This window comes from Aquila chrysaetos, chromosome 8, assembly GCF_900496995.4.
Source record: "Aquila chrysaetos chrysaetos chromosome 8, bAquChr1.4, whole genome shotgun sequence".
Classification (NCBI taxonomy): domain Eukaryota; kingdom Metazoa; phylum Chordata; class Aves; order Accipitriformes; family Accipitridae; genus Aquila; species Aquila chrysaetos.
In genome coordinates, this window is record NC_044011.1 from 40,917,060 (window position 1) to 41,056,010 (window position 138,951).

At 46.7% G+C, this 138,951-nt stretch overlaps 8 protein-coding genes and 1 long non-coding RNA gene across 18 annotated transcripts; 4 read left to right on the top strand and 5 right to left on the bottom strand.

The window, feature by feature from the left end:
• Positions 1-490: 490 nt before the first annotated feature.
• Positions 491-9,964, bottom strand: DLAT (dihydrolipoamide S-acetyltransferase). Its single transcript, XM_030023170.2, has 14 exons — positions 9,622-9,964; positions 8,952-9,053; positions 8,478-8,602; positions 8,203-8,359; positions 6,892-7,018; positions 6,331-6,518; positions 5,633-5,795; positions 5,344-5,411; positions 4,489-4,581; positions 4,288-4,395; positions 3,613-3,728; positions 3,169-3,331; positions 2,869-3,005; positions 491-2,053 (listed from the first exon to the last, which is right to left on the bottom strand). Exons 1-14 carry the CDS (start codon positions 9,865-9,867, stop codon positions 1,924-1,926), a joined length of 1,923 nt encoding a protein of 640 aa, XP_029879030.1. The 5' UTR covers positions 9,868-9,964; the 3' UTR covers positions 491-1,923.
• Positions 9,965-11,126: 1,162 nt separating this feature from the next.
• DIXDC1 (DIX domain containing 1) lies at positions 11,127-65,636 on the bottom strand. 4 transcript variants are annotated; one of them, XM_030022541.2, is made up of 21 exons: positions 65,537-65,636; positions 55,285-55,405; positions 38,312-38,441; positions 36,859-36,984; positions 34,860-35,109; positions 33,560-33,667; positions 27,740-27,858; positions 26,029-26,177; positions 22,757-22,846; positions 22,596-22,649; positions 21,610-21,660; positions 20,393-20,497; positions 19,802-19,855; positions 19,136-19,228; positions 18,973-19,044; positions 18,160-18,246; positions 17,829-17,990; positions 17,637-17,703; positions 15,943-16,051; positions 15,275-15,383; positions 11,127-14,344 (listed from the first exon to the last, which is right to left on the bottom strand). In XM_030022541.2, exons 2-21 carry the CDS (start codon positions 55,339-55,341, stop codon positions 14,264-14,266), a joined length of 2,073 nt encoding a protein of 690 aa, XP_029878401.1. In that variant the 5' UTR covers positions 55,342-55,405; positions 65,537-65,636; the 3' UTR covers positions 11,127-14,263. The 4 variants fall into 4 exon arrangements, with proteins under 4 accessions (XP_029878401.1, XP_029878403.1, XP_029878400.1 ...); XM_030022543.2 differs by lacking the exon at positions 65,537-65,636 and adding an exon at positions 56,556-56,639; XM_030022540.2 differs by lacking the exons at positions 55,285-55,405; positions 65,537-65,636 and adding an exon at positions 51,142-51,375.
• C8H11orf52 (chromosome 8 C11orf52 homolog) lies at positions 57,045-65,334 on the bottom strand. Its single transcript, XM_030022545.2, has 4 exons — positions 63,229-65,334; positions 61,085-61,125; positions 60,256-60,302; positions 57,045-59,892 (listed from the first exon to the last, which is right to left on the bottom strand). Exons 1-4 carry the CDS (start codon positions 63,399-63,401, stop codon positions 59,656-59,658), a joined length of 498 nt encoding a protein of 165 aa, XP_029878405.1. The 5' UTR covers positions 63,402-65,334; the 3' UTR covers positions 57,045-59,655.
• A 3,999-nt stretch (positions 65,637-69,635) lies between the features above and the next one.
• On the bottom strand, positions 69,636-71,618 carry HSPB2 (heat shock protein family B (small) member 2). The gene is made up of 2 exons (XM_030022656.1): positions 71,474-71,618; positions 69,636-70,587 (listed from the first exon to the last, which is right to left on the bottom strand). The coding sequence occupies exons 1-2, from the start codon at positions 71,565-71,567 to the stop codon at positions 70,136-70,138; spliced, it is 546 nt and encodes a 181-aa protein (XP_029878516.1). The 5' UTR covers positions 71,568-71,618; the 3' UTR covers positions 69,636-70,135.
• A 1,932-nt stretch (positions 71,619-73,550) lies between these two features.
• On the top strand, positions 73,551-77,206 carry CRYAB (crystallin alpha B). Its single transcript, XM_030022657.2, has 3 exons — positions 73,551-73,973; positions 75,570-75,692; positions 76,876-77,206. Exons 1-3 carry the CDS (start codon positions 73,776-73,778, stop codon positions 77,077-77,079), a joined length of 525 nt encoding a protein of 174 aa, XP_029878517.1. The 5' UTR covers positions 73,551-73,775; the 3' UTR covers positions 77,080-77,206.
• Positions 77,207-78,390: 1,184 nt separating this feature from the next.
• C8H11orf1 (chromosome 8 C11orf1 homolog) lies at positions 78,391-80,532 on the bottom strand. The gene is given in 5 exon segments (XM_030022659.2): positions 78,391-78,651; positions 79,544-79,579; positions 79,581-79,610; positions 79,612-79,773; positions 80,137-80,532. Coding segments are annotated over 5 exon segments (390 nt in total). The 5' UTR covers positions 80,206-80,532; the 3' UTR covers positions 78,391-78,558.
• A 1-nt stretch (position 80,533) lies between these two features.
• On the top strand, positions 80,534-85,375 carry FDXACB1 (ferredoxin-fold anticodon binding domain containing 1). Of its 2 annotated transcripts, none has more exons than XM_030022655.2 (5): positions 80,534-80,846; positions 81,389-81,545; positions 81,685-81,888; positions 82,311-82,469; positions 83,207-85,375. In XM_030022655.2, the coding sequence occupies exons 1-5, from the start codon at positions 80,639-80,641 to the stop codon at positions 84,393-84,395; spliced, it is 1,917 nt and encodes a 638-aa protein (XP_029878515.1). In that variant the 5' UTR covers positions 80,534-80,638; the 3' UTR covers positions 84,396-85,375. The 2 variants fall into 2 exon arrangements, with proteins under 2 accessions (XP_029878515.1, XP_040981375.1); XM_041125441.1 differs by having other exon boundaries at positions 80,535-80,714.
• Positions 85,376-86,090: 715 nt separating this feature from the next.
• Positions 86,091-91,049, top strand: LOC115344752. Of its 3 annotated transcripts, none has more exons than XR_003924641.2 (4): positions 86,091-86,327; positions 86,498-90,250; positions 90,454-90,658; positions 90,911-91,049. It is a non-coding gene; the product is annotated as an uncharacterized LOC115344752 (long non-coding RNA). The 3 variants fall into 3 exon arrangements; XR_003924640.2 differs by having other exon boundaries at positions 86,498-88,806; positions 88,840-90,250; positions 90,454-91,049; XR_003924639.2 differs by having other exon boundaries at positions 90,454-91,049.
• A 150-nt stretch (positions 91,050-91,199) lies between these two features.
• On the top strand, positions 91,200-125,849 carry ALG9 (ALG9 alpha-1,2-mannosyltransferase). Of its 4 annotated transcripts, none has more exons than XM_030022788.2 (15): positions 91,200-91,537; positions 92,209-92,347; positions 92,538-92,672; positions 93,482-93,552; positions 94,454-94,542; positions 95,564-95,699; positions 96,068-96,155; positions 96,298-96,403; positions 101,540-101,662; positions 103,553-103,707; positions 105,931-106,060; positions 106,830-106,977; positions 107,310-107,439; positions 115,073-115,203; positions 125,597-125,849. In XM_030022788.2, exons 1-15 carry the CDS (start codon positions 91,443-91,445, stop codon positions 125,718-125,720), a joined length of 1,800 nt encoding a protein of 599 aa, XP_029878648.1. In that variant the 5' UTR covers positions 91,200-91,442; the 3' UTR covers positions 125,721-125,849. The 4 variants fall into 4 exon arrangements, with proteins under 4 accessions (XP_029878648.1, XP_029878650.1, XP_040981379.1 ...); XM_041125445.1 differs by lacking the exon at positions 125,597-125,849 and adding an exon at positions 118,404-118,773 and having other exon boundaries at positions 91,338-91,537; XM_041125446.1 differs by lacking the exon at positions 91,200-91,537 and adding an exon at positions 91,737-91,903.
• Positions 125,850-138,951: the final 13,102 nt, after the last annotated feature.

The following is a 138,951-nucleotide window of genomic DNA, read 5'->3' on the forward strand; positions in this document are numbered from 1 at the left end:
CAAAGAAACTTAGAAGGCTGCATTGAAATACTGTTCAGTGGTTATAGTTGCAAGTTCAAGCTGAAATTCTATCACTGCATGAGCGGAGCTGGCCTGTTGCAGGATGCAAGCAGTACCAGAAGGCACTATCAGCACTCCAAACACATGCACTGGATAGGATTTTTTGAGTTGCAAGTGTTCCAGAGTCTGACAGTCATTCAGAAAGCATTTCCATAGGATAAACTATTTAGTGTTCTTACTGCAAGAAGAAAGTGAAAGCTCTCTGTAGCCGGAATTTGAGGTTCCGGTAAACACTGCAGCAAGGAAGCCAGGAAAATTAAAGTTCACTGCTGCATGACAGTAATATATGTATTATTTTGGAACATCTGTGATTACAATTTAAGGTTAATAGGGTGAGTTTCACTATCAGACTGAAAGGCTAAACAGCTCTGATTGTGCTATAGCAGCACAGTAAGCCACACACAACTGAACAGAAAAGCACCGGAACATGTTTTAGTAGTTGTCAATTCCAAATGTTTAATAGAACGTAGGTTCACTAGAGCAAGTCTGGAACCAAGATATTTTAGATCATTAGAGAGAAACCAAAACCTTAATGCACTTTTTGCTTAAGCCAGGCATGAAAACCAGGTATCACAGCAACCAGACATTAAATAGTTCCCACAAAAATATTTAATTTCCACAGTATTTTCTTTCAATATCTTTAGTGAATTTTGTATAACTTTACAGGAGACAGTACTTAATGCAATATACAGAATAACAGATCAGCTTTTTCTTTCTTTTTTTAAAACTTCTCCCCCCTGTTTAATTCTCCTGGTCACTTTGTAATTACTAAACAGTCGTCCTTTTTACATTAACGTTTCCATGTGGAAAGTGGAATTCAAGAATGGTCAGCACTGCACCCCTTTCAGGATACAATGACTGGGGTAACTGGACACAAGTCCAACAAACTATTGAAGCATTTTACATACAATATATACATGGATAGCACATTCTGCAGCTTACTGAGGCTGGGACAATGTAGACAATTCAGGGAAAAACCACAGTACCAGTGACTAACTCAGACCCTCCTATGTAAGAACACCTGAAAAAAAAATTTTCAAACATTCGAGTCATCACATGATTAATATCCACTGATGGGATTATTAGTGAGTGTGATTTGCCTATATTGGGTTCCAACACACAGCTTCTCTCGAACATTCTGCAAAACAGTTACTTCCATGGCATCGTAGTCTGATATTAACTTAGCAAGAGGAATAGCAAACATTTTCATACAAAAAGCACATGTAAGTGAAAGTCCACGAGGAGACAGCACATTCCCTGTGGTATCTGAGAGCTGTGACTCCACAGATATCAGTGCTCTTTCACCTTACTTTAAAGTGCTCAAAAGGGATCACACAGCTGAGAAGGTCCAGACCAGTGCCAAATTCCAAGAGAGATTTGGAATGCTAGCACTTGGCCTTTGAGAAACTACTCCCAGGCGCTTCAGTCCCTTAGTGCATGTCATACTCACCCACCCCAGCAGGAGAACAGGATAATAAGGGAATTTACCTTCTACTAACTTGTACGTTTCAGCTGAACTCCTGTGAAGAGATGTTTATAATTCAAATTTCTGAGAACACGGAGGTCATGAAATTGGCAGTATGCATACTGCCTAGATAATTTTTAAATCTGGGATGCTTAACTCTGTTTTGGAAGAGTTTGCAAGTTAACTAACTGTATAAAAATACAGTATAGCTGTAATATTGCTCTGAAAAGCACTTTTGCAAACTTTTTCTGTACAGACTGGTAATAACATTACCAGATAATATAATACATATTTAAAATAAAAAAGGAACTCTTTTAATAAGTCTGAACACTAAAGTCTAAATAGGTTGTTTAAAACAAAACAGTGTGACCCAGGAAAATTTTGCTTGCATGGTTAAATTATAGCAGCATGGTTACTGGCTTTTCAAGGAAATTCTTGAATTCAGCAAGCCACTGTGCTCCAACTGCTCCGTCTACAACACGATGGTCACAGCTAAGTGTAACGGACATCACACTGGCCACATCAAATCTGAAAGAAAAAAAAAAAAAAAGGTTAACACAATCCTCTGCAAGTCAGTGCCAAGTCGGTGCCACTAACAAAGCAAAAAACTTTTATCAGAGAACGAGCAATAGCAGTTGGTGCTTGGTAACAAATGTTTCTCCCTGTGACTTCTAGAAAAGATTACATTGGAGAGCAGATCATATTCATTCCTTTTCTGCAATTAAGAAACACATTTGTGTGTTCCCTTTAGGACAGGAAGCTCATCTTTCTTGGTATCACAAGAACAGCCCCACATGATCAAAGAGCTATTTTACCCAGTAACCTCCAGTTTCCCCATGTGTCAGTGATAGATACCTAGGACTGTTAACAATTTTAAATAATCCTAAACATTCTCCTGGGTCTATGCTAGTTCCAGCTCCAAGCAAGGCAATACTATATACAGGACATTTGAATTATAATCCATCCCTTAGGTTTTCTTTAAATGCAAATTTAAGCAAGTTGTTAGAGGCACACGTGCCTAAACTGCTGTGGATCCCAGACTCTTTTCTACAGCTTAACCCTATCCCTCAAAGAAAGAAACAGCCTTTCCTTAACTTGCAATGAAGTTCCAAGAATAAATGTATGGCAGATCATTCATCAGTCACTGCATTTCTCTTTAACACCTGTGTGACCCTTTTATACAAGATCTCACTGTACTACTTCAGAAGGTACTGAAAGCAGTATGTCAACAATTAATTTTATTTTAAATGATAATCTAATTAATGGAAGTGTTAGAAAACTAGCCCTTATTTAAAAGTTTGAATGCAGAAGCTCAGTATATGCAGAATCAGATGAATACTTACCCTTTCTCATTATCAGCTGGCACTAGCCTTTTCTCTGAGGCACCAACTGCAAGGATGCAGGCCTGAGGTGGATTGATTATGGCAGAGAAATTCTTAATCCCATACATTCCTAAATTGGAAATTGTGAAAGTACCACCCTACAAGAAAAACACATTCATAGTCAAATTCACAAAAGCTGTTTCATGTGGAATATTAATGAACATGGCTGAAACATCACAAAATAGGCTTTGATCATTCTAAACAGGGCTTCTGAAGAGAAGTCAAGGGTAGCAATGTTTAACAGCAATCCAAGTTTCTCACCTGGAATTCATGAGGCTGAAGTTTACCTTCTCGGGCTTTAGTTGCCAAAGAAACCACATCCTTACTAATGGAAGCCAGGCCCTTTATATGTGCATTAAACACAATAGGGGTTATAAGCCCCGCAGGAGTACTAACTGCAACGCTAACATCCACTACGTGATTTCTGCAAGACACAAAGGAGATGCCAGTTACTCTAGCAAGATAACAAAAAAATTTTCAGAACTATTCAGGTAACTCTACATTAATATTAGTTTTGCAACAATTATTTCACCTTGCACACTAGCCTTAAACACAAGGTTCTTGCATTTTAACAAAAGCCTCTCAACCTTTGCATTATACCTGTTACCCTCCCTCCTCAAAATCCCAGCAGAAGGTCTGCTATTTTGCCATGAACTCTCTACTGAACAAAGAAAGTTTCTGGCTTCGACTGTACCATAAACTTACTGCCTAATAACTGTGTCCATCCATGAAGAATTTGCCTCAGGCACCTTCAAGCATGCCAGAGCAGAAGCTTTAATTATGAAGTCATTGACAGAAAGCTTAATGTTATCCGAGACCTCCTGTAAATAAAGAGATTTGAGGTGTCAGTTTGTCTCTTACACATTACCTCAATTAACTTGGGTAGTCACTGCCATGCAGCCTTGTTTAGAGAAAATGTTAGAAAACAATCACACTGCTTGTAAGCATTAGTATTTGAAGTGCCAAAATAATTAAGGAGATGAATACATCTCCTTCATAATTTAAGAAGGTACAATCTTTTTTAATGACTGTTTTTCCCCAAACTTGGCTTAGCATTATTATTTTGCTCAGATTTTCTACCCTTTTTACTCTTAAAAACCTTTTTACCCTTTTGCCCTACTTTCCAGCTGGAAGAATTGAACACCAAGCAGAGTACAAAGTGGCCCTCTTAGGGGAGTCAGAAATCAGTGCGCAGTACCTGGGTAAAAAGTCTCATTCTGTCACAGACAATCCAGAACCGATCCACAACTGGTAGAAAAGGCACTGAAAAGACTTTTTTCCAAACCAAAATGGCATATCACCAAAAAGCAGGGTGGGCAAACCTGTGAGAGAATGCAGCTTTCCCCACACACACACTCTCACCATGCCTAAATGCTTTACCTGATTGAGTTCTTTCCTTAGCACCAGTACTTCTCCCATGTTTATATCAACAGAAAGGTAGTAGTGAGGTATTGTTTGTTTAGACTGCATCAACCGCTGAGCAATGACCTGCAGGTATACAATAGAAGTGATGAAAATAAATCAATTTGGAAAATTCATGACTGCAAATAATTATCTCAGAAAAGAATAAAATCTTCTTACCCTGCGAATGTTGCTGATAGGGATATCTGTGAAGGTCCCCACTGGTGCTGCTGCAACCGCAGCAGCGGCAGGAACTGCCTCTAGTGCTGGAGCCTGCAATCACAGAAAGACAGCATAATTCACAGTACTATCCAAATATCAATTGTACAGAGTAATTCAGTATGTGGGACAAGCGCTGAGGCTAAGTTGCCTCTTGCTTAAGAGCAGCAGATATTTCTACTCTCTAGCCTCACCTCTCCAGTACCTACTAGATTCTTTATAAGTCCTATATTCCATTACTAAATGTAGTACTTGAGTGATTTAGAAACGCAACACTGATACACACTGCTATGAAGCTCCCAGAACATTAAGTCGTGCTAAATGGTTCTTTTACATACAGCAGAGGGGTATGCTAGAGGGCACTCAGCCACGTCCCTTCCAGCAGTACACAAAGCAACACTTCCATCATCTCATATAAAAGACAAGCAATGGTATAAGAACAGATTTGTGGCAACAATGACAGCAGGCTGTTGGTTCCTAAGTCTGGTTTTCATTCTAGTTGCTTCTTTCCAGCAATATTAGATCAGCTGGGACTGGGCTTACCTCAATCCATAACAATGTAGCAACCAAATGAAGGGTTGGGAGCACACGATTTTTCTCAGTGAAATACCAAAGGGACAAGTAAAGGAAGAAAACTTCATCCGTGTTTCTGACAGGTTAAGCTTTACAACCTAACAGTCACTATAGCACACACAGCGTCATAACCCAACCAATCCGGCAATAACAGTTCCATATAGTAATTGCATCTCTACAGAGCATTTTCATCACTATAATAAAAGATCCAACAGATATTTTACAGATCTCAAGCCTACTCACTGGAGCAACCTTTGGTGGCACAAATGACTCCACGTCTTTCTTTGTGATTCTACCATCTGGTCCAGTACCTAAAAAGGGTCAAAGAAAAACATAAGAGGATTTCAATTATTTGCAACAGGGCATTGCTTCTAAAAGTACCAGTTTTATTCAACAGAGAGAAGTTACTTAACACAACCTCTGGTGAGGACAGCTGCACAGTCAGGATTTTCCCAAGAAAAGAATAGGCAAGTATGTACCTAGAGGGACAGACACTTGATAGTGAGAGTAAGGAAGCAGAACGGCAACCTACCTTTCACTTGGGCAAGGTCAATTCCTTTTTCTGCTGCCATTTTCTTTGCCAGGGGACTAACCAGGATCCTTCCTTTCCGGGGAGGTGGCCCAGCTGTGGGGACTGCTGGAGTGGAAGGAACAGCAGGCTGGGGAGGAGGAGTAGCAGCAGGAGTTGCCACCACCTTAACAGAAAATTCAAAGCCATTAGCTTCAGGATCATTCAGCAAAAGCTTTGAAGGTACAGTAAAAGAACAGGACCATCTAATTACCAGTCAATAGAATAGCAAAAATAGTCACTAGTCTGAAAGAATTTTCAGATTCAGAGTGTTTCCCAGTGCCAGAAATTAAAATTAGAAACTTCCTGGGAAAGAGGCCAACTAAGCTGCTGAACTATACACCAAAAAAAAGGTGAAACAAAAAATTTATGCTCCCAGTTTTCAAGGATGAGGCATTAGAACTGGCACAAGCAACAGGCTGGAGAAGAGATCATAATGAATGACTGTCTGCTCCAGTTTTTGGAGGGCAAACTAGCGATCACTTCTTAGGTCACTTATCACCAACACGTTAGCCTTACTCATATCTATCATTGAATCTATCAATGAATCATAACTATTATTGTTGGAGCCAGAGCTTCACACTGTCAAACCAGCAGAAAGTTCAGATCAGACCTCCTAATAGTTCCCATAACTTCTCTCACATGCTAAGAATGGTCCTTACTAGTGGAGGAGGAGGAGGAGGAGCTTGTGCCTTCATGTCAGTTACTGCAGTGTCTTGGTAGTCAGCAAAGGCTGGAATATCGGACTCTTTCTCCACAATGATGCAGAGAGCTGTTCCTAATGGCACATCTCTTGTTCCTTCAGGCACCAAGATTTTTGCCAAGTAGCCTTCCTCCTGCACTTCAAAGCCTGTAAGGGAAAGAAACAAAACTGGTTTGGTGCCTGATGCAGCTGAAGAGTTCCTCTAAATGCTGCTTCTGAAGACTTCAGTAGCTAAAGCCATATCCTACATTTAGTAGGCAAAAGAATCCTTTTCAGTGCAACTAGTAGGGAAACATCTTCACACACTGTACATTACTAAGAAGGACTGATGAAGAAATAGAAGTGTTTTTAGGAGCTCTGATGTTTAGCTCTCCAATGGAATGAGAAGTTAACAAAACTTGTTTTAGTTGCCCCACAGCTTCACGTCCTGAGCAGCTAGGAGACAGTTGGCACAGAGGCTACTCTGGATCCTCCCCTTTTAAGGGCACCTCATCCATTCTTGGCTTCGGAGTTGACTCACCTATTGTGGCTTTATCTGTCTCAATTTCTGCCAGTAAGTCTCCCTCATTCAGTTTCTCCCCGACCTTCTTCTCCCATCTCTGCACTGTGCCCATTGTCATGGTAGGTGACAGGGCAGGGAGAGTGACCTGTGAAGCCAGAGAATACAAGAGAATCAGATTCTGGTAATTCAAAAGGAAGAGGAACAGGAACACAGTTTTAACTCCTGACTAAATGATGCCAACCTAAAGAAGTAGCCAGCCTTTAATGCACTCCTAGATCTGGCTCCATTACAGCAAAGCACAGTGCTGTCCCATATTGTTAGTTTGGCTTCTTTTATCAAGGCCTAAGCAAGAAAGAAAACAAAAGCAAAGAGCAAGAAATCTATATATCAAAATAATTATTACCACCATCCCATTGGGAGTGTCTTGCAGCTGCTATCTGCAAGGCTAAAAGGAAGACTGAAGCAAGTCGCTTTGTTTGTGACAAACAGGTTTGGCCCCTTTAAAAGCTATACAGACTTGTTTTCCCGATAAGCACTCAAAAGATGCTGTAGGTTTGCACATGCATATTGCTGTGCAACAAATACAGCACACGTGAGTACAGCTTCAGAGCAAAACTGGACAGATAAGGCAAGCAGTGGGAAGCAAGCAAGTTCAGTAGCTAAAACACAAGTCAGATTAAGAAGCCTTTAATTAGTTCTTTGTTCAATTACTGACTTTGCATAACATCTCAGACAAATCAGTTTCCACGTGTATCATCTGTGGAATGAGGTTTAGTATTTCAAATTTTCTTTTTCAAAGGAATGTCACAGAAATACCCTGCTACAAAGTGCTCAGATATAACAACAGTGGATGTACACTTCAATATCTCAGCAAGGTAAAAAGATTATCTACAAATACAACTTATTATTAGTCACCCACAAACACATCTGTATGTTCATCAGAGTATCACACACTTGAGTTCTGCTCTGAGATGTAAGCAGGGCCTTCAGAGCTTATTCACACTTAGCACAAGGTCTTTTTATACCAAAACTATCTAAATAATGCAAATGTAGCAGGTTTTTCCAGACTGTGTAACAATCCTGGAGAGACAAGTCTCTCCTCTACAAGCAGCTGGGATGCTAAAATAATTTTCTTTAAAAAAGCTTTCTGGGGCCTCCCCAAACACCTGCTTTAAGCATGCAATAATTCAAGTAGCACACACTCCTGCAACTATAGCTAATAACTTCCCACTCCAGGCAGTATTTACAACAAAATGCCCTAGAGCTAGCAATGGCAAAGACAGAAAAAAGAGTGCAACAAGCCTTAAATCATCAGCAATGCTCTCTTACCTGCATATGAGGAGGATAAGAGCTTCCAGGAGCCTGAGGAGAAGGCTGAGTTGGTGGTGAGGGAGCTGCAGCTTGAGGGGGAGGCACCGAGGCTGCAGGGGGGGCAGACGCTGCAGAATCCAGAGTATAATTTTTAAAGGCATCAACATATTCAGGCCTAGAAGGAAACAAAGAACCACAAAACCAGTCAGATGACTGTCTCTAAGCCTTTCACACAAGGCACCCAGGAAGCCCCAAGAAAGAAAATTCAACTCAAGGGTTAGAAAAATACATACTTTTCTACTGTGATACATATTATGGCCCCGATAGGAACATCTCTTGTTCCTTCTGGCACCAGGATCTTGGCCAAGTAGCATTCCTCCAGGCTCTCAAAGCCAACTGTTGCTTTGTCTGTCTCCACCTTTGAGAGAGAAGAGGATATAATTAAAGCAATGGAAAACACCAGTGAGCTCAGAGCCTTCCAGTCTGATAGCACAGGGTCACAATACACACAGTTCTGGAAAAGTTACCCTGTGGCACCAGCTCTAGCAAAGTATGGTCTCAAAGAGGTTAAGTGCTGCTCCTGCTCAGAAAGAGGAAAAGCAGCAACCAGCTTTGAAAGGCTGTTAGCCACTCGTTCCCAACAGCATCTGTTGGGATCTGTGATCTTGAACCCAAGATCTGTGTTCAAGTGAGGGCAACCAGGGACAGAACCCAGGATGCACATGCAGCTCATTAGAAATGCAACACAGCCTGTGCCCCCAGGATACCTCTGCTATGAGCTCCCCTTCACCGATCTTGTCACCCTCCTTCTTTTCCCAGCGTGCAATGGTGCCCATCTGCATCGTGGGGGACAGAGCTGGCAAGGCCACCTGTGAAGAATATGGCAGCATTACAACCCAGACAGCCCTGAACCCCACACACAGGGCAGAGACAGATCCTCAGCACAGGCTGGGACAGGTGGACACAAAGGAGAGCCTGTCTGCAAAACCCCAGCAGGTCAGGACTGCCTCCAACCTGCTGGTAAGAGCCCACGGTGAACCAATGCTGAGGTGCTGAGATGGGGCTGACCGAGAAAGAGAGAAGTTATGCTAAGGGACCAAGAAAGATACAGGGAAAAAGGACTAGTGGTGAAGGAGATGTTACCCGATGACGGTACAAGGACTTGGGGCAGGGTATGAGAACCGCGGGAGTGGGGAGAGAAGAGCTGCAGTTCCCCAGGGCAAACCAAGCTGCCCAGTGAGGGAAAGCAAGACCTGAAGACAGAAAATGAAGGGGCTGCCTCCGAGGCGGGGGACACAGACGGGACGGGACACACGAGTCTGTCCTCTGGGGGGACCCCAGTGGCTACAGGGACACGACCACCAGCGGGTGTGGAGGGCACCCTGCCCCCAGACTGCCCGGGGCGGGGGGGGGGGGGGGGGGGGGAAAGCCTCTCACCTTCTGGTGTGCCGGAAGACTGCAGCAGCGGCACGGGACGAGCCGGGGCCAGGCAGGAGGCAGCAGGAGCCCGCCAGGCCGGTGCACGGGGCCGCCCCACGCTGGCCCGCGGCCCAGCGGCACAGCCCCGGCTCCCACCGCCGCGCCGCGGCTGGCCCCAGCGGCGCTGAACGTTCGGCAGCTCCGCACCAGACCAGGAGCTCCCGCCGCGCCCCGGGCTACGCGTCGCGCCAACACCCGCCACATGCTGGAGCCGGAGCCGGAGCCGGAGCCGCGGCCCCGCCGCCGCCGCCGCTCGGTGACCTCCTCCGTCCGGGCACGGCGCCGCACAGCCCCGCGCGACGCTACCGCGCTGCCGTAAAGCGCGGCGGACAGACGGCGGGGCGGGATCGCCGTGTAATGGCGGTCGCGGGGGCTGCGAGGCCGCACTGCGCAGCAGCGGGACGGCCCGGGGCGGTTATGCGGGGGCTGCAGCGGCCGTCGGAGCCCAGCCCAGGCAGGGGAAGGTACCTGGGGGCTGTCCCTGGCGGCCCCCCCCGTCTGCGGCCCGGTGTGCCCCTGCGGAGGGCAGAGCTGCCGAAGGCTTCTCGGGGCACTCGAGAGGCGCGCGCGTCCCGGGCCACTCGTAATGCTGCACGGCCCGGCGCTTCTGCAGCCTCGCGGTGCCAGAAAGGTGCAGAGAAGCCTGGCTGGTAGAGGATGCAGCCTCGCGGTTCATGCCAGCGACAGGAGCTCGTCCAGCAGTGAGAAAATTGGGCTGCAGCCAAACCTATATATCATACCTTCGTGCAGTACCCACCCAAAACTGCAACAGGTTCTCTTAGATTCTCCTTGTCACTATCACGTGGCCTAGATTTTAGCAAGGTGCCAGTTCTGTATGGGGACACATGAATCCAGAAGCTACTCGGGGCAGTGGTTGTGATGATGATGGCTTCTACCCAGGACTCGGCAGCACAGGTTCCCACAACCAAAAACCTAGCCTCCACTTTGAAAGCAACAGTGTTTGGCAAGGGCAAAGTGCTTAGCTGGCTAGCACCATATGCAATAAAATCCCATCACATGCATTGCTGCTCTTCTAGCCATGCTAAATGATTGAGGAGCAACTGCTCCTAAGCACATAGGACTCGCCTCAACTGAGCTCAGCCAGTTCCAGCAGTTCACACAACCTTGGGAGTGGAAGCAGTGAAATCCACTGTCAGCAAGGCAGCTGAGCAGAGCTTGTGTTTTGATTGTGTATTGTTCATGCCCATTTTAAAAGTAAATACAAATTTTACTAGCACTCTGAGCCTACTCTTCAGGTCATGCATTTCTAAGTCTGCTAATCTCACAAGTCTCCAAAAATATATGCTTTCCTAAAACATTGTGGAAAAGTGATAGAAAAGGTTTTCTCCAGGACCAACAGGAGGCTCACCTTAAGCACTTTAAGTGATTTATGCATTGTATGCTTATATGTGCCTTCTCATTCCAAAGCCATCTTCCCCTTCACAAGCACTGAACAGACTCAGTTCGCAAGCCCCATTTTATTAACTGCTTGGTCTGCTAATCCAAGGCTTAACCAGTCAGGTATGTCTGGTTTAGATGTACAGATAAAGCTCCACTTTCATAGAGAACAGGCTTTAGAATAACTGCCCTTTCTAAGTGATGAATGCAAACATCAGAGTTTCTATGAAAATGTCATTTTACACATAGCATGTATATTACATAAGCAAGTTACAACTATAGGAATAGGGAAGTAACTTTCCTCAAAGTTGGACAGAAATAAACAGATTCAAAACAGTGAAAAATACGAGTCCTGGGTATGATACTAACAGTGCATCCCCAGAATAAATCCACTGAAGTCAGTGTTACAGCAGTGCCAAACTGATTTAAAAGCACCATCTTTTCCTTTTGTCAGAGACAAACAAATGGCCAAGGTCTTTTCCACATGATACCTCTCATCCCCCTGACTAATATTCCTTACCTCCTCCAGACCCCTTTCTGTCAATCATGCAAAGGTAGAAAGTCTGAAGAAGGCTGCAGTGTCAACAAAGAAATAAAGCTGAACCAAACTGTGCATGGGATAGAGCTTATCAGAGCAGCAGTCCTTCAGCTTCAGTGACAGCTATTCCAGCAATTCTACCTTCGCTGTCACAGAGGGGAGCTGCATATAGGAACCCAAAACCAGAGCATTGTTATCAGCTCTGTCTCACGGGATGTCTTCTTTTGTCCTAGCTTACACGTGATGTACGCAGGGATGAAAGGTACATCACTGCCAGCCCCCAAAAATCAAGCCTTTTGTCCAGTCTTGCTCCTTCTCAGACACAGCCCATTAGTGCTTTGGAGAGCATGTGTTTCTATATAGGATTCAGTCCTTGGTGCTCTGGTGGCAGTAAGCATATTAAATGCGACCATGGTTAGTTATCTGAACTGATCTAAGAACAAGAACAGGCTGTCTCCTGTATCAGCTAACAACTAGCTTCTTCGTGGGAGAACTGGATAACTATGGGCAAGGCTGGATTGAAGACTTATCCATTAGAAGCTCTGATCATATTAACAGCCTGCTGTATCTTCAGTGCTCCAAAAATCAAACTTCTCATCTTTGAGTAGCAGAGAGGGATACAGAACTGGCAACTACAGACCTTGAAAACTGTCTTATTTTTCTCCATAAAATTCTAGCCTGGGTGCATGGCTCTTGCGGAAATAAAATTGATGAGTAAAACCTGAAGAAAAAAAAACACTTGAGAAAAAATTGCAATTCAAATACAATTGATTTCAGTGTAACAACCCCATGCTCTCTGTACCAACCCAATAGAGATCTTGCAACACCAAAACTATTTCCAGGGAGGAAGAAAATCTGTTTCTTTTCCAAAATAGATGTATTTTCCCCCCTGCAGTCCATTACTGAACTTGTTCATTGATGAACTTTCCTACTGCTTTCTGTAAGGGGAAAGTCACCATAACAAATTGTCCAGAACAGGAGGCATGTTGTGTTGCGCCAATGTGGCACAGAGCCACATACGGGCCTTGAGCTATTTCCTGGAGAGTGAAGCAGTGATAAAATAAATAGTATTGTTGCTGCCTATTAAAGCTGGCAAAAATATAAAATCCAGTAGGAACTAGTTGGATTTCCATAGTAAAATAAAGTTATGAACCCAGTGTTGTGTTAACAGGAGACAGTACAAAACAACTCGGCATCCACTAGAAAATGAGTAAAACACAGTATAATGCGTGCAGATATATACAGAAAGCACTTGCACTAGTATAAAAATATCCACAGTCCTCAGACAAATGTAAACTGGTACAAAATAATTCCAAGAACAGGAACATGTTTACAAAAGGACATGTTAATATAAAACAGTAAAACCAGGTTCACCCCCTCCCAACCTTATGCACAGCACAGACACACAGGTAGTCCACAGAAGGGCCACATGTACTGAGAATGAGCAGAGCCTTGACTTGCCATTTGACCTTCTAAGTCAGTGCCTGCTGCACATCGCAGCCAGCACTCTGGAAGTACAGTTGGCTGGCAGCAGAAGGGCAGAGACAGGCAATGCAGAAACAAACGAACCAACCCACAAAACCAAAAAGAAAAACCCACCCTCAGGGATTTTAGGGCTTGTTCTTTCCCAAGCAGTTATTTATTTCCTGATCCTTCAGGCACCCCAGGAGCAGGCATACCAGGGAACTGGTGGTGTAACTGACAGGGTTTATTGTACTGGTGTGGATAACTGTTTGGTGGCCCTGGCAATGAGTGGACAGCAGCGCACAGTGATGCCTCTGCACAGGAGGTGACAAACTGTCTGCCTTGCTGAAAGAGGAGAGGGCAGGAGTGCAGGGAAAGAGGCTCAACAAGGAGAGGGGTTATAAGTACCTCAGGGAAGCAGCTGATTCCAGCTTCCCCGCAAATGAAATCCTTCAGCAAATACACAAGCACCAAGATCCCACAGTCCCCATGGCAACAAAGCAAATCCAGAGGGCCTCAGAAGTGAGTACAACTTTGGAGAACAAGTGGGAAAAGCAAGGCTAGGAAATCAAAGCCTGAGTTTGGAAGAAAGGGAGCTTTGCCAAGCTGGTGATCTTTGCTATAGACCATGTGTAAAACCTCCAGAAGACTGTCTTCCCTCCCCACGTCAGATTTCCATACTGTCAGTCTGGAATGTCCAGAAAGTTCACTCTGCTCCTGCAGCATATGCATGTCCAGGACCAAAGTTGGTCAAACCTTCGGCGCACATAATCTAGCAGCTTCTAACCCATGAAGGCAAAGCTTCACATTTTTGCCATCAGTGCAGATTTATGTAATACCATGTACAAGAAACCAGACTTGAAATGCCCAGATCACAGCCTGCACCATATATTATAGGAATGGAGAAGCAGGGGAAGGGAGCAATGCATCATTAAGGCCTTCAGGGTTTGGTTGACAGGACAAAGCAAGGTGTTTCCTTCCCACAGACCTGTCATTTCAGTCTCAGAACACTGTCTGCATTTGGGCATGGAAAGTCAGATGCCAGGCGTCCATGCACACAACATGCTTTACCCGTTGTTTGCAGAGAAGCCCTCTTTTTTGGCAGCTTGAATTGGACTCCTAGCACACGTGCTTTTTGGTCATTCTTTGAGCTCAGCAGCCAGTTACAGGTTTCCATAGTGACAAGACTTAAAAGCTTGATTAATTCTCCCCATGGTCTTCTTCCACCCAGGCCACAATTTTCCCCTCCCAACCAGGAATGATGTCATCATCATGGAATACCTACAAAAAAAAAAAAAGGGAGTCCAGTCATGTCTGGAGTCTGGACACTGCTCGCCTACAGTGTGAGTGGCACAAGAGGCAGGCATCAAGTCAGAGATCCCAGCTCAGATTTCACTACACAGCCCAGAGAACATGCACCTTTATCTATCATTCACATGTTTGAGTAATCTTTTCAGGTTTTAGGTAAAAAACAGATTAGGCCCCTTCTTTAACCAGTAACTGTCAAGATTATTATTGGCATGGTTTTGACAGGAAAGGTAAAATAAAGGCAGAAAACCTGCCTTTTCTGATCCAGAGTACAATCTCCAGCTGTTTCTGCAGAATGGCTACATAGTCAGCTGACTGTTCCCAGAGAGGGTAACCCTTGGCACTTGTCTTAATTTGTGAAACAGGAACTAACCCAGTAACCTTTAATGAATCCAACCCACACCAACACCAGCCTGAGCATAAACAGGGCTGTAATGCAGTACACAGAGGAAAAGATGCCATAAACACAGTTATCTCTGACAAACATTTAAAAGAAAGTAGGAGAATGTTTTCTGAATAAACCACATTTGCCTAAAGTGTGTCTCATTGCAACAGGTTTCATAAAGCCACTTGAAGGGTTAGAAGTGTAGTCTGGGTTTTTGCCCAGTGTCCCCTGAGCAATGCTGTGTCACAGACTGTCTTTGCCAATAGCCAGCTCTTTGCCCAAGGGGCTCTGCAACCCCCAGGCAACTGCAATCACATTCATGTAATTGCTCTGGCTGGGGATGAAAACATCCCATTTTAGCACATTACAAGAGGAGCATAATCCACAGTTGTGAAAATACAGTCTGTTTGGGGGCAAGTTCAAAGATTTCATTAGTTTAGAAGTGAGGTGACCATGGTCTCCAGGGTTGTGCGGTAACACTGAATCCAAAGCGGCTGATAGCTAAATTCCACACTTACCTCCTCCTTGACTGTGCCAAACTCTGGATCCAGGGCTTTGAAGTGGTACCGGTGGGTTCCTTCGCGATCAATAGCTTCCTTAAAATCCTTCAGAGTCACTTCCCCTAACCTGCAAAGGAAGAGTTCGGCACTATCCCATGGTACACTGTTACCAGATTTAGCTCAAGCGTTACTACATGGCATGCAGAGCCACAGCACAAATCTAGCTAGGCATGTGGCACCCTGACCACAGGGATGTGAGGAGTGTGCCCCTCCAGGAACACACCTGTCAACCCCAAGGTCCTCTTCAGAGGAAGAACTGCCTCCTGATTGACTAAGAACTGCCTCAAAACAGCCTTTTTCACTTTCCCTTTTGCATTGACAACCACAGTAGTTTTGATAGGAGCATGCTGCACTACATGGCAAAATACAACCGTTTGGCTGCTTTCTCTTGCTCTTGGAAGTTAGTAAAAAAAAAAAAAAAAAGAGATTAATCTCTTAGGGCTCTAAAGCAGCTAGGAGGCTGCTTTAGGCAATTTTCCGCAGACAATGGCATGAAATCCAATGCCCAAGTTAATGCACAGCAACCCTGTGCTAGTTGTGACCATACCCAGAAGAGATCAGACTAATGCTTTAAGGGAAACAAGCACCTCCCACATCAGCATCAGCAAGGCAAACCCAGACCTCACCTCTTTGGTATGTTGACCATGAAAGGTGTGAGGGAGCGGTCAGTGAAGTACAACACTTTGGTGCAGGCACTGGTGCTCATCACGGGCGTGCTGTGAGAATGAGGCAGTTCTGCGAAGACAAGAGCACTATCATTGGGGAACAGCGTGTCTCCTGCCACAACAGGAAACAAAAGTGGTGGTCTGAGCAAATTTGCCATCACGGCAGACAACCTGGTGATAGAAGAGATTCTAAAGAGGGTGGCTAATCATCCCTGTTGGGAAGGGCCAGGCATTCCCCTTCTTACTGCAAAACTTTGCATTTTAAGGTAGGGTCACCATCCAGCTCTGTTGTTAGCATGGAAGATTTGCCTAGCACTTCCCTCCAGGATTACTGTGCCATCCACAGAGGGGCTTGTTGACACCATCTGCTCCACAGACACTCTATTCACTACCTCAGCAGTGACAGGAGAACCTTTCTGGAAGAGAAAATGACTGAACAGTACCCCATTCAGTACAGCTACCTTATCACTTGCCTTCACTTGCAGATGGGTAGAGCAAGATGAAGTGACTGATCATCATCAGGGCAAAAGGTTATCTGTCTCTCCCCATCTTCCCATTCTAGTTGGCCAGGATGGGTGTTGTGCATGGATTTTTCTTTGCTCATTTGTGTTTCTGTCTCTCTGGCTACTGCCTTGTTTCCTGCTTCCCTGCAATGTCTGTGCCAAAGGCTGAAGCAGAGGAAGGTTCACACTGAGTGACTCTACAGTTTTAATATTCCTAGCATGCAGAAAACACTATGGATATCCAGTCAAAGGCTTTCTAATTTAACAAGTCTTTGGAGCTACCTCTTAGAGCTCTTTACACGCAAGGCATTCTACATTTGTGGCTGCAGAACTCAATTTTTCTGCTGCAGTGGAGGGGAATGGAGCCTGCTAAACAGAGAGGTACAGTTTGCATGCAGAGAACACATGACTGTGGCTGCTTTAGCAACTGCAGTTTATGGGAGAGGAGGGAGAACCCAGCAAATCCTCCCCACAACCCACTTCAGGCTTCTGACTTCCTCTCCTACCTTCCCCCACATCTTGTACCTCCAGGCTACCCTGCTGCTGGACACTATGATGCAGCTGAAAGGTGGGGGCTTCTGTCCTTCCCCAGTACCTACAGTCTCCTACAACCTCATAGACTTTCTAGGTGACATTTACAACCAACATTGGAAAAAACAGCCTTCATGATGAAAAGCAAACATGGAGCTGCTGCAGCTGGAGCCAGGAAACATGGTGTCAGAAAGGGCTGTGCTGTTATGCATATATGAAAGGAGCTAGGCACTGGTGGGGAAACAAGGGAAGAGGCAACTGTACAGTTATCTGTGTCCGCTAGATGGTGCAAACCAGCAGGAAAGCTGAAACAACATCACATTTCCCACTCATCCCAGGGATAATTGTTTGTCATAGTTATGCTGCAGTAGTGGCCCAGACAGAGTCCCACTGTGACGGTGCTTTACAAACAAGCAGCCACAGATTGTCTCTGCCCCTTTTCCTTTGCAGTGAAGTCTAATCTGTACAGCAAATGACTAAAGGGAGGAAAGCGAGCTCTGGTAAAGGGAGTAAGAAGCTGGAGGTGACAGATTCTCAAGCAGATGCTATGCCCTGGACTCTGGCCAGGAAACCAGAGCAATGAGTTTGGCAGTGGGAGTGCAGGAGCTGAAAGGCACTTACTGGATTTGGGAGGCCAGGAGTTTCTACACTCATTTGTTGCTCTGCTTGCCGGTGATTTCCCCCGGATCTAGGGTGCAAAGCCAAAAGAGTGAGAACAAAGTGTCACTTCCCAGTTGGAGCTCTCATTGCTGCTTAGCTCTGAGTTATGTGAGGGGCAGAAGTTGAGAGCTAAGTGCCCTAGGAAGCCTTTACCCTTCTCTCTTGCCTATTCTGTGCTTCCATGCGGTACAGCCGTTCCATCAGGCTGGAGATCCCCTGCTCCAGGCTGTCAATCGTGTGGTGCTGTGGATCATGGCCACTGAAACTGTTCCTGAGGCTGCGAAGGGCATCACGAACCAGCTGCAAGTCATTTGTCTGCCCAAGAGACAAGAAGTCAGTCAGACTTAACTCCAGGCTGCTTTCTTCCCATCTAAAGCCACAGGTCTTAGAAAGGGGAAACACCTCTTAACAAGATAACAGCTTCCAGGATATCTGGAGCCCGTATCTGCATCTGGCTGGGAAAGTATCCCTTAGGTGCACTTACCCCTCGGTGGGCTGCAGGAGCAGCTCCTTTTCCTGCTGTCTGGAGGAAGCCATTGCTCTGAGCACTGTGACCAGTGTAAGCCATTACCTGTTCAGGGGAAGATGCGTGTGCCACTAAGAATGTAAGTGTTAGGACCTCCCCAAAGATCCCAATTTGTGAACTTCAAAATGATGAGAGGGCATGAAAACTTTCCACATCAGTGATATAACTCCCATCTTCTACCAGGTAAATACACTCACTAAGGAGTGTGCAGGCAGTCCTATAGGTCAGAGCGCAAACATGATTCTTCACATACAGGTGGAGAAAGAGGCAGAGACAGGAAGGGGCTTGCTGCTACATCATAGAGGGCTCTGTACGCTCTAGTGTGCACAATCAGCATTCAAGTGGCACTGTGGAGAGACAGATACTGGGGCTGGCACTCTTTCCACCAAGACAGTTCCAAGTGCTCAATACCAGTGTCAACAGGAAAAGGAGGAGATAAGAAGCTAAGCCCTGGTCTAACCATTAGCCAGTGTCAGAGCTGAAGCTAGAAGCCAAGAGTCTCTGGCTTCCACTCAGTCCTGTGATCCCCTCACTGTTTCACCCCTAAAGATTTTGACACAAGAGGCTAAGACAGTGCTCAATGCTGAGAGCTCTGGTAAGTTGGATGCTTTGTGGAGTCTTCTGGCTGCCTTGGTTAGGGCACTGACAATGAGACTGCAGAGCCAGGCCTTTCTGGGACGAAGGGGATGATTTCTGGAGATGGGTAGCTAGAGGGTGCTGGACAGAAACATCACTCCAACAGCCTGATGTTTAGACCAAGGCTTTCCATACCTCTTCAGCTTCTCTCTTCATGCAGTGAGCTAGCAGGGCCTCTTTGTGCTCCAGCTCCCGCTCCAAATCCACCTGTGAGGGGAGTAGAAGAGTCAGCACAAACTGAGTGACCAAGGTTAAGTGCCAGCTCTCAAGGCATCAGTGCAGCCCACCTGCTCCATACCTGTTGGTAGTTGGCCTCAGAAAGCTGCCTAAGCATTTCATCCAGTTTGGCCTGATGCTGCTGTAAATGCCGATCCTTCTGGCACAGTTCTTTCTGCAACACAATAATCAAGAGAATCAACAGAACAGTGAGTAAGGCTCACAATCATCTTCCCATGGCCGGGAAGGTTATGTTGTCTGCCAGGATCAGGTTCCTCTACAGGCTGACTTACACAATGTGTGTACTTATAGCTAGATGTTAGAACTGAGTATCAAAGCTTTTTTTGAAAAAAACGGTCAGGTTGTTATTGCCTGGAGTCCCCTTGCCCAGCAAAGATCCACTGCTGAGGCCAGATAACTGTCCCAGAGAAAACATATTCCTGAGGGATCAGTGGACAATCAGGTGACCCAACCTAACCTGATAGGCTTCTGCACAAGCGTTAGAAGCATCTCAACAAGCCATCACAGAAAAAACATGACAGTAAAAGATCTACTATAAAAAGCTGTGGGCAGAACACAAAGAACATCTGATCCCTCCATCTCATTGCAAACATCCATGGCCATTGCAACTTATTCACTATCCACAGTGCCATTCCCATAGGTCACTGAGTGCCAGGGAGACAGCAGTCACATTCACAAAACAGATGCTGCCCCCAGCAAAGACTCCAGTGAAGAGAGGTCCCATTACTTTGTATTCTGCCAGTAGCCGGTTTCTCTCTTCAACCTTCCTCTGAAGGTCAACCTGCAGAAATAACACACAGGTGTGAGGTAGGTATTCCTAGAGAGTTAGTGACAACCTCTTTGCCCCTTGTGCTAAAGGGTGACCTGAGACCAAATATCAGCATAGTTCAAGGGAGCTGGTGTCTAAGGATGGCAAACTTTTGGACAGGACAGTTCCTTCCTTGCCCTTTCTCTCCTGAGAGACACTGTACATGGCAGCTTCACCTGTCAAAGTGCCACCTGCTAACCCAGGGAGCACAATGAGGAAAGAAGAATGCAACTGTAATGAAAACATCATGGGTAGCCCCTCCCTGTTTCAGCTGAAGGTCTTGGAGGACAGGAGGTGGGAGTGAAGAATAGGAAACTCCAGTGAGTCTCACAGCTGGCTAGGAGACTATGTGCAGTTTTTACTATGCAGAGACCTTTCACTGGTCGTTCACTATCCCACGACCCCAAGAATTACACTGCAACCACCCACTCCACCCTGTGGCTACTGGAGCCCTCAGGGCCACCAACCTCCTTCTAAAATAATCTAACCCTCAGCAGCACAGTGACTCACGTTCTGGTTGTGCAATTCCTCCTTGTCCATGTTTGCTCTCAGCAGTTCCTGCTTTAGCTGAAGAACTGAAGCATCCTGTTGAATCAGCCTTTGCTGTAAAGCATCCTAGGAAAAGATGTTTTCTGTAGGAAGGTGCAAGACAGAGGCAGAGACCCTTCCCTGGGAAGTGAGTGACCTAGATCAGGGGCCATAACACAGTAGGGCCACTCACAGGGCTGAAGTGTTGCCAAGAGCCCAAGAGAGCAGGAGGTATATAGACATCTGCCCAATGGGCTCTCAGCCCTTCTGCCTTTCTCTTACCCAGAAGTGATTTCCCTGCCAACATTCTAGCCTTCTGGGACAGAGGGATTTCTGTGTTTCTACCTGAACTTCCTGCTCCAAAAGTGGCCTGACAATTTGCTCTCATGATAAAAACAGCAGTGTCTTTGGAAGGTCTTTTCAGTGGCCTACAGCTAGTGTCTTCAGCCATGCAACTGCAGCATCCAGAGGGCAGAAAGATGCCAACATCAGCCAAGGACACAAGGAAACTTAAGCTCTCAGTGTGACCTAGTTGTGCAATTAAATCCTTTCTGAAGAGGCCAAAGTCAGGACTAATTCTGCACCTTTCACTCAGTGTTACCCAGAAGCCGAGTGCTCTACATTGGACAGCTACTGCTGTTTGCTTCCTTCACAGAAGCCTGACAGGCAGCTCTAAAAATACCTCTGCTCAAGAGTAGATTATTAGTGTTCAGAACTCCAGAGGGAGAAAATGAGTAAACAGGAGCCAAAGTTGTGAGAAACACTGCAGCTGAAGAAGACAAGGATAACCCCATGCAATTTTTCCTCTGCTGTAAAGAATGAGTTCACTGGGCCAATCCTACTGTGCGTACCCCAAGATAGAGGGGACAAAAAAAGAGCCATGAGAACGAAGCAGGCATCCTATGCCTGATATTTTGTTTAGGGGAAACAGACAGAAGAGGGGACATTTGAGCACAATCCTACAGACAGAAACAGAATCCAGGAGAACTAACATCTTGTGCCTGCCTTAACTGCAGTCTCTCCCTGGAACCAGAAACAGACCATAGGATCTCCCACCTCCAAGTCCCCTAATACAACTCCCTCCACAATCTGAGATTCCTCAGAGGTGTATGGTTGCTGTTGGCCCTGGCCCTACTCATGGGCTGCAGCAGACTCTAAAGCTTTACTATTAATATTTGATGAAGTGCCCCTTTCCTCACCTTTATTCCCTGTAGGTTTCGAGCTTCCTGTTTGTATTTCAATAGCTCCTTCTGTAAATGCAACATAATTTGATTAAATGGCATCTTGTCACCCCTTCAGAATCAACCAAAGTCAGTGTTCTCTGTCCCCAGACACCTGCTTCAGAAGAAAGCACATCCCACCTTTTCCCACGGAACAAAGAACATGTCAGACCCCATAGCCATTTTAATGAGTTACGAACATGACAAAACAGTTGAGCAGCTCCCTAAGCCCCTGCTATTAAAGCCATGAGAGAAAAAGATTGCCTAGTCCCCCAAATCCGTCCTTCAGGGCAATGTCAAATAATTCTCTCCCAGAACCAGAACTGGTCCCAGAGCCAGCATCAGCAGAAAGCTGTACTAAGGCAGGCTTGACAGGGCAGGTTCTTCTTACCTGCATTTATTTCCTACTTGAAAACTTGTTTATATTCAGACACGACTAGAAACTTAACAGCTGTCGTGGGCACAGTTTTGAGAAGCTAGTACAACCTGGATCTCTGCAGCTTCAAGAGCATGCAGGAAGAATCCATTTCAGGGCTCATGTAAATTCCAGTAATACTTAGATATTTGTTTTGCCAGCAACCGACTTTACTGGCATTGGCTTGAGGCAAAGTAGGGAGGCAGCATATATTTTTCTGGTGCTATTCCACAAACTTTTATTAACTGCTAATATGGATACAATAAACACTTCCCAGCCAAGTATTGTTGAGTGCTCTCCAGGTCAATGATTTATGGTCTCAGGGAAGCAGGTATCTACACTCCTGGAGGGATGGAGATCCCACACAGCTGAATATGGGAACAGAGTTGGAGCCCCAACACAACATATTCCCCATGTCATCTGTTGTGTTGTCCACCGCCCTGTCCCCATGCCCCTCCTCCCCCCCCCCCCAAAAAAATCAAGTAGGACAGAGTCTGCAAAATCTCTTGACCCAAAACCTCTCCTTCCCCTTCATCTGTCCCCTTCTAACCTTTAGGTCTTGATTTTCTTCCACACTCTGGTCCAGGCGACTTCGAATTATGATCTGAATATAAAAATACCATGGTTATTATTGTGCAAGACACCTGCCTGTGGCAGAACAGTGTGAAGGGCAGCTTGATCAGAGAAATATAGGTACAGCAGTGTGCTCACCAGCTGCTCTTCGGGGCAGGCTCCATGTTCACAAAGTTCAAAGGAACCTTCCTGCTCATCCTCAGGTAAAGACCCATTGAGCAACAAAGCCTGGGAAGATGAAGGAAAAAATCTCCTCTTCAGGGGTTTCAAAGAAAAACAGGCTAGCTGCAGTTCTGGCTAACAGTCATTCATATGAGTCTCTAAACAGTTTCATTTTCCATTTCTGCTGACTTATTCCTCTCAAAAATTAGTAGAATTTTTCAGGAATGAACAAGCAAATTTATCCCCTGAAAAAGCTCTCCCAGAGATATATGTCAGCCAATACTTTTCCCCACAGACACAAAACAAGGACAATTACTCAGATTTTGAGGGAGTGAAGTCTGTCTCAGGCTTCAGTCCAAGGGTAGCCTTCACTACAGTAACAGACTTGAAGTCTAAAGCAGAGACTGAACCAGGTTTATGTTGTAAGGCTTCTCTTCTGGAATGAGACTGAAGTGTCCCCTGCTGAAAGAAGCCATTCTCCTAATCACATATCTACAAAAGACTTTAGAAACAGGATGTTCAGGGAAGCCTAATTCTGTTCTACACTAGACAAGACCAAGACATAATCAGAACGGTTGTCCAAGTGAGGGAAAAGCCCTCACCCACACAGACAGTGAAAATCTTAAGCTACGCCCTGTGCTTGAGGAAGGCTACTAGAAGCACAGTATTAACTCCTTCAGCAGCTCCAAGGTAGCCCAGATGTCTGCAGGAAGATGCCAGAAGTCCTGTAGTAGACTGAATCCAGCCTGAAGGAGGGAACAGCGTGCACAGTAGGAAGTGTGACTAGCAGGACCAGGCCATATCTCCAGCATGGTATACCATACTGGTTTTCTCTAGCTGATGGTTTTTACATTGACCTTTCTGTCTCTAACTCCCAGGTCTCAGGGCACTTGGTATGTGCCAAGATGTTGTATACAACTGGACACATTAGAAAGAGTCATGCCTCTTTCAGTTAGCTTTCTAGTTTATTTCTATTTGAACTCCGTGGCTAAAACCAAAATATCCCATTTGCAGTAATACTCCAGTTTAGCCTTGAAAGAATTCAAGGCTGACAGGTCAGGTTCTGCCTGCTGACAGAATCTTCCACCAAAGAGCTGCAACTGCTGCCGAATAGCAAATAGCAATCTGTATTCAGTTAATGCAAAAGCTCTTTGGAAAACTGTTTTCTGAGTGCATCCCAAAGTCTTCCCAGCAGGACAATCAAGCAGGAATCACACAGGAACATAAAAAGCTGCCATGGTTTTAGTGCTTCATGGGGTATATGTACATCAGGTCCCTGATATTTCAATCAAACTGTCATGAACTGGAGGCTCTTAAGTATCGAGCAAGCGGGGGAAAATCAATTAATCAAATCCAGTCTCTGGGCTAGCAACATCAGCTGCCTCTTCTTATTCCCAGGGGATGAGGGGGCAGCAATGCCAGCTGCTCGCCCTCACTCCTGCAACATGGGGCCAGCCAAGGCTGGAGGAACAGGACATGCCAGTCCCTCCAGTGCCACCTCTCCCTGCTCCCAGTGGGCACATAATGCAACTGTATTTTACCGGTGAACCAAGCAATTTTGTTTTTTTTCTTTTGAGTCTTTTGTTTCCTGCCCATTGTCCACAGGGAAAGCGCCTGTCCGCCCACACCCCACCCTCCGCCCCGGCTGCCTATGCTTCTCACACAAGCTCTGCTTTGTTTACTGGCACATAAATATTTACAATTCAGAGCCAGTATGGTTCCCAGCACAAACAGAAAGGAATATTCCTGAGAGAGTTCAGTGTCTTTACCATATGGATCAGGGGCTCTACTCCCCATGCAGAGTCAAACGCATTAGGCTGAGGGTCATTTGGTCAGGGAGTGACTGGAACAGGGCAGCAAGGAAAAGGTCCTGCAAATAAATAGTTGTCTAGAGAATGTGCCAAATATTATAGTTCAGCCTAGCTCACTGAAAGACTGATGCAAAACTGTGTGACCCCTGATCAGCTCTGTGAATCTTGATTGATTTCCTGACATTCCTTGTCTCGCTGCATTACTTCCGATCACAAACCACAGAAAGACTACTCTATTCTCTCAGGCTGCTTACAAAACCTGCAGGCTGCTATGTGCCCCAGTGAAGAAGGGGAGTCCCAGCCCCAGCACGTGGGAAAACACTGCTGCGCCTTTATCATTTTGCACAGTAACATAGGTGCTTTGCACAGTGACAGCACGTACAGGAGTTAGTATAGCATCACAGGACCGGGGACCAAGCCGATGAACCCAGCTAGGATCTGGACTCCAACCAAAAGACTACACAGACATAATCACCTTTGAAACACAGGCTTTGTTTTAGATTCTCTGCAGTGGTTCCATTCTTACCTGCATTCAGTGTGCCCTTTGCCCTCTCACAGTCCACTTAAATTACTATTAGTGAATATCACTGATCTTCAGTCTTCATAGCAACATAATCTTTCGCTCCCCACACACTTCTCTGTCCCTCCCTACTGACTAAGAGCCTTAAATCATGTCAACACCAAGTTTTGGAGAAGCCTGAGCTAAGAAGAAGAAAAGGTTGTGTCTGAATTGCACAGACTGGTGTTAAAATCCTTTCTCTGAAACCCTGGTAAATATACTGGGGCTGGGGAAGCTGCAGCCATCTTTCCTCTTCCCCCAGGCTCTCTTGGTTAAGCATGCCACACAATGATGGGGGACAGGCATACCCTGCCCCGAGCAAGACTGTGGCTGGATCCAGCTGTCTTCTAAATTGCGTCTGGGACATTGGAAAGGACGGTTTTGGCATTCTCTGTTCTGGAGAAGGTGACCAGCACCAAATCACAATTGCAGTGGCCAAGAGAGCCTAAATATCGCAAGAAAGGAAGATGTCAGAGTGCTTAGTCAGTAGCATTCTGTTACTGGATAAGGTGTCCGCACAGGCTGCAGCCAATATATCCCACTACACACTATCCACACTACCAGAAATACTTCCTCATTCCTGAGGAACTCTTCCTGAAGGGACTCATCCCACAGGGTGAGACACAGGGAAAAGCCACTGTCCCTATTTAACTGAGGTGACCCAAAAGACCAACTGACTTCTTGGACAATCACCCCAGGAGACCTCACTGGACCAGGACTCTGATTCAACTCTCTCGAGTTCCAGGCCAGTGTCTCAGCTGCAAGATAACCTGTCTTCTACAGACAGGTGGGAAACAGAACAGCTGTTCTGTTTCTACAGCTGGTGGGAAAAGAAATGCGTGTGGAAGGGAACAATGGCTAAGAAGAAAATCTATTACCTGCAAACCTGAAATCATCTTCTTCGCTTCCTCCATTTCCTTTTCCAAATGGTCCTGTTGTTCCAAAAGCTGCTCTTCCCATGAATTCTCCAAATATGACCCAGGGTTCCCTGGTTGCCACTCAGGCTGGAAATGAGATTCTGTCTCTTCTGGAAGAGAGAGCAGCTGAATGTGGTCACGACAGACAGAGGAGCCCAGAAAAGACTTGCACCACACAATAATTGCCTGCTGTCCACACCAGACATCACTAACAAGCAAGCATGTCTTCTAGGCAGTATCCAGGAAGTTGCTACAGGTGTGACATCTTGTCTAATCTCAAGGATTTATGCCTCATTCTTTATGCAAAGGAAGCTTTCCTGCATACACAAATATCAAAGATAAGCATGCTTCCCCTTTATTAACTTTGCTGCATCTGATTCCTCAGTACTGGAGGTTTCAAAGCACATCACAGGGGACAACGCAGCGCACTGTGTGTGGTAGAAAATACCTAAGGAGAGAAAAGCAACTGTGGGATTTGAAGAGAATGTCTTAGTGTTAGAGGGTGCACCAAAGACCCACTGAAGGCAACATTAAACAGTATTTCTACTTGTCAAATAACATGGCTTTCTCAAGGTGGATGACACCTTATTCTGAAAAAGACTTTTCTCTTAATAGCAAGTTTAATAGCCTTGCATGCCTTTTCTGATCCCCACAGCATAAACTGGGTTACTGGTTAACTATCATCCACTGGCTGGCCCAGGAATGTAGATTTTTTTCTTTTTTTTTTTACTTCCCTAAGAAGGGATGAGGTTTGTTCAGAAGTAATCATAGCAGTGCTTGTCAGCTAGTTGACCAAAAGTGAAATTGGCCAATGCAAGCTGCTGTAGATCTGTAGACATGCAGCTGCAATATCCTACTGTATGGGCAGCAAGCAGATGCAGTACCGCTAAGAATTTAAGGAAAAGCCACAGCCTGCCAGCTACTTCAGCCAGAGATACTCTGTCAAATACTTTTGAAGGAGCACTGAAGCAGGACTACACTGGCTGAAGCAGCAAAGCATTTCCTAAGAGAGTTTCTCTGTCATTTGCTCTTGGGATGGATGCTAACCAGAAAGAATTGTTACTAGACTGCATTCCTGAGAAGGGGAAGAAACAAACAAACAAAAGCACTTCAGGAACTTCTTTGAAAACCTCTCCTTTAATCGGCATGAAAATTTTAAGTGTGAACTGACCATATCACAGGGCATTTGTGGCAATACAGCAATGACTTCTCAATGCAAACACCAAAACAATACTACAACTGTTCAATTCCTTGCAGAGAGCCACTTGACCTATGTACAGGTGTGCTGTAAACACAGACCCTTACACAAAGTCAAGTTATGCATCATGGGCTTAACAAGCTCACATGGACTCTTTCTTTAACAGAATTTTAAATGTTTTTTTCAACATGGCCTAATGAGGCTGTGATAAAAGCATTCACCCTACAGTGAAAACTACATATGACCCTTAATCCATCTCCAGAGCTTTTTATTTCCCTAGTGTTATTTTGCAAGCCTCACAGACATTGCCATATTATGGCTTTATTGTAGTGTTAAAAGTTTTGGGATTTAGTTTTATGTGAACAGATACTCAGCATCACATTCATTTCAGTCACTGGGGAACTTTTCAGCAAGTTTATGATACAAACAAATCCCAATGAAAGTATGATCTGTAAAGCATTATCTGCAAGGTACCTGTTTTTGGTTTTGTTTCTGTTTCTTCAGTGTGAATGATCACAAGTCTTTCCTTCTCCTCTGATGGTGCTACAGTGGATTCACTCTTCGCACTATGGATAGGACTGGGTGATGTAAGACTACAGAGGAAAGAAGAAACAATTACTTCTAATGCTGATCATATCCTCATCTAAGATAAAAGTGAATATGCAGGCAGGCTTGTTGAAACTAAGAATTATCTGCGTACTAGAGAGGCCATTAACAAACCAAACTGGGCACGTAACTTTTCCATCACTCTACATCAGTGTCACAGCAGGCTAACTGGTAAATAGCACAATGTGTCTCTGCATTTTCCTTAACAGAATGCAAGTTTGAGACTGCCACCACAGAATTCATATACACTCACACAGGGTAAGACCACACTCTACTGAAGGTCTGCTCAGAAAAAATTTACTGCAAGTTTTATGTTCATACTATAAGCTGAACAAAAAGCCACCCTGGCTTGCTTCATCTCTTGCCCTGGCTTTCAAAAGCACCACTTCATTAACTTGGAATTCCAACAGCAGAATATTTTTGGAAGTCAGATACCACTCATGTTCTTAAGGTAAAACTTCTTGAAAGTACCCACATATTTTCACTGGAGCCATCTCAGCTGACTGTGAGGTTCAAGCAATCTTTTTTCAGAAATTCTTCCTAAATGCATCACCCAGACAACATCAAAAGGTGGCTGAAGCTCACTGACCCATTCAGTGTACCTCTAAAGTCCCAGGAACTAATCCTTGCAAGTGTGAGCAGGAGTTAATTTTTCATTCTCCTCAACACAGAAACAAAGGACGGAGAACAAGAAGAAAACAGTGTGGAAATAATACAATAGGTTTAGAAAAATAAGAGGCTTTGACAGCTCGCCTTCCCCATCTTCCCAGCACTGCTGCTACATATTCCACAGCTCTCTCACAGAATCAGAAAAGCCTTGCAATAGGGATGGAAATGATTTGCTAGCAGCTCCCGTCTGGTCCACTCCCACAGCCAGTGCTGGCCTACTTCTCATTTATATTACAGGCCTTCAAGCAGTCTAGTTTTAATGGTCCAGACTGAATGGACTTTCACCATGTTAAAGGACAAGATGAATACAACTTACTAAGTAAAAGAATAACCATCTTCTAATGGGGATCTCTAACAGCTACAGTTCCTGTTCTTTGCTGCTCAAACAGGGCGTGCATGATTTTTAAAGGGGTCCAGGCCACCTGGCTTTGCTCAAGGATTTAACTTCAGGAAGGCTAACTCCATTACAGCAGTCCCTGATTAGGCACATTTTGTATACAATATTTGTAACCAGTGCCCTGCTCTTCCTTGTCGCTGAATGGGTGCGCAGCATAAAATTAAAATAATTGTTTGGGAGCCCAGAGAGTACTATTGGGTTTGTATTATCTAATACGGGTCAGAGGAAAGGATGAAACTTTCAAACAGCACAGGTACAAACAGGAAGCCCAGCTGATCTAACATGTCCAGTAACTCTGAGAGGGATGTTACTTCCTTCTAGGAACAGATGTCAATATTCTCCCGCATATGCTCAGCTGATACTCTGAATGTGCCATCATCCTGATAAGGCCACTGAGAAGTGCATTACTCGTTCTCATTCATGCAAAAGATGAAAGAATGAGAGTTGTCCTAGAAAAACAATATTAGCAACTGTTAGGTGAGAAGATGGTGAAACTGAGGGATGGGCAAGAGCAGGGAACTGGAAAGAAGAATGAGCAGGACAAAAAACAAGGAGACACAGAGCCTGGAAATAACATTCCCCTCTTCCAGAGTCTGGTCCTCTCGGCACTGGATCCACAGCCCAAAGGAAATACAAAGGATCCCAGCTGGGGCAGGGGGGTGGGGTTGAGTCATCGCTACAGGTCTCCACGACATACACAGTTTTACAGATAATTGCTTAGGCATTCCTATGTCCACAGTCTCCTTTCCAGGCAGTTTCCCTATTTTAAAAGGCCAGTGGGTTCATGTGGCATCAGTGACAACCTCTAAAACCATGCCAAACAGTGAAAGAGCCACTGATATGCACTCAGATGAAGCAGCAGCACAGGTCAGGTTGCATCATACATTATGCCATCAAGTTAATGCTGGAAACATTTCTACAGTTTTTCTATCAGTCACCAAACCCATTACAGTATGAAATATCCACTGATGTAATTTGTTCTTTAAAGTACATAACAATTTGTGATTAAAGCATGCAGAAATAAGTGCTGGGAAATTAAAGCTATTTAAGACAGATTTATGATGCAAACTCTTCCACTTTATTCCTTTTACCAGTTGGTTTCTTAACCCATATCTTTTCTCCACTGAGTCCTAGAGTTGCCAGTGCCTGCACAGTCAAGGCTTTAGGGCAACAGCCCCAGTGATAAGTTTGAATTCTCGTAATTTTATTAACACCCCATCCCTGCTGTTTCAAATTACAATGGCAACAATCGCTCACCATTTGACCTGCTTCCCTCCCATGATCCCACTTTAACCTTTCGCCTCACTGAATCCGTTTCCTGGGGAGCCTCAGGATTCTGGCTACAGACATGCCTTGTCCCTTCACATGCTCAGAATTCAGTGCAGAAGACGCCAGCTCCTGTCAAACTACTGGAGAAATATTTGCAAGCCAGACCGCTTCACATTAGCTGGAAGATTCACAGCAGAAACAAAAAGAAAAAAACCTCAGAGTCTTTGCAAGAAACCGTCAGATGGCACATATTTGATTCCAGAGTCAGGGAATTCTGCAGCCTGGGTTTTGCTTTTGCTGGTTTTCCTCTCGGGTTATTTGTCTCTTGCTGCTGCATTTTGGTCAGCTGCACACCCAGTTGTTTTCACGACACGGACTGCCATCTGGATTGCCAGTGGTGTTTCTCATCCCATTCTGCCCTCTTTAGACTCCAAGCACCTGCTGCAGATGCCAACAAACAGCCAAGAGAAGGTGCTCCTGCAAGCAGTAGGTTCCCTGCTCTTCCAGGCTTGGATGCGGTCTCAGAAGACGGCATGCAGCACTTCGCAGCCCTATGCACGGCTTCCTCTTCCTGGCTATCTCCAGCTCCCTCTCCCTCCTGCTGTCACACAGGCTGTGCAAGGCAGAGCCTTTTCTCTGAGATGCCTGGCTCAGAGTGGGGGAGGGAAGGCTGGTGGAAGGGGAGGGGAAAGGGAGATGGATGGGTGAGGGGCTCAAGTGGCCTGGGAATCCATCTGATTTTGGCAAATTTTCCATGAATCATTTCAATTGCCTTTGCTTATTAGAGCTTTTGTCCTGGGAATTCTGTTATTCAGGCTGTGAGCTCTCTTACTGAAGAGTTAATGCAGAAATGAGCTGATGCTAGGCAGGGGATGCTGCCCTGGGACAGACACGACAGCAGCACAATTAGATGGAGGGGGTGGCTGCAGTTAATAACCACATCTCTCACTAATAAAAAAGTGGCTGGCTTCTCCCAGGCAGTTCTCATAACTAAGCTAGTACACTTCTCTCTGGAAGGAAAGAGAAACAAGCATCTTGTTTTCATCATGAAGACTGGTGTCAGCAGAAGACATCCCCAGGAGCTGGAGGTGAGATTGCTCCCAGTTTCTTTGGGTAGATCACTGATCACTTATGTAAAGATTCTTACCATATTATGTCCTATCAACAATAATATCACCATTGCCACATGGTAAGAGAACTCACATTATGGGGAAAAACAAAAAAAAGCAACACAAAGTGATTGAGGATGTACAGAGAAATTTTCACTCACCACCAAAATACAGCCACATACGAGCAAACAGCAGTTGTCTGGCAATCCATTATAGGGTAGAAGAGTACACATAAAATACTACAGCTACCTTAAACTAAGGAATGAGTGCAGGGAGCAGCATGTTTCACTCGCTGTCCTACTGAGATCATGGTTCAAGAGTCAACACCAAAGTCCTGTGACATGAGCCATGATATCCTGTTGCAAAGACCAGAATTTTTACATCTCCCCTGGAACGACAGCTTCAAAAGTACACTCTCTACTGACATCATGTGGAGGCAGTGGTCCAATACTGGCTCACATGGAGTTCCCACACTCTTCCAAATGTGCATGTCTGTATTTATAAACACGCTCTCACAATGATACACAGCAAATTTTGGGGATAAGTACAAACTATTGTCCTCTGTTGGGCCAAGCAACCTTAATTCTCAGGTACACAGAGGCCTCTTTGTACTATGGAGCACCAAAAGTGGCCTGAGAAATCCTGTGGAGACATCCTGCCTGCTGAGAAACTGTCAGTGGCAATCTGTCCTAGGAAAATGAACCTCCTCACTCCTGCACAAATCGTGGGGTGGAGGGTGGGATGCCTAGTTGAGGCACTCTCAGGGAGCAGCCCAGGCAGGACAAGGAGACAACAAAGCAGAGTTGGGGCTTACACTGGGAACTGTGAATCAAAGAGAGCTGCAGTTATACCCACACAGCTCTGCCCTCTTAGTCTGTTCCAGAAGAGATTAAATGGAGCAAAGCATAATATCCAGAGGGAGATCTAATATGTTCAGTTACACAGTCCATTGTCTTTAAGCTAGTTTTTTGTTCTCTGGGGAAAAAGGGAAAGGCTGTCCTTTACTATGAAGCTATCCATGCTGGATCAGCTCCCCCACTGTAGTACAGTTTTTCCTCAAAAGCCCCTTCAGCTACACTGTCTCTCCTATATCCATGAAAACAACCACCACAGCCATGTGTCTTCCCTCTCCCCTCCACTGCTCAAGTAAAGTAGTAAGAAGAGCTTGTAAAGCACCAGTGTAATGTGTTGTAACTGGCACATGCTGCTCAGGTTCACAGCTGCAAGTTGTGGCACCTCCTATTGGAAGTATATTAGATGCTGCCATTCTAACCAATCCTGTCTTCTACAGGTTTCATTTCCTTAGAAAGCCTCCACTTGCACCAGCTTGACCTTGCTTAACTTGTGCAGTCAAGAACCCCAGTCAAGGCTGCAGGCTGTTTATAGCATAGAGCACACACTTCTCAGGATCCAAGTCCTACTTCAAAGGCAAAAGTCACCTCCAATGGAAACCATACTGAACTCTGACTTTCAGGCTTCGCAGCAGTATCCAGGAGATTTTTCAGTAAAATAATTAAATGCTGCACTTTAGAGTGAAGGTGAAAGTCCAGGGGATGGAAGGGTAAATTAGATAACTGTAAATCTAGGGACAGTTAAAGGTGATGGATGAGGGCATGATGGCAATGAAGACACAGCTGCAGATCCCCCTGGGACCATGTATCTTGATTAAAGACTGGTGTGTTCCTGTAACTGTTGTTCAAATCCACATGCCCCCTCATCTCCATCTCTCTGCAGGGCACGAGGTTTGTTGGTTTAAGTTCCTTTCCTCCATATCTTTTCCATCAGCTCTGAAATATTCATCCCTTGCATCCTACCTACTCTGCCTCTTCCTTCCTGTGAAGCAGGCCACAAACTCCATTTCAGCATCCCTCATGTCAGCACTCCCTCAAAAGGCTCCACCTGTACATTCAGGTTCACAGTAAAATCTTTAGCTGTGTCTTTCCTAATCCTATTCCCCTGGTCTCAATGATGGATGCTCCAGAGCTTTAGACAATTGTAACTCAGAAGTTCCTAACCCTTACCTATGCGATCACATCACGAATTAGATAAATTTTATTTGTGGGAGAAGTGGCAGTAAACCACTGCTTCATGTTGGTTCATGAGGCTTCATACTCCAGATCAGGCAGGAGACTATATGCTGGGAATTCTCATTTCTATCAGAGCTAACCAGATCACAGCGATAAGAAAGAGCACTTTAGGGAATGTCAGACAGGACCATGAGGGAACACATCTTGAATTCCTTACCTGGAAGAGTGGGACTCCAATGGCATGTTCTGCTGCCCTTCATACTGCTGCACCAGTGCCCGGACACTCCAGTAGGGGTTTTCAATCTCCTCATCCATGCTGCTATTTCTGGAGATAATAATCATAGAATGAGGGAAGTCCCTGATAGGAGCAGAAATTCTTCTTGTCTCCAAGAAGGAGGGTAGGAAAGCTAATGAAAGGAAGGTAAGGAGGAGAGGACAGCTAGAAAACTGCCAATTAAGAAAATTCTCCTATCAGGGAGCTCCATCCCATCTTCTTGGTGCAAGGGAAACACAGGCAAACAGGCCCGCCCCTTTTAAACTCATGCCTAATTCTGAGACTGGAAAACTACAAGAGCTCTGGGAAGGCAAGGAAAAGAACAGAATTTGCAAATAGCACAAGGACTGGCTTTTCTGAAAAACTCCTGGCCCAAGGCCTTTGCAAGAGAAACATTTAACATTTGATTTTTCAACAAAATATACCATTTCAACCTCACTTCCAAACTGCTTCATGGGTACTCCCTTGAGCCAGTATAATATGGGCAAATGACCTTCAGTTGTGTAACTTAAACCCTCAATAGACCACCATCTGACTTCCATTTAAATGTCATTACTATTATTATTATAATCCACATAGCACCTTTTGCAAGTGTTAAATGTGCTTTGCAAAATTACACATTCCTTCTGTACACAGTTCGCAGAACTCCTCTGCTTACATGGTAGGCTGCATCAGCTGATTAACAGCACACAACACTCTGCATCTGCCTATATAACATTGGGTGAACAGCAATGTAGAAGACACAATGGACTTGTACGACAGTCTCAATGCCTCAATTCTGGAAGTAACTGCTCCCAGATCTGTAACCAGTACCTGCAGTTAGGACCTTACTTTTGTTTCACTTGAAATGAGAATGTCTCCAAGTAGATAGCACCAAGAAAGGGCACTGTGCTCAAAATGAAATAGGGAAAATGAGGCAGCAGTGTTGCCTCTGGCTTGGCCATAAAGAACTATTCTTTTCCAGTGAGACAACAGAGATCCAGCAGTTCTTTTACTGTAAAACCTGAAAAGAACCTGGGATACCTGCAGTCTTCATCATCAGGCAGCCAGGCTAGGTCACTACTCCCCTTCGTTAGGCCACTATCTAGGTTTCAGTGAGACAGCAGTGGTTTGTCTCTGTTTGCACAATAGGAGAGCTACCTTACGCCAGCAATTTTCAGGATAGAGAGGCACCTATTTTAAAAGAAATTGTGTCCATCTGCTAACATGACCTGACCTCACATAACCAGGGAAAACTCATTACCTCTGTCTGTGCCGGAAAACATCCCGGCCAGATTGCGAGACATCTTGACGAACATCTGCCAGAGCAGCCACGGCCCCTTGGGCCACCGCAGCAGCTGAGCAAGGCCTGTGACTGGCAGGTGACGCTGACGAGCTCTTCCCCACCATGCCAGCGGGGCTATGATTCATTGCTCTTCCAGAGCCTGGTTTGAAATGAGCAGCTAAGGCCAGGATCAACCTCATGATAGATTTCAAGTTCCCATCAACAATATCTGCAAAATGCAAATAAAGCCAAGGACGATGCCATTAATATGAAGTTCCACCAGAGCTGTATCTGACCGACAAGCATGAATATAATTAAACCCAATGGGACCATGCCAATAAACAAGGACTATGAAAAAAGGACTGCATTACAGCACTGATGTTTAGCTCTCCTTGTTTTGTACAGAGCAGCAAACTGACTGCCACCTACAGATCACAAGTTTAAGTGCTTTGAACAGACCTAAGCCTTCCCTCTATGGCCATTTCCAGCTAACAATCCAGTAGGTTATGTGACAGCACATGATAATTACTGAAAGCTCACTGGAAAAGCACAGCAGTTACTGAAGACTACCACTGTACCAGCAGTCACTTCAATTAGCACATGGAATTTGCATTTTTTTAAATACTAAAGACCAGAGAACAGCAATGTATTTCTTTAGCAATAGCGTCCTGTACCATAAACTGTTCATAGCACCTTGCAAATGTTAAATAGTCAGTTTTAATAATATTATACTAGGCATTTCCCCCAGCATACAAACTTGCTCAAACATGTTGATCTCAAGTTCACTACAAAGGTCAGACATTCTTTTAGACTAGGATTTCTCAAAACAATTTAGTAACTGAGATACTCAAAGTCCATTAAAATAATAGGAATAGGGTTTCCAAATATCAGAGGCAGACTAAAAAAAAAAAAAAAAAATCAATCATAAGTGCTGGAGGCATGAAGGCTGGTTATTACTTGCTTTAGTACCCGAAAAATTAGAAATAGCCAAAAAAAGTCACAGTGACTGTTACCTCCACATCATTCACAGAGAACATGAAGCCAAACGTTTGTGTGAGTCATTTGAAGTCCTGGAATGAGTCAATATCAGAACTATGACCAGAGCCCTGGAGCGTGCATACCAGAGTCTTGTGCCTGTATCCTATCCTTTCATTTCATTGCATATCCAGGTTGATACCTTTGCTTATGTAAGACTTTTACCAATATTGCTATCATTTTTATAGTCATGAGCTCATAAGACAGCTTGCAACATTACTGAAAGAACTAGTTCAGCCTCCAATCTGCCAGTAGCAGTACTGTGGGAACAGTACTCATTACTTTGTATTTAAATTCTAAGCCTTTCACCAAAGCCTATAAACCAACAGTTTGTACTCTCCTCCTAACAAGGGCCATGCACTCCATGTAGTCCATGTCAGCATTTTTCCTCTCTCTCTCATCTGAAGGGCCATAGACAATCAGAACTGTATCCCCTCCCAGTACAGTCAGCAAACAGTAAGGATCAGGGCCTATCTTCAGCCTCATAGATCTACACACACACACCAGCAATCCTTGTGATATCTGACTAAACCATGCCATAGACGTGATTTTGCATACTGAGTCTCCTCCCCATTAGAGGCCATGTGAAACAGTTTCACAGGCTTCCAGTGGACCAGAAATATTTTCCCCATGTCTCATTTCACAGTAGCAGGTTTATATGTCCTTTTAGCGAAAGATCCTCAGTCTGTATTCCTCATGACACCACTGCTTGATCTGACTGCTCAGTAGCAGGAGAAAAGCCACTTTCGTTTGTGTACTGTGCTGCTACTGAAAGCAGTCAAGAACGCAGTATCATTCAACCCCAAACCTGTTACTAAACCACAGGAGGAAAAAAAACAACACTCCCCCACAAGCCAATACATTATCTGTTTGATATGAAACAAAGACAGAAACAGACCTTCAACAGATAGAATCATCTGTGGTGACCGCCAGGGGCACATACCTTTTGCTGATGTCTGATGCATGCGGATCTTTTTGGATGCCACGAACTGCAAGACTTTCTCCACATTTTCCCTCTTCTCCTGCTGGCTGGTGGGGTGGACCTGAATGCCATTCAACTTCTCACCAGCTAAAGGAGTGAAAAAGCTTTATTAGAGAAGAACTGAAATGCTTGGTGCTGCCACAGGAATTGCTATAGGTGTAGGGCCTGATCTTATTTCTTGTCTGGGTACTGCAAGGCACATATCTGGCTTCTTGTCCTGCTTATAAGGTACCCAGTACCAGCAATAACTAGGTTGGAGACTGGGTTTACGTGGCAAGGTTTTGGTAGAAGGGGGCTGCAGGGATGGCTTCTGTGAGAAGATGCCAGAAGCTTCCCCCATGTCCAACAGAGCCAGTTCCAGTCAGCTCCAAGATGGACCCACCGCTGGCCAAGGCCAAGCCAATCAGCAACAGTGGTAGCACTTCTGGGAGAATGTATTTAAGAAGGGGTAAAAACTGCTGCACAACAGCAGCCAGGAGAGAGGAGTGAGGACATGCGAGAGAAACAATGCTGCAGACACCAAGGTCAGTGAAGAAGGAGGGGGAGGAGGTGCTCTAGGCGCTGGAGCAGATTCCCCTGCAGCCCGTGGTGAAGCAGGTTGTCCCCCTGTAGCCCATGGAAGTCCATGGTGGAGCAGATATCCACCTGCAGCCCGTGGAGGACCCCACGCCAGAACAGAATGTGCCCCAAAGGAGGCTGTGACCCTGTGGAGACCCCATGCTGGAGCAGGCTCCTGGCAGGACCTGTGGACCCATGGAGAGAAGCCCACGCTGGAGTCTGTTCCTGAAGGACTGCGCCCCATGGAAGGGACCCATGCAGAGCAGTTCGTGAAGAACTGCAGCCTGGGGGAATGACCCATGTTGGAGAAGTTCATGGAGGACTGTCTCCCGTGCGTGGGACCCCCACACTGGAGCAGGGGAAGAGTGTGAGGAGGAAGGAGCAGCAGAGACAACATGTAATAAACTGGCTGCAACCCCCATTCCCCATCTACCTGCGCTGCTCAGGGGGAGGAGGTAGAAAATTTGGGAGTGAAGTTGAGCCCAGGAAGAAGGGAGTATCTCAGCAAGCAGGTCACTCTTCCAAAAATGCCACATACTAACACCATTCCCCTACAAGGTAAATCCTTTCATAACTCCATTCCAGCCTCGTGGGAGTTAATATGGTCCTTGACAGGTTTTAGCAAATCTGTTGTAACTGTCTGCTAAAGCATAAGGACTTGAATAGAATTGCATTTACAATTTGCTTTATGATTGTTTTCTTTTAAAGTCACTCCCCTCCCCCCTCCCCCTGCAAGCTCTGACACCATCATTAACATCTGCCAGTATGCCTGACAGATGTCAGAGCCAAGGCCAGCCTCTTCTACACAAGATCTAAAACTACAAGATGAAAAATAGTGCCATATGGCATTACTGACCTACAATCTCAATGAGCAAAGCAAGAATGACTCCATCTCTGAGATCTTGTCTCAGGTCTTGGACTGGCTTTATTGTTGGCTTCTTCTTCAGCTGGGAATTCACCCAGGCCACATATGCCTGTAGTTGTTGCTGAAAATAGAAAACAAAATGTTTGCACATCACTGCCGTTTCAGGGGAAAGTTGCATAGCTCTCACTCTTCTCTTTCACCTTCACAGATCTCATTGTCTTTTGCCCTTGAAAACAAACACCAATGGTCTCATCCCAAAGCCTGCTGAGCACTAACTGACATCACTGCACACAGTGGTGCAGCTCACTCCATCCCAGGACAGGAAGAGCAAGCAGGCAGGACAGGACTTATGATCTAAGCACAGCTGAGAAGACAGCTTTACATTACGTTTAATCTAGGTTGGTGCCAAACCAATGCTGTCATCCCCTCATTTTTGGTGCCAGAATTGGTTCACTCACAGCATTTAGTGTCCCATCCACACTATTTTCTTCCACTTATCAAGAAAGTAGAAAACCCACAATGCAGAAGCAAGAAACCCTCTGTTATTTCCCATTAAACTATGCCACCTACCAAAAGAAATAATCAGGACAGATTTCCTGGAAGAAACAACAGCCTCCCTCCTTAACGCTCCCAGCATGGCTCATTTGTAACAGTTCACACAACAGGGAAGAGACACCCTCTCCTATAGACCCCTTCCTCCATTTCCATGGAGCTGCATCAGCATTTCTAATCGCCCAGTTTCTATTTCTGTACATGTGGAAGCTGGCTTGCCACAAGCACTTAACACCTGCAAGACCTGAGAGCAAGGAGCACTGCCTTTCCAGCAGGTCATACTGGTTGCTGCTTCATAGAGCTCTGTGTGTTGCCACAAGGGGAAGACCACAGAAACTGAAACTCAGGCTTCTGGTGAGTGTGGAGATCCACCTGGTATTAAGTGACTGAAAGGCAAAGAGCAGACTCACATGACCTCTTCCTTTCCATTCCCCTCTCAGTAGCACTTCCATGGCTAGTAGGAGCACTGGTAACACTGAAATCCCTTTGGGCAGGGCTGGTGTGGTACATGGAAGGTAAACAAACTGATCCATTTATGGGATTACCTCCTTTTTCACTAAGCTTCCCATTATTCTGCCAATGCAGCAGGTTTTAAGTCTCCATTCCATATTATCTCAGCAATGTCAGTCAGAGTTTATGCTTTTACAGCCCATCAAAGTCACAATCTGATCACAGCTTCACTCTTAATTATCCTGACATAGGAAATCCAACTTTAATCACACCGTGGTTCGGTCTGCTGGTTCAGAAAGGTGACTGGACCTGTATTCAATCAGTTCCACTCACTCAGCAGAGAGCTGGAGAGCAGAACAGAGATGAGCTTGGGGGACTGCCTGATGGCTTTTGAAAAAAAAGGAAGAAGTGGCAGATCTGATGCATGCTTGCTGGAGCAGACTTGGCCTGTCACGTGGATTGGATCTGCATGCTCTTCTTTGGCTGTAATGGCAATGATGCATGTCAGTTTTGCCTGCCCAGTTTCAGAGGTCTTTATTTTCTACTTAATGAAACTGGGCACTGTGGAGAATCAAGAAGCCTTGACTTTCTCTCTCTCTCTTGCACAAGTTGATGATCCTGTGCTGATTTTTCAGAACAGCAGTGGTAACTCTTGCCAGCTGCAAAAAGCACCCCCACCTCTTGCAATTGTATTTTAACTGATCATGTGGGTATTGAGGTTCAGTCTCACAACAGTAACGCCAGAGCCAGAGAGACCACAAGCCTTCTATTACACAGATTCAATAAAGCTTTAATTTATTCAAACAAGTACCAGAGAAAAGAAGTAGGTTTGTTTACAGTAATACAGCATAATTACAGAAATACCTAGATTCATAAGTAAAGAGGTACCAAATAGGGTTGCAGCATGAAAACTGCATCTGAAGTCTATGTAATTTAGGGAAATAAACTTATTACAGTTGTGTTTACTACCTTGTTGTAGTTTTTCAAATCATTTTACAAAGTTCTAAACTGTTATATTGTACTAATTCCACAAGGGCACAGCCTCTTCCAGCCTACAGCAAATTTGCAAGTTTTATAGGAGTCTGTATGGTTCTTCCATTCATACACTTCCGTTTTCATTCAAAGGAAAAAACAGACCCTTTCACCAAGCACTTTTTTTTCTAGTTCTTCTATCTGAACATTCTTCGTGCATTCATAAGAAAGCATTTTTGGCAAACTTTTAGTCTATCTCTTAAAAGCATGAGAAGGTTGTCATTGCTATTATTAGAAAAAAAAAGTAAATGCACTGGGATTTGGAGTAACATATTAAGTAATTATTATTAAAGGAAGGATTTTGAGGCAATGGAATATGGATGTCACCATTACAAAGTAATTTCATATCAGTAGTTGCTGTAATACTGCAGACTTACACTTCATTAGCAGACTGACTTGGTTGGTTGGTTGGTTTTGCCCCCCCCCCCCCCCCCCCGTAAGATTTTCCTGCAGAAGTTCAGACTGTTGGACTGATCAGCATTTCCTGATTTTGTATCCAAAAACTAGAAGATCTAATGACTTTAGCAAGAGACTTGGATTGCTGCAAAGCAGAAAACCCAGGAAGTAAGCTGTCACTTCTGGCAGCTGAGGTGAGCGGGTGACTGAACTTACCAAGAAAATAACAGATATAAAAGTTTAGTGACCTAAAAATGGCAAAGTGGTGTTAAATGCATGAAGGAACAAAGCCCCCAAAGCTACTCAGCAGAAATCCCAATAGCAGTTTTTAAGCTAGTGAGTCAAAAATGCTTTGCTTCACCACTCTCTGTGGCTTCCCCAACAGGTGGAATGAACTGGGCAATAACAAGGACATTGTGGGCCATACCTTAAAGCCCTATACCTCCAACACAAGCACAAGGCCTTGATCCACAGTTTCACAGATCCACAGATTCAGTTTAATGGATCAGACCCATTAAAAAAAGTGAAATGCTTGTTTCACTCCCTCAGAATTCCGTTTGTTTCAAAACCCAAGACAGCTATCTCAATTCACAACAGAACAGCCCCAAGTACTACCACAGCAATATGATCTGCTACTTGGATGGACATAATTCGTGGTATCTATTCTGGAAAGTACTCCAGGTATCTTCCAGCACAGAGAAAACAGAGATTTGCTAGGATGTATTCTGCCATGAGAACAGAAGCTCTACATAGCCTATTCCACTCCACGAGAATACTCCCTAGCCTGTGCTTGTCACTTGTCCACAGAAATACTCACACCAAAAACACATGCTCAATCAGCATTTGTGGCTGCAGGCATCCCAGCTCAAACGATGCATGTGCCCCATCCAGTCTCAGCTCCTCTAAGTCAACAACACTCCAAGGAGGAAAGAAAGGAGGTTGGGAACAAACAAGGTCACAGATGACACATCTCGAAAGTACTCCTCCTTTCCTTTTGCAAGGCTGTCCCCCCCGTGCTTTCACACTGCTTCCTGACAACAGAGTAGGCCATTACATTTTGTGCCTTTTAAATAAAAAAAAGAGGCAATAACCCCAGAGGCAGAGCAAACAGGAGAACACAACCCAGACTGAGTAAAGGATGCAGAGTGAGCCTTTGTGCCTAGGAGGCTGGACCCAGCAGTCCCCCAAACCTGCTCAGGTCCCCTGCTCTGACAGCTTCTCAAATTCTTAGCACTCCTCTTGATTAACTTTTGTCTTTCTTAGTTGAGGGGAAATATCCCGTGGGACCTATTACACCAATTTCTGTGATACTGTAACTATGCTACTACAGCTTCCTACAGAACCTCCAAACTTCATAGGATTGAACAAATCCCTAGAGCATCCCCTTGTTGGTTTATAACCTGGTATGGCTGACAGCTATCGCCAAGAGAACAATAGCTGTTCCCTCTCTGATTACTATCTAGCTCATGCTCTTCATTGAATAATTAGCTGAATAATCCTCCCTTCAACTACTGACTCTTCAGGAGTTTTCTGCTTCTCTCTGCGTTTTGGTTTGAGCTTCTGTTCAGCCAAATCTTAGACTTGAAAGGGCTCACACTGCTCTACTCCTGTACCAGTATTTCTTTCAAAACCAGGATTTTCAGAACAAAAACGTATCAGCCTCGTCTAAGATTTACTATGCAGAGCACATGTTATTAGGATTATGGTGGAGTTAAGCTTAATCCTATTTATGTTAACACAGCTTTGTGTTCCAAAAAAAGGCCAGGTTTACCTGTACCTCGCAATGGGAAGAGCAGCTCTCTTACCTGAAGGGAGTTGGAGCCCAGATTGCTTCAGCTCCTATGCACGTTATTGCAGGGTGTTTACATCCAAGTCACTCTGGAAATCTTAAAAGACTTTGCAGGACAGGAGAAGATTTTTAAAGCAAGATACTAGGGGCCACCTGCAGTTGTAAGGAATTTCCCAATTTGCAGGCACTTCTGCTGGCAAATTACAGGTTAGCACTTCAGTAAGCACAACACATCTCAGAGCAGGATTTTACTTTGGATCACTTATTCAGCACATACCCTGAAGAAGTGCCTCAGACCTACTGGCAATAGGGAAACAGCTGTGGAGGTCAGGAGCATATATCTTTGTGCTTTCAATTGACAGCCAATGATACACAGGAGGAAAACACCCTTCTAGGGTCAGCACATTTTTCTCAGTGGCTGTAATCCCTTACTGATAATTACAGTTACCTGTCATTATCTAGTATTTTCCACAGGTGGAAGAAAAGCAGCAACTCTATTGCAAATCTCCTGCCAGTTGTAGGTGTCCTTGCTATTCTCATTTAACCAGTGCAATTCACCACCTGCTGCTTACGGCTCATGTTTCTCCCCTCTCAGCCATCAGTCCAGTCTGCCTGACAGTAAATATAGGTAGATCACAATGCCTTCATATGCTACTCTGTCCTTTATTATCAGTGCCATCTACATTACACTGTATATGGTTAATTTTCACCTCCTCTGAGATTATGGTATTGCAGGTTTTGAAGTTGGCCAAATCTTCATTCTTGGACAAAATCATTGTTTAGCAGGCAGATGCCTTAAGAGGGCCTGACCTCCTTGCTATCATGTTACAGTAGACTCCCATGACACTGTCTGCTTCTAGGAAGAGATTACTTTTCTGTGTTCATTTGATGAATTTGTATCTATCCTTATTGTTGGATTTACAGAATCTGGAAGAATAATATTTCTCATAATCTTTACTCTGCTTTTCCTTTATACCCTACGGACACTGCCCAAGCACCAGGTCTAACAAGGTCAACAGCCCTCATGCTATGAGGTTGGTCCCAGTATGAAAGGCATTTAGTGTCCTGTCTGTTCAGAGCACTGAACCAAATGTCTGCAACAGCAAAGCTCAAAGGCTAGCCTAATTGCATCAGGATGTAATGTTTAAGGCCTTGTATGATTTCTAAGCTTTCTGACATTACCTTAATTAGATGGGAACTGTAATTTTCCATCCAGTGTTCCATCCAGTTTGATTTTTTTTGTTGTTTTTGTTAGAGAAGGCCTTTGTAAAAGTATAAAATAAAAACTCACAAGCAAAGAAAATGTTCCTCTCTGCTCTCAAAGCCAGCAGCATATTTATTTTTGTTCAGAATTGCTGCTTAAATGTCATTCAGGCTGTTTAATGTATTGAGATAGCTCCTGATACATCCAACAGTGAAAACCACCCAAATATGACCACAGTGATGCCAGAAAGACCATATGCACCCACAGGACTTCTCTTTCATAAAACTCTTACTTTAAAGCAGAAGGTGTAATTTCATTCAAAATAACTTTTGGTCTGATGTGTATTTTCCAGATCTTCTATAAACAGCCTGTCTCAAGCACAGAAGATGCCTCAGTACAGCAACACAGTTTGGAAAAGGAGGCACCCATGCAATCTGGTGCACACCAGGAGACAGAAATAGTGTGTGAGCTTCAAAAGACCAGGAGCTCCTTAACCCTTCACCCATATCTGAGTGAAAACATGTACATTTCCAACACCCTAACATGTCTGGACAAGGATTTTTCACTGATTTGCTGAGACCCAGAAAGAAGGATTATCCTGAACTCTCCATGAAATTCTAGCCAGCACACATTTTCTATAATTTCTAAGGTCAATTTCAAAGACTCAAGTAGCACAAACCTTTGGGAAGAGCAGCCCAACAATGCCCTTAACCTGCGCTGTTCTAGGCACACTGAGTTGCATTTTCCTCATCTTAATATAAACTCTTTCTTTGGTTCAGTGAATTCATCTCAAGCAGTAGCCATCTGTTTCTCTAGCCAGATTCAAGAATATAAAGGTCAGTCTTCTTCTTTCCCATCTCTTAGTCCAGACAACATTTTTGAAACCACTGAGTCTGACCACCATTCATAGACTGTTCAGGATTGTGCAAAGATTTTAGAAAGCAAGTGTCTGCAACTTTAGAAGGCTTTGGCCAGATCTTTAGAAATACTTTAGAGACATTCCTGTCATCCTGGGTGTTCAGAACAAACATAAAGAATTAAATCCTCTTCTCTGTACGCAGGTTTCTAAACACAGATCTCACACAGGAACTGCTTCTGCCATTCATTCAGAATGTCAGGATAGGGAGAACACTGTCTTCGTCTCCAGAGGGAAGAGTAGCAGGTTTTGCTCAAATCCTGGCAGTACTGCTGGGTTGAAATGACAGTTGCCTGTGCCATCCTGGCTAAACTACCACTTGTTACTGGGAGGGGAACAAGTGTCTGGTCTACTAATAGAGCAGCTCACTGGCAGACTTTCAGATGCCAGCTCAAGTGCTGGAAAGTCTGTGAAGGATGAATTTTAGAGCTGAAGGTGTGTTTCACATGTTGCCTGAATGGAAACAATAGCAAGAATTTCCAGAGTGCCCAGCTATCCAGCAGGACACGTAATTTTTGACTGAAAAGTTTTCCACATCTTTCACAGTCTTCACCCATTAACAGGAAGCGCTTACGTGTTAAACAGCAAGACCCAATTCCATTCAAACTCCCTAAATTCTTTCTACAGTTTTGATTTTTACTTGTTGTTGCACAGCCAATAGCTCTCATGCTCCATTCCAGAGACATACAACTTTCAGTACAGGATGAAGTAATTCTTACCTGTGCCTATATATACTGGCATTTTATTAATTTAGTGTTGCACTTTAGAGTCCCTTTGGAAGAGCTTAGTAGATGCAAATGTATGATCTCTTTAAACAGTTCATGAAGCCAGCAGCACCACTCACATGTGAAAGACAGTTATGCTCAGTAGTTTGTTGCAACCTAATAATAACTAACCTTGAGTCTCCTCCCAAGAAACCGGGCCTAGGTGGGCAAATGGCAAGAAATGCATGTCTGACATCTTTTTATCTGTGTAGAACAAGAGTTATTTAATTTGCGAAGAACAAAAGCCTGATGATTCCATTTTCCCTTTTAATACAAGAAAACTTTTCCTTCTATTGATCTTTTGCCAAGACATATCCTTGCTGTCAGACAGTGATCTCACTTGTGCCACCCATCTGCCAGATAGGGATATTTCTGTGTGTGGTATCCAAGTGTGCTTCCTTCAAACAGTAATTTTGCCTGTCACTTTCAAAACACCACACACAAGCATTCTCCCTGTAATTAATCTGTTTTCCACCTATACCTCCTTTAAATCTTATCTCCTGTTTGTAAAAATCCTGGAATTACTCACTATACCTTCCACATCCACAGTGGCAGTTCTGTGCACCCTTTTTATGTTCAGAAATCTGAAGATGATATCTGTTCCTTAAACAAATTCAACATCATTGCAGGCAGCAACTACTCCAGAAGTCTAGCAGGTAGAAATTAATGTAAAATGAATCTTGCTAGAATGTGTTTCTTTGAATCAACAGTCAGACATCCACACCCCAAAATGTCACTGCCATCTGAAGTCAGGTTGCTGCTTCAGGGATAATTTCTGGCACTTTTCCAAGATGTTTTAGTGCCTCTGCATTTTCCCCAATCTGATATTTTGAGGCCTTTTTCTCACACGGGCAGTGTTTCTATACAAGCATACAGGCAAAAAGCTGAGCCACAAGAGATCTTTTAGTGTAAACGGCCAGTACTTGGGAGCACATGATTCACCCTGAATTATCAAATGGTTCCACTACACCCAAACGTCTAAGGTCTGTCAAAACAAGTTGCACTGAGACATTCCCTGATGCTTCAGGAAAGAAAAGAAGCATTGTTCCTTATTTAGCAGAATGCAGTCACTAGCCCTGTACAGACAGGGAAAAGAAGCTTCGTGGAGACACTGAGCACACAGTATGACTGAACAGTGCTTTCTGCAGGCAAGAACCTTTTGTATGAAGAAAAGGGGAAGGGACACCCAGTGAGGTTGCCTGGTCCAGGATGAAGGGCACATTTAAGACACAGACTGTTCCTCACTCTGCCAATGACTTGCTGTGAATTTTGCAGCCAACTTTACCTTTGTGTGCCTCAGTTTCTAGCTATAAAGCAGCTGTACTAATTTTTATGTTCCTTGTAAAATGCTTTGATAACAATAAATCTTTGACTGTTACTGTGCAAATGCACTGTAATACACCCTGCCAAAGGACAGCCACTGCTCTGCAACCAAGTAACAGCCTGGCTTAGACATACAGTGAACCTCAAGCAGGGATTGAATCCTAACTGCTCAACTCCTAATCCTATATAACAGCAAATACATCCTTCCCTTGCTGATAGTCCTATTGCTGGCCAGGCACAAGGGCTTTGAGAAAAATTGATAAGAATTCCTGCTAGTGCAAGCATTTGTCGGCTAAAGTACATCTCCATGTAAATCCAGGTGTGGGAAACCCCAGCTGTGTTTTCTGATGTCCATACTTGAGGCTTAGCAGAATCACAATGCAGCAGCTGCCCAGCCTCTTGCAGACCAGACAGGCAACCTGGCAAGGTTCAGGTGGTTCTTCAGATCCCAGCCTTTCTCACTCTGGCCAAGCCTTAAACAAGTGTGCCTGAGCATCCCATGGCTTCAACAGTGTAGAACAGATGTAAAATACTCGTGGACTCATACCAAAACAAAGCTGATGTGAAATGAGACTTGGCCCTACTATGTTGAAAACGGCAGCATCTCCGAAGAGTGTCATGTATTCAGTGAAACCCGGGCTCTGAGGGATTCAGTACTACAGGGAGCATTTAGTTACAGGCTGGTCCTAATGGGCTGAACTGGACAAGGGAGACAGGAGTCAAACCAGCTCTCTTCATAGTGAATCCTATTAGCTATAAATAGCATTCATTGCAAGGAGAGGGTGAGTGCAAGTTTCTCCTGCTAAGATCGCAGTAGCAGAGACATTTTCATCACAGATCATGGATATTACACCAAGGGGAACAGAACAGCTGCCAGAACAAGACAGTAGCAAGTCTACACTGCCAGAAAATTACTTAAACCAGAAAAGCAAACCAAAATCGAACCCAGGTCATTTACCACAGCAAGGATTCAGATATCACAGATATGATGTCATCTAATCACCTCAACTCCACAAAGAGATACAGCAAACCTTGAAGAGTGAGGGAGAGAGACTGTACATGTGGGAAATCCAGGAAATACCTATTGCAGATGCCACTCAGCTAAGAACCCACTACTTTAGGGAAAATATTACATGAAGCACTTGGTGAGGGGGCAGGCAATAAGCAGCCTACTAGGGAGAGAACACAGAGCCCTACCCGCACTGCACCACTTCCTGCGTACGTACCGCTGGGGATTAGCAGTTCTGACATAGCAAAATGCGTAGCTATTTCCCCATGTAGACAGACCCTTTTGTGGTAACCTTGCATTTCACTTTGCTGCTGTTGGGAGACCCTGATTTCAAAACAACCTCTGCTTGGGCTCGTAAAAATTTCACTCTCTGGAGAGGAGCCAATCCCAGGCCTGTTGTTCAACATAATCTCAGAGGGAAAAAATAGCTATTTCAAATGACTCATTGCACACAAGCAACTACATAATTAAGATTGCCAGAGGAAATGATCTTCCAACTTGAAAAAGAGAAGGTATATTATTGTTAAAATACAGACACATTAATGTCTTGGAGCTGTCAGGCCCATTTCTGACACATTTCTGTGTGCCCCATCTGTTGTAAAGAACTGACAGAAGCATAAGCACAAATCTCAAGTAAACTGCATTTCCTCAAGGAGAGAGAACTTGGACACATGGACAGAGTCACCACAGGGGAGACCCTGCCCCCTATGGTTTCCTTGCATTATAAACTACTGCTGTTAGCAGCCATACATTCCCGTGCCACCATCCAGCCGTGGGACTGAATTATTTAGCTGCCTCAGAGCAGGGTAAGTCTCAATACACAGCAGGAAAACACCTTCAAGGCAGGTTAGTCCACTAATGAGAGACGGACAGGAGCTGCATGATGCCCACACAAGTAGTTTGCTGCATTTCAATATTAAACAAAAGTCATCCTGATTTAGATGTCTACAGGTGACACTGCCCACAACGTATTTTGGCCAGGGACTCTGAAAGCAAAGGGAAATACACTGGCCTGAACTTGCAATTTACAGGGCCCCTTTAGCAATCTGTGATTATGTTCATCATGGAGAAAGCATCAATCTAACAGATGATCTGTGAAGCAGAACAAGCATTAGCTGCACAAGGAACAACAATGCTGCGTTCTCCATCCACGCTCATCAGATAATGAGGCTGGCAGGGTGGCTTTCAGCCAGCAGGATGGACAGAGAGGGAAAAGAATGCAAAGGAACAAAAGAAACTTGTCTGTAGCATCTTGGTTGTATTGGGTAACTTTCCAGGCATGGATTATTGACCAAAGGTGCAATATAGAGACACACAATCAATATCCCTACAGAACTGGAATGATACCTGGCCTCTATGTCCCAAGCATGTGTAGGGTTGCACCTGAGCTCTGCACATACAACTAGGAGCTTGCTAGCAACTTACTTGTGTATGTTAATGCACAGATTTGGAAAGTACATCCTTCTATTTCAAGGTATCTAGTCACTAAAAGAGCCACCTGGCCAGAAATATGCTCTATCAAAAGAACAGACAACGAATCACCAAGGCAATTCCTTCAATACCCCAATTCACTGCTTTTATTAAATTAAGTCTGACGTTTTATCTTGAATCTGTTTTTACACCCAAACATTAGGTTTAGTAGCCACTCACTTCCAGCCTTCTAACATCAGAGTGCTATGTTGGGATCAGACACCTTGGGACACTCTTTCACATTCACAGACTTCTATAAATAAGCACCTAAGGTACAAAGAGATAGAGGAGGAAGTGTAGTTGGTGGATCAAAACAGAAGGCACAGAATTACAGGGTTTCTCGCTCATTTCCAACTGTGTCTGCGACATGATGCATGTCCTTGGCAAGTCACTTAATCTCTCTGTACCATAGGTTCTGCACTTGCAAAACTGATTTTAATTTTATTTCTGTTATAATGTGAAGTGTGTGATGTGGCAGAGATCCCAAGTGGGAGTCATGAGAGTGAATCAGTTTTTACTGTGGGAGAGGGACTTTTTTTTCCACAGCTGAGCAGTCTGTGGGTAAAACCAGACAGTCAGGGTGGGGCTAGCACTGAATGCAAAACTGTTCTTTGCTCCCATTATTAATTATGTTATTAATATACAGGTTACTATTAGCTTATGCCTGAGAAGGATCTGCTGCCCTCAAGCACAGGAAGTGTAAACCTCAGCTAAACCAACACCTTTGCTAGCTAAAAATGAGACTGAGATACTCTGTGGAGCAGGGGATGGAGCATTTACACAGTTACACAGAGCAATCAAAGGAGACCTGTGGCTGGTATGAAGCTGTGAGGCTCAAGTTTCATACCCACTTTGTTTGCCCTGTGATGACTGGTGCTGTTAAGCCCAAGAGGGATGTTCCATTTTCTGTGAAGAATGGAGTATGGGGCAGAACAGTCAGGTGGGAGCTGAGCTTTGCAAGGACGAAGAACACTGAACACAAACAAAAACAAGCTATGCGCTCTAAGAAAGAATAAAACACACCAAGAGACTATCCCTGCCACCAGGTGAGAAACCAAATAGCAGCCACTGTTTGGTTTCAGCACAAGCCCCCACAATTTTCCTTCCTTTTCAGCTTACAGACAGGAAATCATGCTCCAGCATGGTCTGCACGATGCACAGCCAGGCAGTGGCTGCCCTGGCATTTTGTACTGAGTCTATAGAGAGTCCAACGGAACTAAGTTTTGTGCACCCTAAAGAGGGAAGCCAACGGCAATCTGCACTCTCCATGCAGTTACAGGATTCCCATCTCTGGAATTTCTTAGTACTTCTCACTCCTTATTTTATGATTTATTAGTCTCCCTAACAGCAGAATAAGCACATGAAGAACACTTTAAAGATTATATTTTCCTGATCAAGACGAATTTCAGTCCCCAAGAGATTCAACCTACAGAACAAGATGGGGGGAAAAAACCAGCCAGCCTGCTCTTTGTCAGCCTCTCCCAAAAAAAGTGCATCCACAAAGCTGATTTACAGGCTTTCCAACAGCCTTCAGACATAGAGACTTCATATACTTGGGAGAGGAGTCAATTCTATAAAATAAACTGTGCTCCATAACCTTGCTGCAGTTTACATTATTTACCAGTACAACAGTAAAGCGCTGCAAAGAGAATAAAAACTCCAAGCTAAAAATACCAGCTGTAAAACAGCCACAAACTCTTCAAAAAACTATCGATTTGCAGACCCCTGGCTAAGCTGCCCAGTATGCCCTTCTGTTAGTAAGCAGCAATCCCGCCCTGAAATCTTGCTCGTTTTTCTCCTCTGTTCCTCAAAGCACTCAGAGCACTGGGACACATAACAGTTCCTGAGAGATGCTGCACAAAAGCATGCTGCCTTGCCCCGGAAAGGTCTGTGTGAGACTTGGGACATGCATTTACCTCCGTAAAGCCCTCCTGAAGAACATCCAGTAAATTCCCCCTGGCCAAACAAGCGAGCATTCTCCACAAGCCCACCGACAGGCGAGGGTCTCAGAGGACACAGGGCAGAGCCGCCAGCTCTGGGCACGACCTCTTCCTCCTCCTCCCAAAGACAAAGAGTTGGAGCTCATCAGGAACCGCATTCATAGTCCCATATGTGCAGCCTGTTACTGCACACTGATAGTTGAGCCAAAGTCAAGGCTTGCACTGGGCATGCTCGAGAGGGAGCTGCTGGGGGAGTAGCGGGAGAGATGTCATACCGTTCCTATAGAAACGCGTCAGCTTACAAGATGCAGGCCCAGGACTGAGTTGGGGAAACATCTGAAACCCATTTCCAGCAGTCGTACTCACACAAAACCTGCTGCGTAAAAGAGATTTTCAAACCCACCAAACACAGCAAGCCCTGTATGGCGTGGGGGCAGGGAGAGAGTCAAAGAACAGCAAATAGCAGATGCCTTGCTTAGCTAGAAAAGCAAAAAGCAAGATTGTAAGAGCTGCCAGCTTTAACTCTCAGCGGTCATTCTGCAGCCCCGAAGAAACAGCAGCGTTGTCAGCAACCTGGTAGAGACAGGAAGCTGCAAACCAGGCCACAACACAGCTAGTAACATTTGCACAGTACTCGGCCCTGCTCTAGCTGCCCTAGCAATGAAGCCAAAAGAAGAAAAAAGACAGAAAACTTTCAAACTAGAATTAAATACAATGCCCAGCAAATTTTCTAAATCAATAATAACTGCATTCATTCCAGAAACAAGTATCAAATATCTCCAGGCAATCTCTCAAACTTCATCTCACCTTACAGGAAATGCCCAGAAAAAGAAAAAAAAAGAAAAATCTCTCAGAATGGATGAAGACTGCTTCTGCCAGGGGCTCTGGCTGCCAGTCCACAGAGCAACACTGCAAGTACTGCCCAGTGATATCAGACTGTGCCTTCAGATTTCAAACTATCTGGCCAAGCATTTCTAAGTGAGAGAGACATTTAAAAACAAACATGATTTTCTGCCTAAGTATTGAAGCATCTGGAGGAAAAAGCACTTGCATAATTTTACCATTTTACCCTGCCACATGTGGAGATGCAGCTAAAATACAGAAAGACAAAGCAACAGGTAATTTCCCTCTGTAACCAACCCAGGTAACCCCAAAAGGAGTCAGCCCCCATGCCTCTATGACATGTTTTAAATTATTTATTCATGTTTGCCTTCCCTACTTTTCATAATTCAGTGGGAATTGAGATTTTAATGTTTTCATTAATTGTAATATGACATCTGTGAAGCAAAACAACAGATTACTGCAAGGCTTTGCATAAAGTCTTGTAAGCTGGCAATGCTGATGGTCAGTACCTTGACACAGTTTACTTCTGAGACTCAAAATGCCATTAAATAGACAGCAATAAATATTTACCCCCATTGTTTGTGATGCAATCAAGTAGCTTATGGCTTTGCAATTTCAATAAAATTTCACAGAAAAACTGAATAAGTGGTTTCCCCATCAGACAGAAAGTGTCCTAATTTAGAAAAAAAAACAAAACCCACCACCAACAAAACACACTCTGAGTCTTTTCTGTGGACTTTATAATGCTATTCTTGACTAGTAATCTCAAAGAAAAAGTTATATTTATTATCTGTTTTTCAGTGCTACATAGTAAACATACATTCATAGAAGACCACTAATATTAACAGGTAAGGATGCTGAGGTCATCCCTCCCTACTTCAATTTCTGGAGAAAAAAAAATTAACTCCAGATGTACTGAAGTAAAATCAAATGCACTCTGAATACACAGAGAGGTTGCAGATGGCTGCTAGGTGTTCTCTGATTGTTTTCATAATTTTTTTAATGAATTTGAGAGCAGATTAAATATTTTATGCTCATAATCCCTACAAGCTCTGGATATTCACCCTTGTCCTTTGAGGAGCAGAGAAGCCAAAGGCAGGCAGTCCCTAGCCACAGACTTTATACTGGAGACATAACCCAAATTTACAGGATTGAAAAATGAAATAAAAATAAGAATAAACAGTTAATCTGTTGAAACAGCATAAAAATGCAAAGCACAAACAGGATTTAAATGTAAAATGTACTGTTTAAATCATGATAAGATGATACACTGAGAACACCAGTTCATTTATCATGGTCCACCTCAGTGGCATTTAGTAGGTGCCCTGTTGCATTAGTGATAGGCAACAATGAAGCGCTTTTAACACTTGTACTGTCAGGACTACAACACATTTGGGCAACAGCAGGATATAGAGACTGCCATTAAGTCACTGCTTGCAGTGCAACCTGCATTTGTCCATAGAGCTTGTATGTTAAGTCTTGGCAGGCATCCCTAGTTTGTCAGGGATGCAGACTGGCATTGTTCAGAAGTGGGACATGGCTATTTGATCATCTAAACTCAAACCAATTCCAGGGTCCCTGTACAAGCTCTCTGTGGCACCACCCCCAGTTACAGATTAGCAGTCATATGAAATATATAACATATCCTTCAATCATAGTGTGCTGCACATGCCATTGCATAGCAGGACACGTTACACAGTGTGATGGTGAGGGGGCTGTCAGCCACATGGATTGAGCAGCTGGCTTTGCATATAAATCACACAAAAAGTCCTGGACTTCCTTTCAGAAGCATAGTGATGGATCTATATATGTATACCAGATAAAATAGCCAAATGTCATCTAGAGAAGGGCACTTTCTCCTAGGCCAACCAAATACAGCAAAGGACAAAAAAACCCCATGTAGTTAGTAGTACCGGGAAGCATTTCTCTCACCCCTACTCCCTATACCCACATTTCCTGGCACAAATCAGAGGACCTAAAGCCAGAGGTGTCACCCATAGGACAGTAGTACCATCCCTGAGAAATGCAGAAATACTATCTCAGCTGAACATATTGGGGGAACTGTGAAGAAGTTGGTTTCGCTTGGAAAGACTATTTAAGCCAGAAGCCCTACTCTGCCTGCCTTTTTGGATCAACCAAGAAAGTTGGGACTGAAGTCTGAAATTCAGGTGGTTACTTTCAGTCCCATAACCCTGTTATAGAGCTTCTACCTACTAGAACACCAATACAGCAAAAGGCAAAGTGTTCTCATTATACATGCCATGTTCAGGTACAGGCCTGCTCGCAGTATGTTTTCCATCAGAGATTTTGTCATCAAAGATTTGCTTCTACATGGGGTTTCTTATCTTTGAAACAGAACTGCCTCACTTTGACGTTGTCAGAAAATAGAAACTAGGCCATTTCTGACGGTTAGACTGAGAGGCAGAGCATGCTGAGCCATTCTTCTGTTTATTGTGGTAACACAAATGTATCTTGGGTGTATGTGTGTGCTGAAAATACCTTTTACATATTAAATGCTAGTTCTCCCATCTTTGTGTTTCACTCTTAAATGTCAAGCTTCTCGTAGCAGGCATATTTTTCTTTCAGTTTTATAACATCATAATAGATGCCTTTGAATGTTATCTTTGCACGAAGCAAACAAAACAGCCTGTCACTAAAACGAATGCTTCATAATTCTCCCGGAAGATGATTCCAAAATGAAGAGCACGGGGCAACGGTATCAAAAGGGTGTCTGCATCGACTGTTCCTGATGTGAGTGACCTTCAAAACATGTAGGATGGTAGTTTGGTTGCATTGCCCTCTCCTGGCCAGTTTCAGCATAATCCTAACCCTTGCACTTGCCCCTGTTGAATTCCGGGCAAGGTACATAACAAAGCCCTGTTACTGCTCCATTTCCTGTTGTTGTGAAGAGACTGTCGTCGTGTCACAGCAGCACCACCAGTATCAACACATAAACTTTCCTTCAAGACTTCCATCCAAGGATTTTAAGGCACTTCATCAACAGTCTCTGTTTCTCTAATTAGCTCTTGAGAAAGAGAGAAAGATCAATGGCCACAGTTCAGCTCTTGCTAATAAAATTTTGGTTGGGGAAATAACAGCAAGTGAGGCTGATTCAGAAACAAAGGCTGTAAGGCTTGTGAGGCCATGACTGCAGTAACAGCACAAAGAGCTGCCTAATGCAACTAATGCCTTTGTGTCACTGAGTGTCCCCTCCCAACCTCCCCATCAAGCATCCAGAACAGAGGTCAGACACGAAAAGGACTCCTGGAAACTCACGGAGGATGCAGCAGGCTGTGGTGTGTGTCGGGGCACCACGTCCATCAGAGTTCCCATGCTGGATGCCACAGCTCAGCTCAGTGCCAAGGGGAATGTACCAGCACTCCTTCCCCCTTGAAGCCTGAGGGAGAGAAGCAAAGGTATTCAATACAAAGGAAAGAATTTTCTTAGTGGGAGAACAGACTTACCAATGAAATGTCTGAATATAACTAAAACAAAGGAGGAAAGTTGCCACCTTCTTTCATTGCCCGTAGGAAATATATCTACGGGCTACAGTCTTAGGGCAATTTACACATTTTTGTATTTTCTTCCACGTGTAAAGTACGTCTGGTGGACAGAATTCCCCTGAAACACATGTAAAAAAGATTCCTGATTACATTGGCTTACACTGCACATAGGATCTAATTATCTCTCCTCATTTGTGGAGGGGAAATCCAAATTCAACAGAAGTCAAATATGCCAGCCAAAGCTGTACTGGTCCCTAGTGTCAAATATTCAGGGTATTACTTGATTCCGTGCATTTAGCCCAGACATCAAAGATTCATAAATAATTTTAGGAAACAATTCCACATACTGACATTTATATTTAGGAATTTTCTGGTAATCTATATTTTCTCTGCTTAGTCTTCATTTAGAAGTCCGGAGTGAAGTCTGGTGAAAGGAAGGGTGGGGGAGTTCAGAAGAGTTAACAGAATGGATAATGGCAAGATTCCTTGAGAAAGACTGAATGACAGTAGGAATTGCTGGTTTTAATAATCATTTAAAGGTGGGCAGGAGTGTAACCCTTAGGCAGATGGTCACTGTTATCTTGGTTGTGTCATCCTGGTACATCTCTGGGGACCAAAGGTCAGGGGTAGGACAGGACGGGTCACGGAGGCAGAGCCAAGGCGGGTTGCTGCATCTGCTCAGGGTGGAGGCATTTGGGGGCCTGTTCTGCAAAGCAGGGCTGAGAGCAAGTGAGCAGGGAGGCCGTGAGGTGTGGGGCAAGGACCTGAGGCCTCGTAGGGGCCATGTGGCCCCAGGTGTCTCCGGTTTGGAGCATGGGGATCCCCAAGAGCAGGCCTGGCTGGGGGAGACCAGGGTATGGGGAACAGCAGGCGCGGAGCGGGGGACTGGGGTATCGGGAACGGACCGCCATCCCCAGCAGCAGTGTGGTCCCGGGGGCTGAGGAACCCCTGGGGAAGGGGTGGCACAGGGAAAACCGAGCCCCCCCTCCCGTGGGGTGGGGTGCCCGGCCCGCCCCGCCAGGGCCCCCCGCCCTGCGGCCCTACCTGCGCCCGGCGCGGGCGGGAGGGTGCAGGCCCGGCCCGGGCCCGGCCGCGGCGCGTCGCCGCTTGCCATGGGGACGGGGGCGGGACAGGCCGGCCCCGCGCAGGCCCCGCCCGGCCGCATCGGGCCCGCCCGCAGCCGGGGCGGGCCTCAGAGCCTGGGAGCGTGGCGGGGGAGCCGGTGGTCAGCACCCAGCGGGCCGGTTGTCTGCAGTAGCGGCACGTCCCCGCCCGCCGCGGTCAGGAGAAGCTTGAGGAACCCGCCGGCCGGCCGGGCCCAGGCCACGGCTCTGCAGGCGCTCATCCGGGGCCGCGGGTGCACCCCCAGAACCCCCCCCCAGAACCCCAGTGCAGCGAGCGGGCAACGGCCTCCCCCCGAAGTGCAAAGTTATTAGTTAAAACTAAAAATTAGATCTTTAATGTTCAAGGAACGTTTGATACATTAACACTCATTTAACACCTAGACATAACAACCTCAGGAAACGCAGGAGATGCGCTGTCAGAAGCTTTTAATATTCAGTGCAAAACCAAGTCCTTTACAAAAACGCTTATTGCAGAACATGTGGCTTTCACATTTTATCTATTCAAGGCCTGGTAAACAGGCAAAACTAGTGTACTACTCCTGTTCCTATGCAGAGCATTTGATTATCTCTAAGATACGCTGTACTTCAGAAACAACACCAAGTACTAGCTAGGTATGGAAGCTGGAGCTCCTTAGGGAATAGGACATAAACTACCATTCCAGGCTTTGAGGCACTCATTAAAAGAGAGTTTCTGCTGTAGCTCCCATGCATTCAGAATACAAAAGGGCTGATCCACAAATCAACAGAACTAAGTGACGTGACTAAGTGAAAGCAAGTTCCTCTGAGCGAAACCCAGTCCTACCTATGCCTGCAGCAAAACTGGTTTAACTTGATGGATGTGCAAATGTACACCACTCAGGGCCTAGGAGCTTGACCTTAGCATCTGCGCAGCTTACTGTCCCCAGCCCCAGCTCTCCTGCTGGGTGAGGAAAAACTTCAGTACCACACACTGTGCATGCCACTGCAATAATGGGCTGTTTCACTTTAATGAAATTGGTTTTAAAAATGACCTGTTGTCTAGAAAACCTCCCATCTCCTGAACTACAGTCTGTATTTAATTATGTTTCAAAAAAAATCCAGTTTCTTCCTATGATGCAGAGCGCTTGACTAGAACTGAAGCCAGTGTCCCTTTCTAGCTCTTGTACCAGTGATTCAGTGCAAGGAGGTACACAACTGCTGCCCATCATGAACCAGATCTGGCAGCCCATCTGACAGCTGGGCTAGCAGAAGTGAGTGCTAGAGTGTCCCATGACTCCCTGACACACTCTTGTAAGTAAATCCTGTGCCCATTCAATCCTCCTCAGTCCAAAGGACAGGTTTTCATACTGGGCATGAAAAGAACTTGGAGGAGCAGAAAGAGGAATCCTTGGCACTCAAAAGAACCAGCTCTTCCAATAACATAATGCTGTACCCATTATAAATGAAGGGCCTTCTATTGCAGACCTTACAATAGCCCCACTGAGGTCAGCTGGATAGCATGGGCAAAAAAACCCTTTTCAGGTAGAAAAATATACTGTATCCATTATAAAAAAGGGGCCTTCTCCTGCAAATGTTACTCTGGCCTTACAATAACCCTGCTGAGGTCTAATGGATAGCACAGGCAAAAAGGTAGAAAAATTGTAGGATTGGTCCTCAAAACACTTCCATCTTAGCAAACACTGCCCATATCAGCTTTATTTTTCGTAATGAGCAGGAACTCCTTCATGCTTTTTAGATTTAGCTGAGCCATAATATGCAAAATTATGTATGTTTATAAAATGTACCAGCATGTCCCTTTTTAAACACTGGCAATAAACAGGTTGTCCCACGATCTACATTTAGCTATGCAGACCATTATTTAGGAACAGAATGTGCCAAGCATTGATTTAGTGCCTGAAGATACTGCTTGGAAGCCCTGTTCAACTGCCAATGCTGCAACTGCCAAATTCAGACCAGTGGCAGAAGCCTTTTGGACAATTACTATACTGCATTACTAACGCTATTTTAAATCCATAAAAAATTCTGAAAGGTGTATCTGGGAGGGTTAGCAGAAAACACCACATGGTGTGTGCTTTATGTCACTGGGTTTCATAACTAAGGCTGACAGTATGAAATAAAAAATGGAGGAAAAGTCAAAAACCCTCTCTAAAGTTGACCAGGATTCATACCCAGTACCTCAGGCATGCAGACAGCTAAGAACTGGATAACTGCCCTAAATATAGGCAGTGGCTCTTAAGTGGCTGCCTTGCAGTTAAATTGTGAAATTTCCTTATTTAATTTCCAGTCAGAGCCAAGAGCTCACTACTCATTTCTGTGCATGTTGGGGTAGGGATGCATATCTGTACAGCCCTTCAGTGAAATAAATTGTTCTGTATCCCTCAGTTAATTGTGCATTCCTGGCCTTGGTTTTAGTGTGCTGTGCATAGTTATAGAACACTGCTTTTTGAGAAAAGGGGATGCACATAGTGCATGACTGCAGTTACAGTGGCAGGTGTTGGAGGAAGACGTTGCAGTAGATACTGTTAAAGGTTTCATGCCATTTCTTCACAGTGTCATCCACATGTCATTCTGCACATTGCAGAATTTTCTTAACATTGACATAAAATCCTGTGGCAACATCTTCCTTGTCCCTTGAATCCTGTATGCCATGTTCCCAAATCCATCTGCAGAGCAGCAGTCAGCTGGTCCTGTGCCACAGCAGGAACTTTCTCACTGAAGCTCTGAGCTGTGGTTTTAGCCTTCATCAGCCAAGGAGCAGCTCTGCCTTCTCACAGTGCTGAGAAGAGATGGGTTGCCAGCTTCAGAGCCAACTCTTCCAAGGTGAAGAGGTGTTTTTTGTCAGCAGAATCAGATAGGAAACTACTCATCGTATGAGAATAAATATGTCTGTGTCCTCCGAAGAGAAATGCAGGCGGAAGACACAGCCTCTCTGCACTTTCTCAGGGAGACTTGATGTGTCCATGAGGTTATCTTGCATCTACAGCATCTCTAAGTCTGTGAAATCCTTTTGCTGCTGAAGGAGGAGGGGACCACCAAGCCTTTTATACCAGGGTCCCATTCTTACTGTCATATTTCAGCCTGGGCCGAGGGAAGTTGAGGGTGGCATACTCTGTGGCATTCTGCATTTGTAAGTTCTTCACCTCTGCTGCAGAGCGCTCCCGGACCTTGGTGAACACTTGGATGTCTGCGTAATGAATGCTGTCATCCTGCTTCACGCTCTTGGGCTTACTGACGGTGGCGTAGACAGGAAACTCCAGGACATCTTCGTACGTTGGACCCTTTGGGGAGAAAGAGTTCTGGAAGGTCAGCTCCCAGGGCTGCTGCCACAGATGCCTTCCCCAGACCAGTAAGAGTCACCCTGCACACTGTTCCCAGCACCATCCAGCCCTCTGACACCTCAGGCTCTGAGAGAGATTTCATCCTACTGCTTCCACTGCACTTTAGAGGAAAAAAATGGGCCCGCATCACTGTGCAGCAATGCACATTGTTCCCACAAGCCATTAAAGCCTATACAGGATGAGACGATTCATGGCTCTGAATAAGCTGCCCCATGTCCTCCCAACCCACCTATCCTAGGAAGTGGTGGTCAGCGCTGTCTTCTCAATACACAGTTAGGAAAACAACTCTGGGAAACTGTTTACCTTCCTGCCAGGCTGATTCTGTTGGCTCTCATGTCTCACATTAGTTCCTGAAAAAGAAACACCAGTGGATCAGGTTAACACAACTGTTTATTGTTCCACCTTTGAATGCAGAAATGCAGCATCTGGCCCATGGGCTCTACCCACTGGACACAAATCAAATTTCCACATCATCTGACACCCTCAACCCTAATGCTGTCTCTGAGGCCTGCCTCCAAGAACAAAGCCTGGGCTCATTTCTTTGGAAAAAATAAGGTTTCCCAGGATGACAACATGCTGTGGACCGCAATGTTCTTGGCAGAACCTAGGAGGACAGACACAGCACAGAGAACTTCCTTGTCAGCCCCTTGGAGAAGTCAGATCCAGTTTTAACTTTGTTATTTCCTTTGCTGCCTGGCAAACTTATTCTGCCCAGCACGGTCCAAAGGCCACAGGGCTACTTAGGGAATGCACTTTATTCTGGGAGACTGATGTCAGATGGATGTTTGCAGCTCTTACAGGAGTTTGATGCAGCTTCTGCTATGCTGCCACTTGAGAGTACTCACATGTGTTTTGATGTGACACTCTGGTATTTGAAAGATACTGCTGAAGTCCCTTCCCTCCCCCTTGCCAAGCCCCATAGCACATCACACCGCTTGCTTTAAGTTTTAAAGAAATCTTGCCTCTTGCTTCTACCAAACTTCTCTTGAGGAAGGTTAGGTACAAAAGAGTATAGGAGGGGACCTCAGCCTCAGGGATCCAATTCACAGTCAGCACTGACTGATGTCAGCTAACCAGGGGCTCAGTCACTCTACCTCTTCTTGTCCTCTAAAACGTTTTCACAAATCCTTACCTTGCTTTTCTTTCTTTCTTTTAAAAGGCGAAGGGCAATTCCTGAAATCAGAGAGAGATGTCAGCCCTGAGAAGCCTCAGCCTCTGCTCTCATAACATGCAAACCGAAATGCACCACCCCAGGGTACCACATCTGTGGGTAATGAGAAAGGCCCAAGAAGTGTCTTAGAGAAGAGCTATGGAGCCAAGCCAAAACCTGAGCAACTCTTGCAGGGAGAATGTCCAAAGGGGAGATGTGGGGATGTGTTTCCTTCTTCTGTGACACACCTACCATACCCCACAGACACCCCCAAGTCTCGTTGCCTTTCAGCCCTGCCTGGCTGTCCAATATGCATATGCATCAGAGTGAATCAGAACAGATTTCACTGTAGTTTGGCAACTACATTTCCACAGCTGTATGATCAAGGACGCAGGGTGCAGGGCATGATCTCAATTGGCATGAAACCCTTCTCTTAGGGCGAGATGCTCTGATAGCCCTCTACCCTGCACTTTGGCCACCTTGCCCAAGGAGCAGCTGTGCACAGACCTTGTGCTAATTTAGTGTTTCAGACGGTTTTCCTGTTCTCAGTTTTCCACTTAAAACACAACCAAACCAAACAAGCTATGCACTTAATAAAAGCCAAGCTAAACCCTGATCTCCGCTGTACCTGTGTGACCAGAAAGAGACAAGCCAAACACAACTATGTTCCAGCCATGGAATGAAGAGGAGCCAAATTCATTCCAGCTGTTAACAATAGAGCCAGGAGCTGAGCTCCTGCAGGCTGGTGCTGGCAGGGGTGCACAGGCTGTCTGGCAGAGCACAGACATGTCACATTCTGGGCCAGATGCATGAAGGAAATGTTATCGTTGCATTGCGCTCGGAGGGCTGGAGGAGAGCACGTGCCAGCCCTTGTATGGCTCCTCCTGCGTACGCATGTCCATCTGGTGCTGGCCGCCGACCAACACAGCATGCAGCTGAGGGTCTCACACCGGTCTGTGTCTCTGCTGCAGCACAGGCAAAAGCTGAAAGTGGGCAGCTAGCACTTTTAATGGGGCTATAGAGTTACCAGATGGTTCCCAAGTAACATTGTATGTCCCGCAGCATGTGCATTTGCCAGACGGTCCTGCCACAGGCAGGAACAATGCAGTGCCTGAGGCAGGGCTCTGCCTTTGCTGGCTTTTAGAGGCAGCTTCAGTGGGCGAGTGAGCAGGACAGCGTGTGTAGTAATGCCTCTGGCACTGTAATGGCAAAACAAAAAAAGCATGAATGCAGGCAAAGAACTTGGAGACCTTCAAAATGGTCAGTAATGATTAACCAGACTTGCTAGACCTGGGAAGTCAAAGACAGCTTTGGGGAAGGCAAGGTGGCCGTGTGCCTGTGCAAAAGGATCCAACACTGCTTCTCGTGACTCTGCTGTGTGCTGCCCCACAGAGGCACCAATGGCCCTTCAGTCCTTGACAGACAAAATCTGGGGGGCTGCCCCCAGGAGTTAGGGGCCTAGCTTACAGCAGCACTGCTTTGTCTTGCAGTGGTTCTCAGCTTCCTCCTCCACTGTCTCTATGAGCTTGCAGGGTCTCCAGGGCCCTCCTTGCCAGGGCTTGTGTGCTAGAGCACTTTGCTGCTTTACAGCATTCAGGCAGTTGTACAATGTAATTAAAATAGCACCATTTGAAGCAAGATCAGCAGGGTCCCCATCCTCTTTCCTGTGAGGTAGGCTGCAGTATCAGCTTTCCAAGCTGCTCTTGCTTGTTTTGGTTGCCTTTCTTTGTAGAGAGAGCATTAGCAGCCAGTGTGTAGGCTGGAGCTATTCTGAGGCTGTCTGCAGGCTAATCACACCCAGGCAGGAGACGGCATCTCCCAGCCTCAGATCTGTGGTAATTAGAACGGATGTGGCAAGGGAAACAAGAGCAGGGCAAACCTCTCCCCTCGTCTCAAAACCAGGTCAAACATGTTGTAACTAACTCACAGCCTGCTAGAAGCACATTGTACTCCACATGACAGCACGCTATATTGCTCCTATATTGCTTCCTCCCCTTTCCCCATGTCAATGCCAGCCTGATTTCTGCCCTACAAAAGCCTGCTTCACAGTGGGTCCTAAATTTGGGCATCTTTTGCTGTCCATGCACACCAGAGGCCCTGAGTACTAAACCAAGTGGTGAGAATACCTGGGGCCTGCCCTCCGCAGGACCATATTTGCAGAAGTACCCAGACCTGAGGGCACGCTTTCCTTCATCAGTAGCTTTCTTCTGTGAATAAATTTGCTGTAATGGCTTTTCTTTAAAGACTTCAGGAACCTCCTCAGTCTCTTGCTCTTTGCTCTGTCTCCCTTAGGGCTCATGCTTTGGTAGGGATCATGACAAGGATCTTCCGTCCGGGAGAAGGTGGGTGCCTACCCCCTCTGAGCCCTTTTGTAAGTCTCAGCTCTACTTAGGAAGCCCAGCTCTTTGCTGACACAGCTGTGGTGCTGAGAAAATCAGAAATAAAAGCAGTATAGGTGCCTGGAAACACCTGTACTAAAATTAAGTACCATTTTTTTCCCTCTGTCACCAAGGCAAAGCTATGAATAATGCAAACTTCTGCAGTGGGGCTTCAGTGCACCAGTCTGCTCTTGATTGTGGTCCTCTGTAGGTGTCTCCCAAGCCCACGTTACTAACAGCACGTTCCCATTTGCCTTCCTCTCTCCTTGCTCAGAGCCTGTTTGAATAGCTTGTACAGCATGGGGACAGCCTGGGAGCCTGAGCCCTTCTTCACCCATGTGTTTCCATGTACAGGACAGGGGATGATGCTCCTGGGGAGAGAGCTCTGCTTTCTCCTTGCTGCACAGCAAGGAGATGTTAGCACTTGAGTTCCACAGGGGTACTGGGGTCAAAAGGGTCTTTGGCCAGAGATTTGTCCTCTGTTGCAGGAATCTGCCAGAAGGTAGTAGTGACACCACCAGCAGAAATACCACCCCAGATTCTTACTTTCCATGCAGCCTCTGGGAGAAAATCAAGCGGGACACAGGAGTCCTGGTCGAGTAGCCTTGGGGGAGCAGAATTTGATATTGCCCCAGAGAAGCCAGCGTGCCACCACGTTGCTCCGAAAGCTGCTCTGCTGCCTGGCCCTGCATACATGAGTGACCTTCAGATTCTGGTTTATACTTCCTTGTGGAGGCAGAAGTGTTTGTGCATCGCCTGGCACTGTCTGGACATGAAAGTGCCACCACAGCATATGCTGTAATGGTGGTGTTTGTACTCCGGAGTCTCTGGCTTTGCCAGTCTGCGCTGTGGCACGGCTCTCCCTGCCACGCAGCATCAGTAGCATGCTGGGCAACTGCAGCTCTGCTCAAGGGAACCAGCCTGTGCCCCAGGCATTCCGTGATCAGGCCCTTGTCCGCTGCAGTAATGAAGCTGATGCCCTGGGTGCCTCATTTACCCTCTGCCACAGGGTAGAGGAAGTAGAAAATGGGACTTTGGGGGGGGGGGACATGTCAAGAACCAGCCTTCCACCTCCCACCTCCAGGTCCTATTCCTAAATCCCAAACTCCTCTGCGCTCCAGCTCAGGGCTCAGGTTGGAAGGACCTCGGTGTCCTGCACCTCCTCCTCTGCTTCAGCCACTAGGTGATGCTGTGCCTCTTGTAATTATTAAAAAGCGCTGATGAATTTCCAAGACTTTTAACAAATGCAGTGTTGGAGAGAATATCCTCGGCGCTTCATCTGACGTTCATGGGTCTCCCCCTTGTACCACGCTCAGAGCCGAAAATATTTCCACTTGGCACCAAACGATGCTCCGCTGTGCCCTTTTTCTGTAAGCAGGAGGTCCGGGGCACAACATGAGCCAGGAGGGATTAAACTGTCATCCTCCCTCCCAGGGAGAAAGAGCAACAACATCTGAAAAACGTGGCCAGGATTTCCCAAGTGCAAATAAAGTCCAGACAGGCGCAGGCAGGGAGAGGGGCCGGAGGAGCTGAGAGAGCAGGATGGGGTAGCTGACCCACCAGCCCCCAGTGCCACCACCACTGCCCCAGGGCCCCCTCCCTGCAGTATGCCAAGGGGACACCTTACGGTGTCTACCTGGCCGGAGACCACCGGGGCAAGGACAGGGATTTTAACTAGATCCTTCCTAGAACTGAGCTATTCTCAGCTGCTGGCATGGCTGCGGGAACCCAAGCTGCCAGTCCCAGGAGGTGCCACAGCTCTGGGCTGAGAGACGGGAGCAAAAGAGCCCCTTCGCCTCCCCCCACGATGCCTTTGGCAGGCAGGGGCTGCCCCAGCCTCCCGCCCCCGCCGGCACCTGCACAGCAGTGACCCAGGGCCCCTGCTCGCTTGCTCTCCGTTTCTGTGTGAGCTGGCAAGGTGCAGGGCTGAGAGCAAGGCAGGAGCCCTGGCGAACCCAGCACCGGGAAGCAAAGCTTGCAAAGTCCACTCAAACTTCCGCTCGGGCTGCCCGGAGTTTCGTTCGCCATCCCCGTACCTGGCGGATGCCGTACTCACCACGGTCGCCCGCAGCTGCAGAGATTGCCCATGTCGCTCCTTCCTCCATGAAGCAGAAGCGTTTTCTGGACAGGGAGAGCTTGTATTTCCTGGTTCCTGCTCGGCCCCTGGCTATTCCAAGGGAGTGTCTGGCAGTGTCGGATTTCTCTCCATCGCTGCAGTGACTCTCTGCTAGGCCCGTGCGTGCCATCTACCGGAGGGCTTGCCCTGGGCTCTCAGTGCCCCCGGGCCTGCGCTCACCTCTTGCTACTCAGGGCGGAGAGGGCAAGGAAGCAGCGAGCCGCCAGGCCTCAGCCCTGGGGCTAAAATTATGATTTGCACAGCGGGTGTCCCTCCGCTATCCCTCTCTCCCACCAGCGCCGTCCTGCTGATGCCAGCAGTGATGCAAAAGAGGATGGAGGAGGGACTTCAAATGTTCCTGAACAAAGGGAAAAACACCAGGGTCGGAGCAGTCAGTGCTGTTCCTGCTGTTCATCATTGCCTCTCAAGCAGGATGTCAGAAAAATGTGTGGCATGGGCTGGCATCATCCGGGGAGGAGAGTGTATCTTCTTGGGAAGGAGGTGATGCCCCACTGAAGGTGAGAGCAGGCTTGCAGGTCTACTCTCAGCTGAGCTCTAGCGCTGCTGCTTCTGCTGCAGGCAGAAAGGCATATGCAACCTCAGGGACGTTACTGAGAACCCATTTTTTGTAAAGCTACCTAGATGAAAGTGTACAGATTTGTGCTTTTGAGAATGACAGAATCCCATGAGGGACCTTGCATCATTAAGAACCTGCAATATAGCTCTTAAGCTCAACCCTCAGCATGTCAGACAGGAACATTAATGTGTATTTTACCTCTCTACCCCTGTTGAGAGCCCTTCAGACTGTGGCTGGTCATTCCTGGACTGAACGACAGGTAGCTGATCTCTGGCAGCTCCAAGAGAGCTGATACTCAATACTGAAAGATACCATGTTAATGTAGTCCTCAGGCAGAAACTGTGCTCCACAGCTTTGATTTGGCAGTCGGCCCCAGTACTGTGCAGGCCTGAATGCCTCATGGGATGTGCTGACAAGTGGGTAAGTTTTAATTCACGCTTCTGGTGGACTATCTCAGGAACCAGCCCTAGTCCCCAACTCCAGCTGTAGCCATGCTCTCACCCAGGCTTACAGCACCATTTATCATCTGCCCAAGTGCAGAGCAAAGCTTGTACCTTTCCAAAGGTGGCAGGAGGAGAAAGGTTCTGCTTTGGAACTCCAAAACTGCTCCTCAGCATGTGGCTGGAGAAATTGCACAGCTCAGCCTGCACCACAGCACACCGGGGAGAATTTAGGATCAGATTTGTGCAGGCAGATGGGATTCAGTCCTCATCCCAACAGGACCATGTTCTCAGGGTCCTGCAAAGACGGGGTGGTCTCAGGAGTCTGTCCCTGCTTGGGAAGTTGCAGACTGTGTGTCTCTGGGTTCGCCACAGACACTGTTGATTTAGTGACCCAGTGTCTGTTTTGATTTCTGGGATAACTTGGGCTTTGTTCCTTTGTGGAGAAGAAAAAAAAAAAAAAAGGCTGGGAGACTGTTCCCATCAGCCCCTTTCACAAATACTGGAGCTGCTGGTTTGAGGTCCACCAGAGAAACAGAAAGGCATCAAAAACATTGGCAGAGCTGGAGAGCATTTGGCTGCCATTCTGCATTCCCTCCTCAGTCTGTGTCTGCAGGGATGAAAGAGAGCATGGCTTCCAGTGCTCCTGCTCAGCAAACCGATCAGGCTATTTTGTGCAAAGCCTGCCAGGGTGCAGAGGAACAGTGCAGTGGCTAACACCAGGCAGCGCCAGCTCCTCTCACTGCATCACTACTCGGGGCAGCTGTCTTCATGCACTCAGGGACATCGTCTGGGTAACAAGCTGTGCAACTGGCACAGGATGAGCCTGCAAGTGCCCAGCAATAGAGAATGAACTCGTTTGAGAGCAAAGACAGGGCTAATAAAAGCCAGAGGAGGAACAGAACTGTGTAATGACTACTAATGCTGTGCATTTCTATTGCAGTAGTGTCAAGGCACCTTAGACACTGAGGGACTGGGACCACACTGTGATAGGTGTGGTACAGGCACACAACAAGCTGGAACTGCCTATAAAAAAATGAAGGAGAGAGAGCTCTGAACTGTTTGGGGCACTTTTGTCTTAGAACCCACTCCCTGTGCAGTGCCAGTCCTGGCCACATGCTGTTTTCAGCCACCAGTGGTTCAGCAACGCACAGCCCTTGTGTTGCAGTCAGAGCAGAGCCAGATGGCATTCCATGCTCTAGCATGTGCCATGTCTGTATTGTGTATGTATGTGCACTCCTTCAGCCAGGCACCCTTTGCCCAGCTTTCAGGTCATATGTTGGCCATCCTCCCTATCCCCAATCCAGTGAAGATGTTTATCCTAGCGACTGGAGGCCTGCAGTGAGTGAGAGGACCATCAATCCTTCTTACCAGCACAGAAGATGCCAGATCAGAGGCAAAGAAAAGCCTTTTACAGTTGCTGCTCTGAAGTGGCTGTGAGTCTGAAGACTCCTTTTATGGCAGGGGACTAAGAAATTTATGGCCGTACCTGAGCCCGTGCACAGACACAGGTCTCTGCCCTCACCACAGGGACATGGGCTTGGGAACTCAGTTCTCCTGGGACTCAGGACATGGGTGGGTGCTGCTGTGAATGGGATGCGGTATGTATCTGGTGCAGTGCATGAGGCTGGTGTGCCGTGCACTGAGGAGCAGAGAGAGGCTTATATACAGGGGAGCAGTTAAGGACTGGGCTGTTCCTGCCCTTACAAACAGCTGCTTCAGGCGATTGAAAGTCACTAGCCCAGGATTATCTCTGGAATTATTATTAATGACTTAGACAAAGCCTGTTGTAAAGGTGATTTTTATTTTGACAGTGTCTGAAATACTTACTAGCAGCAGATTATCTGGTCCGACTTCACGAGTAAGGGCATCCCTCAGCAGCACAGGCTGTGAGTATGGGTGTCTGATCTGTGCTGGGGGGGATGGAGGCTTAGCCATCCTCCCACTTTCTCTCATGAGGCTGGCAGGCAGGGCTGCTCTTAATTTAACTCTGGTCCTCATTGCTGGCAGGGGCCCTGAGAAGTAGAAAATAGCTGCACTGTGGTTCACTCTGGTCTGGATCCCAGTTTGCCCGGCAAGGGTGAAAGAGCAGCCTTATACCACTGTTTCAGCAACCGAGAAGGTATGCTGCATGGGGTAGACTCCTGAGCAGGGTATTTCTGGCCCTATGTATTCATGGAGGCAGAGTGTAAAAGCCTGCAGGTCACATCCCAGCAGGGAGAGGGAGAATCTCTGTCCACAGGGACCTTGGAACCTCCTCTCTTGTCTGTCGGAGGGCTGCAGTCAGGCATGCCAGGGACCCCCATATTTGGCCAGTGACACAGCATTTTGGCTGCTTTAATTGGCTCTGGCAAGACAAGGATTGCAACTGGCACCTGCTGAGCCCTCGAGGCCATCCGAGGCAGCAGCTGCCACCGACAGCAGCACACATGATCCCTGCCCAACATCACAAGACTGCAGAGAAATTTCTCATGTAGCTGGTAGCATCATGATGTCTGCAAAAGGGGCAAAATTCATCCCCTCTGTGACTCTACAGAGTGCTGGGATGACAGCAAGGCACTTGTGATCTGAGTAGAGCCTTTCCCTTCAGCATTTTGGGATTCACTGTCCTCACAGGGACTGAGAAGGTCTATGTGTGAACAAGCCTTATGTCCCATAAACTAGAGGGCTGAAGCAAGCAGAGACCATGGCTTGGCATTTGTTTACTTGGGCTAACTCCAGCTGCAGGTCTGGAAATGCACGGTGAACCTCCAAGAGCCCATCACTCTACATCTTTTCTCCTCGAGGCTGCTGTCCACTGTGGGCTCCCTACAGCAGCAAGCAACTCCAGCTGCACCTGGGCCAGGAGGGCTGATCACAGAGGTCCCCCAGCTGCCCCATGGACAGAGTCCCTCCAAGTCCCCACTGATGCCATTTCCACAGATGGGCTCAGTGTGATCATCTGGAGCAGCTAAGGCACTGTCCCTCCTTCCTGCTGCAGAGCAGCTTGGCCAGAAGCAACATGAATCCAAGGCAAACAAGAGAAGATCAGAGGCAGATTTATTCCTCTTTCCTCCTGAGAGCTGCAGGCACTTTTACAGACCAACAAGTACCTTCCATCTCCACAAAGGTCAGCCACCAGCTCAGAAGTGAGGCACTGGGGTTCTCTCTTCCCTCTTCCCAGTACCCTTCTGGGCTAGAGCACAGCAGCTGTTTAACAGTCCACTGCGACACAGCCTCACAGTTTAGGGTGAGAGTGACCCTTCTCATTTGGGGTGAGAGAAGAGCACCCTGTGTGGTGCTCAGTGAGCACTTGACCTAGGAGAAAACTTGCATTACCATCTCTAACACTTTAGTCTCCTTCTTTTTTTCAGTTCCAAGTCCCTTTTTCCAGCCATCAGCCTTAAGAAGCAGAAGTCTGGCATATATATGGCTGCCTCACAGCCCTGCTAAACACTGATGGTGAGAAATCGGGGTCTGGCACCGTGGATTCCCCACCCCTGTCCCCCCCACCTTCCCTGTGCAAGCCCAGATCTGGGGCCTTTAGGACTCTTCCTTCCCTTTTCCTTCCTCAGACTGTTCTTCTTTTCCCACTGGCTGCTCCTGTTGGGTTATCTTCACCTCGTTGACTCTGGCCTTCACCTCCTTCCCCGTCCGGGGAGCCACAATGCTTAAGATGCCATCGTGGGACAATGTGGCTCTCACCAGCAACGGGTCGACATCCAGAGGGAGGATGTAGGTCCTGGTGAACTCTCGGGAGATGAAGCCATGGCGGTCAGCCTTCTGTGGGTGCTGCCCCATCACCTCCAGCAGGTTGTCTACGGTGCGGACAGTGAGCTCATCCGGCAGGAAGTGACAGACATCCAGGAACACCTGGAATTTGTGCTCATTGAGGCTGATCTCAGAGGTGCCTCGATCCAGCTGCTTATTGATCCGAGGCCTGATGTAGTAGCCATGGTACAGGGCAGGGGCTAAAATCTCACATGGGGACACACCTGAAAATGAAACTCAGTGAGGAGTGTGGGGTTTCCAGGCGAAGGAGTTGGAGAAGGATGGTTGGCAGCAGATAGGGGAGGGTGATAGGAGGAGGCTGGGACCTGGCAAACACCTTGGTTTTGCCACCACATCAGCACAATATGGATGGAGACTCTCGCGATTCCTACCTTCGTGTCTCTAAAACACACACAGAGCCAGATGCCTGCCAGCCACTGCCTCCCACCACACAGCCGGCAGCTGCCAGCAAGCCACGGGCTGTCATCCAGCTTTCACATGTCTGCTGGGTGGACAGGGAGGGACTGGCAGGTGCACTGGGCGCTCTGCAGTGCAAAGCCCACAGCCAGGGATGGGCATGGAAAATGCTGATGGTGAAGAAACTGCCCTGAAGAACTAAAGGCCTTTTGTGTGCCATTGTCCAGAGGGCTTTCCTTGGAGCTTTTTGCCTTTTCATGCTGTTGTGCTGGTGCTGAATGGTTCTGCTGCTGCCCACATTCCTTCCCCTCTGCCAGCCACTGCCTGGCTTTGTGCTGAACACCCCAGCTCAGCTTTTCTCCACAGCCTCAGGCTGCAAAAACTCCCCCCGCCCGGGAGCATTTTGCTCCATGTTTGCACAGCATATGCATGAATGCCAGACCACTGGGGGCATGAGGAAGGGACAGGAGAGACAGCAGTAGGCATGGATGGAGAAAGTGGACCTGAAGAGAGCACCTTGGCTATTCCCTGGATATTCCCTGCTGATTTGACCTGGGTTCTCATGCTCAAATTTCCTTGGCTCCAGCTTCCCTAGCCTGCTCTGGAGCTCAATCTCCCCAGGGGGACTCTACCAGCCCTCTTGCACCAGGGGAGAGAAAGGTGTCGGGGGGGGGGTCCCATCTCCTTTCTTACCTTCTCCAAAGTTCTGGTCGTAGATCTTGCTGGGGTTGGCAAACTCGTACTCCAAACTCATGGGGTAGGCGTGGGGGACAGTCCGTGCAGCCATGGTGTGTCCGGGAAGGGGACCTTCCAAGCACTCACTGCCTCTGAGAGTGAAGGCTCCAGATTGCAAGGTTTTAATTGGGCGAATTCCACAGGGAGGAGTGTGTGATAAAAAGATGGACCAAAATAGCCACACGCACAGGCCCCAGGATGCCTCGCCAGGGTGACGAGGGAAGCTTCTCGCTGCATTCCAGCAAGGAGTGCAGGCACTGCCTGCAGTCAGGGACGGCTAGGGAAAATCCCACACCTCCTCCCAGCCTCTGAGATACCTTCCTTGAAGAGGGGGTGCAGGAGGCAAATGGGTAGCCAAGTCCAGCAGGGAGGCACAAAGGTGAGCTGAGGGAGGCTGAAGTAGGAGAAAGCAGGACAGACCTCAGGCTCTGCTGCTTGCGGTGCTCCCAAAGGCAAGGGCGAGCAAGAAGGCTCATTGTAAGCAGGTTCAAAGAGTCTCTGACACTGGTCCTGCTGGCCCTGAAGCCCCCTGTGGGGATGGGGCAATAGCTAATGCTGTCTGGTGCTTGGTCAGGTCGTGCAAAGTCATGTGAAGTCACTATCACACCCATCAGCCCAGTGGGAGCTTAGGGCCCAGATCAGCCCCTCCTGTGCGCTACACAAAGGAGCTTGATTTTCCCAGAAGCTGAGTGGATGGCTCTAGCTTTTTGTTCCTATGAGTGGTGAAGTGTTGCAGGTAGTTAAGCAGGGCTAGACAGGATCCAGATCCCACTGCTGACACCTCCATATCCCAAACCATGCTGCTGCAACTGGCTGTCCAGACTGTCCCCTGGCCAGGGCTTTGGCAGAAGGTAATGAGACCCCGAGAAACATTTGTGCCAGAGATCATGAGTTAACCAGGGATCTGAAGCTGGCATAGGTCCAGTTTTATTGAACTGGGGAGGGGCAGGGACAGGGGGAGCAGGGAGGGGAGTAGTGCCCAGTTAAGCTCCTTATACCCTGAAACCAGAGATTTCCTTGAGTCCATATCCCTGCAGTATGAGAGAGCAGGTGCACTGCTGTTGATGTAATGGGGAATTGGAGAAGGTATTTATGGCCTGCGCTGTTGCACAGAGCAATTTTTGCTCCCTATTCTTGCAGGCAAGCTGAGATGAAGAGGGTCAGACCTTTTTGCAAAGGACTGGTGGTGCTAGCAGTAAGAATTATGTGCCTCTGAGCCAGTAATTGTATTTGAGTTGAGAGCTCTCAGAGGCAGAGACTAGCTCTTGCTCTTTAAGGACAGTTGCTAGGCTGAACCCATTCCCATAATTTAGGTTCACAGGCAAGGCAGGAATTAAAATAAATGTGTGAATTAAGATGTATTAGGAGCATAATTATAGGAAATCAGCTTACTGCAGGGGCACAGGGAGATAGAGGTAGCTTGCACCCCTGAGAAAGCATGTCTCAGTGTAGCACCATGGATGCCGTTGACATGCCCAGTTTATCTCTGCTCACAGCCCTCTGGAGTAGTCTGAGGTCACAGAGTGTCAGGCTCTTCTGCTTTCTCCAGCAAAGTGGTTTCTGTAGTGGGCAAAAGATGAGAGGTGTTGGGCTGAAGCACTGTGGAGAAAGCCATCCTTCATTCGCACACATACCAATGGGCATGCACTAAGGCAGTGAGGCTTACTGGGCTGCAGAGAGCCGCACTGCCAGGGTATCTCGCAAAGAGCTCCTGGGATCTTTCTTGCCTTCTAGCTAAAGCAGACCTGTGGCTTCTCTTGCCTTAAAGAAAGGCAGAGCTCCTCCTAGACTGGTGAGTGATGTGGGGAGCTGAAGTCTCAGTGCTGACAGTGGGAACAATGGCCCCTTGTCATTTTCCCTGTGAGCCAAAGATAGGAGCTGCATTGATTCTGCTGGCATCCAAAGCAGCTGGGAACATCTGCCAAGCCTGCCTGGGACTCTGCAGATAAACAGCACGTGGGGAGCGGGGAGGGCGGCTGGGCAGTTTGGCTTCTTGCTGCCCCATTAGGCTCCTTTTCTTCTTCTCCCCTTCCCCCTCCTCCTCAGCAGTGTGTTCAAATCCCCCAGACAGCTACTGGGCACCACTGAAGGGACCAGCCCAGGACTGGGACAATAAAATCCCTGACACCACTGTTCAAGAGGCCTCGGGGGGGGGGGGGGGGGCGGAAGGCCAGGCCAGCTGCACGGGTATAAAGCTGTCCCACGCTCCCGGCACAGCACTGCAGCACAGTTGTTTGCCAGGCTCCTCCAGCGCACTCCAATGGATATCACCATTCATAACCCCCTAATCCGCAGACCCCTGTTATCTTGGTTGGCACCGAGTCGTATCTTTGACCAGATTTTCGGAGAGCACCTGCAGGAGTCAGAGCTGCTCCCTGCTTCCCCCAGCCTCAGTCCCTTCCTGATGAGATCCCCCATTCTTCGGATGCCCAGTTGGCTAGAGACAGGACTCTCTGAGGTAATCTTCCCTTCTTACTGCTTTTTGTTATTGCTGTGTGCACGTCCTGATGGGTCTGGAGCTGCAGACCCATGAGACCTGAGAGCCTGGAAGCTGCTTGTAGGTGGTGATTAGGAAAAGGCTGGGGAAAAGGGTGCTGTGTTTGTGCCTCTGCTCCTCTGCATTAGGCAAGAACCTCTGTGTGCTCTGCTAAGCAGTTGTGACTGACAGCAACTATTGCCATAGTGTTGGGAATAGAGGCAAACTGAGCTGAGTGTGTGCAGCAAATGACTGTAAGAGCTGACGGAAGAAAGGAGGAAGCCTAATTTCCCTGCCTGCTGTGCAAAACTTTCAATCCCACTTCCTCCTGAGAAGCAAACAGCACAGGGCTAGTGGGCAGGAGTAGTGTGATCCTCATGTCAGGCAGTGTGGGAGCTCATGGTTGCTGAGGAAAAAGGGGCCTATTTTAAAGAATCACTGCTGAGAAGAGCAGCGTTTTAAGTAAGTTACAGGACCCAAAGGATCATGAAGCAGCCATCTGCCTGCTTCAGGGGCTGAGCCAAGAGGCACGCAGTTCAACCAACCTTGCCTGTTCTGCGAGTCAGCTGTCTTATTTACAAGTAACTTGAAGAGCTATTCTAAGCCAAATGAGTGAGAGGAAAGTATTTTTTTAATCTTTGCATAATGTTTCCCTTGATTTAGTGACCTGGGTCTCGCTGTCCGCTGAAGCAGCCATAATAAGCACCACAGATGATAACATCTGACTATCACAGTGGAGAAATCTCCGCAAATAATCTAGAAGGAAGAGGAAGCACTTAGACTTCCAGGTCAAACTGCGGAAACCAATAAGCCTAGAGCTGGCACAGAGGCTGCCTCCACATCCCAGCTCACACGCTCCCTGACCACGAATGCAGCAGGAAGGCAGAGACAGCCAGCTCATATAGCAAAGTCCCCCAAACGTGTCCAAGACAGGCAGAAAATGCAAATTCAACCTCAGGAAGCAGCAAAAAGCAGTATTTGTTAGAGGCGATAAAGTGCAAAATGGAAGGGAAGGAGGTGAGGTTAGCAGCAGGTGACTCAGTTTCAGCAGAAGTCCTGCTGCTCAGATAACAGAGGTGAGCAGTGAGGCAGTACTGCTTGCCAGTGACACGTTATTTTGGTTACTAAATAGTGACGATGCAGGGGTAAAGCCTGCAAGCCTGCAGATGAGCTGCAGTCAGCTGCACAGTCAGGGTTTCTTTTGCTTGAAAGACTATGCAAAATCCAGTCACAGAAACTGGAAACCTTCAGACATTCTGTTAAAAGGATTGGATGCAAAACTAAAGAGTCAGTTTTAACAAATTCAGATTAAGAGAATCTCTTCCTCACTCCCAAGGAAAACATTTATCTCATGTGATCAAGAGAAAGCATTCACATTTTAGATTCTGTAGTGATGGGCATTAATGTAACAGGCCAGCAAGGGACAAAGCCACCCAGATCAGAATCCCAGGATCATGTCTGAAGGTCAGACATGCATGTGTAGATAGAAGCTTGAGTCTTGAACTGCTATATTCTGAGAGCCTTTTTAAGCTGAAACCGTCACCTGCTCTTTTCTGAAGTCCCTTCCTTGTTTTGCAGATGCGACTGGAGAAGGACAAATTTTCTGTAAATCTTGATGTGAAGCATTTCTCCCCTGAGGAGCTAAAAGTGAAGGTGCTTGGAGACATGATAGAAATTCATGGGAAACACGAGGAGCGCCAGGTACTTCTACTTTATCTGTGCAACTGATTGTCAGTGTGAGCTTCCTCATCTCTGGTTAAACAAGGAGACTGCAAAACAATCCTCTCCTGTGCTCATCTCAAATGCTTCTAATGTTTTTTACCAACCAATCCTAACGGAAGATGCTCTGTGCACGCACCCCGCCCTCAGCTGATCCCAGACTGGGCAGCAACAGGGTGGAGATTTATTGCTGATGTTACACGAACTGTGAACTGAACTGGAAAATCATCTTTGAAATGGGCATTTCTGGGCCTCCTTCTCTCTGGGAAGAGGCCAGGAATGCAGTGAGGCATTCAATAAGCTAACAACGAACTGTACTAATTAAACCACATAATGAATCAGTGCATTGCCCTGTTCTGTTACCGTAAGGCTACCTCTTCCTGAAAAAGGCCCATCTATCAGTTTCTAATCCTTAAAGGTTGTGTTCCGCTGTCAGTCATCCCACAGCTTGCTGGTTCTAGAGACCTGTGTGGCAAGTGGGCAGACAGAAGTCAAAAGCCACATCCAAAGCTGTATGTAACAGGGCTTGCCAGACCCCATCTCCCTCCCAACCCCCACCCCTGCCTCCTTGCCAGAAGGAGACGAATATGCATCATAAAGTAGCTATGTCACTGGAACTGTCAGCTCTAAGAGCTTCTGGGAGCACAGATCTGTCAGTCAGGAAAGAACAGCATTACTTGTAGCTGGTGGAAGCCTGTAATCCTGACGTAGCTTCAGCAGATTTTTTCGGCTAAGAAAATAATCAAGCGCCATAGCAGAGATCAGCTCACTAGAAAGCTGTGTATTGCTGGAGCTCTGGAGACCCTCAGGAACAGGTGTGGTTGGCACTGCATGTAGGTCTAGCTGCTGCATCTTAGGAATGACAGCTTACCACTGTGCAATGAAGCCAGTCTCTGGCTGGCACAAGAGCTGGAACATAAAGCCTCCTCCTGTAAACACTGCACCTGCAGGCACCTGCAGCCTAGGCAGGGCAGTGTCTCACTTTGGCCAGTCTTGGCTCTTTGAAAAGGGCATCTCATAATAAAAACTCTTTTAACTTTCTGAAAAGTTTTCCTTTGAGAGCTGGAGCTTCCTGATCTCAGACTTTATGCAAAGGGCCCATGGTTTAGGTGGAACTGAGTGAACATTTCTAATCAGGGCTGTTCCTTCTCTTCTCCTTTTGAAGGATGAGCATGGCTTTATTGCCAGGGAGTTCAACAGGAAATACAGGATTCCAGATGATGTGGACCCTCTGACCATAACCTCATCGCTCTCTCTGGATGGTGTCCTGACTGTGAGTGCACCAAGGAAACAAAGTGACGTCCCTGAGCGCTCTATTCCTATCACCCGTGAAGAGAAGCCTGCCATTGCAGGAGCCCAAAGGAAGTAGGCTGCTATTTAAAGTCACCCCGGGGGGCCATTCAAGAGCACTTTTCATCAGGTGCCAGCTATACTGAATGGCTACTCGTATTATTTATGCTGAGTAAGTTTACTAACAAATAAAACATGAATAAGCAGTTTGTATTTTTTTGTTTTGAGCACTGAGGACAGGGGAAGTGTTGGGTCAAGAAAGCTGTGTAAGGTTGCTGTGGAGGGAAACATACCTGGCATCATTCTTGCTTACACAGTGGCAGGCAGGTGTGTCCAGAAGAGCTTGTCTTGGTGTTCAGAAACACTTTGCTAGTTTCACTTCACGTACTCTAATGTTTTGCAAACATCTAATTGCACGAGCCTTTTCCTTCAATGTTGCCAGAGGATTTCAGAGTGTTTCACAAGCAACAGAAAAGTTTCTCCAGTGGAAATTAGACTGGTAAAACAACTTCATGACAATCGAAACCCATTCGAAGTGTGGATATTAGATAACAACGGAATGGAAGACAACTGTATCTTAAATCTCTAGAATGACTCATGTTATGGAGAAGCATGCAAGTGCTGCAACCAATTCAGAGCAGTTGCAGATGAAAACTGCATAGCTGCAGTAAACACAGATATATCCAGAGAGGACAAAAATGTCCTGCTCTCACGGTGCAAATCACATCACTTTGAAACTATGTTGTCAGTGCCCTTCAAACAATGAACAGGATCTGACATCTACAGTATTAATCTGATTTATGCTAACATTGTTGCGTGGTACAAAACACTACTAAGTCCTTTGCAGGTGTCATCATCTGCTTAGCACCTCTCTTCAAAGGGATATGAGCATAAAGGAAAGTCTGTATTACTGGAATTGAATTTCTAAAATTCATCTCCAAAAAGGATGGAATGCCATAGATCTGTCGCACAGATCATCAGACTCAGTTATGGCCTATTTTCTATGTTCCTTATAACTGCTAAGAGAAAAGTTACATTAGAAGGGATCAGTTTAAATCTCAAATGAACTGTGAGGACATCCTTCTTCCATGGCTTTAAGTGAGAAAAAGAAAATGAGCACTCAGTGATGTGGGGTCATTGTCAAATACCCCAAATCCCACCTAATTGCCAAGGTCTAGTGTTTCCTATTAGCTGGTTCTAATAAGCTCTTCCAGTTAAGGTGTTAGTTAGGCTTGACTGACAAGGCGCAGGGTGACTGGTGACTTGCAGTCACCTCTGCACACAAAGTAAACAACAGAAACACACATAGGTTACAAACAATACAGCTTAGAAAGCAGCAAGAACGTTTTTCACATAATGCTACATTTGGCTTTAATGTGTGACAGGTCTTTTTGCTTGAAGGATATCCTTTAGCACTGCTGGCAGAGAGGCCTCCTGTTTTTCTGAAAGCACAGTGTGCAGGTTCTTTCCATCTCTGTTACATTTCTTGCATCCTTCTTGTTCCTTCTCTGAGTGTCGGACACAAGCAAAGAAAATGCTGCATATGGAGGCCTGTAGTCTATTGTGTAGCAGGACTGAGCAGTTGGGTTGAACGAAGGAGGTTCCAACTCAGGGTGGTGGCCCGGAAACCAGTGAGGTTCTCATTCAAGTCCTAAAAGAATAAATACAAAAAACCTTGAGGAAGTAAGTGCAAAATAGCAAGAATATATCCAGAAAGTATAACTGAGGGAAATGGGAATTTTGAGTGAAAGCTCAGTGGGGATAAACGTGATGAGGTTAGCTAGACAAGAACACCTGAAATGCAAATACCACTCCCTGAATGACTCGAAATACCTGTTCTGTGGTGGCACAGGAGCACAGCCCAACAATGAGGAAATGACAGAAAATAATTGTGTCATCTCTAAGCACAAACGTCACTCAGAAGCTCCTCTTTTGCTACACTACAGGTCCAACAGACTATGTTTCAGTTATGTGCACATACTTTTTATTCCCTGATGCTTTCCCTTGTTGTAATCTGAAGAGTATGTTGTTTCAAAGCAGTGAGTGTACTGAAAAACTCACATTTAGCATAGCTAAGTGTAAGTAAAAAACTTTAACATTTTTTATCTTATAGGAAGACCAAAGTATCTGCAATTGCACTACTACTTTCAAATCAGTCTAACCTAAGATCACAAAGCTTCAGTGATGACTTGTGATTCACCATCTGAACAGCAAAGGAAAGAGAGCTGGACTGGGGCCACTATTAGGAGTAAGACTGAGTTTACACAAAAAAGCATTCCTCACATCTTTACTGCTGTAGAGGAACTGTTGTGGGACACTCATCAGAGAAAAGGGTGCTGACTGTTGCCTTTCTGCATTTTTAAAAAACAGTAGAAAAGACTAGGAGCAGGGCAACAGAAAGGAAAGCTACTCGTGGGACGCTTACCTCTGATGCATTCGTAGCTGGGGATGGAAAAGATAATGCCCTGTGTGCATGACAAATTAAGCGATCATCTCAACTGAGATTTGCTATATCCACAGTAAGGAAAAGGACAAGGACATGCCTGGGAAGGAGGTGCCTTGGGCTGCACAATTCTCTGGGATATTGTATTGCTCTTCATTCCAGTTCCCCCATAAGGGTTTTCGCTGAGTAATCATTTCCATTGGTCGTGCACCTCCAGCCGTACTGGGAAAACTTGTAAGTGCTGTCCCAGTCCATCCACAGTTCCTCATGGCCGGCAGCATGCATTAAGGCACCATGGAGGGAGTTATACAAACAGATCTTGGACATGATCTGGCAATAGAAATCAACAATTCCCTAGGATCAGCTTGTACCTCAAGAGCACGTAACATGACATGGAATGTTGTCCCTTCCACGCCCCTGGTGACTGGAGAGGGACCTCCTATACTTCCATAGGTGCCAGTGGGCATCAGAGAAGAACTGTGTTCCTTCCTGATGCCAAAAAGCGTTTTTTTGGGGGGGGGGGGGTGGGCATGGGTGGGTAGTATGGCAAGTACGTATTTTCCTAAACTGCGATACTGCATTTCTCAGCTTCACATTACTGAACACCTCTCATAATAACTTACCCACCCTTTGAAATAGACAACGTGATTTACGTAAGCCCACAGGGACCTAATGCCTGAACCAGGACCACACCTCATCAACCGCAGGCAGCAGGTCTCTGCTGCAGCTTGCCTTTGCCAATTTTAAACCTTCCGCTGTCATCACCCATGTGACTCCTGAAACACTGTCCCGGCCCAGTGCAGCAGCTGAGGGCACACAAATGGAACAGGCGACAGCAAAGCATGGCTACTCTCTCCCAAGCCATGACTCGCAGTCCTGGGACTGCAGCGGCTCGCCAGTGACAGCTCCTGGCCTCGCCAGGGGCGCCGGCAGCCATTTGGGCCCTGCGCAGAGGGTCCCTGAGGGGGAGCGGCTGCCGACAAAGCACCGGCGAGGCCCGCAGAGGCCCGGGCCGCCCCCGAGGGGAGAAGCCCCTTCCGCGGCGGGCCCAGGGGAGGCGCGGGCCGCCCCGCCGCCGGCCGCCCCGGGCCTCGCAGGGGCCGGGGCCGGGGCCGGGGCCGGGGGCGGCGCGGCCTGACGCCGCCAGCAGGCGGTGAGGGAGGGCGCCGGCGGCCCGCTGGCCGGCAGAAACGTCATGAGGGAGCGCCGGCGGCCTCCGGCTCTGGCTGCGGAGATGGAGCCGCCGCGCCGCGTCCTGCTGCTGGGGGAGGGTAACTTCTCCTTCGCGGCCTCCCTGTGCGGAGCCGCGGGCACCCACGTCGTGGCCACTTGTTACGAGAGCGAAGAGGAGGTGTCCGGGCGGGGGCGAGCGGCGGAGAGCATCCGGCGGCTGCGGGAGAGGGGTGGGTCGGCGCTTGCGGGGCTGGGCCGGCCGGTGGGGAGGGAGGGGGGTGGTGGGGCAAAGCGACGTAGGAGGAGGCCGGGACGGGGAGGGAAGCGGTGTCGCTGGTAGTCAGCCGTTAGCTGTAACCGCTCTTCTGGTAAGGGTGGGAGCAAGGCTGTGGAGCGGCACGCCTTGGTTAAACCGGGGACCTGGCGCTGCCGTGGCTCGGGAGGAGCTGTCCCGTTACTTCATAGCCCTTCCCCACTGCAGGCATCTCGGAAGGCCACTTTTGCCGCGAGGAATTGGAATTGTCCGAGAGGCTAAATCAAATGCCCTGAAATCTAATCGGACTGGAATACTACTGAAACAAGTAGCCAGTCAGCAGAAGTCTCTGCAAGAGAGCAAAGGGAGCCCAGGCTTTCTGGTTTTCCTCTTGCACATGACTGGCAGCTGCTGCTCTGATATGCTTAAAAATGGACTCGAGGACTTTACTTGCTGCCTTTCTTCGTAATTTTCTGTAATGATAAACACCAGAGTCTTGTTTTTCACCCACTTTTGAAGGAGCTGAAGTTCTGTTTTCTGTGGACTGCACCAAGCTGAAGGACTATTTTTTACCAGAAGAAAGAGGCTTTGATTGTATTTATTTCAACTTCCCTCACTGTGGGAGAAAGGCTGGGGTAGTGAAGAATAGAGAGCTTCTTGCCCAGTTTTTCCATGGGTAAGTAAACCAGAAGTAGTTCTATGCTAATTGACTGCTGCGATACAGATTTCTAGCTGTGTTACAGGTGTTTTCCTGGCACTATAAAATTTCTGGGTGCGCTAGCAGGATTTTTCTTGTTGCCTGGCTTTTCTTCCAGCTCTGCAGAAGTGCTGACAGAGGAGGGAGAGATCCATGTGGCTCTTTGCAATGGACAGGGTGGGACACCTGCTGATCAACCGAGGAGAGAATGGCACAACAGCTGGCAAATAGTGGCTGTGGCAGCAGGAGCTGGATTTATCTTGAGTAACGTTCATCCTTTTAAAGCAGACACTATCCATGGATATAAGTGTACAGGCTACAGGTAACCATCCATTTCAGAACAAAGGTCAGTCTTGGCCTAAAGACAGCAGGAGGACTGCGGTATGTGCATCTGCTTAGCAGACAATCACAGAATCACAGCATGGTTGGTGTTGGCTGGGACCTCTGGCAATCACCTAGTCCTACCCCACAGCTCAAAGCAGAGCCAACTAGAGCAAGTCTCTCAGAGCCACATTCAGTCTCCATGGATGGAGACTGCACAGCCTTTCTGTGCAACTTGTTCCAATGTTGGACCAGCTGCCCAGTAAAAGTATAGTAGAGTTGCATTTTTGCCGTCTTGTAACAAGACCTGGGATTCAACAAGAGGTGTGTTAGTGTTACACAGTTATCTGTGTAATGCATGCTTGTGACACATTAAATATAGGGAACAATCAATGACTTTGCTCTGCTTTTGTGTATTGTCAGGAGTCAGGATAAATCTTTCTGTGTAGAGGGAGCTTTAAACCACATTTTCACACGAAGCATGCCACTTCCATATTTCAAACCCATGATCTGCGAGATAGAACTGGAAAGCAGAAAAGTTTCTTTTCAAGTACCGCAAGTACTCGTGGACAAAATTAATAGGTAAGTTTTATAATTAGTTTCTGTTTGGCAATACCACACACTCCTGCTCTCAGTAGGAACGACCGGCGTAGGTATCAGATAAAATGGAATTGCTTCACTTTCCCTCCCTTCCCCTTTACAGAATTTCCTGTTCCATCTCTGCTTCAGGTCTCCTTCGTGTTGGCTTTTGGTTATGGCCTACTTAAAAATAAGTCTACAGAACAAAAAGAAACTTCACGGTTGAGACCAAGCTGCTATATACTCGAACACACAAAGAAAGATGAAAATTTTAATCTGTTTTACTGTACTGTGGAAGAAATTCAGGAGCTGACATGGTGTCTGCTAATACCACAATACTAAGGCTAGCTCGGATAAAAAATGCTAACCTCTTAGGCAAACTGCTGCGTACTTTGGAGACTATCCAGGGCTAGCACAGTTTTATTAATTTCTGTAGTGTGGTAATGCTTGTGCTGAGTGGAAATGGTGATGCTGACTGTTAAGTCTCATTCCTTTTTTACCAGCAAAAGCGCAGTTAATTCTTGATTGCGACCTGGAGACAAACACCACTGTCCTGAAAATGTGTTAGCCATTGCAACACCTTTGATGAAAGGCTTGGCTTGTTCAGGTAGTTCCTAGAAACTGGCATAATATCTGAAATTGTTTTGGGTAAATTGCTGCACTCAAGTTATGATCACAGGAAGGCATTTCAAGGAAGTCTGTTTAGTGGTGTCTGTAATTTGCACTTTTATTTTTCACAGGGGTTTCCTAGAACTAAATTCAAATCATCCAGTACGTACACTACAGGACAAGCTCACTGCAGAGCTCAGCCAAGCCTTTCCGTTACAAAACACTGACTACTGCCTTTCTCTGCTCCACCAAGGTCACCTCAATGGTGTTTGTCACTCAAACATCTTTTGGATCATTCTGAGCCCAGAGGAGACTCCAAGCACTGAAGAAATGTCTAATGGACTGGCAAATGCGGTTTTATTTTCCCATGTTGATTTTTGCAGGGACACAGATAAGAATGGCTGGGTGAATGTACAAGAGGGATGCCACGTTTCAAAACAGTATTATCTTAGACCTTCCCTTCTACCTTATGCTCAGGCAATAATACAAAGAGGAGTATTTCTCCCGGGGACACTTCATGTTCTTTCTGGCCCAGTTTTCAGGAAGTGTCTTGTCACTCCTTACTCCATGCCTGTTTTTCATGAGGTGGTTTTTGTATGTGCAGTTAACAGGGGTACAGAGAACAGCTGTATCCAGATGTTGATGAATAACATTAAAACCAGCATACATTCTTTTCACCAGACTGTTCCGGGCTTTAAAGTGAGTATCAATCTGCAGGAAGCAACAAGCTTTGAAACAACTGAGCTAAATGACTTTGCTGCTTTTGAATCTCAGCTTAGTAAAATTCAGTACTTCATCTGTATGGAGACAGATACTTCAGGCTCCTGTGAGAAGGGCTTCTGTGTGGGAATCATAAGGACAGCTCATTACGAACTAGTAAGCAGTGAACTGGTTGTTGTCTTTGCTTCATTGAATCTGGACCTCCTAGCCATGCTGATCTGTGGAATATGTGACTGGCGAATGCTCTGGACATCAGACACACGGTTCCTCCGTCAATTTCCTAGAGGAGAGTTAAGGCTTTTCAGGAGTTTTTCTCTCTATCCACCTTCCTATGTGCATGATGTCAGCTTTTGGGTTCCTGATGGGCAACAATTTGATGAAGTTGCTTTTCACACAGTTGCTAGGCAGGTGTCAGGTGAAATGGTCGTCTCCATCCAGTTAATCGATAGTTTCCAGCAGTCCGAGACCGGACGGAGGAGCCTGTGCTACCGCCTGACCTTCCAGTCCTGTGACAAGGCACTGAGCCGCCAGGAGGTGGCAGGGATGCAGCTGCTCTTTCGGAAGGAGATAAACCAGCGCTTGCGGGTAGCTCTTCGGTAGAGCCTTCTCTGTTGTTTTCAGGGGCTTGAGCAGCGTCTGCGCTTGTTGCCGATCCGGAAAATGTGGCCTACATCTTGTTGGACCTGTGTGTTATTGCAGTGCCTCTTACAAAGGCGGTGTGGACTTCAAGTACCTGCACACATTGTAAATGTGGAAATTCCTGTTAATGCAGACCAAGCACCTTCCTGTTCTGCGTGTGTGTAATGAAAGCTCATCTTAACCAGTGGAGCCTTTCTTTGCTAGGGTCCTGTGAGACTGGGCTTGATCTCCTTACTGATGCCAATTCGCTTTTCCTACTCTCACTTGTGTTTGCCCAGCCCCTTGTGGTGGTGGCAACTGTATCGAGTACCCTGGAAGAGGGAGGATCTTGCTATTTCCGAAGGGTTGCGTACAGTTTGAGCACTGAAAGCACTCTGCGCAGATGCTCGGTCCCTGTGGGAGGATGGTGCGTGCTGGGTTGCCCCACGCAGCCCGTCTCAGAAGGGAGGCCCGTGCCAGGGGTGCACCCGGTGGGGCCCCAGCCGCGTGCACCAGCAGGCTGTTTTCTGAGTAGTACCGATGGTAGTCACAAATGGTGATTCCGTTACTAGATTCTAAAGGATACTAACTGGTCCTAAAGGGTAGCTGTACCGCCAGGAGTGCGTTAATCGCTACAGCAGATGTAACTGCTGACAGAGAACTCCAGTAAGAGAGTGAGTTACTGGGATCTGTAGGATTACACTGGGGAAAGGCAGCAAGAAGCCTTTCTTTTAACAAACGTTGAAGACTCGCAAGACCTGAGGTCACTGCTGACACCATAGCGACTCCCGGATTGTGCTAGGTAATTCATGGCTGCCGCAGACACAAAGAAGCGCTTCCAGGTAGTTCTGTTAGGCTCTTCTACCAGTAAGTAATTCTACTGCTGGAAAGTCTGCTCCCGAATGCTAACAGCGGAGCCCCCCCGGCTCTTTGGGAACGAAATAAAAACCTCCTCGTCGTAAGCGCAAGAGTCTTCGCGGCGGAGCCGAAGGGGGGCCCGTCCGATACTGACCGCTGCCGTCAGTTGCCGACAGACTCTGTCGCGACCTGCCACCGGCGCCGCGTCCCAGCGGAGCCCAGTGGGCTCCGCCGCAGCGGTGGGAGCTCCGCCGCGGCGCGGGGAGCGGGTCCGACGCCGGCGGGAGCCCCCGGAGCTCCGCCGCAGGCCGGCACCGCGCAGACGGTCCCCGCTGCGGGGCGGGCAACGAGGCGCGGGGGCTGCGGCGGGGGCGGGGCGCGTGCCCCCTCTCCCGGGCGGCGCGCGGGCGCCTCGCGGGGGCGGGGGCGGGGCCGCGAGCGGGCGGGAACAGGCGTCGCGCGCCTGTGTGAGGGGGAGAGCGGGCGCCTGAGGGGAAAGGGAGCGGGACCCGCCTGGGGAAGGGGCGGGCGGGGGTCGGCGCCGCCTGGGGAGGGTTCGCGATCGCCTCGGGGCGGGCGGGCGGGCGGGGGTCGGCGCCGCCTTCGTGGGGAGCGTCTGCGATCGCCTCGGGGCGGGGGTCGGCGCCGCCTTCGTGGGGAGCGTCTGCGATCGCCTCGGGGCGGGCGGGCGGGCGGGGGTCGGCGCCGCCTGGGGAGGGTCCGCGATCGCCTCGGGGCGGGCGGGCGGGCGGGCGGGGGTCGGCGCCGCCTGGGGAGGGTCCGCGATCGGCTCGGGGCGGGCGGGGGTCGGCGCCGCCTTCGTGGGGAGCGTCTGCGATCGCCTCGGGGCGGGCGGGCGGGGGTCGGCCGCCGCCTTCAGGGGGTCTGCGAGCGCCGTGGGGAGGGCTGGGGCTCAGGCGCCGTCCCGGGGAGGCGCCGTCAGCCATCGCCGCAGGAGGTGCGGAGGTCCAGCGCCCGCCGAGAGCGGCCAGGAGCCCGGAGCAGCAGAGGGCACTTGGCACTCGTCCCTGCAGGGAGCACCGGAGCACCAATTCGGTGAGAAAAGCCGATCTGCGAGGCTTTTTCCGGTGGGGGTAGCGGAGGGGGGCTTAGGGTAGAGGGGGTAGGTGTGGGAGGGCGGGCGGGCTTCGGGTGGTGCTGTGGAGAGCTTCCTGCGGGGCCGGCGTCCCTCGGTCCTGACGGCGTGCGTCCTCCTGCCTATGCAGCAGCTGGTGGTGGAGCAGACGGAGGAGGCATCCATCGTGTGGCACTGCGAGGCAAGAGCGAGCAAGAAGAGGAGCGGAAGAAGCCCGGGAGCCTGAAGTGGAGGGAAGAGAAGGGCACTCTGGGCAAAGGGACCTCCCTGTCACCGGGGCTGTGGTCACACAAGGGCGTTGCCAGCACCTGTGGTGCCCTGGCTGGCTTTGTGCTGGAGGATGACCTCCCTGTAACCAGGGCTTGGGTCTTTGCTTTTGTTGGCCTTTTGCCACGTTGCCCCATGGTTAGGCTGCCCAGAGAGAGTGGCAACCCTGTAAGAAGGGTGAGAGCCGCCATCGTCTCTGCACCTGGGGGGGGAAGTAGAGCTCCTGAAGACATGGTGTTGTGCTGCAGCCAGGATGGCCAGCCCATAACTCTGGCGCAGGTCAGAGCCTCAGGCTCCATGGGGCTTTTGAGCATGCCAAGCCGAGGGGGACTGCCCTGTAAGCAGGGCTGTGCACATCCCCTGTGCTCAACGGGAGGTGCTGGGAGGGACCCCCTGTAAGCAGGCGGGTGTCCCTGGCCCCGGCCTTTCAGAGGCGTGGGGCTGAGATGAGTGGGGCTGGGCATGCCCTGCTCTAGCCCTCTTTCTCTCTGCTCTGAGCCCTGGGAGCAGCTTGGGAGAAAGAGGACCACGGGGGAAGGCAGGAGGCTGGGGGGAAGGGGCCCCCTCTGGGGATTGGGGATGTGCCTGCAAGCGGGGCCCGGGTCCTGCCTGGGCAGCCCTGGCACTGGGAAGCCTTTTTATTTCCTTGAGCTGGGCCGCTGCCCTGGAAGCAGGGCTGGGGCCTCTGCTCTTTTGCCTCCCTCCGGGCCACTGGGCACCATGGCGGTGAGAAGGGTGGGTGAGCCCGGGGGGGTAGAGGGTAGGAGGGGGGAAGGATAGCTGGGGGTCGGGGAGTGCTGTGGGGACCTCCCTCCGGGGGCTGGCGTCCCGCTCTCCTCCAGGTGGAGGAGCTGGCACTTGACTGTGCCCTCCTTCCTTGGCAGCAGCTCCTGGACAAGAAAGACAAGGCCTGGTGTGGAACTGCAAGGCAAGAGCGAGCGAGAGGAGGAGGGGTGGGCTGAAGAGGGGGAAAGAGAAAGGTGCTCTGGGCAAAGGGACCTCCCTGTCACCGGGGCTGTGGTCACACAAAAGCATTGCCAGCACCTTTGGTGCCGTGGCTGGCTTTGCACTGGACGACCTCCCTGTAACCAGGGCTCAGGTCGTTGGCCTTTTGCCACGTTGCCCCATGGTTAGGCTGCCCAGAGAGAGTGGCAACCCTGTAAGGAGGGTGAGAGGCACCGTCTCCACACCCGAGGGGGAAATGGAGCTCTCTGGACCCCAAGCCCGCCCTGTAAGCAGGGGAGGGCTTTTTCCCCGCGCCCCCCTCCTCTGGCCCCGGCGGCTTTCTGCCTGCTGGCAGCCTGGCCAGCGTGACCCCCCTGGAGTTGGGGCGTGTCATGGCATTTGCCCTTTGGCCACCCGTGGAGCCCCTTGGCATGTTGAGGCTCCTCTGGCCTCCATGCAGCCCAGGGGGCAGGTCTGAGGCTCTCCTCTCCTGCTTGGGGGTAGGGAAGGCTCCCCAGAGCTTGGCTGCACAGAGCTCGCTCTCTCTTCTGGGAAGTTCTGGTTTTCCCTGCCTGTGTCTGCGTCCGAGTCCGTGTCTGCGTCCGTGTGAATGAGTGAGCGAATGAGCTTCTTGTTTAGGCCCCTGTTAAAATCGCTGCAGCTTAGCTTAGCTTAGCTTAGCTTAGTTTAGCTTAGCTTAGTTTAAACTTCCCAGGAGGGAAAGAAGGGCTCTGTGCAGCAGCGGGGGGTCCCCTCTGAGCCCGCGAGTGGAGGGAGAGTCCGGGCTTGCCCCTTCTTTCCAAGGACGGACCGGAGCCGCCTAGTCGTAGCACGGGCAGCACGACCTGCCTGTAGTCCGGGCCTGGGTCTCTGCCTGCCTGGCTGCCTGTCCTGCTGGCGACCTGGCCAGCGTGACAGCCCTGTACTCGGGGCGTGTGTCACGAGCCGTGGAGCCCTCTGTCCCCAGGAGCAGCCCGCCCTCCGTGTAAGCAGGGCTGGGGAGGCTGCCCTAGCCAGGCACCAGGAACGAGCCCTCCCTCGCCCTTTAGAGGGTGCAGGTTGAGGAAGCGCTGTGCCAGAGGGCGCAGTCCTGCCTTTGGCGCTGCTTTTGGCTGGGGCGACCTCCCCGCAGTTGGGGTCGAGGTCGCTCCCTGGGCTCCTGAAGACGTGGTGTTGTGCTGCAGCCAAGACGGCCAGCCCGTAACTGGGGCGCAGGTCGGAGGCTCAGTGGGGCTTGTTGGGAGTGTGTGCTGAGCCCAGGGGGACTGCCCTGTAAGTAGGGTTGTGTGTGCCCCCTGCGCTCGGTGGGAGGTGCTTGGAGGGACCCCCTGTAATCAGGTGGGTGTCCCTGGCCCCGGCGTTTCAGAGGCAAAGATTTTGAAGTTGTGTCTTCTTACCACAGAATTGGAATGGCTTCTAAAAATCTAGGGAATAGCACTGAGCCAAGTACCTCCCCCAGACCCATAAAAACCATCCCAAAAGCGCCAAAATGCTCTTGTGTGACCACAGCCCTGGTGACACAGGGAGGTCCCTTTGCCCAGAGCGCCTTTCTCTCTCCCTTTCTTCAGCCTGCCCCTCCTCCTCTCGCTCGCTCTTGCCTTGTGGTTCCACGCACGATGGATGCCTCTTCTTTCTTTCTTTCTTCTCCGGGAGCTGCTGCCAAGGAAGGAGGGCGCAGTCAAGCACCAGCTCCTCTGCCTGGAGGAGAGAGGGACGCTGGCCCTCGGAGGGACCTCCCCACAGCGTTCCCCGGTCCCTGGCCATCCTTCCCCCCTTCTACCCCCTACCGCTCCAGGCTCAGCTGCCTTAGACCCGCTTTTCTCACTGTGTGGTGCCCAGCAGCCTGGATGTTTAAAGAGCAGAGGCCCCAGCCCTGCTTCCGGGGCGGTGGCCCAGCTCAGGGCAATAAAAGGGCTTCCCAGTGCCAGGGCTGCCTGGGCAGGACCTGGGCCCTGCTTGCAGGCACGTCCCCGGTGCCCAGAACGGGCCCCTTCCCCCCAGCCTCCCGCCTTCCCCCGTGGTTCTCTTTCTCCCAAGCTGCTCCTGGGGCTGAGAGCAGAGAGAAAGGGGACCAGGGCAGGGCAGGGCAAGGCAGGGCAGGGCAAGGCAGCAGATTGAGGGTGGCAAGCACCACTTGCAGGCCCCAAACACCAGTCACCCTACAACCAGCTGCTCCGCATTGAAGTGGCAGCTTCTCCCAAGTGATGAGGAGCCCACCTCTGGAAGTTCTTCTGCCCAAGCCCCCAAAACCTCCCAGGAAAAGCCCTTGCAACAGTCACAAGCCACCACTGCTGATTCACTTGCCTTCAGGGCAGAAAGTGCCCAGCACTCTTGATAGTGCTCAGCTGGCAGCCTGTGTGGGGTGACCGCCCTGTTAGCAGGGTGCGGGTCAGGGTGCCCCTGAATCGGAGAGAAGGAGCCTCCGTGGGCCTTTGGGACCAGGGCTGCCCTGTAAGTGAGGGCCCGGCCGGTGCCCTGGAGTCCTGGGCGCTTTGCAGTCCAGGCAGCGGCTCGAGCCCCCTGTAAGCAGGGGTGCAGCCTCTTTGGCCGCTGCTTTGCATGCCCAGCTGGATTTGCCCAGGGTGCCTGCCTCCGAGCCCAGCTCCAGCACTGGCGGGAACGCCGCAGGCGGCAGTGGTCGTGGCCGGGGGAGCACCAGAGCATCAATTTGGTGAGAAAAGCCGATCTGCAAGTTTTTTTCCGAGGTGGGGTGGGAGGGGTGTTGGGGTGTAGGGCTAGGTGTGGGAGGACGGCCTGGGGTCGGGTGATGCTGTGCAGAGCTCCCTCCAGGGGCAGGCCCGGCATCTCCTCTCTGTCCTCCAGGTGGAGGAGCGGGTACTTCTTGGTCCCGACCCCGTCCTCCTGCCTATGCAGCGGCCGCTGGTGGAGAAGAAAGAAGAGGCATCCATCACGTGGCAGGAACTGTGAGGCAAGAGTGAGCGAGAGAGGAGAAGCGGCATTGGGCTGAAGAAGGGGCAAGAGCACGGCACTCCTGGGAAGGCAATCTCCCTGTCTTTGGGGCTGGGAAGCCTAAAGCAGCCCTGGCCCTTTGGGCAGGTTGTCTGTGCTTCTGGAGCAGGTACTTGGCTCATTGCAGGTCTCAAGATTTTTAGAAGCTAGCTGCTCCGCTTCTGCATTAAGATGACACGACTTCCCAAAGATGTCTCAGAACGACTTTTTGTACCTTGATGTTGCTGCACCAGCTGTGGGGAGTGGAAGGGCTCTGCAGCCACCCAAAATGTCCTTTGAGGCTGTGCGCGTGCCAGGGGACAAGTACTCAAGAGCAGGGATTTTGAGGCGGTTTCCCCTGTTCTGAATGCTTCTCCCTCAGCACCTGCACGGGGGAGGAAGCTGCTGGACCTCAGCCGCTGGAGGAACGCGTTCCTCCTCTCTGTCCCAAAACAGCCTCTGTCCCTGCCCTTTGCCCAGCTATTCAGTGCTGGGGGTACCCAATAAAATGCTTTCTCCAACTGCCTGTTCCCCATTGAGCTACTTTCCTAACTCTGCCCGGGCAGGGGCAGGGAAGGGGGCGCAGGCGGGGGCGAGCAACCGCCGCTGCGGGGCTGCAACGGTAGCCCACGTGCGTTACGGGGAGAGCGGCCGCGTCGTGAGAAGTGCTGCCGTGGCGGCTGGGCGAGGGAACCTTGCTCCGGGCCAGGTGTCCCCGCACAGCGCCGGCCCGGGGCCGTCGGCGGCGCGGCAGGCGCGCTGCCCCCGGGAAGAGCGCGCTCACGGCCGCCCGCGCAGGCGGAGTGGAGGCGCGCGCCCGTGCCCACACCCGGCATGGCGGCCGGCAGCTTCGGCACCACCGTCGTTTCGTCCGCTGGCGGCAGGGAGCGGGCGCTCGGCTTCCCGTACTCGACATGGCCGCCAAGGGGGCCCGGCAGCGGCTGCGGGCTGGAGGTTGTGGGGAGTCGGCCCGGCCGCGGCCGGAGGCCACGGAGGAGGCGCGCCTGGAGTAGGTGTCGGAACGGGCGGCGGGGCCGCGGGGAGCCGGGGCCGGGCTGCAGCGGGCGCCGGGCGCGTCCCCCCTTCCGCGGGCGGCGCGCGGCCGTGGTCTCGCGGGGGCGGGTTCTGCAGCCGTCACTCGGGCGCGCTCGCAGCTGTCCTTCGGGGCCCGGCAGCCCCACCGCCGGCGGGGCGGTGTCAGCTGCGAGCACCCGCCCAGGTATTTCCTTGCGGCTGGGGTTTTACGTCTCTAAGGTGCCCACAGCCCCGAGTGAGCCCCGCATCGGGTGGCCGCGGTGGGTGCTCAGCCGGGTTAGCGCGTGTTGTGGAAGTGGGTCTGCCGTCGGTGGAGCTGCTCCCGGGCCTGCGGTAGCGAGTGCGTGGCCTCGCTCTCTGTTGTTGGGGGCAGGAGGACGAGGTCCTGGGGGGCTGTCTTGCAGCGGTGGGTTAAGCACTCAGGGCCGTTGCTGCGGTGTGGTGAGGGGGCGTGATGGTGCTTCCTTGGGAGGGGACTGGCATCCCCCAAAGCAAGCAGTGAATGAAAGACTCGTCTGTACTTACACAGTGCTTAAATGAGAGATGCAAATATGCTTGTCAGTTCTTTGCCTACTGTCACATTGCTAGTATAGATCTTGTTACTGAGTCTTCTTGGTGCGTATTTGTATTTTTTCTTTGCACTAGATCATCTGGGAGCAAAGCAGGACAAGTTTGGGCCCCTGAAGGATCAACAGCTTTCAAGTGTCTCATCTCAGCCAGGTTCTGTGCAGCTCTCTTAAGCAACATCTCTGATTGTGATGAGACGTTTAACTATTGGGAACCGGTAAGGGGCTTTCTTTCCTTGGAGATACTGGGGAATCTGTAGTTGGCCTGTGCAAGTGCAGATTTATCTAGAACCTTGTGCTAATCTCTGTGTTTCACAGAGAAATTTTCTCACTCAAGAATTCAGAGATGGGAAATGCAGAACTGTCTGCTCTGTGTGATGCATATTATTTATTTAATCTCCGTTGTAGACACACTACCTCGTTTATGGAAAGGGGTTTCAGACGTGGGAGTACTCTCCAGCCTATGCTATCCGCTCCTATGCTTACCTGTGGCTTCATGCCTTTCCAGCCTTGTTCCATGCTAGAGTTCTACAAACTAACAAGGTAAATCAGATGTGTGAAAGCTTCTTTGGTGATGAATAAACTTGCCTTTAGTCTGTGTTGAACAGCTGCTTTGTTTGTTGTCAGAGGTGAGAGAATTAGTGTTTACAAAACACTAAGTTGTTTACAAACACTGGCTTCCCTGTAAGGAATCGCAAGGGTTTGTGAGCTGACTCAACGGGATCCAAGGAAAAGTGACTGGGAAATTGCAGGGAAATGCTGTCAGGCTCTGGGTTGATTGAGAACTTGTCCCAGAGGGGCTGGTAGCTCCTTGGCCCTTTGAGTGTGTGCAGGTCTGGGGACAGTTACCTGGCAGCCACGGGCTCTCGTTCACCCCTGTGAGTTTCATCCTGATGCTTTAGAAGCCCGTATTGTTTTCTATGCCAGCTATTAATGACCGTTTTGATGTTTTTTTTCAATAAACTATAAAAAATAAATTAGTATTTTGCAAGGGATATTGCAAACTGGACTCACAGATGTAAAAGAAAAAGCACTGAATGTGCATTCTGCTCGGGTATGCCCTGCCATACTTGGCATGTTTCTGCACAACATAAGGGGTAGGTTTGGTAAGTTCAGTGGACTGTGTTCGCTTTTTGTGTTGTAAAGGACTTCAGTGTTAGAGGGCTAGGCTTTGAGCCGCCAGGATCTTCAGCATCCCTCGGTGTGGGATCTGGGCCTAGAAGAATAGGCTCATTCACCACTGCCAAACTTGCTCCATCCTGTTCAGAACTTCGTTCTTGGGACCGACTTGTTAGTAATAGATGCATAAGCTTCATTGCAAACCTTGTTCAGGCTCTGAGTATGTCTCCTAGGTTCTCATCTTCTATTTCCTCCGATGCTTCCTGGCCTTCGTGAGCTGCATTTGTGAACTCTACTTTTACAAGTGAGTATTTAGAAGCTGTCTACAGTGAATGTTTTGGAGCAGTGTGAGTAGCGTGTTCAGTTACTGCCACGGGAAATACGCTCTGAAGCTCATGTGTAGATGTGTCTGGTAAATTGGGCTACTTCACAGTGAACCTTGACAGTATGTGTTCTCATGATAACTTAATGAAACATTGGTCAGAATTCCACTGTTAGGACAAAGTTGTATTCTCAGATCTGCCACCCACATCTCCACGCCAGCATTTTGTTGACTACACTCATTTTCTCAATGATGACAGCAAGCGGGGTGGGAGTGTTGTAAACTGAGCTCTGCTGGAGGAGAGACTGGTGCTGTGGTTGCTCGTCATAGTGAATTTTAGTGGAATACATTGATTGTTGCTGTCTGTAATGTATCTGCCAATGGTGTTTACATCCACCAAAAGCAGTAGCCTGAACATACAGTTATCTTGTCTAAGCTAGATTTTTATTCTTACCTGCTGCCTCTGCATTTGTGGCTTTCAAACTATTGCCTTGCATGACTTTTCTCTTGGCAATAGTCTGGTTTTAAGAATGTGAGCTGTGGCTTTTTGCATGATGGTATTTTGTGAGGGGTGAAAATCTTAGATTGATGTTGCCGTAGCAGTGCAGACTCCCTGAGATTTGCACAAGTGCAACAGACACTGGTAGAAGCCAAGTCTCTTCTAGAGTTTTGCACTAGTGTAACTTATGAGGATCAGAAATCCCAGGCCAGAGGCAGTCAAACTGCTCTTCAGGTTGCCTTCAGTGGCTGAGTAATGAGAATAACCCACCTTAAAGCTCTCAGGATGCTCCATGGATTATTTGTGGTTCTGCGTGCGTTGGGTACTGTTCTTTGATATACTGAGGATATTTTTGTGGTATCTAATTCTCTCTTGCTTCCTTAGGGCTGTGTGCAAGAAGTTTGGGCTACATGTGAGCCGGCTGATGTTGGCCTTCTTAGTACTCAGTACTGGGATGTTTTGCTCATCTGCAGGTAAGTGTGCTTAGCAATGATACTAACAATTACTTTTTCCGTAGAAACCAAAGACAGGTCCAGAAAGAAGAAAATCCACAGCACTAAAATACCTCTCTAGCAATTGTTTGTTGTATTCTGCTGCAGGTGTTTCTCATGGCAGGTGTGATGACAGAATAAGTGTTGATTCAAATTATGTTCCCTGCATCATCACTCTCTTGTATCTTTCAATTTCCAGGGTGTGTTTGTTTCTATTGTTGCCTCCAGTTGCTCTGCAATGGGCCATGCCTTTTAAACAGGGTCTTGGCCTACCTTCCTTGAACGTATTTTAATCCAAGGAAGGAGGGTCGGTCATATTTTGGCGTTGTCATTTGCATTTGTGTCCTGTCCCCTCTGGCTGGTTGTACCCATTTGCCTAGCCAACCACTGTAAGACTTATGAAACATCTGCTGTAGGTATTGAGTAAAGTGCAAAGAGAGACTTTGAGCAAGCGTGTTCTGTATCGTGTGCATACAGAAACTTAAAGGGGAGTACCACAACTTATGAATGCTGAGATTTCCTATTTTACCCTTTTTATGTTTATGGTGAGTGGAGAAAGGACTTTCCCTTCATTGTTTTTGCAGTGTCTTAGGTCTTGTCATTTTTCACTTACTTCCCACCAGTCTCTGCCCAGTTGTTTCAGAGACTGTACCTGGTCAGCTCACCTTTTCTGCTGTCACTTGAGCAGGTTAATTTTTTTCAACCTAGCAGAATATAGGGGGTGCAGCGTTACAAGTGGTAAGCCTGGATGCTGTCAACTGGTTACCACTGCTGAGTGCCACTGAGGAAAGAGGCCTTCATGCTTAAAGGAAGTATTTCTGGTCTTGGCAGAACAAGAAAAATAATCCTTTTTTTTTTTTTTTGCTTTCACTGAAATGAGAGTCTCCAGTAGAGCATCCCAGCTCCAATAGAATGAATGAGAGATGATTAGCCTTATCTTGGCCTCGTGCAGTTCTCCTCCTGTGGGAAAATTGTGCTAACCCTTTCTTTCCTTGTGTTGCAGCTTTCCTCCCAAGCAGCTTCTGCATGTACACCACAGTGATTGCCATGACTGGCTGGTATATGGACAAGACCTCTGTAGCAGTGCTGGGGGTGGCCGCTGGAGCCCTTCTAGGCTGGCCCTTCAGTGCAGCTCTTGGGTAAGAAGAGGAGGGCTCAGGAGTTTTGCACTTTGACAAATGTTTCTTGCCTGGTTGGGGAGAATGTAGGGGCTGGAGAGCTGGAGGAAGAAACTAGCAGGGACTGAGCTGCCAGCCTAGTCCAGGATCATTGCTACAGGCTTCCATAGCCTGATTTCTTTGCTTTTGAAGAACCTAGGTTGGGAAGATTCCTGACCCTAATATACTGAGAGTAAAACCTGAGTTGGATGACTGGAATATGGAGTGGAAGCAGAGCCCAGTGAAGTGATGGTTCTCTTCCAGCTACTGCCCCGCTTGCTTTGAAGGGGCAGGACAACCTGCAGTGGGGAAAGACAAAGTCTCCAGTTGATACCTGGTCTCTCTTTCAGGCTTCCTATTGCCTTTGACTTGTTGATACTGAAGCAGAGGTGGAAAAGTTTCCTAAACTGGTGTGTGGTGTCATTGATCCTGTTTTTGGTAAGTGCCTGTAACAATGCAAAGAGGGAATGGATCGGGCTTGCAATAGAAGGGGCGGGTTCCATTAAGAAAATCACATGGAGCTTTTGGGCAGTCCAGCCAAAAGCTTCTGGCACTTTAAGTAATAGATGCTTTCTTCCAGGTGCCCTTGGTAGTTGTGGACAGCTATTACTATGGGAAGCTGGTAGTTGCACCTGTCAACATTGTTTTATACAATGTCTTCACCTCTCATGGACCTGATCTCTATGGTGAGTTTAAGATAACAGGACAGGAAGGGAGTCGGCATTTTTCTTGCTACTGTCTTGCTACCGTCTTGCTACTGTGACCCACCAGGTCTCGATTGCCAATTCTTTTTCTGAGGTACTCTAAAGCAATAGCAGCCTGCAAGCTCCAAAGGGCTGCAGTTCCAGCTCTTTGCCACAGGATGTCTCTGTCGAGCTGGGAATCCGCAGGCCATTGTCGGATTTCTCAGCGCTGTGAGTTAGGCTGCTTTTGTTCACTTTCAAGTTCTGTAAACCGTCGTGAGGTGTCTCCGCGACACAGCAGAGAACTGTTAGTAGCAAACGTGCCTGGATGCTATGCGAGTGCAGTGGGCACAAGTGATACATGTGTGTGTTTGTCAGCTTTAATGGAGTTCTTGGCAGTTCCTCACAGTCAGGGTGCAGAACCCTGGGAAAGTGGGTAACAGTGCAGAATCCATAGTTCTTTCAGTTCACATCGGCTCTCTGCAGACTTCCTGAGTACATGCTGTGCCTTGGGAGTCTGCTTGCTTATTGGCGGTATATGGCCTGGATTTTTCTGGCAAGCAGAATCTGAGGTTACCATAAAGACATTTAATCTGCAGGCAAATCATCTGCCTACGAGGGGTTCCCTGGTACTGGCCATTTAGGATACTGGTGTGACCCTTGATGGCAGTGCTGTGTTGTTTGTCTGGGAGCTGCCACTGCATTAGTTATTCGTGTCATGTACTTCTAGAGCTGAAGAGTAGAAAAGTATTATATTTCCAGCAGGGCTTCAGAGGGGCTGGCGGAGACGTCAGGGGAGCTTAGGGCGCAGGATCCCTGCGTCATCTCTGTCATCCGCTTAAGTCCTGTCGAGATATTCTAGGAGGGATTCAGCAGTTGTTACCAGCAAGGCTTTCTCTGGCAGTGCCCTGCAGGCCGTATTTGCTGGTTCATTTGAAGGGCTGTTTTGGGTGGTGATTTGTTACTTGTGCAGTGGCACAGCAGGGAAACAGTTGCATTGCCATGGTTCTTCATCTCTGCAGGAAGGCTCTGAAGTCTGTTGCTGTGAAATTTCTGTAAGTAAACTCCAGGGTCTGTCTCTGATAGGTTTTGGCATGGGCTTGTGGCTGACCTTTTCCACACTGGTGCATGAGTTGTTTCCAGAACCTCCAGGGACCAATCTATTCTGAAGTGTTTTATTCATATAACATCCTCAGGCTAGTAGAAGAGCCTGCTTGAAATTGCTCTTCAATGCAATGTGGCCAGGACAATGCTGTGTGTTTAGAGTGCTTCAAAACACTTGGGAAAAATAACACTACCAGGGGAGATGAAAGGCTGGCCAGTCCCTTTTGGCTTTGGAGCTGGGATTTCCCAACTTTCACATGATGGGAGCAGGAACTACTGGAGGTTGCAGAGTCATCAACCGATGTCATCTTCAATGTAAGCATAACAGTGGTTTTCCTTTCGCCTGCAGACTGGAGTTCTGGAGACAAGGTTCGATCTCCTTCTGGGTAAATACAGTCTGTGCAATGCATATTTCCCTGGGGTGATTAGGTTTCTACAGCCAAGGGAAAGTTGTTTGTAAGTGTATAGCCCTAAGCCTGATCCTGAGGCTTTGGGATGTTTTTGTCTACATATGTTCTACGAACGCACAGTTTGTGACAATTTTTGTCCCACTTCCTGTGATCAGAGCCTTGCTGTGACTTGCAGTGTGGTGGCACTTTGGGAAGCTTTCTTCAGCTTGGGCGGAATGTGCTGGAGCTGTTTATATGACACCTTGCTCTGTTGAGTCCTGGTTCTTAAATAGAGTGAAAATAAATGAAATGCAGAAAGCAGACTGTTTATTCTATTAGCATTGAATCAGACTTTCTTAGAACGAGGGCTGTGACTCACGATCAAGTTATTGTGGCTTAGTGACTGCTTAACAGCTGAGCTACAGTTCCTGTCTGCATGCAGGCTTTTAGCCTGTGACAAACATAGAGTGGGGCATCTTAGCTTAAGCCTATTTTACAACTCCTCTGCTTTGTCCTGAGCTGCCCTCACCATTGCTGTGGTCAAGCTGCAGCATGATAGCTTGTTAAGTTCTGTTAACTTGTGTGTGAGTTTGATTTCTAGAATTGCTGCCAGAGCCTGTCGCAGAGCACAAAGTTCAAACCAGTTTCTGGCTCAGTGTGTGACAGTGCTTCCAGTTGCCTCTCCCCATGGAATTATAGTGCCCTGAACTGACTGGGCCACAGTGTTCTTCTCACTGCTTTCATCAGTCTCTCTCCTACAGCCCACACCTGCTCAGCTCTAGCATGTGGGATGCTTGCAGGAAATTAAATCTTCTGTCATGGTCTGAAGGCAATGCTGTGGAAGCACGTTCCCATCAGTACTGTGCATGGAGAGTTCTTCAGTGTCCCTCCCTCCTTGAAAGACATTGTTCCAGGCCAGGACTTGTATGCAATGGGGTTGGTTTTTTTTTTTTTTTACATTGCAGTTCTTTCTCGGATCACCTTGAGTCCTTGTGGATAACAAGAATAAAAGCATTTTCCCCTGGGAGGCATTGAGACTGAATGCCTCTGAATGGGTGAGTCATCACAGTGACCAAGCCTATTGCTTTTTGCCTGGTGTCTGTGAATTATTTAACTTGCCTGTGTAGTGCACTGTTCTTCTTTCATATTTTTTTTCCTCTTTTGTTTTTTCTCCTCACCCAGAGAAGAAAATCCCTCATTGGAGAAGGAGGGGAGGTTCCAGTGCTTAGTTCTTAAGGGCAATTAAGTCACACTGCAAAAAAATATGAGGAAGTAGCCTTTTTGTTAAAGCTGTGCTTCAGACCTCCTTATTAGCAGAGTCCCTCAGGACACCTCTGGGCCTTTAAGGCTGTATCTGGATTGTGGAGGAGGTGTGCTTCATGAGATGTGCTTCGTGAAGTGTGCTTCATTCCTGACTCCCAGGCTACCAATCAGAGACAGACTAGAGAGAGCCATAGTTAATTTCCTTTACTTTCCATAGCAGCCAGGGCAGGTAGAAGATTGACAGTACGGTCCCTGGTACTTGTCTTTAAAGATTTGGGATTTGGCTGTTCTGTGCAGCTTAACTGTAGCCAGAAAACACTGGAGGGTAACAGATTATATCAGTTTAAAAAGCTTTCTATCTCATCCTGGCATCTTCTATGATAAAGTGGCTGTTGTTTATAGCCGTGGGAGTGGGGAAGCAGGCTACGGAACCCAGTTCCAGTCCGTTTTGTATAAGGAGAAGCCTTAGTGCTCCACAGAAGTAGTTACTAGAGTAGCCTAACCAGTGTTAACCCTGCTGTAAGTCTTCAGAAACCTGTACTACTGCCTTAGAAGAGAATCTGGAGGCAGCAGGGCTGGGAAGAAACCAAAGCCCCCTTTACACACATGTCTACTGGAAGATTTACAGTGTGATACCCCAAACTGCCTCAGGTTTTCCCTCACAGACATATCCCAGTCAGCAGCCCTGATTTCTAGGAAGGGTAGTACCCTTCAGTCCTAAAATGATTTGCTTTCTGCATGTGTTCAAGATCTGTTACAGTGATTTTTTAGAATTGCAGTCCTTAAATAGGGAGAGTCATCAACAGAGTCTAGAGAAGGAGAAAGGGACGTTGGCACTATTGCAGTGTTGCCGTACAGATAACTGTCGTGTCCGTCACTTGACATGATCTTTCAATCTACCATATCCCACGTTCAGCCTTTCATAGGCTGAGGATTGTGCTCATGTGGGATTTGCAAGAATTATGATGCAGGTGGAGGGAGAGGGAAGGTGAATTTCTAATAATTCACTCCCTTAAGGCCCCTTACTCCCCAAAATCCAAATCTGTAATTACTGTTTGCTTTCAGTGCTAATAGCTAAAGGTTTTCTAAATGAACCTCAGTTGCTTGGACTTGGCCGTAGTAACTCCAGCGACATGTTTCTGACATCACTGGTGCAGCTTCTAATCATATTTAGCTGTAGGAGCTGCAGAGATTTTGGGTTTTCCTGGCTGCTTTTCAGTCGTCTGATTAATTTCAACATGGACCCTATTTAAGTGGCTCTGATTGCAGGAAATTGCTGCGGCATGTGACACATGTCACAACAGTGCAGTGATTAAAGCCCCCGCGTGTCATTTACTGACTGATTGAGCTAATCACACTGAGAGACTGGCAAGTGTGTGGAGAGGAACTGGCATTCCTTATTGTTCAGGATTTTAAGCATCCTGAATTAAGAGTCCAAATAAATGACAGTTGGACTGGAATTTCTTTCAATTTACATCCTTCAAAGCTTGCAACCAATATCCAAGTATTTCATGTTAGGAATCGGAGTTGGCTTGCTCCTGTTTGAAGCTACACTGTAAGAACAAATTGTAGTAGGGACACTTTAAACAGTGTTGATTCTAAGGAGGTACCAAAACTAGCATCTGGGTGAACTTTAGTGGCAGAGTCTTTTGTTGGAGTGAAGTGTGAATGTGAACTCTTTTTCTTGTTCCTTTTTAGTAGATTTTCTATTTCTGCCAGCATGGATTATACATCATCACTCCAGAATTATAATCATCTCTTATTAACATTGTGTGTTTTTGTGTTATTCCTCTGGAACTTCTTTGCAATTAGAAAGAATGAATTTGTAGTCAAATTTCCTAGTTTTATAATTTTCTGCCTCCACTTTCTTGCTGTGTAGGCTTTCTTAATGCAAACGTGAATTCACAGAACTCTGCTGGACAAGGCTGACTGTTAGAGTAGCTTGTGATTCATGAGCAGCAGATGTGATATTGATTATGACCCAGTGAAAAAGAAAGGAGAAAAATAATTTCTGAAAAGGAAGACAATGAAGTTTCTTGGGCAGACATGATTGTGAGATACTCTAGTACCTTTGTATGGCTTTTGACTAACTCTCGTACCACTGTTACGGCAGTTTTATGGGTGAGGGGCAGAACCATGAGACTGCTTCGATCGAAATGGCTCAGGCTCATTCCATGGGGCTGCATCCTTTGTCCAGCTGCAAGATCTTCTGTCCACAACCTTCCCATTCTTTGGTTCCAGTATGCTTGCAATGGGGAGAATTGATGTCTGCTGCTGATTATCTCAGTCTGTGTCAGGCAGAGAAGGAATGAAGCTGCTGTTACACCTAGATCTTGTACATGCTTGTATTTAAAAACACTTGTTTCCTTTTATCATGCTTTAGGTACAGAACCCTGGTCCTTCTATTTTATCAACGGCTTTCTGAATTTCAACGTGGCATTTATTTTGGCACTGCTTGTGCTGCCACTGACTTGTCTCATGGAGTGTCTGCTTCAGAAATTTCATGGTGAGTGTAAGACAGCTGTGAGAGCCAAGCACAGAGAGCCCAGATCTCAACCTTGTTACTAAATGGAGAGCTTACCTGCCAAAGCAGCTGTTCTTTATTGGAAGTGAAAGTAGGTTCAAGGAAAGTCTTTGGAGTAATAGGAAAGTTCCTAGAGCTCATTACTCAGTTCAGTGTTGACCCCACAATGGAGTTGCTGTGTAGAAAGAACAGGCAGTGAGATGAATCTACTTACATGTTGTCTGCAAAAGGGCAGAAACGTGTTTTTCTCTTTAAGGATGATTCCTGTATTCCTTGCCTCTACCTCAAGAAGAACAGTATGTTATCAGGGCTGAACTATCCATACCCAGAGTAAGTTTAACAAGTTGTATGGTACATAACCTTCAGCCAGACATGCAAATGCATTAGAAATAGCCCCGTCAGAAATCTTAAGGGGGAAGAAACTATGTACCCATTGTTGTTTCCATCTTATCTGCAGCTGGAAATGGTAGCCTTTAGAGTTATTTGGGGAGCCTTTTGCTGGCTCTTCCATTGTTACTTTTTTACACCACTGCCAGAATGTTTTCTGCAGCAGCTTGAGAGAACGGAGTTATTTCCTTTTTGATTGTTGGGGCCGAACCTACAAATAGGCATCCTCTGGTCTCTGCTGCTGCTGCCCCTATTGGGATTGAACCTGGACTCTTCTGTGCACTGTGAAAGGCACTCAGCTCACAGGACTGAGCCCTGACAGGACAGTCTTGCTACCCTATGCTTTGGGAAGTGTTCCCGTAGGTGTGGATATACTGAGAGTAGAGAAAGGAGGAACAAGAATATTCCATCCTTCACGTTGGGCTTTCTCTTAAATAAGATGACATCAGTTTAAACACATGACATTTGGCAAGTAACTCTAGAGAGGAAAAAGGTGTTGAGGAAGTGTGAATTCTTCTCTGCCATTTTCCTAAGGAAGATTCATTAAGTGTCAGCAGCAGTCTCCAAATTCATCAGTCCAGTTAGTGCTTTGCTCTCTGATTTTTTTTTTTTTACTGAATACAAGAAACAATAACATTATAATCCCTGCTGAAAATGTATGTTAACACATATTTGCTTATATCTGTTCCTTGGATATGACTGACATACTGTCAGAAACCAGTAAAAGCTCAGTAGGAGATCCTGTAAATGCTAGATTTCCTGCTGTTCACTTGGTGTTCTTGTACTTAACAGCAGGAGCAATTCTAACAAGTGCTTTGTTCTTATTGTCTGTGAAATGCCGTTAGCTTAAATGCTTAACTCTGCTTTTGGGAGTAGCAAGAGGGCAGAAAAGTGACTGAAAATTGTCAGGCACTGTAGAACCCTCCTCAGTGTGACTAAAATTCAGGGTAATTGTTGTTATTTTTGAAGCAGTTATTTCCTCCATTAAGCAGAAGGTGCCTGAGAGACCTCTCATGCTGTTATTTTTGTAATGAAGCAATGAAGGTTGTGGAAACTTCAGTTGCTAAACAACCATTTGTAAGTGGAAGGGTAGGTCTAGAGAGATCCTTTCTGATCTTTGTGTGTATAGCATAATATACAGCAGGAAATCTAGTACTTCTGACTGCCCGTTTAGACATGTCAGTTCTGGATGGGTTTTGTCTCTTGCTTGAATTCAGTAATGCAGTCCCTTATTTTCTGCTTTTGGTCTTCTAAAGTCTGCTGAAATTGTTATATGGTAGGAATCTACAAAAATTCTCTCATCAAAATTCTCTATTGACTGTTTGGACATGCTACCTGGGTTTTAGCAACATGGCTGCTCAGAACATGGTGTGTTTGGGTCTGAAGAATAGGCTTTTGAATGTGAGATATGATTGTGCAAGAGGGGGAATAGGATAAACCCCTCATTCTTACATTACTTCTTTGCTGACTGTTTGTTTCTTTCAGTTCAGAATCTAGGCCGTCCCTACTGGCTGACACTAGCTCCTATGTACATTTGGATCATGATTTTCTTCAGTCAGCCCCACAAAGAAGAGAGGTTTCTCTTTCCCATCTATCCCCTCATCTGTCTCTGCGGTGCTGTGGCTCTGTCTGCTCTTCAGGTAAGTTTTAGTGGAACATGTTTTTTTAATGAGCTCATACCTTTAGGAAGTGTAACTGCTAGCTGACTTCTTTAACGTTTCTTACCAAAGTTTGGGAACATCTTCAGAATATGTGCATCTGTGACACAATCTACAGTGATTACACAGTTCAGGACTGTCCTATACATAACTTTTGATCATCGTCTTTAATCTGTTAGCTGGTACAGTTTTCATTTTTGAACCATTTTTCATGGATAGGTATTGAGACGCTGGAAGCAAAATCCATAGCTGTTCTAATACTGAAGTGTGTGTGTGTGTGTTGCTGATTTTACAAATTAAACCATAATCTTCCTGTACAGGTTGATTGAGAGTATGTGGAAAACTGTTAGCCATCTGTAAAAAGCAAAAATAGTTGGGATTTCCCTCCTGAGCGTTGTACAGAATGAGCTCATGTAATAATCTTGGACTTCAGTGCAGACTGCTTAACAGCCCAGCAAAAAAAGATCAAATTTCATGGCTTTATAAGGTGATCACATTAGGAGCTTGTCCGGGATTGTATGAAGTGATAAATGGTTGAGAATATTTCCTTGCCACTAATTATTTCATGATGACTTTGAGTTGTTCTCCCATCCCAAGCAGGAATTTCTGGTGAGGAGCAGTTGTGATGTTGTAGTGCCAATACAACACAGCATCCAAGAGATGTCATGAAGATCAGTAACTTGCTTATAGCATTGTGCCTGCTTTGTCTGTTGTTAAGCTTTAAGGGGCAGGAATGTGTGTGTGTAGGAAATGCATTTTGTTGTATCCTATTAGGAATCACTGATTTGAAAAAGGAAAAGCGATCTTGTTTAGGCATCGGGAAATTGCATTGGGCATTTGGCAAAGCCAAAAATTGGATGTTTTGTTAATATCACTTGAGACACTTCATAGAGTAAAGCACTAATATAGGTTGATATAAACCTTCCCAAAGCTCAAAATTATTCATCTTTCATCTGTTAAAGAGGAGCAGGAATGCAGTCACTAGTCCCCGTCAGAGCCTGTTCCATCTGTTTGGCCTCATTCTGCTATTACTCTTCTGTCCTGCTATGCACCACTGCTGGCTGTTCCTGTCCTGGGCTCCCCACCAGCATTGCCTGCACCCCTCAAATCACTCTCACTCTTCCACTGGTCAGTTACTATTCTGACTGTTGACCTCCCATCACTGCTGATGCCTTGCAGTGCTAAGCTGGAGCAGCCCAGATGGGTTTCAGTCCTTGCATTTGTACAGGATCAAGCTCTGTAATGTCAGCAGTTTTATGGCACTGACCGAGAATTGCTATGTGCTGTCAGAACGTTCATCAGAGGGCAATGGTTTAGGACCTTTGCCAAATATAGCTTTAGGAAAATCTAGTGTATATTTCTGTCCTGCATATTTTAACACTGCTTGATGACATTTTGTCCAGTATTTAGTATCCAGCTGAGAATTTAGAATTCATTGCCCACTAGTAGTACAAGCTTGTCAGAGTCTACTCCTCCAAACCATGTGGACCCGGCTGTTATGAGAAAAATGCAAACAAGACAAGAGGAACAGAAATCAGATTAGGATAGGAAGTGAATAATCACTCCCGCAGAAAGGCAAAGGAGGAGGGAGGGACCAAGCCAAGTATTGAATGTAGTTCCTCCTGGATATTCCCAGAAATGCTTTTTAAATTAGAAAACCCTAAGGGGCTTTTCTTTCAACAGTTTCAGGGTGGCGTGTGTTTAAAGGTAGATGTAGAATGTCCTGTGTGTTCTTTTATCCACTTCAAAGCTGTAGTTTGTGCAGACAGGGTAAACAACCATAAGTCACTCAGTAAATCTGGGTAATGGAACTTCTGTTAGAGAGGAAGTCACTCCAGCATTGAAAATGAAGTCTGTTTGTGTAGGAAAGTTCTACAGAAGTGTCTGAAAGGGACATGCGCTGCTGGTTCACCTGGGAACAACCAAGCTGGAGCCCTGGTAAAGAGTACTTTACAGCTTGCCTAGAGGCTTTCCTAGGGAAAGAGCTGAAAACGTCTTTAAATACCTTAGATTATCAGTTAAGAAATGTGACTGAAACATGTGAGTTTCTGTGCATTTTTTATGGGTCTGAATGAAAAAATGAAGACCAAAGATCTGGTGTGAGATGCAGGCACTGCTGTAAGGTCCTTATGAAAAATAACATTTTGCTGAACATACCAGAGTTTGAGGAATTTTATATTGTCTTTTTTATTATTCTTTCCTCAGAAATGTTACCACTTCATATTCCAGCGCTACCGCCTGGAACACTACACAGTCTCGTCGAACTGGCTGGCTCTGGGGACTGTCTTTCTCTTTGGCCTTTTGTCATTGTCACGCTCTGTTGCCTTATTCAGAGGTTGGTATTTTAGACTTGTCCTGTGCTTTCATGGGTATTGGTCTTGGCAAGTCTTAAGGCCTGCCAAAGTTCTGCTGCTTTGACTATAGCAGCAGAGTAGAAATAAGGAACCTTGAAAGTTTGGATGTCACTGTTGCAGGGAAAAGAGTAAGTTCTAATGGTCACCATTAATGAATGATTATACACATGTGTGTGTGTATGTATATGCACATTCATATATGTATGTATGAACGTATGTATGTATTCATGTATGTATGAATGTATCAACAGAATTGTATCAGTTAAAAATCTGCTGCCCTTCATCTTCAGCCAGTACAAATATACTGGTATAAAACCTGTACCCAGGCTAGTTAAAGCAGATACTTTAACTTTCAAACATATGATCCCACTTGAAATAGCATTTTCCCATGTAAAACTTGTAATTAGGTGCATGTGTCCTTAATGGAGATGAATTAGATATAGTCCTTAAGTACTTTCTTGAATCAGAGCCATGAAGTGAACCTTCCCACCTCATCAATATTTTTTTGCTTGATGGTAGCCTTTGACAGTCAGGATAGGAGAATGTGAATAAAGGTGGTGGGGTACAAGCACTTCTAAAAGGAGGGGGAGCTTTGGAATCGAGCCACTTTTTAGCATAGACCGATTCATTTGTTCAAAAAGTTATCAGTTAGAAAGTTATGTATGAACAATTTTTTGTAGTCTTTCAAAAGTAGTCATGTAAATATCACCTATTTCTTTAGCCTTATTTGCAACTTTCTGCCTTCCGTAGGCTACCATGGGCCCCTGGACCTGTACCCAGAATTTCACAGGATTGCTACTGACCCAAGTATTCACACTGTGCCAGAGGGGAGACCCGTTAATGTCTGTGTGGGAAAGGAGTGGCACAGATTTCCAAGCAGCTTTCTCCTGCCAGATAAGTAAGTTGTTTAATGTAAAAGGTACAATTTGGTGAGATTCGTAAGGAGGGGCACTTCTCTGAAGAAGTATTAAGAAGTATTTATGGGAGTAACCTTCAAGACTGCGTATCTCTGTTGACACCAGCATATCCAAACCAAAGGATTCTGAAGTTTGGTGTCAGCAGATTGTGTTGGCCACAAGCTACTGGAAATTTGTGGTGTGACTGCTCTTCTAGCAGGGCTGTCTACCCTCAGGAATGAAATGTCCTTGGTTATGCTTTTCGTTTTCTCCACACAAAATGTTACTAGCTCCTGCATTTTCCTGCTGAGCTTTCTGACACTGTTCTCTGCAGTTGGCAGCTCCAGTTCATCCTGTCAGAATTCAGGGGCCAGTTACCAAAACCATTTGCCAAGGGACCAATGGCCACACGGATCATTCCCACTGACATGAACGACCAAAACAAGGAAGAGCCATCTCGATATGTGAGGATTATATTCGTCTTTTCTTTTCCTTACCTTACTGTATAATTTGTATTATTATAATGCCTATGATTGGGTTTTCCTATTTTGTTTCCTGGGGACTATACAAGTTACAGAACAAAAATGGGCTCTCTGCAGCACTTGGAAATTTCCCCATTTATGTGAGTGGTTTCTGTTTGCATTTCATCTGCCTATTTTCATTTCAAGACATAATAATAATAAAAAAAAAAAAGAAGCAGAAGAAGTAATAATTCCTAGTTATTGCAATTTTGGGTTAAGTATAATGTGTTACTGTGATCACAGGAAAGTGAACTGAATGAGTAGTTTGAAATCCCCCACAGAAAATGTTTGTCACTGAGCAGGGATTGAAATTTGCCTTTGTACTTTCCTTTCTTTTAAAATATAAATCTATTCATCATATTTGCAACTGAGAAGGAGAAACTTAATTTGGAACTTCACTGAAACAATTGCATCAGTGATTTAAATGGGAATCTGTTAAGATAATGTATACTGGTATATTAGTATGTTACTTTTCCTGGTTGTATTGTGTTACTTAAACAAGAAGAGTGCACACATATGAATATTTTAAAATTATTGTCAGCTAACTTCTTTAAAATTATTTAGTAGGTTAAATCTTAGCAGTGCACTAAATATTCTTTGCAGTGCACTAGATACTTAGTCATCCTTTCTTTTTTGTCCTAAGGGTTGAATGAGAGGAACTGCCAAGAAATGCAGTCCTTTCTTCATTCTCTCTTAGCTCCTTGGAGGATAGCTTTGGTATGTCCATCAGTATATAGGAAGCACTCACATGTAGTACACCAGGTCTCTGGTTTACATGAGTGGGTCTGTCCTGGCTGAAGACAGTAGACATGTGCTTGTTTATGTGACTCATGACTTTGGCCTGTTAGAAATTGTACAAGCACTTGTGATTTGCTCACAGAAGTGGATGAAAGGCAGTACTGTAACACAGGAGCAAACTGCGGGTAAAAGCAGGGATCAATCTTCTGGGTTAAAGCTCTCTTATTTTGAGCCTCATTATGTAGTTACTGGAAATGGGAAGGAGGTGTGTTCCCACCTGAGAGAAGCTGTCTGCTGCAGTGCATTTAATTTACAAAATCTTTACCTGTGGCGTATTTTTAGCACAGACAGCTGGCTGGTGCACAGCCTGTGACTAATGGAGCAAAACACACTTTTGTTTCATGGTTGTTTCTTAACGTCACCCTACAATTTTGTTATTTCTCATGCAAGCAAAAACACTTAGGACATTAGAAATTAGTTACTAAATGTGAATTTTAAATGGGGTTTTAAAACTTTTACTTCTGACCTGCTAATAACACCAAGAGAACAAGGTATTTTCACAAGTTTAGTTAGCTTACAAGTGCAAGCATACCCAGATTTAGAAAAAAAACCAAAAAAACAGTTAGCAAGCACTGGAAAGGACCATCATAGCGAATAAATCTAAATAGCATGAGTCTGTTGGTCAATTTAAATGGGAGAAAACAAATGGTTCAAAAGGATTATCTGAGCCATGGACAGCTTAAAACCAATTAATGGCTCCAGAAATGGGACTGATCTCTCTGTTTCAAGTATAAGTATTTATTACTGCTGTGCTTGAAAATTGAAGAGTAAATCTCAGTGTTTCTGTTGCTATGAGACACTGGGGAAAAGAATGATTTGATCTTGTTTTGCAATTCTTCCTTCCTCAATCATGTTGAACAGCATCTTAACTTGTACTTGTCCTACTGAGGAGATTAATTTGTCTCTAAAACTGCTAAGAAAGAAATAAGGAGTATTATTTCTTAGAAAGATGTATCCAAGCAGGAACAGTAGGTTAGGCCTAAACCTGAAACTGTTAAAAACTCCTGACTTCAGAGGAAATTTAACTACTTTATTTTCACTTCTTTTCCAATTTCCTTTAGCTCTGTTTTGAACCATAGGAACCACCTGAAGCTTGGTTTCATTTTGGAAATACGCACTTGAGTGATCAGTAAAACATCTCTGGTTTTGCTTAAAACAGTTGAAGTTTATCTGTGGTAAACCAGACAAGCTCCTGTTGTGCTCTGTGTGGCCAGGCTAACATCCATCCAGACACCAGTGAGAGACGTGTGGCTGCAGCAGTACAGCAGCAGGCTGTGCACTTAGCTCCATCTCTGTACTATACTGTGCTCACTCCTGTTATTCAGGATGTGATCAAGTGTAGTTCTCCACCACTTAGCATAGCGGTTGCATCAACTAAAAAAAGAGTGGGAGGAGGAAAAGGAAAGGAGAACAGAAGAGGATAGGATGTAATTTAGAAATTCCTTGCAGCTCCGTTTACTAAGACTGACTTCTTTCTACAAAGAAACATTTCAAGGTCTGTACATGACCAAAATCTTGTGTAAATCCCCAAATAAATGCATAGGTGCTGTGTTGGCCCTCTGACCAGGATGAATATTATCCTTAGCTTCACTGTAACTTGTAAGAATGCACTGTGCTCTACTTGGAATCGTAGAAGGGAAATCTGTCTTTCAGCTGGCAGATAATTCATATGCATTGGAAGTGCCAGCCCTTTTAGGGGAGCATTTAGAATGGAAGAAGTGAGATCAGTCTTAGTGCTTGAGGCAGTAACTTGTCTTTCTCTGAATGACTCTACATCACTTACAGAAAAACTTAGTTAGTGGTTTGGGAGTCTTTTTGCTAATGAGCCAGAACCTCTCTTAGGGCCTGGAATGTTCTTCTCATACAGTGCAAGAAGTGGATTCAACATTCTCCTCAGCTGAGCTTCCCATTGTGTAATTTCATTTGCCACTCAGTTGTGATGCCACGGAGCCATCTGGTATCCACCTAATTAAATTGTTTTCAGCCTAAATTGTTACAATAAACCCCAAAGGTGCTTCAGAAAAGTGAATTCAAGCACGTCCAAGGAAGTTTGCATACAATTTTGTGGGAATGCAAACTGAAATGTGGGATCCCGCAAGGAGGAGTTTGAGGGAGTAAGACAGAATAAGACATGGTCATCTTGGAGAATCTCAGCTGCCTGCATTTAGGGTAACTGATGGGTAGAGGCCTTTGCAAACCTGGTTTAAGGGGTCTTAGATTTTCATTTGACTAATCCAGCTATAGCTGCCCTGCCTTTTTCTTCATCTTTTCAATGTGGCAAATGTATGCAGTGAGTGACTCTAAGGAAATTTGTTTCCTTGTTGAAACACCTGGTCATCACACGTAACCTTTTTTTTCTGACTTGATGAGATGTACACACTGTTGTGCAACCAGCAAGACACGACTGTGTATGTTGTGTTCTGCCATTGTTAACTAAAGGGAAAACTGCCACTTGGGAGAGCTGGCCTCCTAAGGAGTGCATATAGATCTCTTACAAAGGCCATGGGCCCTCTGTGTAAAAGTCAGTGAAACCAAATGGAGCAGAACTTGTTGCTCCCCAAACTTGGATCATGTTTCTTCCAACAGGCACATAACTTATTAATGTGAGTCCTCCTCCTGATAGGGACCTTAGTCTTTCCCTTCCAGCCCCTGCTGCCCTGACTGTTTGCAAAAAAAAAAGAAATAAATCTGGAGAGGTCTGTCATTTTACAAAGGTCAGTGATGATCTGACCTTGCAAGAACTCCCCTGTAGCTTGCGCATTGAAAATCTTGTGCATGAAAAAGGTGAGATTGCAATCTGCATTCTGTTCAGAGCCCCTGAGGAATGAATAAGGACCAAGAGTTTGTGTCACCAGCTGAGAGACAATTTTTTTTGCATGTGCACTGTTGACAGGATCTGATTATGATGCTGTGTGATGCTGGGGCCACGGAGCCTGTTTCCAGACATTAATTCAGCACAATGATTTGTTTTTGTTGCTGTCTTCAAAAAAATCTTGTAACCAGTTTATACCGAGACACATGATGGAAGTTCTTAGCCTAGCACAAAAATTTCCTTACGGGTCACTTAGCCTCCTCATGAATTTCTTTCCTGGGAGTACACTGGATTGCTAGTGGAAGATGTCCTTGTTTATACCTGGGAGTGGGAAGGAGACATGTTAGAAGCATGCACCTGTCCTCCGGTTCATGCAGTTGGGAGTTCAAACACAAGCTTGGCAGCAGCAGGGTGTTTGGGAGGAGCTGGCTGGACCTTTTATTTGCTTGGCAGTTTCCCTGGTGTTTGCTGAGCTAATAGGGCTGGGATTAGATGGCACAAAGTGGCCTGGCATTCTGATAACCCTGTCCTGCTGCATGCAGGGATTGGTGGCAGCTGTAGACTGAGATACCACAGTTGAAAACTTGGTATTTTTCCTAAATTCCCATGTTAAGTCCCCTTCCTTTCTCCTTTGTATTCCACCTGGGTGAAACATCCGTGCAACTAATGAGACTCATGTTACAATTTGCAAATATTTATTGATTGGAAGTTATGCCCTGTCTTCTGTTCCGCTTAACCTGAGCAAGGACTCTGGTGATGTAATTTTTTTTAATCTAAATGCATGTATTCTACTTCCCTGATGTCTCCCAAATAAAAATACCTAGATTATTGAAGGAAATCACCAAGAATTACTAGGATGTGCTGTACTTCACTGGTGTTTTTTCTCAGAAATTCAAAATACTGTACTACGTTTTAATGTACAATGCTTAATAACATATGAGGCAGAAGTGGGAATCATTAGTCCCCTTCATCAGTTGGGAATATTGTAGTGCCACAAGGCTGGCTTGCAGACCAACAGAGCCAGAAAAAGCACGCAGGAATTCTGTGTGTTCTCAGTTGACAGAAAGAAGTACTGGAGATAGAACTTTCAGATTAATCTGATTGGAAGTGGCACAAGAGCATAAGATAGTTGCAAGTATCAGTCCTGTTGACTTCTAGTGCCTCTCAGGTCACTACTGCAAGCTCTTGCCAGACGGTGCCTGATATGTGAAAGTGTGACCTTTGGCTGACAAAACCTAATGTCAGCAAAATACCCAGGTACAGAGGCAATACGTGGTGGAAATTGCTTTGCTTTAGTGGCTGAAAATCATTATGCCAGCAAAGCTCAACCTTGCTGCTGCTGTACACTGCATCTGAGAGGCGCTCATTCTTCTGGTGTATTGTAACAATGTAGCTACCCTGGTACAATTTAAACATGGATTTAGGCTTGGGATTATTTCACTTTTGAAAATGTGACTTAGATCACTTAAAGACACTTAGATCTTCAACAGGAGGACATCAGCCCTTATTTGTAACCTATCCTCTCTTCTAGATCTCTTACACTCAATGCAGAGGTTTCTACACAATGTAGACTCTTGTTGGGCTACCTCATATGAAATTTATCTCACATCTGATGATTATTATTAAAATGAAATTTGTCCTGGTAGGAGCTCAAGTCTTCTTTGTACTTGACAGTTCACATTTGTCTTGGCAGAGTTTTTATTCCTCAGCAGCTCAAGTGCACATCTGTAGGGGTACCTGTGAGGAGGGGCGAGAAAAGGGCAGGAGGTGGGGGCTGTTAGGCAGAAAGGACAGAGGATATTCATATAAATGAACAGTACAGCCTGTTCATATCCAAGAGCACTCTCCCCTGCAGGAAGGAGAAGGTTGCATAACGTGAGTCTCCTGAGGACATTGCCCGCAGCTCATTTATCTGGGAGGTCACACGCATAATTCATTCCTGTGATGTTCCCAATGCTTCCTCGAATGCATTTTCATAATTTGGCAGGGTGTTGCCAAACATTTTGGTCAGGACAGAGCAGTTAACTTGCGTCATAGGCAGCTGATAAAGGCATGACTGTGCTGATACCAAGTCCACATGGTCTGAGAGTTGCAATGTGATGTCCATCTGCTGCAAATGAGGCAGTGAGGGTCATCAGTGCTACAGGGCAGGTTATTCATGCACAAACCCCACCATAATTTGAGCCAGACACCAAGCTTACTCTACCAGAACTACTTACTGTTTTCTATGATTCTGCTTAAGCCCTGCCATGAGATGAGAAGACCGGTACCATGAGGCTTGCAGAGTTAACAGGTTGTGAAGCTTGTGTGATCCTTGTGGGTAACCCATATTGATCTGTATGTGTTCTGAGCCAAATGTGCTGGAATTACGTGCAACTGATTCTAAAAGCACTTCCAAAGAAGGCATGAAAAATTAGGTGAGTGAGGGGATTTCTTTTGCAGAAAGTTGGCAGATACACTGTTTCTTACAGGAGGATAAACCTGAGGGTGAGGCACTGGCTCCCCTCAGCCTGATCTGGTCTGTACTTTGTTGTCTTTCTTGGGCAGTAGGTCAAGCCTTTTGTGTGAACTTGACTGTACATTATTTAGGGCCAGGACAGCACCTATACAAGGTGTTAATTGGCAGCGTCTTTGGATGTTTATACATTACAAACAGTTCATGATTATGACAAATGAGTGCCGAGTTGGTACACTTCCCAGCATCCATGTCTAGTGTTCCTCTGGTCTACAGAAATATTCCTCTGGATGTGCCTTGACATAAGGTGCCCTTCTCACTGTTGTGCATGCACTTTGGGGCAGAATTCATGAACTGCTGTTAACAGTAGTGATAGGAGTAGTTATCCATAGATCACTCAGAATGAGACGATGTACTGGAAACTGCAAAGGTCTGTCCTTTTCAGAGTTTTTATCAATGATTTGCAGGGGGGAAGGAGAAATAGGCAATAGACTTATTAAATAACAAATGATGTGAGAGAAAGTATGTAATTAGAATTCAAAGAGATTTTGACAAATTAGAGAAAGGATTAAAAAAAAAAGGATGAAATTTAGAATGGACAGTGCACTAGACAGAAATAATTAGGTGAATAAATGCAGGTTGAAGACTAGACAGTTAGGCACAAGTCCTTCAGGAAAGGATCCAGGGGTGCAATGAGTCACTGGATGAATACAACTTAGTAATGCCATGCTGCTGTGTAAAGAGATGAGCCACATAGAGGGTTATATCCACAGGAGCATGTTGTACAACTGTTGCTTTGCTGCTCTGCATTAGAAGGTCCTTCATTAAAGTGCTACATTCTGCTTTGGGCACTGTATTCAGGAGAGATGTGACTAATTGAAGACCCATAAGAATGATCACAGGGGTAGAAAACATGACTATAGAGTAAATTAGGGTTGTAGAGAAGACAAGAACCATCTTCAGATAACAGAACTCTAGTATGTAAAAACTATCACAAAGAAAATGATGTTTTCCTTGTTCAGGATGTAAAACAAGTAGGAACAGGCATGAACTGAGACAGAAAAAATCCAGTGTAGACATCAGGAAACCTTTCTAACAATAAAGATAGTGAAGTCTTGCCTGGGGAGCTTGGGGAGTCAGCATTGTAAGAAGTCTTTAATAGCTAGTTAGAGAACCACCAGGAAAAACATCAACAGAATTGGTTCTGCCTCCTCAAATTCCCCTCTGTGACTTGCCAGTTCCTCAGTAAGAGAGCTGGCAGTGGTGCTTCCTCAGAGGGGGATCCTAGGACTCTCTTCCTATGATCAGAGCAGTAGTGGTAGCTTGCATTCCCCCATAAAGGTTTTACTTGAACACATTCAAAATATTTTACCATGTATCTTGCATGAAGCATTTGCCTGTTGCTAGAAATTTAACCACCTTCTCATTGATAAGTAACAGCCTGTATAAATGAACACATACAACCAGAAGCCTACAGGAAATAAATGACAAGAATGTCTTTCTTTCTGCAGACTGACATTTCCAAATGCCACTATCTGGTGGACTTGGATACAGCAGCTGAAACCCCAAGGGAGCCAAGGTATTCCTCCAACAAAGAAGAGTGGGTAACCATTGCCTACAAGCCATTCCTAGATGCTTCCAGGTATGCTTTACACATTTGAGAGGGAGGGAGAAAGGCTAGCAGGTCTGTGAATGATTCTGTTCAATTATCAGCTTGCAGAAGTAGCTATATAAAGGGAAGAAAGATATATTGGCAAATGCCAGCTTGAAATCCAGTTTCCAGTAAAGGCAGCTTGCTCGCTACAGTGGAGCCTTTGTCAGACTTGTACTTGCAATATTTATGACCTAGGTTGCTTTAGAGGGCGAAGCTAGCTCAGAAGGGTAATAAGAAGGATTATTTTTAAAAAGAATCCTCCCTGTGCACTTCTTGCTGAAGTAATGTTTTTTGTTTTGCTTTCTAAAGAAATGAGGTGTATGTCATCATCTCCCAACAGACTTTTGGATCTGCTGTCTTGTTTCAGCCAAATTCCAGACAGGTGTAAGTCAGTCTCAAAGAGCATGAGCTCTTACAAATTTTATGAAAGCTGACAGACAGAGAGAGGAGGCAATCTCAAGTGAAAAGTCAGCAAAGTCACACCTTTATTAGGCATCAGAGAATCCATGGAAGAGACCTCTGTTAGAATCCATTCTTCATTAGTTTAGCTGCTCACTGAACAACTTGCTTGTGTGTCTGAATAGGAATTTCCAGGAGAAGCAGAGTTTGAAATTGCTCTCCTCCAGGCTAACGGGGTGGAATCAGGGTTGTCAAACTGTCAATACATTCCTGCAAATACAGAAACCCTCAGCTGTAAGGGGATAGTTATTTAGTCATTTAAAGCTCTGGTCGCGGAGCTGTCATAACAGGACAGAGAGGCTGACTGGAAAAAATCTCTGTAAAAAACTAACACAGGGTTCAGTGCCCTCCTATTTTCTATGTGAGACCTTATTACTTCCTAGTAACAGGACCCTCCAGGGAGGGGGCTGGTAAAAGCAGTTGAACAGTGAGAAAGAGTGATAATGTTAGAGCATCTCCCAAGAGTGCTGTAATGTTCCCAGCTTGCTGACACAAACAAGTTTTCTTGGCAAGGTCTTTCATTAACTATGTTTTCTGAGAGACCTGCTGTTATATTTGGGCAGGACTTTAGGAAGAGAGAATGAGATGGCCAATGAGTCTTATTAATGAGGCAATAGAAGCATCTGCATAAGAGTTTTGCAAAGGACTCCTTGACAGAGCATATACCCCTGAATGTACATTTCTGCTTTGAAGACATATTCATGTGTTTTTAAAGCTGGTTTATCTCGCTATCTTCTGCTGAACAGCCAACCTTTGATTGTTTCGACCTGATCTAAAGTCCTTTGAAGTCAATCAGAGGCACTGAGTCAGGTCCAAATGAGCCTTAAGACACCTTGGGTTAACCATGAGAATGTAATTTGCTAGGTGTGCTTTCAGAGGTAGCAGCTGTCTGCCACAGAGATGCTAGCCTGCCTAATGAAAGCAAAGGGAATTATTCTGGTATGGCTGTACATCTCCCAGACTTCTCCAGCATGTCCTGGATTCTCCATGGCTTCTTTCCACTTTTGTTCACTTTTCCTGTACTTAGCTAATGTTTGGTAGAGAAGGATTTGGTCTGCCTCATGGGGCTTTTTGGATTATTGCACTTTCAGCCCCACCCATAGCCTCTGAGCTTTTGATTAAAGCTCATGAGAGACATACCACTGTTCCCTCTTCTGAACCCGTTTTGTATCCCCTTAGAGGCTGTGCCTTGCTGAATACAAACCAGCATCTGTCTGGAAGCAACAGCACGGTGTATCTGCTCCTTTTGTGGGGAAAGAGTTGAGTCTGCAACTGTGGGCTTTACCAAAGGACGGACACAAGTGTTTCGAGTCCTCCACTTTCACCCAGGCTTTTTTGTTCATTCCTAACTTGGCTGGGGATTTTTCCTGTAAGGTGTGTGTACATCTGATACCATCTCAATCCTGACCCTACTGCAGCCTGTGATGCTGAGTGGAATCAGTGCAAGGAGTTAAGCTAGAGCCAAACGCATAGCTCAGTGCTTAGCTGAGTCCTTGTCACTCTCTTCACTGCTTTAATGCTGTTTCCGTATGAGTCACTCTATGACATTTTTCTTTCTTCTTTTTTCCCCTCCTTATTAGGGAAAATTGATAGGATTAGGGAATTTCCCTATTTACAGCTAAACCCCTGCACCCTGCCAAGCATAAATATCTGGCTGGCTTCTCAGGAATTTGGCTGAATACATAGGTAGTTGTGGCGTTGCAGCTCTGTGCTTCTAGGGGAGATGCTGTCAAAGTACTTCTTGCTGAGGCTGGTAACTTAGTCCCAAGCTTGGCAGTGAAAACCTGTGCAATCATTTTGATTTGATATATGATACTATGTGTTGCATTTAGATCATCTAAACTCCAGCTAGATTCCCAAGCTGTATGTTTCTTGTTGGCTGAGCATCTCTGCAAGCCTGCAGCCAAACTCTGGTAACCCACTTAGTACACCGATGTCAATTTCTGCGTGTGGTCCTTCATGTCTGGCTTGTGAAGGGAGAGTACATGTGGCTGTTACCACTGGAAGTAATGGCTTGGCTTGTTGTAGCAAAGGTAGGATCTCACCACAGAGCAGCAGCTTGTTGTGAGAAGCTGGGAGTCACAGAGAGATCCTGAAACTTCAGAGCGTACTGATCCTGGTAATGATGAGATGTAAAGACAGAATACTGGGGGTGGGGAAAGGGGAGCATACTCCCTGGGTAAGCAATCACCAAGACCTTAGAACAGAACATCTAAAGGTGGTGGGAAGGAAAGGGAATCCTTCTGGCTGCTGTGTCCACCTTAACAACAGATGCTGTTGCATTAGTGGGAGACTGGAATAGAAGAGGGTTTGCAGAGCATGTCCCAAGAGATCAGGCAGTCAGATCCTTAGCCCTGCTGGTGTCGCCTGTCAGCCTCCTCTGCTCCTGTGTTTGTGCTGCATGGAAATTCTCCATGCTGTTCCTTATCAACGCCTCGCAGCTGGAGCAGAGGGGAGGTGTGGTGCCTTCACCAGTGGAGGAGGCCAGGTTGCCATAGCAGCAGATCTGATTTCCATCCCTGCTGTCAGTACATCCTGAGCTCCCGCAGTTTGGAGGGCTGGGCTCTGTCCCTTCAGCAGTCCTTCAGCAGTTGGTAGGTGGGGCAGCTTGAGTGCACAATACTCCTGAAGGACTAGGAGGGCATGTGCTTACCTGGGGGGTACCACTGATGTGAGGGATGAGAGAACCAGCAGTGTCTCCCCATCTTGTCACTCTGCTTGTCTGACAGATTCTCTGTTCCCCCTGAAGAAGAACAGTAAGCCAGGAACCATGGCCTGCCTAGCAGGGCAAATGCATAGCAGTGGGCACAGCTTCCCAAGACAGCTCATGGTACAGTGAAGAGCAGAAAGAACAAACAATAAAAGGTCTGATCTGCCCTGCTTTTAGCCAGTGTGTCATTTAAAGGTATCACATTTAAAATTGGATGCTACAGACAAGGTCAAGGCCCCTTTTGCCTGCCCATCCACAACAGCATGAGCAAGAGAAATTTCCAAAAGGCTCTTTTTGGATTGCCTGCTTCATAATTTTTGTCATATATTTTTAATTTCTTTCTGTAATTTGGCCCTTGGAGAAGAGGTAAGGTGGATGAGTGATTAAGGGGCTCAGCTGGAACTTGGTGCTCCCATGACTCTGTCCAGGTCTCTTAAACCCTCCCTGTGTTGCAGTTTCCCATTTGGAACAAAAGTTGGTTAGCTCCCCACTTGTCTCCAAGAGTTTATTGGCAATGAATGAAAGAGTGAGGAGCTTCAACTACATAATAGCGGTGGCAGGTAAATACCATTGCATTGTTTTGCATCCGAGTATTAGAATTTTGCTGCAACATCCATATAGAGGTTTCCCATGGCAAAGGTTCATCAATCTGTTGAGCTCCTTGCTCTAAATGCGTCATAGCATTTCTAAAGTAAGACAGCGTTGTTTGCTTTGGTTTTTTTCCCTGAGTGTGATTGAGTTGTGACTTGCATAAAATAATGGGGCTCAAGCAATTTTCAAAAGGGGAAATGACACAAGTTTTGCAGTAGATTGGGAGCTGACAGATGAGTTAGCTATTGGCAGTCACAGATCTTCCTAGCAATTGAATGAGATGCGAGGGTCTGTCTCAGCCTGCAGACCCAGGCATTAGCTATTGTCCTTTTGTTGAGATTGGAAAACCTCATTTACAAAGGAAGTACTACTGCTGCATCTTTCTGTCTATGGCTGCAGCAGTCTCCCTTGCTGCTAGTCAGCCCTTGCTTTGCTTGCTTCTGTCCTTATCCCAGTCTGTAGAGTACCAAGCACTGCAGAGCCTCAGAGGGAGGACACTGAGAGTTGCCTTCTGTCCAGCTGGAAGGTTCTCTGAGGGCATCAGTGATGCCCTGAGACTGTTTCAGGGATGCAACAAGTACTTCTGTAGTCCCGAAAGTTGTTGGCAGGCCTGATAGCAGAGAAGGTATGGAAATCCCAGCAAAAACACTTCTGTGTTTTTGTTCTGTTTTCATTTGAGACAACAAATCTAGGCAGCGCTGTCTCTCTTAGAGTTGAGAAATTGATCATTCTGGGGAGTTTAGCTGCAGGAGAGTGGCTGTAACACAGTTGTAACAGAATGTTAGGTGCCAGAAATTGGTAAGCTGAAAGGATCCCGAGCTAGTAGATCTGTGGGGAGAGTTCTTCCCAGGGTCAGACACACAGGTCTGTGGGTAGAGTCAGTGAAGATGCATCAAGAACGCCTGTAATGATCGAGGCTGCTCACATTTCTGAGCATGTACCTTCCCCCCCTCCCCAGCTCAGCAGAATGACGCATGTCTCAAATCCAGCACCTGCTTCCACACAATGATTTGGAAATGTCTCCTGCTACCTATGAAGTAAGTGTAAAAACACTATGAAAATGCAGCTTTTTTTATAAAATGGAAGGAGGAACAGAAGAAGTGTCACTTTGAACTGAGCTGCAAGGGAAGCTGCCAGTGTAGATTTCAGGTCTGCAGCTCAGTGGTTGCAGAGCAAGGAGCATTTGGGGAAAAAAAAGCCATCAAACACCTCCCCACCCAAAACGAAACTCCAGCTCTTGTTCTTTGAAAATAAATGACCCCAGCAGTTCAATTCACTCCTGCTGAACTGGAGGCTTCTGGGACTCGCTGCAAGTCTCACATTGACGTCAGCAAGTGCAAAAGTAAATCTCAGCTGGCTCTGATAAATGGTGCTGCTAATTGAATTAGAGAGCACTCCAAGCCACCAGCTAATTATGCTCCTCAGGAAGCTGCTTTGCCAAGGTCCATTTAATTCTATATTGGCTGAGCACTCCAAATCTGGCACAGAAAAGGGGAAATATATTACAGCTCCCCACTGAGGAGCACATATTTTCCAGCTCTTCAGGCTGAGCTGTCTGCTTGCTCCAAACGCTTGGGTTTTCTATCAAAAAAATTATTCTTAGTGCAAAATTAATGATTCGGTCACCTTGTTCTAGCATATCATTACCCTGGTTTGATAAGAGACTCTGTCTCATTCCCTTTAATGGTGCTTTCCTCCATGTTACATGAAATGTTTTCCCTACTTTTGTTTTACAAGTAGCTGAATTACTTCTTAGGTGCATGGTTGGTACAAAATTTAACACCTAGAGGAAGTACAAATGTTAATGGGTTTTCAGAGAGCTTTGATCATGAGCTTCCTGTGTATGCCCTTAGCTAGAAGGTACTAGGTCCTGCCCATGCGGCAGAGATTCAACTTCTTCCTGCCTCTTCTTTCTGCCATTCCCTTCTCTTCTTCCTTCTCATGCTTCTTTCTGAATTCTGCTGTCACTGTGGTAAGAAGTTCATGTTACAAGATGCAGTTAGGAAGAATCTCCCACCACTACATGTATCTAACTGCTTCCATTCCATGTCAGTCTATGAGCTTGGGAGGGTGGACTTGAACATCTTCACTTAGCAGTCCTTGCTTCTGTTCCAGAAGAGCCTCCACTGGCATTAGTAGAATAGGACTGTTGAGTTGCTTTCTCCTGAAGTCCAATAGGTAATTGACGGAAATACGCTTAGCACCTCTGTCCTAACTGGGAGCTGCTCTGGGTGCTGCAGCAGTTGCTCCCCTAGAGACCAAAAAACTGGCAAAGAATTCAGACTCCCCCTGGAATGTGGAATACCTCCCATGTCTGGAGCACAGCAAGAGCTGGGAAGAATTTGCCTGTTGCCTGGCTCCAGCCTGGAACCCACCTCTGAAAGAGAGCATCAATGTTCCAGTAGCATTGCACTAGACCTTTGGCTACACAGCTTGGAGTGATTGTGGCCTTGATCTTGCTACCAACATGCTGCTTGGGAGCTCTATGCTGATTAAGGCTACACACATGCACAGTCTCTGGGGGACAAATTTAGAATCAAATGCAAATAGAACATTATATATATTCACTGTCATCTGTCATCCCAACCCTTTCCATGTGCCATGTGTTGTCTGAGGTTGCTGAGCCTGACGAAGTGAGGTGACAGGAGGTAAAGGTTCTCTGTCTGATTTTAAAGCTCTGTCATGACCTCCTGAGCTGTAGGTGCATCAGCAACCATGGTTCTCTTATGGCTGCTGATGAGAGCAGGCATCCAGGGCTTTGTTACTGCGTAGTTACCAGCAGCAGAGAGAGCAGCCTTGTGCTTGTGTCCAGTCTGAGTCTCTTTTCAGTGACAAAGTTGCTGCTGAACAAATACAAAGGCTGACCTTATAGCTGTGGAGCAGATATGTTGGTGCTACCATTTACCATGCCGTATTCAGGGTTTCATGTTTTTATATCTGAGATGTGATTACCTGAGCACATAAGTGTTACTATTTTTAAGATGCCTCTTTTATTTTCTGTTGCCTTTTTTTAACCTGTGTCCTTAGACTGGGTAATTGGAACCAATGTAAACTGTTCCCTTTTCACCTTTGTAAGTCTTGTTAGTGAAGAGTCATTTTGCTATGGCACCAGCAGCCTGACTAGCTAACACCTGGTAGAAACCAAGGACTCCTTGTGGACTTGACAGTTTGAGTAATACATCATTTCACCTTGAAGAGCAGGGTGAACTTCACTTTTGGGGTCTCTGGCTGAATGAGATTTACAGCTCTCCATTCTTGGAGCATGTACTTCTTGTTTTGGGGGAGGAGTGCAGGAATGTAGATCAGCTGTGGCCTTTATACAGCAGTTCACTGTATTGTTATTTGTCATGAGTGCCTTGGCATTATGTATGACATCCACTGGTGGGAAGAGCAGCTATCTTTCTGCTCTGCGTTTCTCGTCATTTTCCACCCTTGGTATTTTTTTCCATCAGTCATTCCTGCCTCTCCTTTTTTGATCTTCTTTTTACCAATAGTATTTTCCCCGCCCGTTTCACTGCTAAGATAAACTGTGAAACGGTGAACACTGACATTGAAACTGCTGCTAATAAGGGCTGAGTTGCCAGCAAAGTTAAGAGCATGCGGAGAGCTTTCATTGCTCAGAGTTGTTATTTCAGGCTGTATGCAAACTCAGGATGGTTACACTGAGCTGACTTATTTGGAAGGAGATTTTTTGCTACTGCCAGCACCTGGAATATCCTTTTGGTCTAGAAAGCAAAGCTGAATCCTGCACATTCTGGACCTATGCCATAAAGACCATGTGAGCACAACCATGCGAGCTGCATTGGGCCTATATTTCAGAATACCAACAAGTAAGAGTTATAGGGAGTGTTTCTCTCAAAAGGTATAAAGAAGAGGAAGTACAGACAGGATAGCAGTGTTTCTGCAGAGCTGTGAGAGGCACCAGCACTGAGGATAAACACACGCACTTAGTTCCGTTGCACCAGCAATCAGATTCACCATTACTGGGTGCCCACTGTGTCGTACAGTGCTGGCCTGGGCAGACTGTCAGTATGTAGATGCATCCAAATCAAGGGGAGGATGTGAACTTGATGCTGTGGTCTGACTGCAGGCAGCTCTATGACCGGACTGAGCGGCTGAAAGCATTTTCAGTGCTACAGACTGTATACTGGGGACCTCAGCCTCAGCTGATACTGCTGCCTTCCTCTCTGTCCCTGAGCTAAACCACACAAGGCTAATTCAACAAATTATTTCATCTTAACCCAAGCACACACCCAGAGCTCTGGGGAATTGTGCTAGTTTCTGTCCCTTTCTTACAATGTAGCAGCAAGCTGGTACTCTACCTTATTTTTAATTTTCCTTGTTTTAAACAGCATCCCAAGCAGCTTGAACACAGTTGCTTTTTCTTGTTTTTCTTTCTTTTCTTTTTCTTTGCTAAAGGGAATTGAAATGAAACCACACCATTCACAGAGAGCAGCCATGATAGCAATGGTGGGTTGTTAGGCTCAGAGGAGGAGATGCCAGGGTAAGTTCAGCCATGACATGATGTTCTTTAGCCACAAGGGATGGAGGAGGAAACTCAAACACTTGTTTTCAAACGGATGCCTTTGCTTCTAGTGACTGGAGGGAGGGCTGACCTCCAATTTACAGGCACAAGGAAATGACAGCTGCAAAAAATGTTCCTTGTTCAGAATACACCAAAATTACCATCTTCTCCCTAGTTATTTGCTACTAACATGCTTTGAACATGTTCCCGATTCCAGCACCTCAGGAATTCACAAAGAGCAACCATTTCCAGTGATTCTTTTATTTAGGGACTTTGCTGGGTGCTTTGCAATTTATAAAGGGCCTAGCATTATCAGTGAGCTTTTTGTTCTTCAGAATGAAGCAATCAGCATTTTTATATCCTAAAGCACAAGCTGAGCGCTTGGCAAAAAGCAGGCTTACAAGATGCTGGATGTTGAAAGGAGGCAGAGTCTCACAGTTAGAAGTGGGACTTGTCAATTTTAGTAATTCAGACTTGCTCAGTCTCTCTGAGGTTAGACAATACTTTCTGCCTCAGTTTCCCCTCTCCAGTGTGGCAAGAATACTGCTTTGTCTGTCGCTTTGTCTTTCTAAAGAGGGAACGTTTCAACTGAAAAATGTCTTGATTTGTGCTTGTATGGCATCTTATGTAACAGGACCCTGCTGCTGAGTGGTGCTATGCCAATGCAAGTAGATACCACCAGTCTTTTCCTGGACAGTCTTTTACTCCAAGTTGCAGATCAGGAGCTGCTTGTTCTCAGATGAATTACAGTAAGGCTGTCTAAGAACCCTGGGAACCTCCGGGGAGATGTAGTTCACAGTGGCAGTTCCTGCCATTGTTTTTTACACTGCATTTTTGAAAGATATCCAGTGCTGCCTTATAATAAGCAAACAAAACACAATTCATCTTTCTTCTGAAAAAGTGACTTGAGTTGGATGTCCAGAACCTTGGCTGTGTTACCAGCAAAGCTGTGTGAATTGCAGTGACCAGCAAGTACATGCTGGTTGTGTGTACCGTCCCTGACCACTTAGCATGCTGCAAATCAAATTTGAGTGCTGCTGCTGCTTTTCCAAGCTTTATGGGGATGGAATTAGACTTATGTCTGTCAGGGGTTGATAGTTTACCAACAAGTTGATCTTAAAAAGAGATAAGCATCAATGCTGAGGAAGCAAGACTGCCCCAGCCTGGACTTCAGTAAGTTGCTCAAATTTTTGAAGCTTCTAGCAAGGTTCAGTGCTGCTGCTGAAGGACATTATATTCGTGTGCTTCACATTTAAACCTGGATTTTCTATTAGTTTGCTCAGTGAGAGAATACATGCATTTAAAATGTACTTAGCTAGCACAGTTCCAGCAATTAGCAACCAAACAAAAGGTACTAATTTGATGCAGCCATTAAACCCTCCATGCTTGAGTACTCCATTGGTCCAATTGTTGCAAAGTGCTGTGAAATGCCAGCTCCAAGCACTAGCAGGGCATGGAGTCAATGCTGGCAGCCTGCAGCAAACTGCCTTGTAGGCTTTAGAGCAGTCCATCCCTCTTTAATTCAATACCCTCAACAGAAGATCAGCACAAGAGCAAAACTTGAAAATGCCAGTACCCATCAAAGCTTCTGTCTGCCCTTCAGACATGCATGGAGGAATAGGCAGCCAGAAAGATTGGATAGAAAAGAGGAGATGCCAGGAGCTTAAATGCAGCCTTGCTATCTTTCACCTTCATAGCGTGCCCTGAGGAACAGGAGGCCTGCCTATCTATGATACCAAAGGCCCACAGGGCTGTACTGTCTGCTTTTTGGACAGTGGTATCTGGGATCTAAGTTTCTTTCAATAATTACAACACCTTCCTGCCCTCTCTTCCCCTTAATCCTACTGGAATGGATCGTGGGCGAGCTGAAGAACTGGGCAGGCTGCTGCACTTAAACTGGTGAAGCAGGCATAAACCAGCTTTGGTCCCACCAACAAAGAGAAAATGGGACTGGGCTTCATATGCCTGAACCATTAGCATTCCTCATGTCACTGACTCACCAGCCCAAATCTTTTGCAAAGCCTCATTTGTGTCATTTTGAACATACTGGCAAATGAGCGCTTTAAGGATGATTTGTTTTTCCTTTCTGGTTTCAGGTCCTCAAAGCTGCTGCGTGCATTCTACATCCCTCTCCTCTCAGAACAGTACACGTGGTATGCAAACTATACTATTCTGAAATCCCGGAGGTCGAAGCAAACCAGGAAAAAAATGGGAGGCTAGCAACACACCTGGGCAACAAAACCAAAAGCATCCACTGAGACTCTTGGACAGCTGCCTAAGCCATCTTCAGTTCTCTTTTTGAAAGATTGCACTTGTAAGATTCACTAATAAAGATTTCCCATGAAGTGATTTTGTTCTGCAAGCTTCCAGCTGTAAAAAGGGTGCATCATCTGCTTTCAGTTCTCAGTGTCAGGTCTCTGCTCTGCCTACACAGAACATATTGGTAAGAAACCATTTGAAAATCCAGCAGCCACCTACGAACGTATTATCCCTGCTGCTTCCTGTGTTATTATCTATTACACCACAGAAGAGAAAAATGGAAAATAAAAAGGAATGACAGTATGAGGTTCTGCTCCAGGTTGCAGTCTGGTACTGGGAAAATCCACCTCCGCCTCTGTCTTTCTCTCTCCCACCCCCCTCTTCCACTGTTCTCATCTGCTTAAGTAGTGCCCACCTTTTCCTAGGGAACTTTTTCAGGTAACAATGTTTAGGAAATTTTATTTTTTTTTAAAGAAAAAGGAAGGGGAAAAGAGGAAAACACCTGAGAGGCAATTAACTGAAATGCAGTGAATCTCAAGGAATGAAGTAGCGTGCACCACAGAGAAATAGCCTAAAGTTGCCCTGTCCAGGAGACACTTTCAAGGATAAACCTGTGCTTTTGGGAGAAGAAAACCCCAAACTTAGGGGTTGAGCCAATTATCTGTTTTATATGGGATCAGAGCATTTTTGTTATCTGTGAAACCAAGGGTTTGTTTGCTATTTATAATAATTTTTTTAAAGATACCTCTAATATCCTTTGAATTCTAGACTACAGCATCTTAAAATTTCTGGAATCATCCAGAGAGGAGAAGGATTCATTTTTTTTTTCAGTTCTGTTTCCCAGAATAGACAGTATGTGTTACATTGGTCCAATATGCTTCAGAGCAATGCTGTATGTATTATATCTCCATTTTTAGAACATGCAGTATCACAAGCTAGATGAAGGGAGTTGTTTTCACTCGCATCCTTGGAACTCTGTGGGGGTTGGCATGAGATGGAGCAGAGAGGAAGTTCCCTTTGCAGAAAGGCTGCACATGCTCTATGCTCCACTGTGACTGTGATTAGATTGGTCTGTGTGTGCAGTGACAGAGTGCCAGAGCAGGTGGATCAGGAAGCAGATTTGTATGTTTGGAAGCTGTTGGGATCCAAACAGAAAAGCACATGTGGATACACATGAGGATACATGTGTTGGTCCACGTGTAGAACGCAGTGCTTGGCAGATCTCTAGGCCAGTCTGCAGGTTAACAGCTGAGCAGGATGGGAAGGGCAAGCTGTACCAATGGGGCTGTTAGCTAACATCATACTACTGGGACAAAGCAGGAGGAACTGGATGAGCAACAAGGCATGGGCTGAATCATAAGAGAAACTTCAGAAACACAGGGGGAGGTGTTCTGAATCCCCTGCATTTCAAGGAGGAGGTTTTTTTAACGGCATTGTGCTCTATTGGAAACACAGCTTATAAAGTGCAAAACATGATAAGAGCAAACAGTGCGCTGCTTCGTTGTCTGGATGATTACAGCATGGAGAATGCAGTTCCCTTCCATCGCACCCCCACTGTATGGAGCAGCAGTTTGAAGCTGAGACTCTGAATTCAGACTTTGAAGGCTTAGGGAACCATCTGTGGTGTCTAAGTCTTGGCTCTTCAGAGAGACGGATTTCACCCTGTGCAAGTATCACCCTTCATAAGAGTCAAATGTGGAGCTTCAAGGTTTTCAGCCAAGCAACTGGTGTCCTGGGTGAGTTGGTCTGGAAGGTCAGAGTCACACTGCAGATGAATGTTGTAGTGGCTGTGCTCATAGTATTCCCCCACCTCCCTCCAGCCAGCTCTACCCCTCATAAAAGTTTACATGTGTTGAACAGGGCTCTACAGTGCCAGTAAATCAAAACCAAAACTCTTGCCCTGCTTGTTGCCTCTCCCCTTGCTAATCCCTGACCTTAAATCAAATAAACAAATGCAGTTAAAGAACCAATTGCACCTCTCTCTGGTGCTGTTTGTGTGACTGTTCCATGCTGTCATAGCCCATAACCTCATGTTTAATGTGAAAAGACAGTGCAGTAAATAACTGTTTTGAATGACTGTGGCTGCTCCACCTTCCTCTCCAGTTTGATTCCTGTTTTGTGGTGGTGGTGGGAGACTATTAAGTTGAAAATAATTAGTAATAATTAAAATAATTAATAATTTAATATGAATTAAATAATTCATGTTTTCCAGAGGAATGCGGCAAATGTTTGGTTCCAGGTCGTAAATGCAGGTGTGGCTACAGGTAGTGGACAGCTGGACAGCTTTGCGTTCCAGAGTTTCAAATCAAGGCAGGGACTCCACTTTGCTGCTTACCATGCAAACAGGTGGACTTAGTCCTGCCACCTGGAGAATTTGCAGGCTAAAGAGATGAGGCAGAAAAAGGGAGGGTTGTTATTCTCATTGTTGACAAGAGTAGATCACATTTTAATGCTGATTTCAGGGGGAAGTTGGGAGTCTCAGTGCTGCAAAGATCTTGACCCAACAACTCATTTAAGGTCACACATGGAGTCTGCCTACAAGTTGTTTCTCATCTAGTGTCTTTGGCACAGAACCAGCCTTCCTGGCAGCAGGTAAAGGAGCCAGGGCCTCTCTTCCTTTAGTCCCTGCTAATGCACAATTGTCGTCATGGGTAGTGCTACGGGGCAGCCAGATTGTAGCATAGAGGCAATCTATCAATCCCAGCTGAGACCACTGGGAATAAGAAGGTGAAGTTGCTGCTAATGGTGTTTTCATAATAGAGACTGAGCCATAGGTGAGATTTCTGATAGGAAATGCTAAGGCTCCCCTCATCTTTTCATAATTCACAAGTCAGGACTGTTGCACTCTGTGCAGTGCTGAGATGAAGGAATAAGCCATCAATAACAAGAAGATTGCTAGTAAATAAACAGACTTGATGGAGTGAGCAGTACAAGTCCAAGGAGTATGTGCATCTGGTCCTGAGCAAGAAACTGCAAGAATTGCCAGCCTGGCTCAGGTTTAACTGGATGAAGGATCTTCTTTTTCAATGCAGATGTGCACCAAAAGGTGGAGCTGCATCCAAAACAAAACATTTTTAAAGGCATTTTGTAGTTTACTTTTCTGGTTTTGTTAGCAAGCCTGAGAGAGGGGCTTCCAAATTTTTTTTTTTTCTTTTCTTTTTGCTTTGACCCTAATTAACGCAAATGTATGATCTCATTGTGAGGAGGCACGCTTGGGGCAGCTAATTTATGGTCTGTATTAAAAAAATAAATAAAGTCTTGTGGTTTGTGAGCTTGTGGGTAAAGGGTCAAACCACAAATTGCTGATCTGCCTCAGCTGGATTCCCTTCCTGGAGTTTGCCTTGGGCAGAGAGGGGTGTTGTGACCAAACCTGTTGAGTAGCACATCAGGATTGTGTAGGCAATCCACCTTTGTCTCCTTTCTGTCTTTGGAGGAAGGGCTCTTCCTATTATTCTGGCTGGTTCTGGAAAAGAAGGTATCTAGATGGCTTTCTGCAGTGCTGCTAGTATCTGACCTGACACGGTGACAGAAGCTGGTTTCTTGACAGAACCATAGATGGGCACAACCTTGCGGTCATGACTGTGGCTAGATCAGGTGTCTTGCATGAAGCTGAGAGATGGCGCAAGACACTCGCAGTTGGTTGGAGAATGTACAGGGGTTACGGTATTCCTAACCTCCTCTTTGCTGGCAGTATTTCTCCACCTTTAAATTGAGGCTGAGAGCACTGCAGGTTGGACAAGTGCTGCTGTGAAATACTGGGACCCAGTAAATTTCATCTTGTCTGAGCTCATCCAGTCTTTGCAACAAGGAGCACTGAGGTGGAGAGTCCCTGAGGAAGTGCCAGCAATGAGACAGATTGACAGTCTCAGAAATAGACTGAGGGAAGTCACGATTTCCACAGAACTATTTTTTCCTGCTTGTCTGCTGCAGCAGGATTTAAGGTCCATTTCGGTTTTGCTCCTGCTTTTTCTGCCTGTTCGTGAGGTTCAGCTGCAACCTGCTCCAAAGGCAGGCATATGTGTAAGCTGGTCACCTCCACCTAGGGCTCTGCCTGGGCTCAGGGGCACGTCAGAGAAGGGCACTCCGGGACTCGAACGTGTTTCCAAGGATGTTCAGTGCAAATTTGCTCTTTTTTGAAAGGAAAACGAAAAGGACACTGCATCTCCAACAGAGGTGATACTTAAGGTTTCCTTGACTCAGGTTCTTTTTCCTGTTCAAAGTATTTTGTCTCTTCTGTAGGAAAATTATTTGAAATAATGTACTCTCTTAGAAGCCAGGAGCTGAGAGTGTGTGTGAAGAAGTAGGGGCAAAGGAGTTGAGGTATGTGGAGCAGATGCCTTGGACATGAGTAACAGTGAATAAAATGTTGAGGGCTGCATGTAGGCTGGGAAGGCTTCAGGCTGGCTTACCTGGGAATGCCACGGGCCAGCTTTCAGGTGCGACTGGCAGGTCTGGACGGGAGCTGGTTGTTCTAGGACAGATTTATGGCATGCTAGCAGCTGGTCTGTCGTATCTAGAGTGCAGCTGCTGTTTGACAACTCTTCTCTCCATAGGGATGGGGAAGCACTTTCACTTGCCATGTTGCATTGGTGGGGGGAGTTATTTCCAAAGCAGACTCTGCGTCCTCTGAGTGATACTGAAGGGACTGGACCGAAGTTTGGTACCTGGGACAGTGATGGTCAGTGTCAACAACAGCTGTTTCCTCTACCCTATTCCCCTGCCTTGTCTCTAGTGAGCCTAATGCTTAGACAGTTCTTAGTTGTGGCCTTACTGGTAACAGCTCTTTCCTTGCTAATTGTACTAATGTCAGAAGTAGGGATTATCTTAGTATTTGAGTCCACCTCACATCCAACAAAAGGTATCGAGTTAGAAGGTTGTGTTTTTATTTTGTTGCTGTAAGAAGGGCTCAAACTAGCAGTGGAGAGAGGCCCTGGTAATGAAATTCTGCAGTTTTGCATTCCTAGCTCTCCCGGCACTGCTGGAGGAAAGAGCTGTGAATTTCTTTCTCCTCCAGCATCTGTCAGAACCTGAGCATTATCGCAGCCCTGCTGAGATTCAGCGCATGTCCCCGTGAATAACTGCACATGTCTCTATCCGCTCGCCTGGAGAGGTACTAATGAGGCCCCATCTGTCTACTTGCAAATTCCAGCTATGTCTGCTAAGCAGCAAAAAAAGGTCAGGGTGGACGTGCAGAGTGAGAGAGCATCATGGCCTAGCAGGACTCTTGATCAATGCCTTCCTGCCCAGTTCTTCATCCAGAGGGTAACTGCTGTGCAAGGCTGGAGAACTGCAGCCAGGACTGGACAGAGGTGCATTTTGTTGTGGGATCAGTGAAGAGGCAGGGTCTGAGGCTGGATGCAGAGGTGGAGACTCCCTGGTCTCCTCCGAACAAGTGCATATGACTGGATGCCTGACTAGAGACTAGACAAGAGAGCCAGCAGCCTGGGTTCTCGTGCAATACTGTCACTCACTTGTCCTGTAACTCCATGAATCCTGCTTGGGAGGTGAATTACTAGGTAAATGTTTAAACATGATAGACAAAACAGGCATCAGACAACTTTTTCTAGAAAGGGACAAGCTTCTCTGTGTTCCACCCAGCACAGAGAAGGCTGCCCTGGCCTTCTCTGGTTTCTAATAGTCCGCGTGACATTGTAGCACTTGTCCTGCCTGGAGTGCGCAAAGAGGCGTTCACTGGGAAGTTTCCTCTGTCCTTTGTTGAAATGGGCTGGTTGGAAAGACTGTCTAGCGGAGAGCAGGGTGGAGAGCTGATCACTGCAATTATTTTGCCTCAGAACATGCTGTCCAGGTGCTGCCCTATGCTGCAGAGCCCAGCCCTGTTTTCTCCCTCATACAAAGAGGCGGCTGTTTTGACCTTTCCCGTTTTACATCCTCCCCTCCTACTTCGCTGGGGAAGCTGCACTTTCAACACATTGTGTCTGAGTCAGCAAGAAACAACGGGGCCGCTGGATGTGGTTTTTGTGGTAAATTCATAAGCAGTTGCCCATGCTACCAGGTCTGGTTTGAGACCAGCCCAGTGGTCAAGGCATAGTAGCAGCAATCTGTAGACTTGGGGTTTCACCTTGATTTTGGGACAGGTAGCTTTCCACATCCCTGACGTTCTTTTCCACTGCTGCAAAATATTTGAGGCAGGTGCAGTCCTTGCCCATATTTCACAGTGCATTGCACCATGGTTCCTGGACTCTGCTCAGTGCTGCTGCAGGTGTGAGAAACCAAAGGGTCAAAGCAAGAGGTGTCATTATCAGGCTCCCTGGCTTCTTACCTTTCTGTTTCAAGAGAGGGAGTGTGTGGTTGGCTTTCCCTGGGAGGAGGCTTTTATACTTCTTCTGCACAGCCCAGTTTGCTCCAGCGTCTCTGCTGGCTCCGACTGCACCTCTGAAGAGACAGAACCTGCTGGTACCCTACTGGCTTGAACCCACTGCAGCTGGACTCAGGCCCTCCTCTAACTCACAGCTTCTCAAGAATATGCTCTGGGGACAGGCAGGAGCTTTCCAGCAGCTTTATGCAATGCTGTCTGAATCACACAATAAACAAGTCCAAACCCTATTATTAGACTTTGGAAACTGCTGCCTTAGAGACAGGTTTGCTTATAAATATCCATTATTTTCTCTCTGGATCTTCACTAGGGAAGCTGGCACGAAAAGGGATCTCTGCTTCTCCAGAATCTGCCTGCCCCTGCTGTTATTATTGCTTCTTCCCACCTGAGCTCATCCTCCTTGCTTTTCCAGCCTCCCAAGTTCTAGCTGTGCTAATGAGACATCTGCTCCAATGTCAGCAGGATGGCAAACGCCAGGTATTTTGGAGGGTGACAGGAAAACACAAGTGATAAGCAACTGGGCAGAGCACTTGCCATGGTCACTGCAGTGTGTAGGTATGCAAACCTGCTGCTTTGGCGGCTAAAGCAGAAGTACTGGGTCCAGTTCCCTACTCAGCTCCAACAACACCCTGCATGACTGTGAGAAAGCCCCAATGCCTCATGAAACAGGGATCACAGCACTTCCTTTCTCTGCCTTGTTTGAGGAGGGACAGATTTAAGGCTTGCCAAAAGTCAGTGGAAATGCCGACTTCAACAAGCTTTGCAGCAGGCCTCTGGACTGCACAGGCTGTCTCGTAACGTGAATACATCTGGCCTAACAGGACTGCTGTCTCATTCAAGGCTGTTAGGTTTCCCATCCAAATGAAAAAGCAGTCTTCTCCCCATGCCAAATCTACCCAGCACAGATTCCCCCAACTCTCCTGCCTGCCGGTGCTGCTGCTCTCTCTGCCTCTTTCAGTGGTTTGGCATGAGTACTTTTAGCTGTAAGGTGCTTTATCTTCCCTTGCAAAGCTGATTTTGTATCTTGTGCACGCAGTATTTGCTCCAGGGAATTGGGTTCAGCTTTCTGTCAGAACCTAGGGCTCCTCTTCTTACCTACACTTGTTAGGTAATGCTCTGGTATACACAAAAGCCCCAAAGCTGCTCAGACTGCACCCTGTGTCATTGTCTCTATAAACTGGGGCAGGCACAGAATAGCCAGAACATGCCGTAGGCTTGGAGAAGGGATAAAGGAGGTATTTTTAAAACGATTAAAGAAATGGCCAGCTCCCCTCCAGTGGCTGTTGCTGTTAAGGGTGTGGGGAGGGCTGGTGTGGGAGCTAAAATCTCAAAAACATTTCTCATTCTTTCTCTAGGTGACTGCCTTGCAGCCCTGCATTACCTCTGCTTCTTCTAGCTGAGCCTGACAAAACAGGTCTGTCTACCAGGTTGGGCAGTACACTCTGCAGTGCAAACACAACACTTGTCATGTTGCCATGCTCCCCACACCCTGCAGCCTGCTTTGCAAACAGCTGGAGCCAGTGTCTGGTGCTGCATCCCTAGTGCAGTGAGGAGGTGAGAGGGAGGAGACAATATTGCACGTCTCCAGCTGGCTACCTGTGCATCTGTTTGCTGGGGTCCTCTTCCTACATATCTTCTTTGCCTGCAGATATGTCTTTGTCAGGGGAGTGTTCAGAGAACTCGAAGGCTTCTCTCCTCTTTGACACAGGGATGGGTGTAGAAGGCAATGGGTAGTGTCTTTAAGGAGACGGGGTGCTCGGATCACTCACCAAGTGACACCAGGGAGATTTAGAGAGAAATGTGTACAGCTGTCTGGCCTAAGCCGGTTATACTGGGTACCAGGCAGAAACTAATGGCTTCCATGAAGAAGGAGAGTGATGCAGGGCTATAAATCTCTGCCTCAGGCTTGCTGGTGAATTCCAGGGAGTGGCAGAGCAGAGGGGGTGGCAGAGGTGAAAGAGCAAAGGGAGGATGTGTGTAGGGTGTAGCATTAGGAAGAGGCATTTGTAGTTTTTCAGCCAGATATATACAGTGAGTGTGGTGTAAGGCATAGAGACTGTAGGGGAGACAGGACAGGAGGTGGAACCCTGTGGAAGCAGAGGTGTGCTTGTGTGAAGGAATTATGTTGGCTGAGGCATCTGAGGGAAAGAGTTGGAGGACCAGCCCTGCAGAAAACATGTTCATTTCCACTCAGCTTCCAAGCATTTTTATGATCCTTCAGCTTTTCTTGCTTTCCATACAGCATCCTCTGCAGGCTGGTGGTCAGTGGTGGCAGCTCTAGGAGATGGGGACAGCAGTTTGCAAAAGGAGAGCTTTATTCTTCTACAGTTCTGTTAAGATGGTCTGCCTTTGGAGGCCATGGCCGACAGAAGCTCATACAAGGAGTTGGGATCACAACTAGCAGCTGGGAATCTCTGTTTTAAGCTTCCTCCCTTCCAGCCCCAAGGCACTGGGTCCCTGGTGGGAACCTTGCTGAGTTTCACCACCCCACTCCGGCTGGGAAACGCATCTCCAACCTCTTCCTCAGGCCCCCAGGAGAGGGCACCGTGCTCCACCAGAAGTGGGGAGAGACAGGGTCTTCAGGGCTGCCTGCTGTGCTGAAGGTCTTCGGGATGGGGTGGGGAATTGGGGTTTTTGCTACAGGTAAGACCTTGGGTTTCAGGACTGCAACCTTGCAGTTGTGTGGCAAGGCTGACCTTGCTGGGATCCCACTGGGAGAGGAGGAGTTGGTCAGCAGCTGACGCCTGGGTGTTTTCTCTCCAGAGGGACAAATTATAATAGAGCTCCCTGCCGCTATGCTCTGATAGCCTGCTCCTGGCCTCCAGCGCCTTTGTGCTCTGGCCCGAGGAGACATCACAGGAGGATGCAAGATGCTCCTGGAGGGGCTCAAGCCGGCAGCTGGGCTCTGGTGCTGTGTGGAGACAGGGCCTGGAGGGCTCTTCCTACACAGGTGGGCAGCAGGCTATGCCCAGCATGCTGGGCAGGCAGGTCATTGCACCCTCCTCTCTGCTTCAGTAGGGTTGTGAAGGAGGAGGTGATGCTGACTGTTGTTCTCCCTCTCTGCAACCACAATTATGTATCCCTTGTTGCTATGATAGCAGTGAAGTTTCAGTTTAGTTGGTTCAGGTGGCTTTATGGCAGCCAGACCCTGAATGAAGAGGATGCACCAGCCCTTCCTCAGGGGGTGCAGAAGTGCTCATAGCTGGAGAGGGGGAACATCCCTCTCTTTACATCCCTAGGGTAGTCTCCTGCACTATGGTCAGTGCTTCAGCTTTCCAGAACACACTGTTCCTCCTCATTGTTTCAGTAGCTTCTGTAAAGTCCTTTCGTTGTGATGGTCCTGTCTGTGAGGTTGTAATACAGCTAGTGTGTGTGTGTGTGTGTGTGTCTGTGTGTCTGTGTGTCTGTGTCTGTGTGTCTGTGTGTCTGTGTGTGTCTGTGTGACCAAACATCACTCAGGTCTCCTGTTCCATCACAGGAATGCATCTCTGGCCTTAGTTGGTCAAGGTAAGTAAGCACTGTGTTGCCTGTTGCGTGGGGCAGTCTGAACCCAGCCTGCACCTGGCATGCATGAGGCTAGGGAGCTGCAGACTTCTCACCTTCAAATCCTGGGTGCTGGACTGAGTGAGAGCAGAGTGCCTTGCCTGAAATCTTGCAGTCAGTGGAAAAGTTTTGAGCATATGTGTGTGCACATGTTGAATTCCTGTGCAAGTTGGACTGCTGCCTGGCTGGGGGAGAGCCTCCTCCACTGCCTGTGGAGTGTGTGGTGTGCTTTTCAGATTTCTACAGACGTTTAAAGCCACACACTATTGATAGTACAACCAGGCAGGGTGGGAGATGGAGGTGCTGAACAAGCAGGGAGTGAGGAAACTTGATGCCACCCCACCATGCTGAGACTTTCCCTTCTCCCTTCCTCAGGGATTGCTGATGGTCCCTTTGCTACTGTGCACAAGAAATTAGAAGCTAAACCAGGGCCTTTGGGCAAAGCAAGTCCCCTCCCATTCTTAAAGCAACCCAGAAAACTTTCCTGCCTAACTGGGATTATTTCTGGATCTCATTTTCTCTAGAGAGTTGACACTTATCGGTAGATAATCCATGTCTGTAAGGAAAACTAATGATGAATTGCTTCCCTTCAATTAGGCTCCCTGTCCTCTATCTTGCAGAATTTGCTAACAAATATATTATCTTTCTGGCACTCCAGAATAAATAGTTGGCCTCATGTGGGAGCTGGTGCAGAATGCAAGGCTGTACTTACCTTCACCAGCACTAGCAGGCCTGGAGATGGGAGTCATTGTGAAGGAATAGATGCAATCCTCATTCACTTTTTTTGCCACAGACAGGTGAGAGGGTATAGTAGTAACTTAGGCAGAGAAGAAATGGGTGGTCTGATTTCTACATTTTGTGAGAATGTGGAGAACAAGGCAGAACTTCTAAGTGTAGGACTTTTTTTTTTTTTTGACATCATAAAAACTCCCTGGAATCTTGGCTACAACATATATTCCATGGTGTTCAGGCAGGAAGGTGTTTTCTCCTAAACACAGGGAAAGAAAAGATTACAGGGAGCTTGCCAACAGCCTCGGGGTTAATGGGACTTCCTCTTAAATGTCAGTTATGGTCTAACATGCCTGCTGCATTAATGATTTACAGGAATAGCAGTGTGTATGTGTCTGAGCTTTCATTGTGAGAGTGGCTGTGATGTCTGTGAGAGTCAGATGACTCTAGAGCTGTGTTACAACCCCCAAAAGCCTTCTTTTACTTTGGCTGTCTGGTAGTCACCACATAGGGCACTCCAATTACACTAGTAAAGGACTGTGCATGAGAAGGACTGTGAATTTTAGTGTTTTTTACTGGTGAGTTCACAGATGCATTTCTGTGGACTTTGTACCTAACAGTGGGGTGATGAAATTTTTGATGTGCTTTTGTGCTTGGTCTTCATGCCCTAAATAGCTTTGGCCAGTTCTCCATCAGCTGACTGAAATGCTGATGGTGCTTGGACAGAAAATACTGCTAAGGAAAGCTGGTGCAGGCAAAAGCTGAGTCGTTCAACCTCTTGAAAGGACTCCTTGACAAAAGAGGGCAGACCAGTGTCCAACATCTGTCCAGGAGGAGCTCGGTTTAGTTTCCTGCTCTGCTGGAGCACTTGATGTTTCTGGCAATCTGTCCTGACTCCTTGGCCATCCTCCTTGGCTGGGACAGGGAGGTGTGCAGACAACCCAATCCTGCTTACCCTTGGTGTCATGTGAATTCCTTTTATGTTTTTAGCTTACTCTCCAGAGGCTGCAGACAGGCTCTGGGATTCCTTTGTTCATGAACAGAGCCATTGTGCAGATCAGCTGTCCAGTGCCACCTCCCAGAAATATTTGCTAAGAAACTTCCTTGTAGTGTTTTGTAAGCCCAGTGTGCTTGCTAACTTGTGAGGGCTTGTCCTCTGTGCCAGAACTGCCCTCACCAAAAAGGAGGATGAGCTGGCTTTTTCCATTTAACCAGTCAATATTTACTCTTCCAGGCAAGCTGTTAAAATGCTGTTGCTCTCTTGTTTTGGTATTTGTTTCTCCTGTCTTGCTGGAATATCGCCCCAAAGTCTCCCACACTGGCAGCTCTTGTTTGTGTAGCAATGACATGTGGGCGTTCATAAAAGACAAGGTTGTGGGAGCCTTCCAATGATTGCCAGGTCATGTTTTCATTTTCTGTTCTGAGTGTGGAGTGTGTTTCAGCCCATCTGCTTCAAGAAAGGCTGGAGTTTGGGAAGAGAAAGCCACAGGATCATTTCAATCCCAAGGTGAAATCTTGCTTCCACTAAAATCCATGAGAAAACTCCTGTTGACTTCAGTGGAGTTTATTTGCATCCTCTGTTACCAGGAGAGAGGCATCCCAGATCTGGTTTTGGCAATTCCCATCTCCCCAGTTTCCTGTCTTCCTTTTTGTGCTGTATCACTGCATGCTGGGGCTGCAGCCCTAGTGTTCCCCTGCATGTCCAAGGCAGCACCCTGAAACGATGACTGAACACATAATAAAAAGTGAGACACTATCACCCTGCTGAGTGTGAGGGGTCAGCCTGTGTCAGGGGCATCAGGAAAGCCCTGTCTCCTCTGTCCTTCAGTACAGTGATGCTGGTGTGCAGGTGGCTTGTCCCTCAGGCCTTTTGCTGAGTTCAGTTCAGCCAAGGCAAGAGTTATGAAGATAGTTCCACCTTAGACTGATAGAAATTAAGCTGGCACTCCTCTTCCATCTCCCCCTCACCCTAAGAATTATAGCATGGTTTTGATCTGTAGTCTTAGAATGATTTTGTATTTGCTAGATGGAAGTATACATGGCATTGAAAGGATGTACAACTCGTATATGGTGATAAATCTCAGCCTAAAGCTTTGTGCCACAGATCCATAATTCTCCCATGCAGACCTGTTCTTGGCAGGATACTGGGGCATTCCTCTTCAAAACCCCAGGGCACAAATGTTTTTAAATTACATTTATTAAAACTGTTTGTGTGTTAATGCTTTCCCACAGAAAGTGACAAGTCTGTGGACTTTCAGATAACCGTGAGTCTTCCTGGTATAGAAAGGGAGCAGAGATGCCCTAAATTAAGAAAAACTCCTTTGAACATGTCTGAACAGATCAGTGCAGACAGATTTCCACTCCGATACCATGTTTGTGGCAGTTGGCATGTAAGCCAGCTCCCATACAGAAAACATATATCAAGTTAGCAAAGTGTTGCACCTGTAGTTTGCTGAGGCAGAGTGGTTAGGACAGTTCTGGAATAGCCAGCTCAGCACATGCACTGGAGGGGTCAGTTCTGGGTGCGTTTTTCTATGCCATCAAGTCCTTTGCATGTGTACTGTAACCATGCTAAGTTGGGCTCTG

Excerpts from the sequence above, each read along its gene's own strand:
- CRYAB (XM_030022657.2), top strand. The coding sequence starts at position 73,776 with ATGGATATCACCATTCATAACCCCCTAATCCGCAGACCCCTGTTATCT. Across the intron at positions 73,974-75,569 it reads TAGAGACAGGACTCTCTGAG|ATGCGACTGGAGAAGGACAA; the intron begins GTAATCTTCCCT and ends CTTGTTTTGCAG. Across the intron at positions 75,693-76,875 it reads GGAAACACGAGGAGCGCCAG|GATGAGCATGGCTTTATTGC; the intron begins GTACTTCTACTT and ends CTCCTTTTGAAG.
- DLAT (XM_030023170.2), bottom strand. The coding sequence starts at position 9,867 with ATGTGGCGGGTGTTGGCGCGACGCGTAGCCCGGGGCGCGGCGGGAGCT. Across the intron at positions 9,054-9,621 it reads GTCTTCCGGCACACCAGAAG|GTGGCCTTGCCAGCTCTGTC; the intron begins GTGAGAGGCTTT and ends TATTCTTCACAG. Across the intron at positions 8,360-8,477 it reads ATATGTATCACAGTAGAAAA|GCCTGAATATGTTGATGCCT; the intron begins GTATGTATTTTT and ends GTTTCCTTCTAG.
- FDXACB1 (XM_030022655.2), top strand. The coding sequence starts at position 80,639 with ATGAGGGAGCGCCGGCGGCCTCCGGCTCTGGCTGCGGAGATGGAGCCG. Across the intron at positions 81,546-81,684 it reads CTTGCCCAGTTTTTCCATGG|CTCTGCAGAAGTGCTGACAG; the intron begins GTAAGTAAACCA and ends CTTTTCTTCCAG. Across the intron at positions 81,889-82,310 it reads TATAAGTGTACAGGCTACAG|GAGTCAGGATAAATCTTTCT; the intron begins GTAACCATCCAT and ends GTGTATTGTCAG.
- DIXDC1 (XM_030022540.2), bottom strand. The coding sequence starts at position 51,201 with ATGCTCGCTTGTTTGGCCAGGGGGAATTTACTGGATGTTCTTCAGGAG. Across the intron at positions 17,991-18,159 it reads CTCCTGCAGCCCACCGAGGG|ACAAATGACTTGCAGCTGGT; the intron begins GTAAGTGCACCT and ends TCTCTTGGGCAG. Across the intron at positions 16,052-17,636 it reads CTCCTGGCCTCCCAAATCCA|AACTGCCTCATTCTCACAGC; the intron begins GTAAGTGCCTTT and ends TTGTCTTCGCAG.
- ALG9 (XM_030022788.2), top strand. The coding sequence starts at position 91,443 with ATGGCCGCCAAGGGGGCCCGGCAGCGGCTGCGGGCTGGAGGTTGTGGG. Across the intron at positions 95,700-96,067 it reads CCCTTCAGTGCAGCTCTTGG|GCTTCCTATTGCCTTTGACT; the intron begins GTAAGAAGAGGA and ends TCTCTCTTTCAG. Across the intron at positions 96,404-101,539 it reads TCATGGACCTGATCTCTATG|GTACAGAACCCTGGTCCTTC; the intron begins GTGAGTTTAAGA and ends ATCATGCTTTAG.
- C8H11orf52 (XM_030022545.2), bottom strand. The coding sequence starts at position 63,401 with ATGAGCCCTAAGGGAGACAGAGCAAAGAGCAAGAGACTGAGGAGGTTC. Across the intron at positions 60,303-61,084 it reads AAGAAAGAAAGAAAAGCAAG|GAACTAATGTGAGACATGAG; the intron begins GTAAGGATTTGT and ends TTTCTTTTTCAG. Across the intron at positions 59,893-60,255 it reads AGAATCAGCCTGGCAGGAAG|GGTCCAACGTACGAAGATGT; the intron begins GTAAACAGTTTC and ends TTCTCCCCAAAG.
- HSPB2 (XM_030022656.1), bottom strand. The coding sequence starts at position 71,567 with ATGGCTGCACGGACTGTCCCCCACGCCTACCCCATGAGTTTGGAGTAC. Across the intron at positions 70,588-71,473 it reads CGACCAGAACTTTGGAGAAG|GTGTGTCCCCATGTGAGATT; the intron begins GTAAGAAAGGAG and ends TTTCATTTTCAG.